The sequence below is a fragment of the Odocoileus virginianus genome, chromosome 2 (assembly GCF_023699985.2).
Source record: "Odocoileus virginianus isolate 20LAN1187 ecotype Illinois chromosome 2, Ovbor_1.2, whole genome shotgun sequence".
NCBI classification, from domain to species: Eukaryota; Metazoa; Chordata; class Mammalia; order Artiodactyla; family Cervidae; genus Odocoileus; species Odocoileus virginianus.
In genome coordinates this window covers 5,465,574-5,609,289 of record NC_069675.1, presented here as the reverse complement: position 1 = coordinate 5,609,289, position 143,716 = coordinate 5,465,574, and the positions used below count along the sequence as shown (strand labels likewise).

Sequence of the window (143,716 nt, the reverse complement as noted above, 5' to 3'; positions counted from 1 at the left end):
GCAGTAGAACTAACTCATTTCATCAATTCTAAGCGCGTTTCCCATTCGTTATTAACATTTTCAAGGTCAGGGTGCCTGCTGAAGTGACTGCTAGCCAGGAAGCTGCTGGGATCAAGTTGGTTTAGCTCGCCACCTACTGGTAGGATCAGAGAAGTGTCAGCATCAAGTTCAATAGCACAGCGCATTAGAGCTGGACTCGGAACAGAAGGACACTTCAGGATTATCTCAACTGATTTATTTCGCTTTCATTTTTACGTATGCACAAGAGTGATATGTGACAAAAATCTATGTCTGAATATGTCTAAGCAGGATCTTTAAATGTATAAAGTAGAACGAACTTCCGGGTAAGCTCAGACTGGCTGTGCACCACCAGCTTCCCACCTAAAAGGCACGGTCCCCGTGTCTGTCTGTTGAGGTCCTCCTCCCAGATAGATGCCTGCTTGGCCCTGGTGCAGGAGCAGCCCAGAAGGGCACAGGGTTTCACCCCCCTGGGAGCAGCCTTCAAGCAGTGGGGGCCAGGGATGGGGGATAAGTGGCGTAGCCCCCACCCTGTGGGTGGAAGACACTGTGGGTTTCTCAGAGGATCGTAAGGGAGTGACTTCCCACTGCCCACAGCACTGCCCACAGACTCTCACCCTCACGCTGGCCTCTCCCCCCGCCCCAGCCTCCCAGATCTCCCTCTCACTTGGCACCCAAGCCCTCAACTTGCTCTGCACTTGGGTAGATTTCAACTAAGACATCTGCCGTTTAATCCTGGCACTTTATTACACACAGATGACAATCAAGAGCTGAGCACCACCTTGCTTACACTAGTGACAATTTTCAGTTTGATGTGATTCATGAACCACCGGACTTTTCAAAAAATCAACTTTTATTTTCTTAACATGGTGTTTGATGTTCAGAAAAATCTACAAGATAGCAGAGTACACAATGCATGCTGTACCCAATTCCTCTCTTCTTACATCTTATATTAATACGGGACATTTGTTACAGTTAGTGAAGCAATACAATATTGATGCATGAAATCCACACTTTACTGAGAATTCTTTCATTTTGTTTTAGAATCCCATCAGGACACTGTCTTATATTATGTTGTCATATCCCCTTGGGGATCTCTTTGCAGGGCTGGGTCCGTTTCTCACATTTCCTTTGTTTTTGGTAAACTTTACAGTTTTGAAGATTTCTGTTCATCTGTTTTATAGAACATTCCTCAATTGGGATTTGTCAGATGTCTGTGTACAGGTCTGCATTTTGAGGAGGAAGATCAAAGAGTTTGCCTTGTATCATTTTCACCCCATCAATACCCAGGGGCCATACTATTATTAACAACATGCATCACAGCTACTGGTTCTGACCTTGGTCACCTGGGTGGCAGAGCTTGGCAGCTTTCTGTAAAGCTACTCCCCACCCTGATCCCTTTCCAAGCTGCTCACTTTGGAAGGAAGTCACTGTGTGCAGCCCACATTTGAAGAGTAGAACATCTTAAATGTGGATGGAGTATCTACATAAATTATTCCAAATTCTGCGCAGGAAATGGTCTCTTCAATCTGTGTGTCTGTTCCATCATTTATCTATACAGACTCATGAATATTTACTTTACACTTAGGTTGTAATCCAGTATTTATTTTGTTGCCCAAAGTGTCCAGTCATTAGGAGACTCCTGCATTCCTTCGACACACTGCTATCATTGTGATTTTTGCTTTTGTTTTGAGCACATCTTTCCTTTCTGGCACTACAAGATGATCCAGGTTGGTCTTGTGAATTTTCTACTCCTGTGATAGAATCAACCACTTCTCTAGAGTTTTGGTTTCTTCTTTATGAAATGGTATTAGAAACCAGTATCTGAATAGTAGGTGTGACCTTTGCAATGGGAGCGTCATTGCTTTTAAGCCCCTTCAACTGACAGATCAAGGAAATGTGTTTACTAACCTGTGTATGTGAAGGTGAAAGTCGCTCAGTCATGTCCGACCTTTGCGACCCCAAAGACTTTGTGGCCCCATAGACTATACAGTCTATGAAATTCCCCAGCCATAATACTGGAGTGGGTAGCCTTTCTCTTCTCCAGGGGATCTTTCCAACCCAGGAATCGAACAAAGGTCTACCACATTGCGGGCTGATTTTTTACCAGCTAAGCCACAAGGGAAGCCCAAGAGTACTGGAGTGAGTAGCCTATTCCTTCTCCAGCAGATCTTCCCGACCCAGGGATAGAACCGGGGTCTCCTGCACTGCAGGCAGATTACCAACTGAGCTATCAGGGAGCCCTGATACACCTGGTTATCAGTTCAGTGCAGTTCAGTTCAGTTGCTCAGTCGTGTCCAACTCTTTGCGACCCCATAATCGCAGCACACCAGGCCTCCCTGTCCATCACCAACTCCCAGAGTTTACTCAAACTCATGTCCATCGAGTCGGTGATGCCATCCAGCCATCTCATCCTCTGTCGTCCCCTTCTCCTCCTACCCCCAATCCCTCCCAGCATCAGGGTCTTTTCCAATGAGTCAACTCTTCGCATGAGGTGGCCAAAGTATTGGAGTTTCAACTTCAGCATCAGTCCTTCCAATAAACACCCAGGACTGATTTCCTTTAGGATGGACTGGTTGGATCTCCTTGCAGTCCACGGGACTCTCAAGAGTCTTCTCCAACACCACACTTCAAAAGCAACAATTTTTCGGTGCTCAGCTTTCTTCACAGTCCAACTCTCACATCCATACATGACCACTGGAAAAACCATAGCCTTGACCAGATGGAACTTTGTTGGCAAAGTAATGTCTCTGCTTTTTAATACACTATCTAGGTTGGTCATAACTTTCCTTCCAAGGAGTAAGGGTCTTTTAATTTCATGGTTGCAGTCACCATCTGCAGTGATTTTGGAGCCCCCCCTCCGAAAAAAAGTCTGATACTGTTTCCACTGTCTCCCCATCTAGTTCCCATGAGGTGGTAGGACCAAATGCCATGATCTTAGTTTTCTGAATGTTAAGCTTTAAGCCAACTTTTTCACTCTCCTCTTTCACTTTCATCAAGAGGCTTTTTAATTCCTCTTCACTCTCTGCCATAAGGATGGTGTCATCTGCACATCTGAGGTTATTGATATTTCTTCAGGCAATCTTGATTCCAGCTTGTGCTTCTTCCAGCCCAGCATTTCTCATGATGTACTCTGCATAGAAGTTAAATAAGCAGGGTGACAATATACAGCCTTGACGTACTCCTTTTCCTATTTGGAACCAGTCTGTTGTTCCATGTCCAGTTCTAACTGTTGCTTCCTGACCTGCATACAGGTTTCTCAAGAGGCAAGTCAGGTGATCTGGTATGCCCATCTCTTTCAGAATTTTCCACAGTTTATTGTGACCCACACAGTCAAAGGCTTTGGCATAGTCAATAAAGCAGAAGTAGTTGTTTTTCTGGAACTCTCTTGCTTTTGCGATGATCCAGTGGATATTGGCAATTTGATCTCTGGTTCCTCTGCCTTTTCTAAAACCAGCTTGACATCTGGAAGTTCACGGTTCACCTATTGCTGAAGCCTGGCTTGGAAAATTTTGAGCATTACTTTACTAGCGTGTGAGATGAGTGCAATTGTGTGGTAGTTTGAGCATTCTTTGGGATTGCCTTTCTTAGGGATTGGAATGAAAACGGACCTTTTCCTGTCCTGTGGCCACTGCTGAGTTTTCCAAATTTGCTGGCATATTGAGTGCAGCACTCTCACAGCATCATCTTTTAGGATTTGAAATAGCTCAACTGGAATTCCATCACATCCACTAGCTTTGTTCGTAGTGATGCTTTCCAAGGCCCACTTGACCTCACATTCCAGGATGTCTGGCTCTAGGTGAGTGATCACACCATTGTGATTATCTGGGTCATGAAGATCTTTTTTGTACAGTTCGTCTGTGTATTCTTGCCACCTCTTCTTAATATCTTCTGCTTCTGTTAGGTCCATATCATTTCTGTCTTTTATCAAACCCATCTTTGCATGAAATGTTCCCTTGATATCTCTAGTTTTCTTGAAGAGATCTCTAGTCTTTCCCATTCTGTTGTTTTCCTCTATTTCTTTGCATTGATCACTGAGGAAGGCTTTCTTATCTCTCCTTGCTATTCTTTGGAACTCTGCATTCAAATGGGAATATCTTTCCTTTTCCCCTTTGCTTTTTTTGCTTCTCTTCTTTTCACAGCTATTTGTAAGGCCTCCTCAGACAACCATTTTGCCTTTTTTGCATTTCTTTTCCATGGGCATGGTCTTGATCCCTGTCTCCTGTACAATGTCACGAACCTCCGTCCACGGTTCACCAGGCTCTCTGTCTATCAGATCTAATCCCTTAAATCTATTTCTCACTTCCACTGTATAGTTATAAAGGATTTGATTTAGGTCATACCTGAATGGTCTAGTGGTTTTCCCTACTTTCTTCAGTAAGTCTGAATTTGGCAATAAGGAGTTCATGATCTGAGCCACAGTCAGCTCCTGGTCTTGTTTTTGCTGACTGTATATAGCTTCTCCATCTTTGGCTGCAAAGAATATAATCAATCTGATTTTGGTGTTGACCATCTGGTGATGTCCATGTGTAGAGTTTTCTCTTGTGTTGTTGGAAGAGGGTGTTTGCTATGACCAGTGAGTCCTTGGCAAAACTCTATTAGCCTTTGCCCTGCTTCATTCCATGCTCCAAGGCCAAATTTCTCTGTTACTCCAGGTGTTTCTTGACTTCCTACTTTTGCATTCCAGTCCCCTATAATGAAAAGAACATCTTTTTTGGTGTTAGTTCTAAAAGGTCTTGTAGGTTTTCATAGAACCGTTCAACTTCAGCTTCGTCAGCGTTACTGGTTGGGGTATAGGCTTGGATTACCGTGCTATGGAATGGTTTGCCTTGGAAATGAACAGAGATCATTCTGTCGTTTTTGAGACTGCATCCAAGTACTGCATTTTGGACTTTTTTGTTGACCATGATGGCTACTCCATTTCTTCTAAGGGATTCCTGCCCACAGTATTAGATATAATGGTCAACTGAGTTAAATTCACCCATTCCAGTCCATTTTAGTTCACTGATTCCTAGAATGTCGACATTCACTCTTGCCATCTCCTGTTTGACCACTTCCAATTTGCCTTGATTCATGCACCTAACATTGCAGGTTCCTATGCAATATTGCTCTTTACAGCATCAGACCTTGCTTCTATCACCAGTCCCATCCACAACTAGGTATTGTTTTTGCTTTGGCTCAATCCCTTCATTCTTTCTGGAGTTATTTCTCCACTGATCTCCAGTAGCATATTTGGCACCTACTGACCTGGGGAGTTCCTCTTTCAGTATCCTATCATTTTGCCTTTACATACTGCTCATGGGGTTCTCAAGGCAAGAATACTGAAGTAGTTTGCCATTCCCTTCTCCAGTGGACCACATTCTGTCAGACATCTCCACCATGACCTGACCGTCTTGGCTGGCCCCACACGGCATGGCTTAGTTTCATTGAGTTAGACATGACTGTGGTCCTGTGATCAAGTTGCCTAGTTTTCTGAGATTGCAGTTTTAGTATGTCTGCCTTCTGATGCCCTCTCTCACAACACCTACCGTCTTACTTGGGTTTCCCTTACCTTGGACGTGGGGTATCTCTTCACGGCTGCTCCAGCAAAGCACAGCCTCTGCTCCTTACCTTGGACGAGGGGTATCTTCTTACGGCCGCCCTCCTGACCTTGAACGTGGAGTAGCTCCTCTCAGCCCTCCTGCGCCCCACAGCAGCCCTCCTAAACCTGCGTATACACACCATCTAAACCTGTAACTAGCTGTGCCTATTGAGTTCACAGGGAGGGTCCAACTCTAATCCATTACAGGTGGATCACTCTAGGCTATCTGTAACCCTCACACTCTAAATAACAAGAGAAGCCTGGCTCCCACCACCTGGTTCCATTTGATTAAATCTAGTGCATTAGAGCAGTATCATGACTGTTAACAGGCACCAACGTGAGAAATTTATCAGCTGCAGCCTAGTCCTCATGCAGTTTCTCTTGTGCTTCATCTTACAGACGCCACTCATTTCCAAGGTCATCTTCCCCTCAATTCCTTCCATGAGGTTGTTTCATACATTTATAATATGGTTGTTTCGTTGTTCTGTGTTCCATCCATGTATTCCAGCTCCTGATGTGATTTTTTTAAATGTGCATAAAGATTCACTCTTTGTGCTGTAATGTCCTGTGGATTTTGACAAATGAATATCATCATACCCCCACCCTCTGAACAGTTTCACTGTCCTAGAAATCCTGTGCTTTACCTATTCAACCACCATCACCTTGAGCCTCGGGAACCACTGATTTTTTTTTCTTTGACCTTTTTCTTTAATTTTATATTGGAGCATAATTGATTAACAATGCTGTGAGTTTCAGGTGTACGGCAAAACGATTCAGTTATACAGAAAAATGTATTATTCTTTTTCAAATTGTTTCCCTATTTAGGTTGTTTCATAACAATTGAGTAGGATTCCCTAGTCTATACAGTGGGTTTGTTGGTTATCCATTTTACTGACTGCTTTTGATGGGGACCATTTTTAAAATTCTTTATTGGATTCCTCACAATATTGCTTCTGTTTTATGTTTTGGTTTTTTGGTCATGGGGCATGTGGGATCTTGGCTGCCTGATCAGGGATCAAACCTGCACCGCCTGCTTTGGAAGGTAGCATCTTACCCACAGGACCACCAGGGAAGCCCCTGGTTATCCATTTTAAACACAGCAGGGTGAACATGTTAATCCCACACTCCCTAACTTTCCTTCCTCCTCCCCACGGATTTTCTTAGCATCTCCAGTTTTGCCGTCTCTAAAATGTCTTATAATTAGAATCATAAAATAGACAGTATTTTCAGACTGGCTTATTTCATCTAGCACCCGTGGTTTTTGTGGCTTGGTAGCTCATTTCTTTTTATCACTGAATTACATTCCATTATATCAAATTACAATTTGTTTACACATTTACTTACGGATAGACACTCTGGTTGTTTGAGTTTTGGCCATTATAAACATAGCTGCTATAAACATTTGTGTTTTTGTATGGACATAAGTTTTAGTAAGTAGGGTGAATACCTAAGAGCATGACTGCAGGGTCATATAGTGAAAAGCACTATTAGTATTAGCCATTTACATTTATTGTGCTCACTGTTTAGATTCTAGCACCTTACTTTGGACTTTCTATGGTTCTGCCTTTTCTTTTTATTCTTCAGTCTATTCTTTTACTGAATTAACTGAGCACCCTCAGACACACTACTTTAAAATTATATACTTTAAAAAATTTTACTCTTACTTGAAGGTTTTTAACCACATTTTTGCCAACCTCTTGAATACTTTTTAAGGATCTAAGAACATTTACACTCCAATGAAGTCCCCTTCAATTTCTGTGCTAATTTGCCCTATTTTTCAGTTCCATTTCATCTTAATGTCGTAAACAAGACATCATTTGTATTGTTTTATAAAGTTAATGCTCATTCAGATTTAACCATAAGTGTTTTTTTGGTCACTATGCTTTCCTGAATCTCAGAGCTTTCATCACTGTCCTTCTGCACAAAGTAAATCCTCTAAATTTCCTTTAGTGAAGTCTTTTGATGACATCTTCACTTCTAAAATAGTGCCTCATTAAATTATGTGGCAACCTGGCTGAAGGGGGATTTTAAGGGAGAATGGATACATGCATACATACGGCTGAGTCCCTTTTCTGTCCACACGAAACTATCATAACATTGTTAATTGGCTATACTCCAATATAAAAGTTTAAAAAATGGAGCCTCACCGGGTGTTAACAACTTAGTTGATAGTTTTTGTTGATGCATCTTTGTAGCCCACAGACACTATCACAGTCTTCTGGCTTTCGCTGATGCTGCTGAGAAGGCAGTGAGCCTTATTTTTGCTGTTTGTTACAGGTAATCTGACTTTTCCCACTGTGTTACAAATTTTTCTGATATTCTAGTTTCATTACATACATGAAGGTGTGGATTTACTTCATTTAACTCACTTGAAATTTGTATAGCTTTCTGCATCTGAGGGTTGATGTCTTTCATCAGTTCTGGAAATTCTACCTTCATCTTTCCAAATGTTACTTATTTCTAATGCTTTTTAAAATTCTAAGTGATGTGTTAGACATTCTCACCACTCCTCCACATCTCTTAATCTAACTTCTATTTCCACCTACTTGTCTCTGCGTGCTCCCTGTGGGGTAATTATTTGGCTTTGCTTTTCAGTTTATTAATTCTTTCTTCCATTAGTTATTTTTATAAGGGACTTACATAAGCAACCCTTCTTTATTCTTTTACTTACTTACAACTATTAAATGTGCTCACATTTTGGTCTTGAAAATTCTATTACTCTTAACTTCTTGCAGGATGATTGCACTCTCTTCTGCTGGGTTTCATCTGAGATGCCTTATTTGAGGCCTCCTGTGATTTATGACTCCCAGCTCATGTCCCTGTGGAGAGTATCTTGAGTACTAAATTAAAGCTGAGTTCTCATGTGCATATACAGTTGCTCTGACCTTGAACCCAGGGGCATTACAATGGGATCTGTTTAAGAATTTCACATGGGAAATGCTTAGATCACAGGTACCATGAGAACTCAAACCCATGGGAGGAAAGGTGTCTAAGTACTTCAGAGGGGGACTGTTTTCCTTTTCAACTAGTGCCAGTTCCCCCAACGCTGAAGCCCAGCTGTTTGCAAGGGGGCCTTCCCTGAAGGCTTATCTCCTGCTAACCCCCAAGCCCACCCTCAGAGGTGCTCGGTCACCAAGACTCGGCAGGAGCCCCGGGGGTACATGCACTGAGGGCTCGCTCGCCTCTCGCAGTTTTGTTAGAATGGGTTCCTTTCTTGACAGCTCAGCCACACATTTACCAACGTTACAGAAACAATTCTGAGTTATTGCCAGATGGGCGGTAGCTGTCCAGAGCATCTGGTCTTTTACAGGTGAAAGCGGAAGTCCTGGTCTGGTTCATGAAGCTCCTGAAGGGCGATGATGGCGATGACACAGAGGCCGGGAACAGATGCTGCTCTGCTTTGTTGAGCAGCCTGAAAGCGCGGAGCAGAGAGCTGGGACAGCTGTGGCTGTGACAGACAACGGGCAGGGGGCTTTAGCAGGACATGCATGAGAGGATGCTCTGCTTCTAAGAGAGGCCAAGGTGAAAGCGACTTCTTTCCCAGTAAGGAGTCCAGAGACAGCAGTTGGAGCCGGAATACACAGGCTCCACAACATCGTCAAAAATATCATGCATAATGCTCTGGCTCTGTACGCACGCCCTACAGCACAGGTCGGCTGCAGTCACATCTACAGCAGCTGCCCTTCCCAAGAAGTGTGCCCAGGACTCCCAGCCAACTTCTGCCCACCTCACTCTGGCAACCCGCAGCTCCAACGGAGGCTGGGAGCCTAATTCTTCAGCTGCTGGAGCGGAGTTGGAGAATCCTGGTCCTTGACAGGCAGGAAGCAGTCTCTGTTACCAAGCCCAACACTTATAGCCTGAGGCCCCACATCAAGGGAGAGACTGAGATAAGGCAATAATTTACTGGAACAAAGTCCTGAAAGAATGGGGGAGAAAATGGGGTCAAAAGTATAGAAGGACGGCTAGGCCCTGGAGGGCAGACCCATCTTCACTGGACACTGAATGCACAGAAGACAAGGCTGCTGCAGGGATGGGCAGTGAGAATGAGCCCAGGGAACTCCCAGCAGCTCGTGAGCGACAGGTCCCTTGTGCAGTCACCGAGCCGGGGCAGCGCGCAGAGGCAGAAAGCCAGAACCCCAGGCTAAAGTGAATATAAACATCAGGAACGTGACAGGCGAAACCCACCCGTGGAAAAGGTTGTGTTTGTTTATGAGTAACAAGTGGTTTCACAAGGAGGACAAAACCACTTTCACAGAGCATGTTTCTAAATTAGGCAACCCAGTCACAACACATTTGGCCCGACGTACTTGAAAACTGCATTGGCAAAACTGGGGCTGTTATGTAAGAAGAGTAAATTTAAAGCTGGAGGCAATAAATGGTGAAAACTGAGGCATTAGGGACAAAGGACCCCCTTCTAAGCCCTTTCTGCCTCTCACAAAGTGTCTGCTGCATCCAAGACGAGTTCCTTGAGACATTTCGGGAAGACGATGCCCCAGGAAGCCACCGTTTGGGCAATGTCAGGACAGGACATAAATTTAGGTTTGCAATGAGGTAGTTGTGTACATCCTAACTGTATCCTTTTTCTTCTCAACAAAATAAGGAAAACTAGGAAAAATCAACTGTATCTGATTACAGTCGGCTTCCCAGGTGGCTCAGCAGTAAAGAGCCCACCTGCCAATGCACGGCAGACATGGCACACAGGTTGGAAGGCTGCATCGGAAAGATCCCCTGGAGGAGGAAATGGCAACCCACTCCAGTATTCTTGCCTGGAGGATCCCATGGACAGAGAAGCCTGGTGGGCTACCATCCACGGGTCACAGAGTCGGACCCAACTCAGCAAAGCACAGCATAGCAGATGGGTTCCACATCTGCGGATCCAACAAACCATGGACTGATGATGTGGAGAGCCAGCTGAGAGGACCTGAGGATCTGCAGACACCCCATGGGGCCCTCGAACCAACTACCACGGATGCCAAGGGGTGAGTCTATAGTCTTACTATGTTATTTCTCCCAAACTACTTACCACCCCAACTTCCTGAAAACGTTTCTCACCAATATCACTATAGAGAGGGTTATCCAGCACCTGTTCAACACCCCTTACCCATAACTGTTCCCTCCCAACACCAGGAGACAGACTGCCGAGATCTTTCTTGCCGGTTTTCCCTGGTCATTGTATGTTTCTGCTGTGGAACGAGACAAACTCAATGCTTCAGAGCCAAGTACATCATCTACATCACATCACAAATGCTCCAAATGAAACAGGAGTTAATGGTAAAGAATACAGGGAAGTCTCCCAGAAGTAACCAACCTGTAGAAATTTGCAGCTTAGGTTCAAAATTACAATTCTAATATTAGGACAAAGAAGCTGTTCTTTCTCTGCATTTTTAAGTCAAGTTCAGTCAGCACGACTAAACAGCTCTCGGGGTCTGGGAGCTGTATGTCCAGACAGGGATCATGAACCAAGTCACCTGAGCCTTTGAGCACAAACTCAACACCTTAATCTGGCATGGAGGAAAGATGTCACGAGAACAACTATCAAAGTGGCACAGCATATGTTGAGGACGACACCCTGAACGGGCCCCTCAGGGGAACAAGGCCTGCCGCTGGTTCTGGTAGACGCAGCCTCACATGCTCACACACACCTCTCCCCCCTGGGGACGCATAAGCACCACAGCTCTTGACCAACATGGCACTCACACCTTCACCACTGCATTTCACTCTGCTGTCAGCCAACAACAGAAAATCTAAGCCATGCGACCAGCAGATGAGTGACAGGACTGACCAAGCTTATTTCTAGCCTGCAATTAAAGTCTCATGAGAAATCCTTCAAGGAAGACTGTGACACAGGGTATGTTTCCATCAGAAGTGCTGGCTCTCATGTGAACAGAAGAACAAAGTCACTAATGCAGACACTTCTGCCTTTTCTCTCTGAATGACAGCAAAAATAAACAACAACAATCTGAAGGAGCTCTGTGCCCTCTCTGATCACATTCTCTAAAGATTCAAACCAGGAGTTGTTACTATGTGTAGTGAGCACTACATTACTCAACACAGGTATAAGGGGATAACAGTCCCCCTGATTATTCTGTTAATGTCAATTTGACACGAAGTGGTAAATGCTAAGAGGATTCTGGTTCAGAAACTTTTTATGTTTTTTACTGACTGATTGAGATACACTTTGTCTACCTCTGTGTGTGCTTATACCTATTTATTTCCAAAAAAGAGTTTCAGGTGACACCTTTTTATGGTAATTGAGATTAGCTCACATCTCAACAGCCTGAAAACAAAAAATTATCTTAACTAGAAAAATTATTTGATCCCAAATGGCAGTAAATTGGAATCTTTTAGTTTGATAAGCCTAATCTTTTAGGCTTTGATAAGACAGTACTTCACAAAAATTATTGCCTATTTCTTCTAAACAGGATAAATACTAAGACTTCTTTCTATCAATCATCCCTTTGAGTTAATAATCCTGTTGCTAGCTCTACAAAAGAATAAAAACAAATAATATAAATGCAAAGCTTAGCTTGCCATTTTCCACTGTATAATTTATTCACATTGTTAAAAAAAAACAAAAAACCTCTGTATTTCTTTTTGAACAGTTTTATGTGAACGAATAGTCTTACAGCTGACCTAAAATATAAGCGAGGAAAACACAGACATCAGCCAAACTAATATCTGGCTTTTATTTTTTTCTTAAGGAAATACTATTAATTTAAAAAGAGAGTTCCCAGAAATTTAAAAGGATTCCCAGCAATGATTATTTCTTAGATCTATGAGATTCAGAACATAATATAAAAGACTAAAAAAACCACAGTATACGTTCCTACTTTTTCCTTTTTTAAAAAAAGTTCAGACGCTGTATCACATCGAGAAAGTTCAGCTGGTTGCCAGGGCCACGGCCTCAGTCATCCTCGGAATCGCTGTCCCTCCTGGCGGGGACGGAGCACCGCACCGCGGATAGCAGCACGTCTTCCACGGGCTTCCTGGGGTTCTCCTCCAGGCTCGTCTTGATGGCTCCAGACTCAGACAACTTCCACTCCAACTCTGCATGATAAAGAAAAAGCAAATTGCCTAAGACTCAGCCTGAGTGGGAAACCTCAAGCCACTGTGTTTTTCTAAGCAGAAACTATGACCATCCACACGTGATGACAATTTGAGGGTCATAATTATAAGGTACCTGGAAGAAAGGGAAAAAAAAAAATCAGACCCTTAAGAAAACAAAATACCTGCAAAAACTTCTCATAAAATGAGATGAAATGAAATATTACATACATTTGAACCTCCAGGATAACTAATCAAAAAACCAAGGACTAAACCTATCTCCTCACAGCTACCTTCTTGGCTTGCAGAATGTCCCAGGAAAGAAATCAGCATGAAATATACGAAGAAAATACTTTTCACAGTCTTGCTGGCAATGTAATTATTAAATCCAATTTTATTTAGCTAAAGGAAATTCTTAAACCTCATGTCCAATATCTCAACCTATTAAGAGTCAAAGGCTCAATGTATGATGACATGCTAGGATTGATACATTTGTTCCAAGTAGTAATAATTCTTAAAAGTGTCAGGAGAAAAAAAAGAATCAGTGATTAAAGGATTAGCTCCTATACTTTACCCTCTTATTATCAGTGAAAATCCATATTGGTGTGAGACACTGTGAAGCAAAATCAAGTGATATATTTTTCTTTTTTTTTTTTTTTTTTTTAAAAATCAAGTGATATATTTTTCTACCCAGGCAGGAGAGACTGTCAGAAAGATTCTACACCAAACAGTCTAGTTTAAACTGATGCTCTACTAATTAGGAAACTTCTATTCTAATCCGAAAACCAGGGACTTCCCTGGTGGTCTAGTGGTTAAGATAGCACACTCCCAATGCAAGGGGCCTGGGTACAATTCCCAGTCAGTGAACTAGACCTTGAATGCTACAACTAAGATCCAGTGCAACCCAATAAATTTTTTTAAAAATCTGAAAACCAATTTTACTGAAATTGCATTAATTCAAAGTGTTCCACGGAGATGAACAGCATCAGTATTTTCAGCTCTAGGTATCTTGGTTCAATGACCAAGAAAATTCAATAAATTTCTCAAAAAAAATTCTTAGGATTTCTGATTCTTAAGGATGTATTTAGACTCACATGTACATGCATATGCATAAGTTAATGTACTTAATAAAGAATGTACTTAGTAAAAAATCTGCCAGCAATGCAGGAGACCCAGGTTTGATCCCTGAGTTGGGAAGATCCCCTGGAGGAGGGAATGGCAACCCACTCCAGTATTCTTGCCTGGAGAATTCCATGGAGCCTGGCCTACAAATGAGACTTTTTCTAGAAACAAAGACTATAATTATTATTGTACACCTCTCTCCCCCCACTAATGGTATGTTCAAAGATCAAAATAAGAGGCAAAACACATAGTTTGAAATATCATATGTCTTTGAACACTGGAATAAAGCAAAACTGATATAATATATATATGCATCCATGTATCTGTTTACATGTTTCCCAGTTGAATATCTTATATAGTTATATAAAGTAGATATAACACATGTTTTTAAAGGCTACTAACTAAAGCATATCACTGCACTAAAGAAATAAAGAATCTGACCTAGTAGGAAGCTCGCAGGCCTCAGCTTCTCTCCCACATATTATCTGTGCATATGTACTTTAATACTTCCTATTTCACAAGTAGAAAAAAATAAAAGATATATCCTTTAGGAGTTAAGAGGCAGAATTAAATAAACTTTTCATTTAAAAGTTTCCTTTCAACTGAAAAAATATTTTTATAGAGATTTATATATGTATAAATTTACACGTATTTATGTATCTTACATATAAACATGTCACTAATATGTTCGGGTGAATTAAATAAGTGAATGATGTGATCTTGAGTTATAATTAAAGAACAAACATATTCAACTGTAGGGACAAATAAAACAGCACAGACAATATATTAAATATTCTAAAATCCATTTTGCCCTCTTTTAACTGAAAGTCCAGTTGTAACTGTTCCCAGTGACTCATCTAAGATGGCAGATTCAATGTTCTTCCCTTTCCACACTCACTCACAGGGGACAAAGGTGACTCTGTGACAAGTCATCTCACCTGTGTCTAGGAAACAAGCGCCCTTAACGACAGGCACACTCCCTCCCCACCCCTCACGTGCACCTCAGAGTCCTTACCGTCCAGTGTCAGGCTCATGCCACCAAACACCAGAGGGCCGATGAACTGGGCCTTGATGTCACCTTCGAGGTACACAAATATCGTGGGCAGATTCCTATCAGGGTAATTGGGGATGCAGGTGGTTGAAATGGCTTTGATAAACTTGACATCAGGAAATTTCCTGGCAAGTGCACTGAAGTGCTGATTTATCAGAGCACAGAGGGGAATCCTGTGAAATAAAGAGAAGCAACTGTGAGTTTGTGTCTGCATATAGTAAACCTCAACCGCCCTTGTGCCCCACAGAAAACCCCACGACAACTTCACAAGTGCTTCTGCTACTCCAGCCAAGATGAACAAAAGGTTTCTAAAAACTTTCTAATAGGTTTGGGCAAAGTGTTCAAAAGCCAAAGTCCAATTTAATCTGACCAAGTAAGTCAGAAAAGCAGCTCCATTGTAAAAGATAATTGTCTTGTTTTTCTAAAGGAGAGAACATCCAAGGCTTAGAATGTATGATTCAGAATGCGCCTACTGCTTGAAAGAAGCTCCACAAGCACTTGACTCCACATGGTGGGAGCAAAACTGAAGGTGAGGCGCTAGGGGCTCTCTGCATCACTCGCCATGGACAATGCTCACAAAGGTCACCAGCGCCGTCAAGGAGAGTGACTCACGACATGGAGTCGTGAAACGCTGGAGTTTTTTCAGAGGGACAAGTGACTGAGGAATTCATTTACAATTAAAAAAAAAAAAATCTGTTGTGCTACAATTTAATAAAGGCATTCGTATTAGCCACAAATATTAATCTGAAAGTCTTAAGACAAAAATTAGACAATAACATTTGGGCAAATCTGCAACAAAAACACATAAAGCATTAATTTAAAAAAAAAAAACCCTCTGGTGTAAAGTAAGCCTGAGATGTTCAAGACATAAATTCAAATGAATATTTAAAGACAGGCATCAGGGCTTCCCAGGTGGCTCAGAGGTAAAGAACACCCCTGACAAAGCAGGAGACACAGGACGTGCAGGTCTGGTCCCTGGGTCGGGAAGACCCCCTGGAGAAGGAAATGCCAGCCCACTGCAGTACTCTTGCAAGTACTTGGAAGTCCCACGGACAGAGGAGCCTGTAGGCTACACCCCACGGGGTCACAGTCAGACACGCCTGAGTGAGTGAGCACGCGCGTGCACATCAGACAGCTCACCCTTGCTTGTAAAGGTGCAGGATGACCCACAGGCCCTCACCAGCTTTCGTAACTTCCTGAACATAATCCTCTCCCGAGATTTCCAAAACCTCTCCAAATTTATTCTTCAGCTGGGTTGCTTTCCACTCGGCCAGTCTTTGCTGCCTGCACGACAGGAGGAGGAGAGACATCTTACACACATGCGTTCGCACACACCCCTTTCACACGGCAAACTCTGTAAAGGTCCAGGCTTACTTACTTATGTGCCAGGTTTATCTCAAAGGACATACATTATAGTGCCACATGAAAAACCAAGCAGCCCTCTGGGTGGCACTAACCTGTACATTTCAATTGCACGTTCGTCTTCCTCATTAAATTCGTCTTCGTTATCCTCCAGTTCTTCCAAAGTCATGTCTTCATATGTTTTCACTGAATGTCATTGAGTTGGTGAAAAACCAAAAATGTAAAAGATGAATGAAAATGCATTTTGGGTCTTTTCTCCTAAAGGAGTGCATGCAATACCAAAAGGCCCCTAGCCCATGAAAACCAAAATAAAAAGTAGTTAAGGTGTTACACTAGTGGTAAAGAACTTGTCTGCCAATGCAGGATGTTTAGAGATCCAAGTTCAATCCCTAGGTCGGGAAGACCCCCTGGAGAAGGGCATGGCAACCCACTCCAGTATTCTTGCCTGGAGAATCCCATGAACAGAGAAGCCTGGTGGGCTACACGTCCATAGGGTCACAAACAGTCAGACATGACTGAAGTGACTTAGCATGCATGCACACATCCAAAGTGTTACACAGTAATGAAGAAGGGGAGAGCATTTTTAAAAGATAGGACTGTGTTGATATCAGCCAGACTGGCTCTCTTATCTTCACACAACAATAAGGATACAAACAGGAAGTTTCCCAAGTTTATAAAAGGAAAGAGGTATATTAGCCTGAGCTCAAGTAGCCTGATCTGCAAGTACTGATGCTCGGAGACAGGTGATTAACAGTTCTCATGCCTCCACGAAGGTGGGAGGATACCCTCTGGAGTCCTCCCCAGCACACCTTTGCTAGAGGTCAAGGGATTATCACCTGTCTTCTCTTGTGACTGGTAGGCAGCTCTCTCTTCTATTTTTATCAATGGCTGTAAAAATCTGTATTTTGTTTATATTGCCATAAAGACTCTTGCTTCTTGACATCCAGTCAGGTTTTTGTTCCCTGACCCGACTCTGTCATGACCCAAACCTGCTCTTACCAAAGTCAGTAATGACGTCTTTTCTCAACTGATGAGCATATTTGGCCTAATCCATCACTACCTCCTCTCTCAAAGTCCATCTTCCTCTGGCCTCTTTTCCTCCTCCCTCCTGGGAGCCCCTCCCCTGGACCCTCTGTTGACTGGACTCCTTTCCTTCCTCACCTATCCCCGCTCCCTTGGTGACTGCATCTCACAGCTTTAAAACCCACCGACATGCTGACAACTCCCAAATGTAGGCCTCTAGCCCTTATTTCTGATTTAGAAAGCATTCCCAACTGCTCACCTACCATCTGTATTTGTCTAATAAGAAACCTCAAAGTGACTAGGTCCTAAATCGAGCTCCTGACCTTCACCTCCAAACCTGCTCCTGCCCAAGCCTTCCTCACCTCAGGCGGTGACTCCATCTCTCTGGCCACTCAAACCCAGAGCCTGGCAGTCATCTTTGCCTTACTTGCTCTTACACCCATCACAGGATCTATAAGCAGACCCTGCCGACCCTACCTTCAAAATACACCCAGATCTGGCCACTTCCACCCACCACTCTGGTCCAAGCCAATGGCATCACTTGCCAAGTCGTTTCAACTGGTCTCCCCACTTCCTGCCCTGCCCCCACAGTCCGTACCCAGTAAGACAACAACAGGAAGGTGCTGTCAACACAGAGGACACGTCCCTCCTCTGTTCAAACCTCCAATGAGGTCCACCTCATTAGACATCGAAGCCAAGGTCCACACTAGAAGCTACAAGGTCCTAAACGTCTGACCCCTGGTTGTCCCTCTGAACCTCCTGCGTCTGTCTCCCAGTCCCACTGGCCTCCTGGCAGATCCTCCAACGTGCTTCCCACTTGCTCATTCACCTCCCTCAGGTCTGCTCAAATGTCACTCCCAGTGAGGCCCTCTCTGACGCTCTAGAATTACACCCACCCCTCCTCTGACCTTATACACTTATATGGCTTAGATGGTAAAGAATCCACTTGCAATGAGGGAGACCTGGGTTCGATCACTGAGTTGCGAAGATCCTCTGGAGAAGGGAATGGCTATGCACTCCAGTATTTTGCCTGGAGAATTCCAAGGACAGAGGAGCCTGCCAGACCCCAGTCCATGGGGTCACAAAGAGTTAGACATGACTAAGTGACTTTCACTTTCTCCTGCAACCCCTTCCTGCCTTATTTTCCTATATTTCACTCAGGTATCATTTGCTGTCTGTCTCCTCCCTTAGAATGTAAGCTCAAGAGGACAGGGTGTTTTGGCTGGCCCATGCACAGCTAAAGCCCCAGTGCCTAGAAAACACACGGCACACAGCAGTCCTTCCGTAACTGGACAGAATTTATTACATTAGCTAGATAAACACTGTGTCATAAATCCTCCTCTAAATCAGCCCTAACATGTCAACACGGGACAGAAGTCCTAGCCCCTGTGATCCACGGTTCTCAAACTTTAGCGTGAATCAGAAACTCTCTGAGGCACTGGCTTAACGTGGACATTCCTGGGCCTTACCCCCAGAGATTCTGATTCAGGAGGGACTGTGTGTTGTTGTGTTTTGTTTGTTTGCTTGTTTTTTTGACAAGCACCATGAGGGATTCCAACTCAAGTGGTATACCTACATGTGAGAAAGACCTCAGACCGCATACACTACAAGCATCTTATGTTTCCCCAAATCAAGCTATTTTAATATTCTCAATCAAACCACAAAGATAAAGCATATGCTCAGGGGACTACAAACAGTAAAAACCTCTAGGCAGATTTCCATGACATTAACCAAAGTGAATCACTGACCAGAAAGTGGAGACTCAGAAATATTTTCTCCAGGGTTATCATGTGCTGATCCGACACAGACAAGAAAGTGTGGAAATAGAGGGAGCCTCTGAAGTGCCCCCAGTTCCATGGCCCAGGAAGATGAAGCCAGAGATACCCTGCTGGAGGGCCCAGAGGCAGTATCCAGCCCAGCACTTCAATCCCTGCTCCCAACTCTCGCTCAGAGGATCCTTCTACTGAAGCAGTTAGAGGCTTGCCAAGTGTTTCCTAAGCAGAGAGACACAGAATCACAAACACAGGTAAGCTCACCAATGGACTGCTGGAGGATCCGCTGCTCCTCTTCTTCTGCCTCCTTCTCCAGATCTTTCAAGTCTTCCTTTGAGGGCAAGATGCCTTTTTTGCGTAAGATATCATTCCACTCGGTGTCTGCATTGGGGTCCTAGAGCAGATGGACCAAGGGTACCGTGAGGGCCAAGTCCACTGTGGAGGGCGCCATGTTGGGCAAGGGTTCAAATGGGAAAGTGGTAAGAAGGGGAATTCACACGAAATTATTCTGAGGTCTATTTCTGGGAATCTGTCAAAAGACACACAACTCGTGTTCCAATCTTCCTGTCTTAGGGTAAAAATCAGGCTATGATGTCCAGACTAACATCCATGCTGACACCAAGGCTCTGACCTGGCTTCCGGTCAGTTTTCATTAATGACTCGGAGTGCTTTCTTCAACAGATATTTATTAAGTACCTACTATATGTAAATGATTGTACTAGATGGTAGGGAAGCATAATGAATGCCAAAGTCACCAGTTTTACAGGCAAGAGAAAGAAATAGGCAATGAATAATTAAATATACAAAGAGCTAGATTATATGTTATGGCAAATGTAATAACCAGGCTGCTGAGCTAGACTTCCAGGGGGCATGCAGTCCACAGGATGGGCAGCAAAGATATTCTCTTAGAAGAGCTGACATTTAAATGTAACTGGAGGGTGAGAAGGAACCAAACAGAGGAGTGAAAATTTAGGAAATTACTTTCCAGGCAGAAGGACCAGCTTGGGCAAAGGGCCCAAGTGCAAGATACCGAGTATTCCAAAGCCCTGAGTGGCTGCAAGACAATCAGAAGGGAGAGAGCCTGACTGATTCCCTAAAGGCCAAGGCTAAGAGCAAGAGCTGAGACGCCATGGAGAAGTTCACAATAGCTGATGCTTACTGAGTCCTACATGCTGGGGACACCACAAAGTTCTTCACCTGTACATACCTAGTTAATCCTCACAAACTTGGGAGAGCCATGGTGTTAAGGAAGACACTCCCAGGCTGCAACAAGTCAAACTTACCAGGATCAACTATCAGAAAAAGAAATGCCAAGGTGGGCTCCTAGCTTCAGAACACAGCTGCCCAAACCCTGGTTTGGCATGTCTTGGCAGGTCTGGAATGTGAAACCAGGAAGCTGTGGAAAGGGCACTGGGATAACCAGTCTCTACCCCCAGTTCCCTGGCCAGTCCTGCTGAAATATCTCAAACAGAAACAAACAGAACCCGTTCCACAGGGTGGTCAGGAAGGCCTCTTAAGACACATTTTCGAGCAGGGGCTTGAAGGACAGAGAACACAAAGGAGGCCAGGGCAGCCCTGAGTTTCCCCTTCATCAGATACATTGCATTTGGAGATGATCATCCTCTCCAGCCCTGAATATTCATTGGAAGGACTGATGCTGAAGCTTCAGTCCTTTGGCCACCTGATGTGAAGAGCCCACTCACTGAAAAAGACCCTGATGCTGGGAAAGACTGAAGGCAGGAGGAGAAGGGGGCAATAGAGGATGAGATAGCTGGATGGCATAGACTCAAAGGACATGAGTCTGAGCAACCTCCAGAAGATGGTGAAGGACTGGAGAGCCTAGCCTGCTGCAGTCCATGGGGTTGCAAAGAGTCTGAAACATCTGAGAGACTGAACAGCAACAAACCTCTCACCCCCAGTCAAACCCACACTAACTCCATTTCCCTTCTGCCACTGAGACAGAGATGAGTTCATCAGGATTCTGGACCACAGGGAGATCTAGGAGACAGCAGAGTAATCTCTGGAGGAGGGTCCTTTAACAGTGACAAAACTGAATCAGAGATTTTCTCACACAAGCATCCATGTCCTCGATGTCTTCTTTTCACTTTTCCATGGGTTTTTAGTCAAGTTCCATTAGTAAATTCCTGATACAATAAAAGAACAAAACCGAGGGCTTTGGTTTTATCCATTTTAAAAGGGAAAGTATTAATAACTGGGCAGCGGGACCCTCAGGCTGGACTCCAGACCGGGGGCGCATCTCCACCTGTACACCAACACTGGGAGGCAGAGAGGGAAGGATGCTGTAACCGCTCACTCAGCTCTAGGCAGGGTCAAGAACACGGGTTATGTTAAGCGACCCCCTCAGGGCAGGACCCTCCAATTGTCCGAGCCTCAGCTTCCGCATCCGTGAAGGGGGTTCATAACACACCTGTTTAGGTGTTCGCTAAGAGTTAACAAGGAGGAAGCAACTCTGTCAGGTAAGATCCGGAGAGGCCTTCACAGGTTCAGGGTAGCCGACCTCACGGAGAACTACAGTCAAAGCTGAGATTCGGGGCTGGGACACACGGAGGGGAGCGGGCACGCCCAGCCCTGGAGCCCGCGGAACCACGCCCGCCCGTCCGCACTGCGCTTGCGCCAGCCTCGACTCGCGTGGCCACCCCGAGCCTGAGGCGCCCGGCACTTCCCACGGGCCCGGCAGGGACAGGCAGCCGCCCGCATGGACCAAGCCGGGCAAAACGAGCGGTCGCAGCCTCTAGGCATCGAGCCCCCTGCCCCACCCCCGGCTTGCTCACCTGCATTTTCCTTCAAATTGCTGAGGCCCTGCCGGCCACAGCCAACCGGCCCCTGAGCTCGCTACCGCGCACGCGCGCAGGCGCCACTCGCCTCCTCTCCCAGCCTGCCCTTCGCCCAGCCCTCCGGGAGAGAATAGGGCGGGGCCGGGGAGGCGAGTTCTCCTCTGAGGCTGCGCCAGGCGAGCGGCAGGACACGCCCACTCGTGTGACTCCGGGTTAATCCCGGCCGCTACTGAGCTGAACCTTATTAGGGCACATCTTCGGCCTCCTAACGGTGGGACAGAATCGGGGAGGTTCCCGGCGGCTAGGTGTCATCTCCAGGCACGGATCCGATGGTGTCGGAGCTCTCGGCCCAAGAAGTCAGAGATAGAAACCCGTTTCACTGATTCGTTGTTACGATTCAAAAGGAGGCAGGATTACCTGGAATTCACTAAGTGTCGCATAATGCGATTTGCCTGCTACGTACCAAACACTGTTCTAGGCTCTGCGGACGCGTCGGGAATCGCAACAAACGAAACCAGAAACTTGAACATCTCTTCACCTGGTTGAGCCCCAGGCGAACATATTCGCAAAGTGCTTAGCACGGGAGGCACTGAGTAGAAATATGCAAGTCTAAATTGAAAAATATGCAAGCCTGAGCTCAGACTCAGGCTTTTGTGTATGCAGCACTCCGAATTTGAGTGACCCTCCCTGGACCCCTGAGCTAGGGTGGTGACGTAGCAGACACAGATAACGCAGACCAACAAACGTGTAGGGTAGGCGGCCTCCCAAGTTTGGCTACATTATAAACACCTCAGTGGTGTCCCGCTCTTTGCAACCCCATGGACTGCAGCAGGCCAGGCTTCCCTGTCCTTCACTATCTGTGAGCCTTCTAAAAATGCAGCTACCCTGGGGTCCCATCCCCAAATTAAATTTATAGCCATGGGACCTGGAACTAATATTTTCTTTTTTAAATTTTTTTTGGAGTATAGTTCATTTATAATGTTGTTTGCTTTTTGCTGTAAAGCAAAGTGAATCAGTTACGCGTATATTCACTGTTTATAGATTCTTTTCCCATGTAAGCCATTACGGAGTATTAGTAGAGGTCCCCGTGCTGTATGTTAGGTCCTTATTTGTTGTCTGTTTTATACATGACATGATATTTTAGTCACTAAGTTGTGTCTGACTCTTTTGCAACCCCATGGACTGGAGCCTGCCAGGATCCTCTGTCCATGGGATTTTTTAGGCAAGAATACTGGAGTAGGTTGCCATTTTCTTTTCCAGGGGATCTTCCTGACCCCTTGATAAATGATGAACAGACTTAATAAAACAGAGAGACCAATTCTAAAATTAAGCGTATCTTATGGATTTCCTAACAGTCAAGTACTAGAGAAGTCCCTTCCATCATGTAGACCAAGTGCCCATGGATAGGAATATACCAAGAATCTGCATTTTTAAAAAAATGTGACTCACACCTAAACTTACTTCACATAGGATTATCCTGTAACATGTGACCACAAAGGATATTACCATTCCTTGGTACAGGTATTTTCTGAGCAAAATGCCTAGTATGAATGACTCCTGCTCAAACTGCTGCAAAAGCTTCAATTGGCATCAAAACATGGTGACTGTGAGTTTTTGCCTTATAGGACCCTGGATATAGGAATGATGTCTTTAGTCAATTGTTCTTTCTCATCCTAGAAGAAGAAGATAAATAGATTCACATCATCAGATAATCTCAGAATTTCCTCTTTTCAAAGACAAAGGCCCGAATATGAAGATTCAGCTGAGTGGTTAAAAGAGCAATTTCAATGAGCTATCATTAAAATTGGGACTCCACAGCTACTGCCAAATAATCTGAAATTTCATCTTCCAAACTTTATTGTTATTTGATCTTCAGGTAGCCACCATCCCAAGACTGGCTTGTGTGTGATTTCTCAGTGAAAAACTGCACTCAATTCCCCTTCTTTTCCTTGCTTTTCATTTTCTGCTTGTGTGTGCTGTGTGCTTAGTCACTAAGGCATATCCAACTCTTGGTGACCCTCCCCACCTCCCCCGACTGTAACCCTCCAGGCTTCTCTGTCCATGGGATTCTCCAGGCAAGAATACTGAAGTGAGTTGCCATTCCCATCTCCAGCAGATCTTCCTGACCCAGGGATCAAACCCGCATCGCCAGCATCTCCTGCATTGACAGGCGGATTCTTTACCACTGAGCCACCTAGGAAGCCATCCTTTTTCTTAAAAAAGAAAGGAAAATGATCAGAGGAGATGATTGCATGGCTGCCAGCTTCTGTCAGTTGTGAGACTGGTCGGAAGGTCAGATGATTTAGAGATGGTACACACAGGAAAAACTAGGTGCTGAGATGATGTCTGCAGTGAAAACATTTAGAAGTTTTTGGAACCTTGAGGATTATTGACCCCAGGGAGGCATACGTTGTGAAAGAAACTTTTGGAGGAAATTCTGGTAACCATGACCATGATCAGGGGAAGAGCTGTCTTCCCGGAAAGCTATAGATATTCATTTTCAGGAGCAATTTTCCAGAGAAAGGCGCAAAATGCAGAGATAGAACGGCTTTTTAAAAAAGTCATTCATTATTAGAGAAATACAAATCAAAACTACAATGAGGTATCAGCTCATACGAGTCAGAATGGCCATCATCAAAAAAATCTACAAACAATAAATGGTGGAGAGGGTGTGGAGCAAAGGGAAGCCTCGTACATTGTTGGTAGGAATGTAAATTGGTAACACCCACTATGGAGAACTGTATGGAAGTTCCTTTGAAAACTAAAAACAGAGCTACCATATGATCCAGCAATCCCATTCCTGGGCATATATCCAGAGAAAATCATAATTTGGAAATATACATGAACTTCAGTGTTCATAGCAGCACTATTTACAATAGCCAGAACATAGAAGCAACCTAAATGTCCCAGAGGAATGGATAAAGAAGATGCCATACATATATACAGTAGAATATTACTCACCATAAAAAAGAATGAAATAATGACATTACAGCAACATGAATGGACCTCGAGATTATTACCCTGAGTGAAATAAGTCAGACAAACAAATATTATCTGATATTGCTTACATGTGAAATATAAAAAAGGGTACCAATGAACTTATCTATGAAACAGAATCAGAGTTACTTATGGTTACCAAGTAAAAAAGAAACTTATGGTTACCAAGGGGTAAGACGGGGAGGGATAAATTGGGAGATTGAAACTGACATAGAATAGTTTTTGGTAGAACTTAGTATTTCAGCTTCAGGTTTCATAAGGAGTATTCACCAATCTTGGTGTAAATAAAAATTCCATGCAGAGTGTTAAAAATGCAGATTCCAAGTTCCACGCTCAGAGATTCTGGTTCTGTGGGTGTGGGGTAGAGATCAACAATCTGCCTCTTGGATAACTCTTTCACACGATTGTCCTTAGATCACATTTTGTGACACCTGACTTCAGTGTTTCATTGGAGTTCCACATGGCCTTGAAGAATGACAGTCACGATGATGATCATAAGCACTCAATAATGTAAGGTAGAATTTAACTTGTATGCAGAATACATCATGCAAAATGCCAGGCTGGATGAAGCACAAGCTGGAATCAAGATTGCTGGGAGAAATATCAATAACCTCAGATACACAGATGACACCACCCTTATGGCAGAAATCGAAGACTGAAGAGCCTCTTGATGAAAGTGAAAGAGGAGAGTAAAAAAAGTTGGCTTAAAACTCAACTTCCAAAAAATTAAGATCAGGGCATCCCGTCCATCACTTCAGGGCAAATAGATAGGGAAACAATGGGAAGAGTGACAAACTTTATTTTGAGGGGCTCCAAAATCCCTGCAGGTGATGACTACAGCCATGAAATTAAAAAATGCTTGCTCCTGGGTAAAGTTATGACCAACCTCGATGGCGTATTAAAAAGCAGAGACAAAAAAAAAAAAAAAAGCAAAAAAATAAATAAATAAACAAAAAAATAACAAGCAGAGACATCACTTGCCAACAAAGGTCCATCTAGTCAAAGCTATGGTTTTTTCAGCAGTCATGTATGGATGTAAGAGTTGGACTATAAAGAAAGCTGAGCATGGAAGAATTGATGCTTTTGAACTGTGTTGTTGCAGAAGACTCTTGAGAGTCTCTTGGACTGCAATGTGATCCAACCAGTCAATCCTAGAGGAAATCAACCCTGAATATTTGTTGGAAAGACTGAAGGATGAAGGTGAAACTCCAGTACTTTGGCCACCTGATGCAAAGAACTGACACGTTTGAAAAGACCTTGATGCTGGGAAAGATTGAAGGCAGGAGGAGAAGGGGACGACAGAGGATGAGATGGTTGGATGGCATCACCGACTCAATGGACATGAGTTTGAGCAAGCCCTGGGAATTGGTGATGGACATGGAAGCCTGGCGTGCTGCAGTCCATGGGGTCTCAAAGAGTCTGACACAACTGAGTGACTGAACTGAATTGATGATAGACTGTGTGGATCATAATAAACTGTGGGGAAACTCTTAAAGAGATGTGAATACCAGACCATTACCTGTCTCCTGAGAAACCGGTATGTGGGTCAAGAAGCAACAGTTAGAATCCTATGGGACAACTGATCGGTTCAAGATTGAGAAAGGAGTACAACTGCGCTGTCTGCTGTCACCCTGTTTGTCTAATCCATATGCTGAGCACACCATGAGAAATGCCAGTCTGGATGAGTTATAAGCTGGAATCAAGATAGGTGGGAGAAACATCAACAATCTCAGATGTGCAAATCATACCACTCTAATGTCAGAAAGCAAAGAGGAACTAAAGAGCCTCTTGATGAGGGTGATGGGGGAGAGTGAAAGAGCTGGCTTAAAACTAATATCAAAAAGACTAAGATCATGGTATCTGCACACATTCAGTTCAGTTCAGTCACTCAGTCATGTCCAACTCTTTGCGACCCCATGAATCTCAGCACACCAGGCCTCCCTGTCCATCACCAACACCCAGAGTTTACTCAAACTCATGTCCATCGAGTCGGTGATGCCATCCAGCCATCTCATCCTCTGTCGTCCCCTTCTCCTCCTGCCCCCAACCCCTCCCAGCATCAGGGTCTTTTCCAATGAGTCAACTCTTTGCATGAGGTGGCCAAAGTATTGGAGTTTCAGCTTCAGCATCAGTCCTTCCAATGAACACCCAGGACTGATCTCCTTTAGGATGGACTCCTTGGATCACCTTGCAGTCCAAGGGACTCTCAAGAGTCTTCTCCAACACCACAGTTCAAAAGGATCAATTTTTCAGCCCTCAGCTTTCTTCACCACCCAACTCTCACATCCATACATGACCACTGGAAAAACCATAGCCTTGACCAGATGGACCTTTGTTGACACAGTAATGTCTCTGCTTTTTAATATGCTATCTAGGTTGGTCATAACTTTCCTTCCAAGGAGTAAGCGTCTTTTAATTTCATGGCCGCAATCACCATCTGCAGGGATTTGGAGCCCCCAAAAATAAAGTCTGATGCTGTTTCCACTGTCTCCCCATCTATTTCCCATGAAGCGATGGGACCAGATGCCATGATCTTACTTTTCTGAATGTTAAGCTTTAAGTCAACTTTTTCACTCTCCTCTTTCACTTTCATCAAGAGGCTTTTTAGTTCCTCTTCACTTTCTGCCATAAGGGTGGTGTCACCTGCATATCTGAGCCCATTGATATTTCTCCCGGCAATCTTGATTCCAACTTGTGCTTCTTCCAGCCCAGCATTTCTCATGATGTACTCTGCATATAAGGTAAATAAGCAGGGTGGCAATATACAGCCTTGACATACTCCTTTCCTATTTGGAACCAGTCTGTTTTTGCATGTCCAGTTCTAACTGTTGCTTCCTGACCTGCATATAGGTTTTTAAGAAGCATTACCTAATGGCAAATAGAGGGGGAAAAGGTGGAAGTAGTAACATATTTCCTCTTCTTGAACTCTAAAATCACTGGGATGGTGACTGCAGCCATGAAATCAGAAGACATTTGCTTCTTGGCAGGAAAGCTCTGACCAACCTAGACAGGATGTTGAAAGGAAAGTCATTACTCTGCCAACAAAGGTCAAGGTTATAGTCTTCCCAGTGGTCACATTCAGTTGTGAGAGCTGGACCATAAAGAAGGCAGAGATCCTAAGAAATGATGCCTTCAAGCTGTGGTGCTGGAGAAGACTCATGAAAGTCCTTTGGACAGCAAGGAGATCAAACCAGTCAATCTTAAGGGACATCAACCCTGAAGTTTTTAGTATATTTGTAATGTTGTGTAACTATCACCACCATCCAGTTCCAGAACATTTTTATCTCCCCAGAAAACGCCACACCTGTTAGCACTCATTCCCCACCCATCCTTTTTCTCAGACCCTAGAAAACATTAATCTACTTTCTGTCTTAGTGGATTTTCCTATTCTGGACGTTTTATGTAAATGGAATCATACATATGTAGCTTTTTATGTCTGGGCTCTTTCACTTAGCATGTAATGTTTCAAGGTTCATCTGTGTTGTAGCATGTATCACCACTTCATTCCTTTTCATGGCTGAATAAAATTCCATCATATAGATATATTACCTTTCGTTTACTGATTCACCAGTTGACATACATTCATGTCATTTATACACTTTGACTATTACCATAGCCACAGTTGTTCTCAACCATGCCAGGTCCCATATCCCTTCAGTTCAGTTCAGTTCAGTCGCTCAGTCGTGTCCGACTCTTTGCAACCCCATGAATCACAGCACACCAGGCCTCCCTGTCCATCACCAACTCCCAGAGTCTACTCAAACCCATGTCCATCGAGTCGGTGGCCATCCAACCATCTCATCCTCTGTCGTCCCCTTCTCCTCCTACCCCCAATCCCTCCCAGCATCAGGGTCTTTTCCAATGAGTCAGCTTTTCATGTGAGCTGGCCAAAATATTGGACTTTCAGCTTCAGCATCAGTCCTTCCAATGAACACCCAGGACTGATCTCCTTTAGGATGGACTCCTTGGATCGCCTTGCAGTCCAAGGGACTCTCAAGAGTCTCCTCCAACACCACAGTTCAAAAGCATCAATTTTTCAGCGCTCAGCTATCTTCACAGTCCAACTCTCACATCCATACATGACCACTGGTAAAACCATAACCTTGACCAGACAGATCTTTGTTGGCAAAGTAATGTCTCTGCTTTTTAATATGCTATCTAGGTTGGTCATAACTTTCCTTCCAAGGAGTAAGCATCTTTTAATTTCATGGCCGCAATCACCATCTGCAGGGATTTTGGAGCCCCAAAAATAAAGTCTGACACTGTTTCCACTTTTTACCCATCTATTTCCCATGAAGCGATGGGACCAGATGCCATGATCTTACTTTTCTGAATGTTAAGCTTTAAGCCAACTTTTTCACTCTCCTCTTTCACTTTCATCAAGAGGCTTTTTAGTTCCTCTTCACTTTCTGCCATAAGGGTGGTGTCACCTGCATATCTGAGGTTATTAATATTTCTCCCAGCAATCTTGATTCCAGCTTGTGCTTCTTCCAGCCCAGCGTTTCTCATGATGTTCTCTGCATATAAGTTAAATAAGCAGGGTGACAATATCCAGCCTTGACATACTCCTTTCCTATTTGGAACCAGTCTGTTGTTGCATGTCCAGTTCTAACTGTTGCTTCCTGACTTGCATACAGATTTCTCATCTCTTTCAGAATTTTCCACAGTTTATTGTGATCCACACAGTCAAAGGCTTTGGCATAGTCAGTAAAGCAGAAATAGATGCTTTTCTGGAACTCTCTTGCTTTTGCGATGATCCAGCAGATATTGGCAATTTGATCTCTGGTTCCTCTGCCTTTTCTAAAACCAGCTTGAACATCTGGAAGTTCATGATTCACGTATTGCTGAAGCCTGGCTTGGAGAATTTTGAGCATTACTTTACTAGCGTGTGACATAAGTGCAGTCGTGCCGTAATTTAAGCATTCTTCGGGATTGCCTTTCTTAGGGATTGGAATGAAAACTGACCTTTTCCTGTCCTGTGGCCACTGCTGAGTTTTCCAAATTTGCTGGCATATTGAGTGCAGCACTTTTACAGCATCATCTTTCAGGATTTGAAATAGCTCAACTGGAATTCCATCACATCCACTAACTTTGTTCGTAGTGATGCTTTCTAAGGCCCACTTGACTTCACATTCCAGGATGTCTGGCTCTAGGTGAGTGATCACACCATTGTGATTATCTGGGTCATGAAGTTCTTTTTTGTACAGTTCTTCTGTGTATTCTTGCCACCTCTTCTTAATGTCTTCTTCTTCTGTTAGGTCCCTACCATTTCTGTCCTTTATTGAGCCCATCGTTGCGTGAAATATTCCCTTGGTATCTCTAATTTTCTTGAAGAGATCTCTAGTCTTTCCCATTCTATTGCTCTCCTCTATTTCTTTGCACTGAGCACTGAGGAAGGCTTTCTTATCTCTGCTTGCTATTCTTTGGAACTCTGCATTCAAATGGGAATATCTTTCCTTTTCTCCTTTGCTTTTCACTTCTCTTCTTTTCACAGCTATTTGTAAGGCTTCCTCAGACAACCATTTTGCCTTTTTGCATTTCTTTTCCATGGGGATGGTCTTGATCCCTGTCTCCTGTACAATGTCATGAACCTCCGTCCATAGTTCATCAGACGCTCTGTCTATCAGATCTAGTCCCTTAAATCTATTTCTCACTTCCACTCTATAGTCATAAGGGATTTGATTTAGGTCATACCTGAATGGTCTAGTGGTTTTCCCTACTTTCTTCAGTTTAAGTCTGAATTTGGCAGTAAGGAGTTCATGATCTGAGCCACAGTCAGCTCCCCGTCTTGTTTTTGATGACTGGGAAAAGAACATAACTACAAACAATCATTTTAAAAGTCAACACAGTGCCTTAACTATAAAGTAGAATAATGCATTTTCGATATGTGAATCCTTCAGTTCAGCCACACTAGAATGTAAAATCAAGTAGTCAAATGATTTACCAATTGTAATAAAAAGCATTCCTTTTTCTTTATTTCTAACATTTAAAAATAAGAGCTAAATAAATATATTTGTCTATAGTCAAGTAGGATCACTCTGATTACCCAGCTACTAATGTCAGCTAATAGGTGTGTTGCCATGGTAACTGAGATATTATGGGCAGAGTGATGGTTTTCTAAAATGGTGAACAACTCGGTAAAATTCCAATAAAAACAAAATACAATCTTCCCTCTGTTTTAAAGAGAATTGATCTTCTAGAAAATTTGTTGTAGTCCTATATGGAGACTGTCATACAGACTGAAGAAAGTCAGAAAGAGAAAAACAAACACCATATATTAACACATATATGTGAAATCAAGAAAAATGGGACAGGTGAACTTAATTGCAAAGCAGAAACAGAGACACAGTAGAGAACAAACATGTGGACACCAAGGGAGAAAGAGAGAGTAGGAAGAGTTAGGAGATTGGGGTTGACATATAAATACTAGTACATATAAAATAGATAACCGCTGAGAACACTGGGCTTCCCCGGTGACTCAGAAGTAAAGAGTCTGCCTGCAATGCAAGAGACGCAAGAGCTGCAGGTTCGATCCCTGGGTGGGGACGATCCCCTGGAGGAGGAAATGGCAGCCCACTCCAGTATTCTTGCTGGGACAATCCCGTGAACAGAGGAGCCTGCTGGGCTACAGTCTGCAGGGTCACAGAGAGTTGGACATGACCGAGCATGCAGTGAGAACCTGCTCACGCACAGGGAGCTCTACTCTGTAATCTGTGGTGACCTCAATGGGAAGGAAACCCAAGGAAGAGGAGATACATGTGTACATGTGGGTGATTCACTTTGTTGTACGGCAGAAGCTAACACAACACTGTAAAGCAACTGTGCTCCAATAAAAGAAGAGAAAAATTACAGTAGTCCTAGAAAAATTCACTTCAAACTGTACAAAAATGTATGCTTTAATTTAAGCAGATTTTACATGGAAGTCCTAGATTCCTCAGCTCCACCCATGAGTGCCACCTAGGCTCCTCATCCCATCTAATCATCAAAGTGACAAAAACAATTCTGACTCATTTCTGAGATATTCCCTAGGAGCTGTCCCTGCCCTCCTTGGAAACTATTGCTTTGTTATTCTGATAAATTCAAAATCAATCATTAATCCTATGGTCAACAAAAAGAACATTTCTTAAAATGTATGACAATACAAAGAAAGATGTATTTTCTAAAACATAGCATCTTTATGTCCTTGGTATAATTTCCCCCCAAACAAATGGCCTCCCCCTTTCAGGAGCCTCTTTCTCCTCTCCATAGGGAAACAGCTTTGTGCTGTGTCAATGTTATCAAACTACTTCAAACAAACAATGATCCTGGCTTATGTATAAGAATTAACCCCCAGGAAAGGGCAGCTCATCTCTTTCACCAGTTTTTTCATCTGTAAAATGGGGACCATGACTCCTAAGGATTTTATAAAGAGTCCATGATTTAAAGCCTTATTTTTTCTTTTTTATTGTTGAGTAATATTCCATTGTATATGCATACCACACCTTCTCTATCCATTCCTCTGTTAATGGACACTAAGTTGCTTCCATGTCTTGGCTATTGTAAATAGTTCTGCAGTGAACACTGAGGGACATGTATCCTTTCAGATTATGGTTTTCTCCAGGGGTGGGATTGCTGGGTCATATGGTAGCTCTGTTTTTAGTTTTTTAAGAAATCTCCATATTGTTCTCCATAGCAGCTGTACCAATTTACATTCCCACCAACAGTGTAAAACAAAACATACAAATGAACTTATTTACAAAACAGAATAGAGTCATGGATACAGAAAACAAGTTTATGGTTACCAGGGGCTGAGGTGGGGGAGAGGAATAAATTGGGAGATTAAGATTGACATATACACACTATTGGGCTTAACAGATGGAGCTAATGGTAAAGAACCTGCCTGCCAATGCAGAAGACATGGAAGATGTGGGTTCCATCCTTGACTCAGGAAGATTCCTTGGAGGAGAGCATGGCAACCCACTCTGGAATTCTTGCCTGGAGAATCCCATGGGCAGAGGAGCCTGGTGGGCTACAGTCCTTGGGGTCGCAGGGTCGAACATGACTGAAGCAACTTAGCATGCAGACATGCATACACACTACTATATATAAAACATAACTAATGAGAACCTACTAACTAATAGGGACCTACTGTATAGCAGGGAGAACTCTACTCAATACTCGGTGATGGCCTATCAGAAAGAATCTTAAAAAAAAAAAAAAGAGTCCATGATTTAAGGCATGTAATCTCAGAACAGTGAAGCCAGCACGTGGTGAGGGTTCAGTGTGGACCATCTCTATGATGCCGTGTTGCAGGACTTATATTACCATAAAATAAGCAGAGTTCTTCTTAAACACGAAGTGCAACAACTCATAGAATGTTCTTGGCCTCCCCTTGTCTGACAGGCCTGAAGGGTCCGTCTAGAGTCACCTGCTCCAGATAAGATGCCCCCTCACCCACACCCCACCCCAAACTTAAGCAAGACCTAAGACGGCCCAAGAGCTCCTCTCCCTCAGCCCCACTCACATCTTCCCTCTAGTGTCTCCAGGCCAACCATTTCTGACCCATCAACCTGCCTCCTGTTTCTCGAGCTGCTCAGACTGGAAGGAGAAAGCGAATGGTTTCACGACCCTTCATTCTGATTCCTCTGGGCCCCCTGCTCTTCCATCAGACTTGCACTCTGCATTCCAGTACTAGTTACATCCCACCCCTTGTTCACACTGTTACCTGAGCAGGTAAACATGGCTGTAGAAACACACAACCAATTCGTGTCTTACTTTAAGCTGTATGGCAAAGTGAATTAGCTATACATATACATATAGCCCCTCATTTTTAGATTTCCTTCCCATTTAGGTCCCCACCGAGCACTGAACAGAGTTCCCTGTGCTATACACTTGGTCCTCATTACTTACCTAGTTTATACACAGTATCAATAGTGTCTATGTGTCAGTTCCAATCTCCCAATTCATCCCCGCTCCCGGTATCCATAAATTTGTTCTCTACATCTGTGTCTTTATTTCTGCTTTGCAATTAAGTTCACTTGTTCTATTAATCTCCAATAAAAAAAAAATTTTTTTTAAATATGACCACACATAACCAGCAGGCTCACAATACTAAATTTCCCTGCTGTTCACGCTTCCTCTATCCTAGAGAACATTTCCCACCTTCTCTCTTCTCAAAATCCCATTGCTTTCTCCCTCCCCGCACCCTGAGGAAATGATGTTGCATTTATTACATCAAGAAAAGCAACAAAAAGAGAATGTCCCAGGCTCCCACCACCAGCTCCACCTGTCCACATGCATGTGGACTCGTCTTTCTGCTTGAGATTGTCCTGTCCAAGCCCCTGAGAAAAGGAAACACCCTTCAATGCATGGAGTCCCTGCCGTCTTTTGTCCACAGTTGGACATTGTTCCAGCCATCGTTCTTGCTCCCACTGTAGACTTCTCCCTCCACAGTGGAGCATTCTCATCAACATGTGAGAGGCTGACATACTTCCAAAGCCAAAGACAAAGACCTTTCCCTGACCCCCTATTCCCCTCCGGCTACAGAAACCTTCTTCAGAGCCTCTTTCCAGCTCCTGGAGGGCTGTATTCATTGTCTCCACCTCCTCCCTCTCACTAGGTTCAACTCAATTCAGTCAGGCTTTTGTTCACTCCTTCAATAGGCTTTTGTTGAGGTCACCCTTGACCCCAGCTGGGAAATCTAACAGCTCTTTCTCTGTGTGCTTCCTCCTCTCTTCTCAATGGTTTGATGGGTTGCTTGTTCCCTGCTTCTGAAAACTCTTTCTTGGCTTGGCTCCCTGACCCCATGCTCTCCCTATGCTTCCCTACGCACTGGCTGTTTCCGTTCAGTCCTCTCACTGGATCCTTCTTCTCTTCCTAGATTCAAAGCTTTGGGTTTCATCAGGACTCGGTTCTCAGTCCTCTTCTCAACACTCTCTTGAGTGATCTCAGCAGAGGTCATGGTTATAAGACAAATGCTGTAAGTATGGTGAAGGTTTTGGAAACAAATGTCCCCCCTTTGACTCTTTCCTAAATCCATGGACCTGTGGTCTGGATTCTCAAATCTAACAACATAAACTAGCCCAGTACTCTGGCTACCCCAGCCCCAATCTTTCCCTCCAGGTGTTTTTGGTTTTTTGTTTGGCTGCATCAGGTCTTCTCTGTGGCATACAGGATCTTTAGTTGCAGCACGCGGGATCTAGTTCCCTGACCAGGGATTGAACCTGGTTCCCCTGCATTGGGAGCACAGGGTCTTAGCCACTGGACCACCAGGGAAGTCTCCCCCCACACATATACGCACACTCCGGTGTTCTTATCCAGGTATCACTGGGCCCTGCCCCATGCATCCACTTCCCTGATACCTGGCATGAAATCCAGTGTTACATTCTGTCATCCCCTCCCGCTCCCATCAAGCCACCTTCATGCTCTGCCAGATGCAGCAATGGCCTCATAGACCTCCTTACTCCACTTCCCACCATTGTCAGTTCTCCCCAGAGAATAAAAGCTACTGTCCAACAAGGATGTCAGATCACGTTATTTCTGTCAACCTTCCTATGGCTCCACGTCGTGATGGAGACTAGACTCCAGAGTCTCCATGCATTCAGGTCCCTCCCCGGCTTCCCAGTTGCTCTCCTCCTCCTCATGCTCCAGCCACACTGGCCTCCTGCTGCGCTGCCAGTGTGCCAAGCATGATCCTGCCTGGGTGTCTACATCTGCTGTTTCCTCGGCTTGGAACCCTGGCCCCAGATCTCCGTGGGGGTCACTTCTCATGTCCTTGGGTTCTCTACTCAGCTAGCTCCCTGGAGAAGCCTTCTTCATGGCTCCTTCGAAAGGAGCAGCCTCCCCACTCCATGTCACTCTGACCCCCTTTTACTTGCCTTCATAGAACTTACCGGTCACTGTGTTTTACTGTCCTGTCGCTAATGATGAGCTTGTTACTGAAGCTGTGTCGCTGCAGCCAAGAGCGGCACTTGGCACATCATGCTCTTGGAGGATGGGAATTTAAAGGGACAGCAGCTTTCAGGCTTGGTTGTAACATGGAAGACTTTGCCCCCTCTCCCATGCAGGTTGAAGGTACTGTGAAGAGACCCTTGGCTCAGCCTTCTCCAGACTCAGAAGAGTCTCTTCTCCCCATCTGAGCCTGGGGTCCTGCCTCGCCCTCTGGTAAACACCCAGGAGCCTCTCCTCTGCCTTCTAAGCAGATCAAAGTCTGAAAACCGCACAGCTGCATCTCCTGCTGGTTCTGAAACCCCCTTGAGAGAGGGGAGGTTCTCCTTCTCACCCCCCCTGATTTGGTGGCACAGGCTAGGTTTTTAGGGCCAATTCACCTAATTTGATTAGCTTTTCATCTAAGTCTAATTAAGTTGTATTTATGAATTCAGTAAAAATAAACAAACCCCACAAATAGCAATTCTTCTCCTCTTTCTCTTTTAGGTATTAACATGCATTTTTTATTTTTTTTAACTTTTACTTTGTGTTGGGGTATAGCTGATTAACAATGCTGTGATAGCTTCAGATGGACAGCAAAGGGACTCAGCCACACATTTATGTGTATCCACTCTCCCCCAAAGTCCTGTCCCACCCAGGCTGCCACGTGACATTGAGCAGAGTTCCCTGTGTTCTACAGTAGGCCCTTGTTGGTTATCCATTTTAAATACAGCAGTGTGGACATATCCATCCCAAACTCCCTAACTATCTCTTATCCCCATTCTTCCCCACCCCAGTAACCATAAATTCATTCTCTAAGTCTGTAAGTCTGTTTCTGTTTTGTTAAATAAGTCCATTTGTCTCATTTCTCTTTCTTTTCTTTTCTCTTTTAAATCAGTGTAAGAAATGACACCTATTTCAATTTTCCAGGTCAAATTTACTCTGACTTCTGGCTAGAGGGACTTCGACCTCTTTCCTGCACTTGCCCTCCTCAGGTTGGAGTAGAATCCTTGGAATTTTCCAAAAGTGCAGAGAGCAGCCGGGGTCCCCACCATGGGCCACGGTGGTGGTCATGGTCCTCACTGGTGACCTGGCCCTCCCTGTAGGACAGGAGCTGATGCCTGGCAGAGAGGTCCCCAAATAACCACAGACCAGGGGGACCTGAGGCCTCACAGCTACTTCCAACCCCACAGAGCTATTCTCTGGGGTCTCAGCAGGAAGCCCTCAGCCCTGCTGTTACAAAGGTATGCGTGGGGGGTCGGGCTGCTCACTGCTCCAAAGCCAATAAGCAGGCTGGGTTGGTGAAAAGGAAAGCTTGCTTTATTTCAGATGCTGGCAACTGACAGGAAGGTGGGGTGGGGGGGGCAGCGGGGCAGAGGGTGGTGGATATCTGTCCAAAGGCTGACTCCCCCCTTGACAAACAGGAAAGAAAGAAAGAAAATGAAGTCATTCAATCGTGTCCGACTCTTTGTGACCCTGTGGACTCTAGCCCACCAGGCTTGTCCGTCTATGGGATTCTCCAGGAAATTATACTGGAGTGGATTGCTATTTCCTTCTCCAGAGGATCTTCCTGACCCAGGGATCAAACCCAGGTCTCCCACATTGCAGGCAGACGCCTTACCCTCTGAGCCACCAGGGAAGCCCTTGACAAGCAGGGGCTGAGAACTTTTATAGACAGAGTTGGGTGGGGGAGTACATGCAGAAACAGTGCAGTCATCTCTAAGCGTCATCTTCACATTGGTCATCAGTGGTCCGAGTAGCATCATCTTGATTATTTTAGGTGCAGTTAATCTTTAGTTCCAGGGTCCATTTGCTCCCTTTTCTTTGTGGTCAATTCTCGGAACTGTGGCAGTTCAAGTCCTCGGTACAGTTAACTTCTCCACCTGGGGTTTTAGTATCTATAAGAGCTCACAGGCTGTGGCTCAGAATATTACCTACAGACCTTGAGAAAGAACTAAAGGTCCTTGACTGTGCTTAATGACTGTTATTATTGTTTAGTCTCCTTTGACTGTTTTCCTTTGTTTCAGCATTTCTCACTTCTCTGATTAAACTTATTCTTTGACTGAAGTTTTCCACAGGCAAAAGGCAGGCAGAGAACGTGGTGGGGGTGGGGGCAAGGACCAGGCGGTCCTGTTCCATCTCAGTGCTGCATCCGGACACAAGAGCAGTCTTTAGCACTCCTGGGTTTTAGGTTGTTTACATAGGCTACGGAGGCATTAGAGCCACCTCAGCCCAATGGCATCTTGCTTAAATATTGAACCATTAGGCCCTATTTGTTTATTTTTGCTTTTCATTACTCTAAGAGGTGAGTTCAAGAAATCTTGCTGTGATTTATGTCAAAGAATGTTCTTCCTATGTTTTCCTCTAAGAGTTTCATAGTGTGGTCCTTAATCTGTTTTGAGTTTATTTTCATGTATGGTGTTAGAGAGGGCTTTCCAGGTGGCTCAGTGGTAAAGAACCTGCCTGCCAACACAGCAGATGTGGGTTCAATTCCTGGGGTGGGAAGCTACCCTGGAGAAGGAAACGGCTACCCACCCCAGTATTTCTGCCTGGGAATTTCCATGGACAGAGGAGCCTAGAGATTTACAGTCCCTGGCGTTGCAAAGAGTTGGACATGACTGAGTGACTAAACAACAATGATGTTAGAGAGTGTTCTAAATTCATTCTTTTACATGTAGCTGTCCAAATCTGCTGTATAGCGTAGGGAGCTCAGCTCGGAGCTCTGCGGTGACCTAGAGGGGTAGGATGTGGAGGGTGGGAAGAAGGTCTAAGAGGGAGGGGATATATATATATATATATATATATATATATATATATATATATATCTCACTGATTCACTTTGTTGTACAACAGAAACTAACACAACATTGAAAAGTAACTCTACCCCAATTTTAAAACTATATCATCACAAATACACATGCGTGTATCCTAACACACCCACACACACTCCTTAAGGCTTTCTTCACATAACAACAACGTGGGTAACTGAGGTTCTCTTAGAAACCTAGGGATCCTCACCTATCCAGCATCCTTCCCTCCTTGATGCATACACAATTCTATCGCCTGTCTGGAACCAGAACACCTAGGGACATATTCCAGCTTGAATGCTCACTGCCAGAGTAAACCTGGGCAAGCTGCTTAGCTTCTCTGGTTCCTCATCTGCAAAATAGGTACAATAATAGTGGCTGCCTCATAAAGGCACTGTTGAGTATTGAGTGAATGCTTAGGACAGTCCTTGGTGCTTAATTCTGTAAGTATTAGTTGCTATCACTAATTGGATGGATTTTTACCTTTCATCATCCAAAGATAGATTTCGAAGATATGCTCAACATAATATGATGGAAAATAAGAAAATGAGAAATTGCAGACTAAGGGAACATGAGAGATAGGAATGTACAAAGCATCTGTGCCAAGGAAGACAGAGATCTCTGGTGGGTGAGCATAGGAACTGAGGAAGAGGCAGTTAACTAGTAAGGAGTGTTTAATGCATCCACTTATAATATAAGAATGCATTATATTCTTTGCAGCCAAAGATGGAGAAGCTCTATACAGTCAGCAAAAACAAGACCAGGAGCTGACTGTGGCTCATATCATGAATTCCTTATTGCCAAATTCAGATTTAAACTGAAGAAAGAAGGGAAAACCAATAGACCATTCAAGTATGACCTAAATCAAATCCCTTACAATTATACAGTGGAAGTGAGAAATAGATTTAAGGGATTAGATCTGATAGACAGAGTGCCTGGTGAACTACAGATGGAGGTTTGTGACATTGTATAGGAGGCAGGGGATCAAGAAAATCCCCAAGAAAAAGAAATGCAAAAAAGCAAAATGTCTGTCTGAGGAGGCTTTACATATAGTTGTGAAAAGAAGAAAAGCGAAAAGCAAAGGAGAAAAGGAAAGATATTCCCATTTGAATGCAGAGTTCCAAAGAATAGCAAGGAGAGATAAGAAAGCCTTCCTCAGTGCTCAGTGCAAAGAAATAGAGAAAAACAATAGAATGGGAAAGACTAGAGATCTCTTCAAGAAAATTAGAGATACCAACGGAACATTTCATGCAAAGATGGGCTCAATAAAGGACAGAAATTGTATGGACTTAACAGAAGCAGAAGATATTAAGAAGAGGTGGCAAGAATACACAGAAGAACTGTACAAAAAAGATCTTCATGACCCAGATAATCACAATGGTGTGATCACTCACCTAGAGCCAGACATCCTGGAATGTGAGGTCAAGCAGGCCTTGGAAAGCATCACTACGAACAAAGCTAGTGGAGGTGATGGAATTCCAGTTGAGCTATTTCAAATCCTAAAAGATGATGCTGTGAGAGTGCTGAACTCAATATGCCAGCAAATTTGGAAAACTCAGCAGTGGCCACAGGACAGGAAAAGGTCTGTTTTCATTCCAATCCCTAAGAAAGGCAATCCCAAAGAATGCTCAAACTACCGCACAATTGCACTCATCTCACACACTAGTAAAGTAATGCTCAAAATTCTCCAAGCCAGGCTTCAGCAATACGTGAACTGTGAACTTCCAGATGTTCAAGCTGGTTTTAGAAAAGGCAGAGGAACCAGAGATCAAATTGCCAATATCTGCTGGATCATCGCAAAAGTAAGAGAGTTCCAGAAAAGCATCTATTTCTGCTTTACTGACTATGCCAAAGCCTTTGACTATGTGGATCACAATAAACTGTGAAAAATTCTGAAAGAGATGGGCATACCAGACTACCTGACCTGCCTCTTGAGAAACCTGTATGCAGGTCAGGAAGCAACAGTTAGAATGGGACATGGAACAACAGACTGGTTCCAAATAGGAAAAGGAGTATGTCAAGGCTGTATATTGTCACCCTGCTTATTTAACTTATATGCAGAGTACATCATGAGAAAAGCTGGGCTGGAAGAAGCACAAGCTGGAATCAAGATTGCCAGGAGAAATATCAATAACCTCTGATATGCAGATGACACCACCCTTATGGCAGAAAGTGAAGAGGAACTAAAGAGCCTCTTGATGAAAGTGAAAGAGGAGAGTGAAAAAGTTGGCTTAAAGCTCAACATTCAGAAAACAAGATCATGGCATCTGGTCCCATCACTTCATGGGAAATAGATGGGGAAACTGGCAACAGTGGCTGACTTCATTTTTGGGGGCTCCAAAATCACTGCAGATGGTGACTGCAACCATGAAATTAAAAGATGCTTACTCCTTGGAAGAAAAGTTATGACCAACATAGACAGCATATTAAAAAACAAAGACATCACTTTGCCAACAAAGGTCCAGGTAGTGAAGGCTATGGTTTTTTCAGTAGTCATGTATGAATGTGAGAGTTGGACTATAAAGAAAGCTGAGCACCGAAGAATTGATGCTTTTGAAGTGTGGTGTTGGAGAAGACTCTTGAGAGTCCCTTGGACTGCAAGGAGATCCAACCAGTCCATCCTAAAGGAGATCAGTCCCGAGTGTTCACTGGAAGGACTGATGTTGAAGCTGAAACTCCAATACTTTGGCCACCTGATGGGAAGAGCTGACTCATTTGAAAAGACCCTGATGTTGGAAAAGATTGAAGGCAGGAGGAGAAGGGGACGACAGAGGATGAGATGGTTGGATGCCTTCACTGACTCAATGGAGAAGAGTTTGAGTAAACTCTGGGAGTTGGTGATGGACAGGGAGGCCTGGCATGCTGTGGCCCATGGGGTCGGAAGAGTTGGACACAGTTGAGTGACTGAACTGAACTGAGTGCATCCACTGTTCACGATAAACATGAAAGTAACCTAGCTGTTTCCCCTGTGTCAGTCATCTCAGATGAGGCTTTTAAATTTATGGAATTTCATAGTTCTTGCAGGCACTTTCAATAAACTGTGTTCCTTGTTTTGCTTTGCAATTTCATTTTACTGGGAAAATTACTTAAATGTCTCTGTTTGTCCTAGCACTTGTTCATATTCAATAAGGAAAAGTGTTCAGCTACCTTTGTGAAGGAAGAAAGTGAACTAATCACATCAACATTTGAAATTTTTCTCAATATTCTTAAAGCTAATTTCTATGCTTCTCAAAATAAAGTTAGTCTAGGAGATTAAGATAAAATTTGCTCATTTTCAAAACAAACATTTGTCACCTCTAACTTCTGTTTAAGAGAAGCTAGCTGTGCTAAGTGGCTCAGTCGTGTCTGACTCTTTGCAACCCCATGGACTGTAGCCTACCGCCACCCCCACCCCCCGCCCCAGGCTCCTCTGTCCATGGAATTCTCCAGGCAAGAATACTAGAATGGGTTGCCTTGCCCTCCTCCAGAAGATCTTCCCAACCCAGGGATCAAACCCAGGTCTCCCACATTGCAGGCGGATTCTTCACATCTAAGCCACAAGGGAAGCCCTAAGTGAAGTTAAGGGAGCCAGATTTGGAATTCTCCATGTCTCTATCCTGAACATTTGTGTCCAGCCACCAGGGGTCTGAGGCACGCAGAGCCTTGAGTCAAGTGTTGAAACTTGTTGCCTCTAGTCCACTCTGTGGTCCATGGTACACGGGGCAGAGGGGCCGTGGACAGCAGCAGAGCTCCATGGGATGGTGGAGTCTGAGCCAAGGTGTGCGGCATCAGTCAAAGGGTGTGTGAACTCGGGGGAGTTGATACCAAGGGAGGATCCAGTGATCTGAAGGAAGGAAGACTGTCCTTCCTGAGTCAATACGCCAATGAAAACAGCAGATTTTTCTGTGATGTCCCTGGACAATGACCTGGAAACACCCAAAGATATGGTACAAGTGTGGCTGAACAGAATAGACAGACATAACCAAACCCATAATGGGGTCATTTCCCCACAAATCTTTAGACCTTTTGTAGAAAACAAAATCTGGACATGTAGGGTAAAAGAAGAAGCATTGCATGCTGTCTTTCATCTTTGTATAACAAATCATCTAATCAATAGCTAATTGATTAGAACATTTCAATATTCATTTAGAAACATAATGAACATTTATTGAACTCAATATTTATCAAGTTTTTACCATGTTCTGTTTAGTGGAAGATGCTAAACGTCCAAAGACGAATAAAACAGAATGTCTACTTTTAAGGTGCTTGCTATTGAATAGGCAGTCAGGTAAATGAGTGAGTTTGATCAAGTGTTGTATATGTTATATGTTAGCACTTATAGGGTGGTAGCATAGTAATAGCACAGTAATAGTAATAGGCCGGTGATTCTTTTTTCCCCCAGGACAAGTCCAGGGAAACATGATTTCATGCTCAGCCTCAGAGAAGATTTTTCAGGGTCATGCTGAGATACCAGTTCTTTCCAGAAAAGATCAATTCTTTCCAGAGGCAATCTAGAAGGGCTGCGGGGCAGCCTGGCCCCAAGCACTTCCCTGTCCTTCCCTTTGAGATCTCTCTTTGTGGAGTGTTTGCCACAGGGACTTATATATCTTCCTGATAAATCCAGTGCAGCCCCCAAGCCCTGTGAGGAATATGGTTCAAATAGGCTTTCAAAGAGCAGTCCCCAACCAGCATCATCAGTGCCATCTGAGAACTTGTTTGAAATGCAAATTCCAAGCCCGCAGAGCGGTCTTAGAAACCAGTATTTTAACCAGCCCACCAGGGGATCCTGGACACGTCATATGCCCAGGGCCTCTGGGGCTTCTTAGGAGGCTCAGCGGTAAAGAATCTGCCTGCCAATGCTCAAGTTCGATCCCTAGGTTGGGAAGCTTCCCTGGGGTGGGAAATGGCAACTCATTACAGTATTCTTGTATTCTTGCCTGAAAAATTCCCTGGACTAAGGAACCTGGTAGGCTATAGTCCATGGGGATCTCAAAGAGTCCAACACAACTGAGTACACACACCCACATGCCCAGGGTCTCTACTTTCATTCCCTTCAAACTTATATTCAGGAATGATCTCGTGGACTTTCTTTAGACTGGAAACTGGTCCATCATCCCTTCCTCCAGGAGTAACTGCCTTTGATAACAATAGTTAATACTGATTGAATTTGATGTGCCATGGGTGTTTACTGTGTGTTAATTTCTTTAATCCTCACAATAGGCAAAGATGCTATCAGTGCATTCTACAGATGAGAAAACTGAGGCACAGAGATATTCAATCACTTGCTAAAGGTATCATAGCTAGTAAGTAGCCTAGCTGGGATTTACCAGTCTGGCTCCACAGCGCATATACTTAACCTCCACCCTGCTTGTATACATGCTAAGTCACTTCAGTCGTGTCTGACTTTTTGTGACCTGATGGACTATAGCCTACCAGGCTCCTCTGTCCATGGAATTCTCCAGGCAAGAAGACTGGAGTGGATTGTCATGCCCTCCTCCAGGGGATCTTTCTGACCCAAGGATTGAACCTGCATCTCCTGCAACTCTTGCATTGCAGATGGAATCTTTACCACTGAACCACCGGGGAAGCCCTTACCTCCACCCTACTTTGCTTCTTTTTCTTTTTTCTTCTAATTTATAGGATTAAATTAGCCATTCTCCATGACACATACAGATACTTGACATAATAAAATTGATGTCATTGTACTTTCAAAATTATCGACTATTTTGACTTTGTGCTTTATAACCTGTCAGTTGAAGGGTACTGAACACAGTTTTGATGTCTGAGAAAATTTCAGAGACACGGGTTTAAATATAGCTCGGATTTGAAGGGAGAACAATGACAGAAATCACTGGAATGGATTTCTTTTCTTTCTAATGTACCAAATAATGCATTTTACCAACTAATCACGTAATAGCAACCATGTGAAATAGTAGATATTTTCCTTTTATTGGGTTACTGCTCAATGTCTCACAGTTGAAGACAGAAGAGGGGGGGTTGGGAGGAATACATCCAGGTCTGCTGAAACCAAGTCCAGGGTTATTCTTAGCAGTGGTTCTGTCACTGAAATTCTCCAAGAAATCTGTTATTGGCTCACATTTATATAAGAAAAGAGGCAAGTCTTGTCTGGGTTTTTTGGGTCGGGAGAGAATCTAGAATCCATTTTGTAATAATGAACACAGGCTCCTTTGTCATGTCAAGTGCTTTTTGAAGCCTTACAAGTGCATTCAAGTCCATTATTGAGCCCTGAGAAATGAGTGACTTAAAATATCAAGATGAGTCATGGTAGGATGGAGGAAAAGAAGGTAGAGATTCAGAAATCATTATTGTAAGTCAGTCTCAAAATATGGTTCAGATTTTCCCATATTTAACTCCTCCCCAGCACTAATCCCTTATTAACTGACCCCTCTGGACTCCCAAGGCTTCCCTGGTGACTCAGCTATAAATAATCCACCTGCCAATTCAGGAGACACAGTGTCGATCCCTGGTCCAGGAAGATCTCCTGCAGAAGGAAATGGCAACCCACTGCAGTATTCTTGCCTGGGAAATCCCGCAGAAAGAGGAGCGTGGCAGGCTACAGTCCATGGGGTCACAAAGAGTTGGATGCAACCAAGCAGCTGACACTTTCACTTTCACCTTCTGGACTCCCAAGGACTCACAGTCCTTGGGGATCAACAAGCAGTGCTAGGTCCTGGCTGCTCCCTGGGCAGTGGTCATGCTGGTGACAGGGGGTAGTCCTATTTCTACCTGTCTAGGGATTGGTGCTTCAAGCCCAGAGAAGGCCAGAAGGAAGTAAGATCCTCTTGTTCTAAAGAGCTGATCAGCTGGGCTCAGGCCCCTCTCTTGGACTTTCTAAGATGTAGGTTACCTGTCTGGGCTTCACAGGTGGCGCAGTGGTGAAGAATCTGCCTGCCAATGCAGGAGATGCAAGAGATACCAGTTCTATCCCAGGCTCGGGAAGATCCCTGGGAGGAGGGCATGGCAACCTGGTATTCTTACCTGAGAAATCCCATGGGCAGAGGAGCCTGGCAGGCTACAGTCTGTGGGGTCGCAAAAGAGCGGGACACGTCTGAGCACACACACACAAATGTATTTGCATTTTATTAACTAGTTAGCTATCTGCTGATGACAAGAAGTTTGCCCCCATGCCACCCTGAGTAGGGAATTGGAACAGCCTGCCCTGCCATCATTTGGTTGCCAAGGAAACACGTTTTCCAGAAGTCTAGAAATAGCCAAGTGCGGACCCTCGTTCCTGATGCTCTCAGAGATGGCTAGTGTCCGGTGAGGGGTCTCTGGCACTTGAGAGGCACTGAGGCTTCTGCCAAGGTGAAGAGATTGGCTCCCAGGGCACTGGGCAGGAACACTGCTCACCACAGACCTCTGAGGAGCTCCCTGGGGGACCCCTTCCTGAAGAGACCAAGACCAGGCCACTGTGACAAGAAAAGCAGCAGAGACACCAACTGCTGGTCATTCGGCAAAAAACGGTTTCCCTTCTGTCCTCCGCGGCCATTGCCAAAGCCAGCCCAGAAGGGGTGAGGTACTGCTAGGGAGGAAGGGTAGTAGCCTAGCAGTGGGCTCCCTTCCTCGCTTCCCAGCGTGTCTCCTCACTCCCGCGCTGGGTGCAGGAAGGGACTGTGGGCTGCACTGCATCCCCTGCCATATCCATATGTTGAAGTCGTAATCCCCAGCACCTCAGAACGTGACAGCGTCTGAGGATGGAACTAAGAGGTAATCGTATACGTGTGCGTGTGTGCTCAGCTGTGTCCAACTCTTTGTGACCCCGTGGACGGTAGTCCGCCAGGCTTTTCTGTCCATGGGATTGTCCAGGCAAGAATACTGGAGTGTGTTGCCATTTCCTCCTCCAGGGGATCTTCCTGACTCAGGGATCAAACCCATGTCTCCTGGTTTGTTTATCATTGGCATGTAGATTCTTTATCATTGTGCTATCTGGAAAGCCCAATCCTACATGACAAACATCCTTATAAGAATACGGTGTTTGCTGTTATATTTTAAATGGATAACCAGCAACATGAAAGTGAAGTTGCTCAGTCGTGTCCGACTCTTTGCAACCCTGTGGACTGTAGCCTACCAGCCTCCTCTATCCATGGGATTTTCCAAGCAAGAATACTAGAGTGGGTTGCCATTTCCTTCTCCGAGGGATCTTCCTGACCCATGGATTGAAACCGGGTCTCCCGCATTTTAGGCGGACGTTTTACCGCCTGAGCCACCAGGGAAAACCAACAAGGACATACAGCACATGGAACTTTTTGCTCAGTGTTATGTGGCAGCCTGGATGGAGAGGACTTTGGAGGAGAATTGATACATGTATGTGGATGGATGAGTCCCTTTACTGTCCACCTAAAGCCATCACACATTATTAATCAGCTATGAAAAAGAAAAAGGTGAAAATGTTAATCCCTCAGTTCACTTCAGTTTAGTTCAGTAGATCAGTTCTGTCCGACTCTTTGTGACCCCATGAATTGCAGCACGCCAGGCCTCCCTGTCCATCACCAACTCCTGGAGTTTACTCAAACCCATGTCCATCCAACTATCTCATCCTCTGTAGGTGATGCCATCCAACCATCTCATCCTTTGTCGGTGATGCCATTCAACCATCTCATTCTCTGTCGTCCCCTTCTCCTCCTGTCCCCAATCCTTCCCAGCATCAGGGTCTTTTCCAACAAGTCAACTCTTTGCATGAGGTGGCCAAAGTATTGGAGTTTCAGCTTCAGCATCAGTCCTTCCAATGAACACCCAGGACTGATCTCCTTTAGGATGGACAGGTTGGATCTCCTTGCAGTCCAAGGGACTCTCAAGAGTCTTCTCCAACACCACACTTCAAAAGCATCAATTCTTCAGCACTCCACTTTCTTCACAGTCCAACTCTCACATCCATACATGACCACTGGAAAACCATAGCCTTGACCAGACGGACCTTTGTTGGCAAAGTAATGTCTCTGCTTTTTAATATGCTATCTAGGTTGGTCATAACTTTCCTTCCAAAGAGTAATTTAATTTCATGGCTGCAGTCACCATCTGCAGTGATTTTGGAGCCCCCCAAAATAAAGTCTGATACTGTTTCCACTGTTTCCCCATCTATTTCCCATGAAGTGATGGAACCAGATGCCATGATCTTAGTTTTCTGAATGTTGAGCTTTAAGCCAACTTTTTCACTCTCCTCTTTCACTTTCATCAAGAGGCTTTTTAGTTCCTCTTCACTTTCTGCCGTAAGGGTGGTGTCATCTGCATATCTGAGGTTATTGATATTTCTCTCAGCAATCTTGATTCCAGCTTGTGCTTCCTCCAGCCCAGTGTTTCTCATGATGTACTCTGCATATAAGTTAAATAAGCAGGGTGACAATATGCAGCCTTGACATACTCCTTTTCCGATTTGGAACCAGTCTTTTGTTCCATGTCCAGTTCTAACTGTGGCTTCCTGACCTGCATACAGGTTTCTCAAGAGGCAGGTCAGGTAGTCTGGTATGCCCATCTCTTTCAGAATTTTCCACAGTTTATTGTGATCCACACAGTCAAAGCTTTGGCATAGTCAGTAAAGCAGATGTTTTCTGGAACTCTCTTGGTTTTTCGATGATCCAGCAGATGTTGGCAATTTGATCTCTGGTTCCTCTGCCTTTTTTAAAACCAGCTTGAACATCTGGAAGTTCACAGTTCATGTATTGCTGAAGCCTGGCTTGGAGAAGTTTGAGCATTACTTTACTAGCGTGTGACATGAGTGCAATTGTGCGGTAGTTTGAGCATTCTTTGGGATTGGAATGAAAACGGACCTTTTCCTGTCCTGTGGCCACTGCTGAGTTTTCCAAATTTGCTGGCATATTGAGTGCAACACTTTCACAGCATCATCTTTCAGGATTTGAAATAGCTCAACTGGAATTCCATCACCTCCACTAGCTTTGTTCGTAGTGATGCTTTCCAAGGCCCACTTGACCTCACATTCCAGGATGTCTGGCTCTAGGTGAGTGATCACCCCATCGTAATTATCTGGGCCATGAAGATCTTTTTTGTACAGTTCTTCTGTGTTTTCTTGCCACCTCTTCTTAATATCTTCTGCTTCTGTTAGGTCCATACCATTCCTGTCCTTTATCAAACCCATCTCTGTATGAAATGTTCCCTGGTATCTCTAATTTTCTTGAAGAGATCTCTAGTCTTTCCCATTCTATTGCTCTCCTCTATTTCTTTGCACTGATCACTGAGGAAGGCTTTCTTATCTCTCCTTGCTATTCTTTGGAACTCTGCATTCAAATGGGAATGTCTTTCCTTTTCTCCTTTGCTTTTCACTTCTCTTCTTTTCACAGCTATTTGTATGGCCTCCTCAGACAATCATTTTGCCTTTTTGCATTTCTTTTCTGTGGGGATGGTCTTGATCCCTGTCTCCTGTACAATGTCACGAACCTCCGTCCATAGTTCATCAGGCGCTCTGTCTATCAGATCTAGTCCCTTTAATCTATTTCTCACTTCCACTCTATAGTCATAAGGGATTTGATTTAGGCCATACCTGAATGGTCTAGTGGTTTTCCCTACTTTCTTCAGTTTAAGTCTGAATTTGGCAATAAGGAGTTCATGATCTGAACCACAGTCAGCTCACTGTCTTGATTTTGCTGACTGTATAGAGCTTCTCCATCTTTGGCTGCAAATAATATAATCAATCTGATTTCAGTGTTGACCATCTGGTGATGTCCATGTTTAGAGTCTTCTTGTGTTGTTGGAGTGTCCAGCCACAGGCCGGCCTCAGTGACTGGGGGCAGCGGGCCCAGGGCAGCTGAACCGTGGGGCTCAGGGCACGGGGCCAGCCGCAGGTGGCGGGCTGCCTTCATCGTGCCCGGAGCTCGCCTGGAGTCAACAGCTGCCCGTGGAACATCCTCGCCCGCTCCCGCCGGCAAGCAAGATGATAAGCGAGGTGATACCAACCATCAGTGAAGCAGAAGGCCCCCAGGGAGAAAGTGGGAGCCAAGGGTCCAGCTCCCCTTCGCAGCCAGATGCAGATTCACATTTTGAACAGTTGATGATCTCCATCCTGGAAGAGAGGGACCGTCTTCTCGACATGCTGAGAGAGACCCAAGAAATGCTGGCATTAACCCAGGGGGAACTGCACAAGTTTGGTCTGGAAGAGATTCCATGCAGAGGCAGCTCAGTACCACGCTTCCACAGGGCTGGATGACTTTCCCCTGCAGGTTTTCGTCTAGAGGCCTTTTGGGGGGGGGGGGTGCTGCTCTTTTGGATGTGTATTTTGCCATCATTACTCGGCAATGGTGGTTCTGTTATTTGTAAGTCACGTACAGATAAAGTTCTTGAGGGATTAAACTTCTTAGCTAGAGCAAACTGTGGTGTGCTGTCAAGTCCTGGGAAGACACCTTATCGGTCCTGTTCATCTCTTTGAGGGGGCAGCAGAAGGAGCCGCCTAGATTTGGAGGAGCGCTGCAGAGTTTTGGAAAAAAGGGCCACCAAGTAACCAATCTCTGTGGTGCCTTCCATTTTGTTGCTGTAAGCCTTTCCCCTCCTAATTGTGTGACTCCATGGGTTGTATCAAGTATTTCCAGTTTCCTAATGCAGTGTCCTGGGCAAATGGAATAGATCTCCCAGGAAGAATATATTTACAGTCTGCCTTTCTCAGCAGCCAGGTGCTTTGTAAGTCAAGTTTGTTTCAGGGGATAGAAGACTGATGATGGGTTCCTTCGGCACTTTCTCTTTAGCAGCTGAAAATTATAAAGCTCACAGTCACAGCAAGGTTTTTCATCTAAGGGTATTGGCGTTTGGAGCCATGTCTCCAGGCCTTTTCTTCTGGCGCTGAGTGAGGATCTAATGATAGGTGCAGGGAGGGGTCAGCTGAAGACTGTGAGGTGGGTGGCGCAGAGTATAGCATGAGACGCGAAGGTTCCTTGGGTGTTTATGGCTGTGGAGGTGCCGTTTGACTTACTCATAACAGGTGCCTTTATGGGGTTGTCAGGTAGACCTGAATAAGCATGCATGCATTCTCTCATGATGGGTCTGCAGTGGTAAATTAGTAAATGAATAATTACCAGCCTTAATGCATTTCTTGGCTTTCATCAAGTCTCCTGAAAGATTGATAAACCAAACACTTGGATTTCCTCTTTAGCAACAAGAATTTGATGTCAGTGCTATAATGTTCTGTTAATCCCTCAGTCGTGTCCAACTCTTTGTGATCCCGTGGGCTATAGCCCACCAGGCTCCTCTGTCCATGAGACTTCCCAGGCAAAACTACTGGAGTGGGTTGCCATTTATTCTCCTAAGGGGATCTTCCTGAACCAGGGATTGAACCCATGTCTCCTGTATTGCAGGCGGATTCTTTACCATCTGACCCACCAAGGAAGCCCTGTTATGTTTCTTTCCAACCCAGGGATTGAACCTGGGTCTCCCGTGCTGCAGGCAGACACTTTACCATCTGAGCCACCAGGGATTTTGTTACATTTCTGCTGCTGCTGCTGCTGCTGCTAAGTCTCTTTAGTCGTGTCTGACTCTGTGCGACCCCATAGACGGCAGCCCACCAGGCTCCCCCGTCCCTGGGATTCTCCAGGCAAGAACACTGGAGTGGGTTGCCATTTCCTTCTCCAATGCATGAAAGTGAAAAGTGGAAGTGAAGTCGCTCAGTCGTGTCTGACTCTCAGCGACCCCATGAACTGCAGCCTACCAGGCTCCTCCGTCCATGGGATTTTCCAGGCAAGAGTACTGGAGTGGGGTGCCATTGCCTTCTCCGTTTCTAAACCTACTTAATTAAGCCCAAGTTGTGTTCATTCTTTTCCGATGCTTGAGCATAAAGTAACCAGGGACTCCCTTCCAAGGGATATTTAGCTTTTCTCTTCCCCATTCCTAGCTCTCTCCACTTTCACCTTGATACACTGAAACTCTAACTTTACCACAAAAATTTAAGTGGTGGAGTTTTTATTTACACTAATTGGTATTACTTAAGATTTTTTTAATTAGAAAATGTAGAGTTTGATAAAGTAATAGTTATCTAGTTTTTAACTCACCCACTTCTCTTTAATGAGTCCAGGTGAATGTCTCCTGCTTCAGGTACTTGAAGAGTCTCTATAGCTGGAGGAGTTGTGTTTTTCTTCCTTTTTCTTTGTAAAAGAAAAAGTGAGCTTGATAAAATTCTTATTCTGGCACTAAATGTATCTCCTTGAATCATCTTTATGTGTCTCCTTACCAGAGGTGGCACTTCCCACTTTCTGAAATTCCATCTGAGAATATTTTTTTCTTCTCTTTTAGTGAGTGGGTGTATGTGTGTGTATACTAAAAAGTAACTTTTTAAATTCAGAACAGTTGTAGATGAATAGTGCAGTTGTGGAGATAGTACAGAGAATAAATATAGCGATGTAAATTGTTGAAGCCACTATGGAAAATAGTATGGCAGTTCCTTAAAAAATTAAAAAATAGAGTTGACATATGATCCTGCAATCCCATTCCTGTACATATATCCTAAAAAGATGAAAACACTAATTTGAAAAGATATATACACCCCAGTGTTCATAGCAGAACTGTTTATGATAGCCAGAACACAGAAGCAACCTAAACCTCCATTGACAAAGATATGGATAAAGAAGACATGGTACATACACACAATGGACTATTAGTTGTAAAGAGAATGAAATAATGCCTGATGTGGACATGGAACTTATCTTTTACATAATCACTTATCCATTCATTTGCACAAACATTTTTGGAGAGTCTACTTTAAGCTAAGGGGTGTGTTAGGCCTCAGAACTTAAAAATGAATGAGGGATGGCTCCTGCCTTCAGGAAGCTTATGCTGACCTGGAGAGGGACCCAGAGGGCAGCTAAGGAGAAGAGAGGAAAAGCTCTGTGGATGCGGAGGTCAAGAACTCTAGGCCCAGCGCGTCAGACAGATATTCACAGGGGCTTTGAGGCAGGAGGACAGGAGACAGGTGGAGAGAAGGACACTGAACGAATTGCCACATTCCTTAAGAGAAGAGGGGTGTAGCATAGATGTGGCTAACAGGACGGAGAAGGGATAAGATGTCTTAGCCAGAAGAAATGAGCCGCCAAGAAGTGTGGCATCTCTGGGGAGGACGGAGGACGATTGACCTGGAATATCAAGGCTGTGAAGACAACCCCTTATCCAAGGTGTTCCAGAATCTCTGGTCTTCTGGACACTAAGAAGCTTCTCAGCCGCCTCTTCCACCACTTCCCAGGTCCTCAAGGAAGAGAAAGGAAGAGAGGTTCAGCATCCAGGGAAGAGACGGTGGATAAAGAGGGGTTTTAGCGCGATTCAGAAAGTCCAGAGAGTCGTCCGTTAGAGGAGAGGGAGGCAGTGGAAGGCAGCTAGACAGGGAGGATTCAGGTTGGTAAGCACTCATTGCTTCATCAATGGATGCCAAGGCAGCTGGCACTTCGTGTTTTCCTCCCCACAGACACCCCTCACTCTTCGCCTATTTCAGGTCAAGGTGAGTTTTCCCCAGGAGAAGACAAACAATAGCTCTTCCCTGGACCATGCCTCCTCCAAGTGTGTGGACATATGGTCTACCAGCTGACTGTCCTGCACCCTAGCATCTCCGCAGCTGCTGTGAAGGGAAGCCTCTTCCCCTGGGTTCTGCTTTATCACAGTCACCCTCCAAGTTCTGTTTCACTGACGTCTGGAAGACAAAGACTAAGGGTATAAATAAAATAACACTTACCACCCCTCCTTCATGGTTTCTATTGATCCTGGCTTAAACTCTTGAGGCAAATTGATGGTTTTAATATTAAACTGAAATACCAAGAGTCAGCAAAGAGATTAGAGAATTGAGCAAAAAAAATAACCCTTTCCCAAAGTGGAATTTTTCCAGTGTCTTTGGATGTGGTTTATTTGGGCCAGGAAAATGTTCCTTTCAGGTCAGGTATTGAGACACACAAGATGAATAACTTTATAAAAATTAAGAAAGCCAGAGAGTCTAAACACGTTGAATTGGAAAAGCACCTGAATCTCCTATCTCCTGGGAAAGGTTGGGGAGGGTCCCTGTTTAGACTCCCCTGATTGATACAGATCCCTTTTTGGTCTCAAATCCGGTATAGCCCTGGCCATGGTGAACTCTTCTTCTTCTTCTTCTTTTTTTTTTAATTGATTTATTTGGCTGCACCAGGTCTTAGTTGCTGCATGTGGGTTCTAGTTCCCTGACCAGGGATCAAACCCAGGCCCCTGCATTGGAAATGGGGAGTCTTAGCCACTGGACCACCAGGGAAGTCCCAACCATGGCGGACTCTCGATTCACCTTGTTCTCGCACCAGGAACACCATCCCCACCTGAGTCAAGGGCTAAGGTGGCAGGGTTTGTAGGTTTGTAACTTCATGTGCAACTCAACCTTGTACCCGCATTTCATCTCACTCCTATTTTTTCATTTCAGTCTAACTTTAATAAAGATGTATCAGTCTTTTAACAAACATTCACAAACATTGACTGTCCCAGCACTAAAGGAAAACATAATGATGACAAGATATTCTAGATGGAGGGACTCTGGGTAGAAAACGTGATCTGATCATAAATGGAGCCATCAGTGTCTGGAAGGCAGGAATAAGGTCTAGTGGGAAATGTCTTATTAACTAAATCATGTCTTGATATTGCATTCTGATCTGATGATTTTAATCCCTTCAAATATATATCAAAGCATGTGTTCTTTAGCCATGTCCAACTCTTTGCGACTTTATGAACTGTAGCCCACCAGGCTCCTTTGTCCATGAGGTTTTCCCAGCAAGAATACTGGAGTGGGTTGCCATGCCCTCTCCCAGGGGATTGTCCTGATCCAGGGATCAAACCTGCATTGCTTATGACTCTTACATTGGCAGGCAGGTTCTTTACCACTAGCGCTGCCTGGGAAGCCCTTAACATGTGGTTTTTACATTTCAAAAATAAATCCTCCTCAGGATGGCTGTGCTGGGTCTTCGTTGCTTTGTGTGGGCTTTCTCTGGTTGCAGAGAGGGGAGGCTACTCTTCCTTGTGGTTCAGGGACTTCTCACTGTGGTGGCTTCTCTTGTGGAGCACAGGCTCTAGAGTGTGCTGGCTTCAGTAGTTGTGGGCACAGGCTTAGCTGCCCCACAGCATGTGGAACCTTCTCGGACCAGGGATCAAACCCACGTCCTCCAAATTCGCATGCAGATCCTTATCCGTTGTGTCACTGGGGAAGTCCTACTCAGGACATTTTTAAGGCAGTTTGGACACTCTTTTTATTTCATCTGAAAATTACATAGTTATCCGGTTTATTTAGTTCATTTACTATTGGTCTTTCATCTTTCATCACTGAGTTGAAAGTTGTTTTCTTTCTTTTTACTTTAACCATATTCTCTTAAAGGTCCAAAATTTCCAACAAAGGGCTGATGTAAACAATATCATGTGTGGTTGTGTAACTCTTACTGTGAAGACACAATGCCTTTAAAATATCAAGTGAGGAAAATCACCTCAGTCTTGACCCTGGCCAACGGCTAATACCAAGTCTCTGGGAAGTGGCCTGTGATGGTAAAGAGCTATAGGTATTGGAGTCGTTTCAACCTGGGTTTGAATTCTGACTCTACCATTTAGTGACACAGCCCAACATCTCGTGGAAGTAGACTTGCTCAACTCATCCTGCATGGCAGGGTCTACAGATAGGTTATAAAATATTCTTTTGGAGAAAATAGGATTTAGACTTATTGCAAAAGCTTATGAAAGTGAAAATAACCTTTATTATAAAATAAAAAACTAAAAACTGAATCCTAGAAGTGTGATGGCTAAATGACAGTTTAAAATGAGGACTCTTAAATATGATGAGAAGCTTGAGAGACTTCAAAGACAGAAGGTTGAGTGCAGTTTATGTTCCTGACATGTATCATTCAGTTTAGTTCAGTTCAGTCGCTCAGTCATGTCCGACTCTTTGCAACCCCATGAATCGCAGCACACCAGGCCTCCCTGTCCATCACCAACTCCCAGAGTTTACTCAAACTCATGTCCATTGAGTCGGTGATGCCATCCAGCCATCTCATCCTCTGTCGTCCCCTTCTCCTCCTGCCCCCAATCCCTCCCAGCATCAGGATCTTTTCCAATGAGTCAACTCTTCGCATGAGGTGGCCAGAGTATTGGAGTTTGAGCTTTAGCATCAGTCCTTCTAATGAACACCCAGGACTGATCTCCTTTAGGAACTGGACATGGAACAACAGACTGGTTCCAAATAGGAAAAGGAGTATGTCAAGGCTGTATATTGTCACCCTGCTTATTTAACTTATATGCAGAGTATATCATGAAAAACACTGGGCTGGATGAAACACAAGCTGGAATCAAGATTGCCAGGAGAAATATCAATAACCTCAGATATGCAGATGACACCACCCTTATGGCAGAAAGTGAAGAGGAACTAAAAAGCCTCTTGATAGAAGTGAAAGAGGAGAGTGAAAAAGTTGGCTTAAAGCTTAACGTTCAGAAAACTAAGATCATGGCATCTAGTCCCATCACCTCATGGGAAATAGATGGGGAGACAGTGGAAACAGTGTCAGACTTTATTTTTGGGGGCTCCAAAATCACTGCAGATGGTGATTGCAGCCATGAAATTAAAAGATGCTTACTCCTTGGAAGGAAAGTTATGACCAACCTAGATAGCATATTAAAAAGCAGAGACATTACTTTGCCAACAAAGGTCCGTCTAGTCAAGGCTATGGTTTTTCCAGTGGTTATGTATCATTGGGAACCCTCAATGTCATTTATAGAGGAGGCACCCGAGAAGGTAAAGGCCAGATACTCACTGCTTCTTGAAGAGTCTAGAGTTGGTATGTGGGATTTTACAGGTTTTGTTTGTCTGTTTGTTTTTAAATTTTATTAATGGGTAATGTGGTATTAATGTCTGCTTACAGCAGAGTAATTCAGTTATACACATATACGCTCTGTTTCATAGTCTTTTCCATCATGGTTTATTACAGGACATTGAATATGATTCACTGTGCTGTACAGTAGGTCCTCATTGTTTATCCATTCTATGCAGAATACCTTGCACTTGCTAATCCCAAACTCCCAGTCTATTCCTCTCCCGCCCCTTGGCAGCCACAAGTCCATTCTCTATGTCTATGAGTCTGTTTCTGTTTCATAGATAAGTTCATTTGTGTCATATTCTAGATTTCACACATAAGTGATAGCATATGGTACTTATCTTTCTCTTTCTGACTTATTTCGCTTAGTATAATAATTTTAATTTCTAGGTCTATCTGTGTTGCTGCAAATGACATCATTTCATTCTTTTTATGGCTGAGTAATATTCCTTTGTGTTTGTACACAACATCTTCTTTATCCATTCATCTATCAGTGGATATTCAGATTGTCTCCATGTCTTGGCTATTGTAAATAGGGCTGCCATGAACACACAGGTGCACCTATCTTTTTGGATTATAGTTTTGTCTGGATATATGCCATAGGATCACAAAAAGTTGGTCACGACTGAGCAACTGAAGAAGAACAAGTGCCCAGGAGTGGGATTACTGGATCATATTGGAGTTGGTATGTGTTAACTTGATGCTGTAACTTTGAGCCCCTGGTCAGCAATATAGGAGCAGCTCTCATTAGGGCAAGTCCCTTTGGCACCATTTGTATTAAAAAACCCATCTCCAAAGTGTAGTTAGAGCCAGCACGCCCTGAGTGCTCACTGGGTACCACCACTCTAAGCCCTTTTGTGGACTATCTACTCAGTCATCACGAAAATGATGTGAAGATGCTGTTATTACCAGCCCCGTTTTATCATCAAAGTGACCAACCCACAGTCCTCTAGCTAAAAGGTGGAATCAGGATCTGAAGCCAGCCAGACGCTCCCAAGCCTGTGCTCTCAACTCTCAATAATAACAAGGTCGTCAAGATATGCTAAAACAATACCAAACCCAGCACATTTTAAACATATGTATCTTAAAGCTTACCCGGTGGCTCAGACAGTAAAGAATCTGCCTGCAATGCAGGAGACATAGGTTCGATCCCTGGGTCAGGAAGAATTCCCCTGGAGAAGGTAATGGCAACCCCTTCCAGCATTCTTGCCTGGAAAATCCCATGGACAGAGGAGCCTGGTTGGTTACAGTTCATAGGGTAGCAAAGAGTTGGACACAACTGAGCAACTAACACACGTACACTTTAAAAATATACCCAATCCCTCCCTCAACACTTTCCAAAAAGAAATAAATATGGTCATGTCAATGCTACTTTATTTTTTACACAGTTGAATATTCTAGTGAATACGGAGACCAAGAGAATTCTTTTTAAACAGTGCTCACAGAAAGAAATTTGACGTTGTTCAAAGCAATTGCTCAGTTGCCTGATCCAGACCCCCTTTGCCATTGAATTCTGAAAAGAAAAAGGAAAAATGTACAGGTCAGATGGAATCATTATCAGAATGGAGACAAAGCAGAGGGACATTTTATTACATAACATTTAAAAACGCCTCATCTTGTCATGGCGTAAATGCCCACAATCAGGACTCATGAGATGTGATATTGCTGTAACTGACCAGGCCATTAGGTCAGTGTGAGGGGGATGGCCTCAGGGACCAGCTTCCCCTGTGTGGCCAGGGTAGCATGCGCCCCAGCATTTGCATGGAGCTCTCAGACACTTTGGCCTGCCAGGGCCTCGGTCACTGCTGGCCGGTCCAGGTTGTGCTCCAGGAGGGAGGCTGGGGCACCTCTGAAGGACAGCAGTCTCGTGTTCCTGGAACCACATCATTACAAGAGACAGAGAAGGTCCGGAGCTGCCCACATGCAGACTCCCCCAACACCATCACAGGCCAGAAGCTGAGAACTCTCCCAAGATTTCACCTCGGGGTCTCTGAGCATAATTGAATGGAGGGAATACTCTGGCCGGGCTGTAGTCGGACATGCTCCCACTATAGAAAACTCCTCCCCACCAAGCATGCGAGATACGTGGATTTGCCTCGTCACAAGGGCCCAGTGAGAAGTCACGAAAGCTTCTGTCTCCTCACAGCTGCTGCTGGAGACAGCGCACCTGCAAAGACTGCCTTATTTAGGACAATGCCAGGCTGCAGTGGGGTCTCTGTGATGCTGAGAGCATAAAAGGGAGGGAGCAGAGGTCCTTAGGGGTTCCATGTGGTCCCCACTTTTTGGATCACCTCTCCAGCTGCCTCTCACTCCCCCGTGTCTGACATAAAACATTTATTTGGAGAAGAGCTGCAGAGAGGCTGACCTTGGACAATCCTACGAGGTGTCAAAGTCAAGGTTTCTTCCATTCCTTGGCTGAAACAAAACAAGACAAAAAAAAAAATGGAGTTGCTTATAGTGCTGAGAGCAAACTGCCTGGAATCTGATTCTTGGTTCCAGATTCTTTCTCTACTACCCTAAGTTTCTGTTCTCCTAACTGGGATGTTAGCAGCTTCCTTGTGGGCTCAGCTTGGGAGTGGGTCTGTGGGTCCTCTGGAGAGTGCCCCAGGACCCCTGCTGCTCCTTCAGCCCTGACACTGTCCCCCAGCCCACCACTCCATCCCTTAGCCTCTGTTTATACGGCAGGACCATCCCCAAACCATTCATCACAAGATTTCTCATCCTAAAGACATCATGGAGACCCAGACCAACTGTTTCTGCAAGTACTTTCCAGAGAACAACCACCAATAGGGCATGCAGGTTTAAACGGTATAACTGGGGTGTTGTGGAGGTGGGAAGAATTTCTGTGGTTAAGTAAGTTTGGAAATGTGTGACTGAGCCACATTAAAGAGCTTGTTTCCTGAAGACATGGAAGTGTGCTCTGTAAACATTGGAGTGTCAGGTGCAGTGTTTTTGACCGTATTTGATCTTTGCAGAGCATCTCTTAGCATCAGTGACCACAGAATGAAGATGGAGGGGCATACGCTTAGTCTGACTCACACGTTTTTCTGATGCAAACACTGAAGATCTAAGGGGTGAAACAGCTAGTGAGTGGTAGATCAAGAACTAAAAGACCATATGCGACTTTTGCAAGAGGCTTCAAGTCCCATCGGGAGAAGGACCAGTAGACTCCTATTCCCAGGAGAGGGCCAAGTTTTCTGGACCTTCATGCTAGGGAAAATGGACTCCAACTGTGGTTGGTCCCCACATCTGTCCATCAACATAGCTCCTGCCTCCCAGCCCTGAGCTCCTCCCAGAGCCCTGGTGTCCTCAGCCTGTGTCCTGCTGGACCTTTGCCTTTCCAAGTGATGACTCACACCCTAAGGGTGAGAAAGTTCCCTCAGTGATTCACCAGTTCCCCATGGGGCCCTGGCCAGGCTCATTCAGTAATAACTTCATAATTGGGGAGGTAGAATGGAATCAGGGTGAAAAAAAGAAAAGAGGAAACATGCTTTACCCTGAAAAGGAAAAATGGTCTTCCCAAGGTGGCAGTGTAATCCTGCAAGATAAAAACACAAACCGTTACCCAATCAGGCTGTGCCAAAGGTCTTTCAAAGATGTCTATGGAAGTAGTTTTCAAAGTGTGGTCCCCAGACACAAAATACCAATGACACCTGGGAACTTGTTAGAAATGCAAAACCTCAGGTGCCCACTGATTCTCTGGGGTTGGGGCCCAGCCATTTGAATTTTAACAAGGTCCCAGTTTCTTATGGTTCATGGTCAACTTGAAGAAGCACAGGTATTGACACATGGGGTTCATACCACCTACAGCATCCCTCCCCAGATTTGCACAATGGCCTGTGGGCCCCTGAGCCAGAACACAAATCTCCAGGAGTAGGTGGCCCCACGCGACTCATCTGTAAGAACTGACATGAAATAGTCCTCCCTGGGGCGTAGTTCCTTGGTTCCTTTCTGCTCCAGGACAAGCCCAGGGAAACCCCAAATTAGATGCTCAGCCTCAGAGAATTCCAGAGCATAGTGTGAGGCCAGTTCTTTGCAGAAGTGGTTCAAAGAGCCTGCAAACATTTCCCCATCTCTAGGAGATGCAGATCTTTCTTTTTGGGGGTGGCGTTCGCCATAAGGTTTACCTACCTTTTTGGTAAAATCCGCTGCAGTGGCCCTGGAATCCTGCAAAGGAATGAGGATCAGGTTCATTTAATAGGAAACTCACCCCCTGTTCCCTGACTTGCAGTGGTGCTGTGACCTGGCCCCTCCCTGGTTCCATTCAAAGATAACCAGAAGTCAGATGCAAAAAAGTCATTCAAGGAGACAGCTAACCTTGGAGACAATTACAGTTTCTTATTCTGGAAGGTGAGGATGTTTTCTTGATGGTGTTGCCTTAAGGTCTGCTGCTGCTGCTGCTGCTAAGTCACTTCAGTCGTATCTGACTCTGTGCGACCCCATAGACGGCAGCCCACCAGGCTCCGCTGTCCCTGGGATTCTCCAGGCAAGAACACTGGAGTGGGCTGCCATTTCCTTTTCCAATGCATGAAAGTGTAAAGTGAAAGTGAAGTTGCTCAGTCGTGTCCGACTCTTCGCAACCCCATGGACTGCAGCCCACCAGGCTCCTCTGCCCATGGGATTTTCCAGGCAAAAGTACTGGAGTGGGTGCCTTAAGGTCTAGGACAATGTTAAACTTGCCTGTTAAAACAGCCTCCACTTGATATTGACTCCTGGCATAGGCATATTTTCCAAGGATAAACCATTTCAGTTTCTTCAGCTCATCTTTGCCAGTAAATCTGGCCCATTAGTGGAGGCTGACTCAAGCTGGAAGCCTGCTGTCAGCATCTGAGCAGATAGATTGTGATGGCCTCAGGGTGACCAATTGGCTTCTCAGGAAGTGAGCAATTTTCTGGGGTCTTGGCATTTTCAGAGCGAAACCTAAGAATGTCCTGGGCCAATTGCAAAGATTTGGTCATCTTACTTGGATTCACACTGTCCAAAAATTGTGTTTCTTTGTTTTGCTCCCATGCAACAAAACTTTGATGGACCTTTTCAACAGGTTCAGCTATTACTGAAACTGCAATGCAATGCTAAGTTGCTTCAGTCATGTCTGACTCTTTGAGGCCTATGGACTATAGCCCACCAGGTTCCTCTGCCCGTGGGATTCTCCAGGGAAAAATACTGGAGTGGGTTGCCATTTCCTTCTTCAGGGATCTTCCCAACATAGGGATCAAACCCATGTCTCTTGCGTCTTCTGCACTGGCAGGTGGGTTCTTTACCACTAGTGCCACCTGGGAAGCCCATTATTGGAACCAGTCATAGCTAAACTTAAAAAAATTTAATCAAAATGATTCATTTTTAAAATTTAATTTTTGTTTCATATTAGTACATAGTTGATTTACAACATTGTGTTAGTATCAGATTTTTTTAAGAAACAAAACTCTGATGTTGCAGCCAAGACCCAGAGCAGCCAAATATAAATAAAAATATTTTAAAAAACAAAAGAAACAAAGAGATAAGAATAAAGGAGCAGGTGGGACAATGGGAAGCAGTGTATATGACCAGGGCAGGTGTCCATGTCATGAGAAGGAATAAGAAGGGGCAGGGAAAGTGAAAGAAAAAGGCACAAAAACTAAAATGGAAAAGGATGAAGAGCACGGATGAGGAGAGGATGATCATGAAGCTGGACCACAGCCCCTCCCCCACCCCAGCCCTGCAGCCACCGTGTGAAGCTTGTACAAGGAGAAAATGCTAGTGAGCACCACCCAAGGCAACAAAAGGCATTTACCACGGTGAAGTGGACTTTTAGCGGCATTAACAGTGTGGTGGAAGGAAAAAGTACATACGCGCCGCCAAAATGTCTTCATCCTTGGATCAGCAAGCTTGGCTGCCAGACGCATTAGAGGGTGCACGGGGGGAAACTGGCAAAGAAGCAGTGAGGGTCAGATAGTGCCAGGACGGAGCCCAGGGCTATGCGCAATCCTGTCTGCTCACCCTCTTACAAATGGGTTTAATTTTCAGAGTAAAATCCATTTCCAAACCTAAGCCTGAAGTTTTATGATATCAATAAAGAATCACTTGCCTGGCTCACACATTTCATTCCAACACAGCACTTAAAAATTTTCCCTTAGGGGAAATCAGACTTGTATCTGCATTAACCCCAAGCATTTGTCCCATTGTGGAGTACTTCATCTCACAGAAGCATCTCTGTGAAGATCCTCTCTGGCACTCCAGGTGTGATCTCCTCCTCTAAGGGACAAGCTAAAAGGTGCCATTCATCACCACCACCCAACTATTTTATTTCCCTGAATGCCTCATCTGTGACTGCCCAGCACACACTCATACACACCCTACCTTATCTAGTCCTGTGAATTCTCCCCAGTTATTTTGGCTCAGAGTAAAACTTAATTTTTGTTTCCCTGGTGGTGCAGTGGTAAATAATCCACCTGCCAATGCAGGAGACATGGGTTTGACCCCTGGGTTGGGAAGATCCCCTGAAGAAGGAAATGGCAACCCATTCCAGTGTTCTTGCTTGGGAAGTCCCATGGACAGAGGAGCCTGGTGAACCACAGTCCATGGGGTCACAAAAGAGAAGAGTCAGACACGACTTAGTGCCTGAACAACAACAACAAAAGCTAACTTGCATCATAGGCATGGGATTTATCTATTCCCTCCCATTTTTATTGTTTTAAAGATTTTTTGATGTGAACCACTTTTAAAGTCCTTATTGAATTTGTTACAATATTGCTCCTGTTTTATGTTTTGGTTTTTTGGCTGTGAGGCATGCGGGATCTTAGCTCCTCAACCAGGGATTGAACTTGCACCCCCTGCATTGGAATGCAAAGTGTTAACCACTGGACTGCCAGGGAAGCCCCCTTCTATTACTGACATCGCTCCACTTGCAGTGCCCATGGCCTGACTTGACCATATCCCCTCCTTACCTGATCCCCATGACCAAACCTATACTATTCTTGAGTCTTTGCCTCTAAGGAAAAAAGAACATTTTGCTTGATATTTCTATGTTTGTTTGTGTGCTTGTTTTTAAGGATCTTCCTGAAGACTTGGAAAGTCTTGATTAAATAAATAAGCAACTTTCTAATAGTATAATTTCAATCACTGTGACTGGATTGAAATTCTAGTAAAAATTCTATTCTGTGATCTTCCCAATATTCTCCAAATCATACCCTGTAGAAATTCAACAATCTCTCCCTGAGGATAACTCAATTTCTAATAAGAAAATTAGAGATGATGTTTTTAATTCCCACAGCACATATTACACTGTGACAGTGACAAAATACACTCATGGATCACTGTTGGGAATACGGCACTTTACATTTAATGAAATAGTTTTCCAAAATTTAAAAACAAAAGGTAATAATGAGCAATGTAAATAGAGTTCAGTCTTTACCAGGCTGCTCTTCTCGTCCCTCTTTTTAAGTGCATAATAAAAAGTGATTTCTCACTAATTTTTCCTTTTCTGTAATGTGTTCTCTAGCTTTTCAGATCTCTCAACCTCCCTGGCCCCTTCCCCAAAAAGAGAGAGAGATGATCCTTGTAGTCCTCATAAAAAAACACCAAGAGTGTTTGTAAGTCCCCTGTTTTTCTATTTATCTGCATATTTTAAAGATTTTTTTGATGTGAACCATTTTTTAAAGTCTTTATTGAATTTGTTACAATATTGCTTCTCTTTTGTGTTTTGGGTTTTTTGGCCCCAAGGCATGTGGGATCATAGTTCCCTGACCAGGGATCGAACCTGCACCCCCTACATTGATAGGTGAAGTCTTAACCACAAGACCACCAGGGAAGTCCCTATCTGCCTATATTAAATGAGAAGGGACAAAGGCAGGCAGAGGAAAGTGACTTCTACAAAAAGATGATTATGATAAAATACCGACCCCTGTTTTAACCGGATGCGTTGGCTCCTGAGTTCTGGAGTAGTGAAATAAAAACTAAATAAGAGGGAAAGAAAGATTGATTTTAATTCTAAGTGTCACTTGCTGAAAGTGTAGTAATTGCATACTTTGTTACTGGGCTGGTAGTACTCACCCTTTTGTATATGTCTTGATTATCCTGAAAAGAGAATAGTGAGGATGTCACATAGAATTTTACTAGGGTAGGTTTCCAGTAGACATTACAGCAGGTACCTTCTTGACTTACCTGAATATTATGAAATAAATTGGCAATCTAAAAGGAACTGATTTTACCACCTCAATACAGCTGTAGTTGATGTGGAATCTTGCAAAAAGGAAATTTGCCAGCAATAACATTACTTTAAAACTTAATCTTATTTTACCCTCTCGATCTTCAGGGGAAAACATACTCTATAATGCATTGAAGCAATACCCTAATCAGTTCCCAGATAACCATCTGACTAAGAGGAGGGATAAAATCATGGTTGCAACTTTTAATTTACTCCTGGGCATATGCTAGAATTCAGTTTTTTAAGGGTTGTTTCATATAGCCCAATTTCTCCCCCTAAAATCTCTCTGCATGAATCTTCACTGTTTTTTCAGAAAACCCAGCTTTTAATTTCTAAATCCCTGTTAGAGCATCACTTTGTTCTGTTCTGTCTGCATGAATGACAGCCCAGGAAAAGCTGTACTGGCAGCAAATCCTACTCAAAGATGTACTGTGAATGATCTTGCAAATATCTGGTTACTATTGGTCTCATCTCATTTATAATACTGACTGATCTCATCTTATTTATAAACATTGTTGAATCAGCTCAAACTTCAATCAAGACAGAAATGAAAGTCATTAGGAACACTTCGATTTTGTTGCTGTGAGTAGATCTTCCTACAAACTGTAGAGAGTTTCTTCAGTAACCGATACTTACATAATTCTCTCTTTCTCTCTGTGCTATGCATGTACACGTACACACATGCCTATGGACACACACACAAAAACGAACCTGAACTATGAACAGCAGAGGCTCAGTGGACATTAACTCTCTACTTCCTTACCATCACCATTTCTAAATCAGCCGAAAGTATTACTACTTTTACAACTCCTGGTCTCTTGTGAGCTTCTGTTCATAGAAGTGTGTGTATGTTGTGTATGTGTGGTGTATGTGTGTGTATGTGTGGTGTATCTGTGTGTATGTGTGTGTGTGTGTGTGCATGTTCTGGACACATATCAAGTAAACAATATTTTTGTTACCATCTTTATCAACTTTATACCATTACTTTCCAAGTTTAAAAAAATGTGAAGATGATTTTCTAGGTGATGAACGCCAACCCTCTAGCTCATATGCACTTTCCTGCTTTATTCTTTTGTTTTTAGAGGAAAAAAAAGTTTTTTAAAATTTTAGTTATCTATCTTGTAGACTAATTCCCCAATTAGAATATAAGTTCCATGAAAGCAAGTAATTCTGTCCATTTGGAACAGTACTATATCCCCACATAGTATGCAATTATATGTATATATGTGATTATGTGGGCTTCCCAGGTAGCTCAGCTGGTGAAGAATCCACCTGCAATGCAGGAGACTCTGGTTCAATTCCTGGGTCAAGAAGATCCCCAGTAGAAGGGATAGGCTACCCATTCCAGTATTCTTGGGCTTCCCTGGCGGCTCAGATGGTAAAGGATCTGCCTGCAATGTGGAAGACCAGGGTTTGATCCCTGGGTTGGGATGATCCCCTGGAGGAGGGCATGGCAACCCACTCCAGTATTCTTGCCTGGAGAATCCCATGAACAGAGGAGCCTGGTGGGCTAGAGTCCATGGGGTCTCAAAGTTGGACACAACTGAGCACAGCCCAGCATGTGATTATGTATATGATATGTACATGTGACTATGATAATTGTAAGAATGCTGATGAACTACCAATATTTTATGGTCATTTCTATTTAGGAGATTCACTTGTTATTTCCCAAAACCATACTTTTATACACACAATGCATACACACAGAATTCTGTAGGTTGCAAAAGAGTGCTTATTTACAGATATTGATTACAGCATAAACAGGTGCACTGTTATAAATACAAGAATTATCTTACATACATCAAATTTTTTTTTACCTTAGGTTGTCTAGAAAGACTTGCCCAATATGCCATCCGCTAAAAAAATGAGGAAAATGATTCAAAGATAAGTACAAATTCCTTAATCAATAGAATCAAAATTAAATTCTAAAATTGTTTCCTTTATGAACGTTGCATTATCTTCTCACACAGTGGCCATGAATTTCAACACAACCCCCAAGTTAACTTAGACGTGGCCATGAAAATGACAACAGAGAGTTTCTGCTGCAGCCAAGAATCTGATCTGAAGACAGTTTTCAGTGAACATTGTTCACATGATATTTTCAAGATTAAGACTAAATAAAAATCTCACATTACTGAACAATGGTGTACCTCAAACTTCACAATATCCAGGCCATCTGAAGCATCAGCTAAAGGTCGAGAAAATCCTATTGTGAGAAATCATAAAAACCTCCATTAGGAAAAAAGAGGTAGTAGCACCAACTTTTCAATCTTTACCATGAAAAACATACAGTGATTCTATTAATATGATGTTGTTAAAAGGACTGACAAAGAAACACACTTCTACCTACCACTAGCAAATCTCAGGCTTGTGCCAAAATTAACTTAAAATTGCACAGTTTTTCATATTTACCAAGAGTTAGCAAGTCAGGAAAGAAGAGAAAAAAACACCTACGTAATAGCTCAATTTGTATTTAGATGGAATGTGTAAGGACAGGATATCAAGAAATGGTGTCAATAAGAGGAGATATACATACAGCCGATTCACTTTTCTATACAGCAGAAACTAACACAACAATGTAAATCAGCTATACTACAATAAAAATTAATTTAAAAAGCAACCTCCTCAAAACCTTGTATCTACTTCTACAAAACACTTCTACTTCATATTTTATTTTTCTCCTAGTTATATTAATAAAATGTAGTCATTATTTTAAAAAAATAAGTGTGTGCAACAGAGTTAGTCTTGGAACTTTAAATAAATATGGCCATTTGTCTCTCTGCCTCATCAGACACTTCAGGGGTAGGATTATGGGGAAAGTTGCTACCGGCATGTACCCGAACCTTCTGCCTGTCAATTTTTATCTGACCTAAATGAACTCTTCATCTCATTTGCATACAACACAACACTTGAAAAAATAGTTAATACTGCAACTGAAAGAATCAGCTGAAGGATAGATCAAAACCAACAAGATGAAATTAAATGGGATAAATATGAGATGCTCAATTCAGATTTTTAAAATCTGAGGCAGGGAATATCTGGTTCAAGAGTAGTATTTTTTTTTAATATTAAGTGATATTTTGCTCTCTGCAGTCTTGCTGTAAGCTAAGGAAATAATACTGTATGCAAATAATACTGTCCCAACCTTGAAAGGTTATAGTCCTACCTGAAATGATAGAATATGTGGTGAGCTGATGGAACTGAGCATAGGTTTCTTTCACCAAGAGAAAAATTATGAAGTGTGTGTTAACTGCCTTCAACTATTTTGAGAACTGTCATAAGAAATATTAGTCTTATTCTGTTTATCCCCAAAGGGCAGAACCAAGACTAATGGTTAGAAATTACATGTGATCATATTGCAGCTTGATGTAAAAAAGTTTTTGATGACTGGAGGTATTAAAAAATGCAAAGTAATTCAAAACAATCCTCTAAGGATTTATTAAGAGTTTCTGTGTTAACATTACAATGATAAAGATCATAAGGACCCCATACTCAGGGAACAGAAAATTAAATTATAAAAAGAGGGAGGTGGATATAAATATGTAAGCAGATAAATAAAAGGTAATAAGACATTGTAATATTAATAAGATGCTTTTGAAAACCAGGGGAGACAGATACTGGCTGACTTTGTCTGGTAGTGAGCTGAGTGTCACTGAAAGTAATCAAATAGGGAAACATAGAAGTGATCCCTGCTCTTCTGAGAGGCTAAACTAGATAAATTCCATGGTTCCTTGCAACGCCCAGCCTTTGTGATTACACCGCAGAACACAGAATAACAAATATGCTATTTGAAATGTATTTTCTGGTCGAATATATTTTCAAAGATATTCTGCTCCTTAAACCAAAATTCTAATGGGAAAACCTAAAATTTTGAAATAACTGTGTTTCCAACATGAGCTTCCACCTCCTCCTTCCACTTCCTGTATCATATAGCGAGTTAAGAGGAGATGGGTAAGAAATTTTGACTACGAACCCCATGCCTAACCCTCGTTCCCTACAAAAGCTCTGATTCCCAGTTGCTGACGTGACCACCCTAGTCCCGTCAGCACCTCGGACAGCGCCCAAGACTTGGCAGACGGGAGCTTCTTGGACGCTGCCCCCACCCCACTTCCCCACCACCACCCCTCCCAACAACCCCGTCCAATCCAGAGGAAAGACTATGAAAAGATTCCTTTTTCCTGCGTTCACTTCTACACTGCTCCTCTCCAACTGGCCCTCAATCTTCAGTCTTTGGGACTGTAAGTTCAGTATTACCATCTCTGCTCTCATGTCTTCAGAATTCTAAGACCACATATGACTAACACGTTGGAGTTGCCCCCTGACTCATATTCCTCACAGTTTCAGTGGCACATCCTGGGGCCAGCCCCAGGGCAGCAGCTGTTTAAAGGCAGTTCCACATGGGAAAGTAACCTCCTCAGGTAAAAGGCTGTGGCATCCAGCTTTGTCCCTCCTCTCTGATGGAAGCCATTTCTAGAGGGTGGGTGAGGAGATCAAGCTAGACTCCTTCCAGAAGTGCCTTGAAGGATCAAGGTCTGTCCCAGTCTTCCTCAGAGCTCAGACCAGCTGGGGTCTCCTGGAAGGGGTCCCCTTACCTGAGGAAGGAATTTGTAGCAGGCAGAAGAAATAGATGGCCAAGATGGATGGGAACTGGGCAAGACATTTCATCTTCAAAGTCCAGATTCTCTTTGCTGGCCACAGATGTGTTCTGCCAGGACAGGAGCTGAGCATTTCCTGAAATTCCACCGGCACAGACAACCCTTCACCATGCGTCTGAACAGCTGGGTGGAGAAGGTAACTTTATTTGCAATGCCCTGGAGCACATGGGCTGAGCACCAATCAGCTTTACGCAGGAGGACTGGCTTTCTTGTAAATGTCATGCTGGGCCCTTATTTGTAGAATAATATCTTCCTGGTGTATGTAGGCATTGTAGAGTCATCTTTTCAAACCAGCAATAAAAATAAAAAGTGGAGAGTCATAATTGCTATCCTATAGTGGTTTGAGAAACATTTCTGACTCAAAAAAAAGGCTTTTTCTCTCTTTTTAAAATCAAAGCACTGGGCATAGATCTATAAACTCTTGAATGATGAAGTCTTATTTTGTAAGAAGCTGTTTATTTTCCACCATTAACAAAGGATGCTTTATAGTCTTTGCTGTATCTGAGAACAAAATTTGGAGTCCTGGATATAACTTTACAACTAACTCAGAAGTTCAATTAGGGTTTTTCAAAAATTAAGTATGGTTGGAAATTAGACTTCTTAAGGTTTCTCCAGATTCATTTCTATGAACAAGTAAAGTATTTCAAATTAAATCAGTATTAAAGAAATTATGACAGTGTTTAATAATAATAATAGCAAAATTACTTCATCTACTAAGCTTTCATTTAGGATACCATATAGGTTATTTTATGCAATCTTGCAGGAAACCCATAAGGAATGTGTTTCTTTCCTAATTTTATGAATGGAGAAATTGAGGCTGGGAAAGATTAAGGAACTTGCCAAGATCACCAAGCCATCAAGGATGCAAACCAGGGATTTGGACTCAAGGGTGGGATTTTAGTTGATGTGTTATTTTTTTCTAAAAAGAGCCTCCTTGAGATTGGATATGAGATAGAAGAAAAATGAAGTCAGCAAGCTTGTGAAAGTGTAACATACATGGCAGATATAAAACAGCTTTAGGATTTTTTTCACCATGCTTGTCTTTAATTTTTGCTTTTAAGGATTAAGAGAGTAAGTTTTGGTGGAAGCTGCTCAGCATGAACTATTTATTTATGACTTAAAATGTGATATTTTGTCAAAAAATTTCTAATTCATAACAAAGTGGAATTATATATAGCCATAATATTTTGCCTACTTTTTTGATCCAATGAGAAATACAGATTTCTATTTATTACGGTATCTGACACTTTGGTTCAAAGAGAACAACCAAAGTCTTTAAACATCACAGAGAGATGTCTTTTGTATTAAAATACAGTTGAACAGCAAGTCTACGGAGTGAAAGAAAAAAATGAGTGATTGCTTTTTGAACATAAACCTCTTATCTGTATCATATTGAATACAACTGCTTATGGACATTATAGACACAAAATGCACAAATAATAGCAAAGATTTGTGTTCTATAAATTCTATAAAAGCAAAGTTCTATAAAGCATCAAGTCAGCAATTACTTTTCAAACATCGGGCCTGTGTCTACCAGTCAACTGGGTACTCTATGTACAAACATACATTTTAAAAATAAACCTGTAGGATAACTGACTTGTATCAGATTTATTTTGTTTCCTTTGCATATTTTGAATTCATTGCTTCTCATATTCAGGATAAAAAATTATTTTTAATAATAATTCAGAAATGGAAAAGGAAAAACCGAGAAAAAAATCTGCATTGATATTATTCAGCAACATTGGTGTAGACTGAATTGTGTTCAAGCCTTGACCCCTCAAGGTGACTTTATTTAGAAACAGCTTTTAAGGAGCTAACTAAGGTTAAATGAGGTATAAGGATGGAGCCCTAAGCCAATAGGATCAGTGTCCTTTATAAGAAGGAAGAACACTAGCATGCTATCCCTACCCCTGCTATGTGCTCACAGAAAAAGGCTGGAAAAGGATACAGGAAGAAGGCCCTGTCTGCAAGCAGAGGAGAAAGGTCTTGTCAAAAACCACCTTACTGGAACCTTGATCTCAGACTTCCAGTCTCCAAACTGGAAGAAAATTAATTTCTGCTGTTTAAGCCACCCAGTCTGTGATCTTCTGTTATGACAGCCCAAACCAACTGACACAAAGACAGATTTTTAGCCAATTCAGTACAAACAGAAAATAATAATAGATGCATGTGTGCATTTATTGTGTCCAACTGTTTGTGACCCCACAGATTATAGCCCACGAAGCTCTTCTGTCCATGGGATTTCCTAGGCAAGATATTGGAGTGGATTGCCATTTCCTCTTCCAGGGGATCTTCCCGACCCAGGGATCGAACCTGTGTCTCCTGTGTCTCTTGCATTGCAGCTGGATTCTATACTGCTGAGCCATCATGGAAACCCAATAATAAAATAATGAAATTGAAGCAAAAGATGAAACCTCTCATTGTTTAAAACTATGTGATTATCTACCCCCCCAAATCCAAAAGAATCAATTGGCAAATTATCAGAATGAATAAGAGTTTACTGAAATAGCCAGAGTTAAAGAAAACTATTTTCAGGAATAATTTTCTTTCCTTTGAAAGAAAATGTGTTTGTTTCTTAGACTTAAGTGAAAACAAATTCAAAAATGTTTATTAGAAAATGTAACTAGCTTAAAAATCTATAAAATACTGAGAACTATATGAAAAAATAAATATGGAATATATGAGAAAATAAATGTACAGAACTTTACTGAAGGACATAAAAGAATACGTAAATAAATAAAAAGGTACATCACGATCCTTGACAACATTCAATGTTGTTAAAGGTTCAACTGCTTGCAAATTACTCTATAAAGTCAGCACAATTCTTATTAAATTCCAAAATGACTTTTCGTAGAATCTTAATACTGATTCTTGAAATTAATTTGGGAAAGAAAATATTCAAGAATATGCAAGAAATTTCTTTTAAAAAGAACCATACTTTGTTAATGTGAAAACATACTATAAAGCAATAGTAATTATGTTGTAGTAGTCATTTTGTTAATGATCCATGAACAGGCAAACAGATCAATGGAGAGTATTGAAGCAGATCAGCTTTTCAAAAAATGTTTATTATATATGTTACAAATATTTCTTCACAATTTGTGGGATCTTAGTTCCCTGACCAGGGAACTGCCAGGGAAGTCCCAGACCAGTTTAACACAGAGTCAAGGTGGTATTTCAAGTCAGTGTAAAAATAATGAACTACTCAATAAACGGTGGTTAGGGCAACTGGCTATCCATCTGGAAAAAATTCCCTCTTTCAGACTATAATTTAAAATAAAATTCAGAGGATTAATTAATTAAACCTAACATACACATGTAAGGTGCACACACACATACAAAATGCTATATTAGAAACAAACAGACTAAATGATTGATTGGAAATCGCTCTTGGACAAAACCCCAAATAGGGAAGGCTATACAGAGGAGCTGGCTTTGACAGGGGTTTGAAAAACAGGTGGAGTTCGTGGAGCAGAGCCGGCAGGTAAGGGCAGGGTAGAAGGTGTGGAGGCGAGAAGGCATCAGGGAAGAGTGGAGTTTGGGGACAGAAGCGAGGCTGAGAGCCAGAGAGGGCGGAGGGAGAGCCGTGGCATCTTTGGAGAGGTCGTCGGGACCGGAGATGATGGGGAGGGACTTCCCTGGAGGTACAGTGGATAAGAACTCGTCTGCCACTGCGGGGGACACGGGTTTGATCCCTGGCTCAGGAAGATCCAACGTGCCTTGCAGCAACTAAGCCCCTGCGCCACAACTACTGAGCCTGCAGTCTAGAGCCCGGGGCCGTAACTACCGAGCCCGCGGTTGCGAGTCCCGACGCCCACACGCCCAGAGCCCGTGCTCCCAACCGGAGAAGCCACCGCAGTGAAAAGCCCAGGCGTCACACAGAGAGGAGACCCACCCACTGCAACCAGAGAAAGCCTGTTTCCAGCAACAAAGGCCCAGCACAGCCAAAAACAATAAATAAATAAATATTAAATAAAATGGAAAATAAAATCTTTAATATAAAAGATGATGGGGAAGCAGAATGAAGGGTTCCATGGAAACAGGCTATCAGTCTGAAGACTTGTAGAGAGAGTGGTCAACTAGTAATGTCATTTTTATCTGCTTACTCTTTCCATTTGCAAATGTAGCTGCCCACCACTAGCTGGGCATCTTTGGATGGTAGAACCTGGCCTCCTCCTGAAGGAAGGGAAGTGAGAAGGGAGAGGAGTACAATGGTTAGCGACCAGGTCGGCATGGAAGGCTGCCGCTGCACTTGAAGAGCCTGCCATGCCAATCAGGAGTGGGGTGTATTAGGTAAGAATCAGGGGATTCTCACAGTTGGAAGGCAGGATCTTGGGATCTGAAGGTGGAGTCATCTTCAGGTGAAGAACAGTGAGGACCATGCCCATGGAGTGTTACCAGGAATGGAGAGGAGGTGGTGCATTCAGATATTTGAACTGGAGAACGGACAGGAGTTAGGCATGTTTGGAGGCTGAAGGGAAGGAAGGAGCTGAGAGGCCTCCAGGGAGTGAGGTCTCCAATGGAGAGCAGGGTGGCAGCCCTGACTGAGACTGGGATGCAGGCTTGGCGGGAGGGCGCTGGGTTGATGTGTTGGCTACAGGCCTGCAGGGGATGCAAATGGAGGGGCCCAGGATGTAGCTGGAAATGACTGTCTTGTGCTTCATCGGGTCAGCCAAAAACTTCATTTGGGTTCACCATAAGATGTTACAATCATTAGTTTCATGGGGACCGTGTGCTATCAGGGATTGTAACTCCTAAGAGGACACAGATGTCTCTTGGTATGTGAGGGATGCTGTGCACTCTCATCTCTGAAACATGCACAGACACATGTGGATGCCCAGTTTTCATAGCATTTCAGAGATTCAGGCACATGGTATTTTCCACCCTTTATCTTTATCAAGTTAAAATTTACATATAATAAAACGCACCCATATTAAATGTATCCTTCCAGGAATTTTGAGCAACAAAACCTACCCTAAACAGCCAGCATTAAAATAAAAATCTGAAACATTTTCATCACCCGCCAAATTTTCCTCATTTTGGAGTTGGTCCCCACACCAAGTCCAAGCCCTAGGAAACCACTGATCTGTCAGTCACTGTAGATTAGTTCTGTCTAAGGCAGAGGGACCAGAGATCAAATTGCCAATATCCACTGGATCATCGGAAAACCAAGAGAGTTCCAGAAAAACATCTATTTTTGCTTTACTGTCTATGCCAAAGCCTTCAACTGTGTGGATCACAATAAACTGGAAAATTCTGAAAGAGATGGGAATACCAGACCACCTGACCTGCCTCTTGAGAAACCTGTATGCAGGTCAGGAAGCAACAGTTAGAACTGGACATGGACCAACAGACTGGTTCCAAATAGGAAAAGGAGTACGTCAAGGCTGTATATTGTCATCCTGCTTATTTAAATTATGCAGAGTATATCATGAGAAATTCTGGGCTGGAGGAAGCACAAGCTGGAATCAAGATTGCCAGGAGAAATATAAATAACCTCAGATATGCAGATGATACCACCCTTATGGCAGAAAGTGAAGGTGAACTAAAAAGCCTCTTGATGAAAGTGAAAGAGGAGAGTGAAAAAAGTTGACTTAAAGCTCAACATTCAGAAAACTAAGAACATGACATCTGGTCCCATCACTTCATGGGAAATAGATGGGGAAACAGTGGAAACAGTGTCAGACTTTATTTTGGGGGGCTCCAAAATCACTACAGATGGTGATTGCAGCCATGAAATTAAAAGACACTTACTCCTTGGAAGGAAAGTTATGACCAACCTAGATAGCATATTTAAAAGCAGAGACATTAGTTTGCCAACAAAGGTCCATCTGGTCAAGGCTATGGTTTTTCCAGTAGTCATGTATGGATGTGAGAGTTGGACTATAAAGAAAGCTGAGCACCAAAAAATTGATGCTTTTGAAGTGTGGTGTTGGAGAAGACTCTTGACAGTCCCTTGGACTGCAAGGAGATCCAACCAGTTCATCCTAAAGGAGATCAGTCCTGGGTGTTCATTGGAAGGACTGATGCTGAAGCTGAAACTCCAGTACTTTGGCATCTCATGAGAAAAGTTGACTCACTGGAAAAAGCCCTGATGCTCAGAGGGATTGGGGGTAGGAATAGGGGATGACAGAGGATGAGATGGTTGGATAGCATCACCAACTCGATGGACATGGGTTTGAGTAAACTCTGGGAGTTGGTGATGGACAGGGAGGCCTGGCGTGCTGCGATTCATGGGGTCACAAAGAGTCGGACACAACTGAGCAACTGAACTGAATCTAGAATTTCACATAAATGAAATCATACTTTACATACTATTTGGATCTGACTTCTGTTTAGCATTATCCTTGTTGCGTCTATCAGGGGTTCATTCCTTTTTACTGCTGAACAGTATCCCTTTGTGTTGGGGAAGGAAATGGCAACCCACTGCAGTATTCTTGCCTGGAAATCTCATGGCAGAGGAGTCTGGCAGCCCACAGTCCATGGGGATGCAAAGAGTCGGACACAACTTAGTGACTAATAAACCACCACCATTCCTTTACGTGGATCTAGCACAATTTGTTATCCATTTACCCTGTGTGTGTGTGTCTATTTTATTTTTTTTAATTGAAGTATAGTTGATTTACAGCGCTTCTGGTATGTAACAAAGTGATTCAGTTATATATATATATATATATATGTTCTTTTTCATTTTCTTTTCCATTGTGATTTATCACTGGATATTGAATATAGTTCCCTGTGCTATACAGTAGGACCTTGTTTACCTTTTTTCTATACAGTACTTTGTATCTGTTAATTTCAAATTCCCAGTTTATCCCCACCCTTTCCACTTCGGTAGCCACAATTTGTTTTTTTTTCTATGTGTTCTACAGTTCTTTTTCACGAACCCTCACCACGACCACCCACCCACCCTCAGGAGAGGATTCCTCTGAATGCAGCCCCCAGACCACATGCTTCAGAAACACCCAGGGTGTGCATGAGAAATGCAGGTTCACGGGCCCCGTTCTGGACCCTGAGAATCCGGATCGCCAGGTGTGGCACACGGAACTCGACACTGAAAACCCGCTTCTCAGAGGCTTCTGCTGCCCTCTGGGTTTGAGATGGGTTCAGGGGCCACAGGTTAAGAACCTCAGTTCAAACAAAAGTAGATAATTTCTGAGACTTCCTTGGTGGTCTAGTGGTTAAGAATCTGCCTTGCAATATAGGGCACACAGATTTGATCCATGGCCCAGGAAAATTTCACATGCCAAGCAGTAACTAAGCCCCCATGGCCTACAGCCTGCGCTCTGCAACAAGAAAACCCTCCACAATGAAAACCCCACACGGCAACTAGAGAACAGCCCTTGCTCACCAAAGCGAGAGAAAGCCTGCAAGCGCAACCAAAAATACAAGTGCGTGCTAAGTCGTTTCAGTCAGGTCTAACTCTTTGCAACCCCATGGACTGCAGCCCACCATGTTCCTCCATCCATGGGATTCTCCAGGCAAGAATACTGAAGTGGGAAGCTATTCCCTCCTCCAGTGGATCTTCCTGACCCAGGGATTGAATCTGGGTCTCCCACATTGCAGGGAGATTCTTTACCATCTGAGCCATCAAGGAAACCCCTATCCCTCCAAAAAACTAACACATAAATTAAATTTTAAAAAAGTTTAAGTAGATGATTTCCTTTGTTTATTCAGTAGCTCATTCTCAGACCATTTTGGATTCAGGACACACAAAGATATTTTTATATTTTTTCTGTAAAAGTACAGACAAAGACAAATCTTGTACCCAAAATAAACAGATTAATACAGGACTCCCTGGAAACCACATGGAATGTCTGGAGCGATCTGTGCCCCAGCCTGGCTCCATCACAGCTGCTAGCATCCGCGTGATCTGTGCCCAGCCACCCTCATGTGTAAAAACATCATGCATGCACTAACCTAAGAAGCCCTGGTGGACGGGAAGTTTCAGGAAGGCTCAGATGACTAGAATTTGTCATTTGGAGAAGCAGAAAGCAAATAGCCCCTAAGCACTGCTGGCTGCCCTGCTCTGCGGGCATCCTAGCCTTTCCATTTTATGACCCACTATGAATAATTCTCACAGCCCTTCATCTCCCTATTAGTCAGATGTCACAAGCTCGTTTCTTTTCATCCCAAGGCCATATTTTAATATCGTGGAGCAGCGCTCCTCCGCAGGAGTCTGTGTTTTTATTACCCATCATGATACCACGGGAGCACGGAGGCATAGGGACACTGCAGAGAAAGCAATTGGTTCACTGGAAGTAAAACCGGGCTGGAACGACACATTCATTCCTTCTCTTCTCATCTGAGTAATTTTCTTTTTGGAAAGTCCGCTGACCAGTTCATGGAGTGACTCAGTTTTCTACTGTGAGACAGCCACAGAATTATTGCAGTTATAGCTACCCAGCCGTGATATCTGACACCACTATACCGATCAGAAAGTATACACCTAGGTCCTGAGTCCATGTCAAGCCCGTTTAGGCATCCTTTTAAAAAGGCTCTGGGTGGTGTTCATGGTACGTGTCCAGCCATTCAGTTGTGTCTAAGTCTTTGTGACCCTGTGAACTGTAGCCCTGTGGACTGTAGCTCCTCTGTCCATGGGATTGCACAGGTAAGAACACTGGTGTGGGTTGCCATTTCCATCCTCCAGGGGATCTTCCCCACCCAGGGATTGAATACACATCTCCTGCATCGGCAGGCGGATTCTTTACCACTGAGCCACCAGGGAAGCCCCAAACCCACTTTATTTTGAAGAAACTCTAAGGAAGCCCGCGAGGGGTTCTTAGGGGCTGGTGTCCACTGTATATACTGAGATGTGAGGTCAGAAAGGGGAGGGCAGTAGCGTGAGAACTGTCTCCTGCCCTGGCCAACACGGGGAATGCAGGGGCCTCTCTGTGGCACAGTTAGGAGTGGGAAAGAGGCAAGAAAGAAAACAATGTCGATTTCTGGCACCCAGCACTGAAGAACTCCAAGTCCATACATGTCTACCAAAAATGAAGAACTGGAGAGAAATTTATGAAATCCCAATACCACAGAATGCTTAGAGGAACTGGCAAATTCCTACTCTTACAGAATGATGGCTTTCCATATAACCCACACCCCCTGTAAGAGGCATCTGCTACTGCTACTGCCAAGTCACTTCAGTTGTGTCTGACTCTGTGCGACCCCATCCCTGAGATTCTCCAGGCAAGAACACTGGAGTGGGTTGCCATTTCCTTCTCCAATGCATAAAAGTGAAAAGTGAAAGTGAAGTCGCTTAGCCATGTCCGACTCTTTGAGGCCCCATGGACTGCAGCCTACCAGGCTCCTCCATCCGTGGGATTTTCCAGGCAAGAGTACCAGAGTGGGGTGCCATTGTCTTCTCCAGTAAGAGGCATCTAGTTTTCTCTAAATGTATCTATTTCATTATTCCACTAGTTTGATTCAAACAGATAGAAATAGGTTTTGGTTAATGGTTAAATTCTGTAATTCCTCCAGCCTTCACTTTAAAGATGCACATTTGGCGACTGTGGAGGGTAAGAGGATCTGGTATACTTTTCTTTCAAGAATGAGGGTCTCTTTTAGAACAGCAATTCTCAAACATTTTGGTCCGAGGATCCATTTGTACTCTTAAAATGATCAAGAAACACAAATAGCTTTTGTCAACCTGAACTGTAAAGGAAATGGCAACCCACTCCAGCATTCTTGCCTAGAGAATCCCAAGGACAGAGGAGCCTGGCAGGCTCCATAGGGTCACACAGAGTTGGACATGACTGAAGCAACTTCCCACACACGCATACACACAGACAATATTAGTAATTGAAACTGACAGATTTTTTAAAATTTCTTATTAATTGATTTGAAAATAATGATATTAGCATTGTATATTACCATAATAACATATTTTTAAGGAAAAATGACTGCATTTTCCAAAAGAAAACTTTAGCATTGTTTACCTTTTTGGAAATCTCTTTAACATAGTGCTTAATAGAAGACAATCGGATTCATACACTTCTGCAGTCAACCTGTTGCAGTGTTATTTTGGCCAAAGAATATGAAGAAAATCCTTCCTCATGCAGATAAGTAGAAAAGGAGGAAGTAGTTCAATCATCTTTTCAGATATTTTTTGGCGTTTTTCTTTAATACTACACCCCAGTTCAGCAAGTGGTGGTTTCTTAAAGTTTGGTACAACATAGAACTCAAGTTCCTATCAATAACTTTTTGTATTCTTACATTAAAATTCATCAGCCTTGGTGTGTTTTCCAACCACCAATTCTTAGATTCTCCAGACACCAATTGAATGCCCTACAATTCTATTCTGACGCCACCCAGAGTTACCATCAGACTCCATAGGCTTAACAAAGCTGCCTCCACTGCAGTCAATCCTAAAGGAAATCAACCCTGAATATTCACTGTATGCACTGATGCTCAAGCTGAAACTCCAAAACTTTGGCCACTTGATCTGAAGAGCCAAATCACTGGAAAAGACCCTGATGCTGGAAAAGACTGAAGGCAAAAGGGGAAGAGGGCATCAGAGGATGAGATGGTTAAATAATATCACCAACTCAATGGACATGAATCTGAGCAAACTTCGGGAGATAATGAAGGACAGGGTAGCCTGGCATACTGTAGTGCATGGGGTGGCAAAGAGTTGGACATGACTTAGCGACTGAACAACAACAACCAACCAGGAAATTTCAAAGGATTTAAGCTGTTTGTGTCAAGAACCAAGAACAAAGGCCAAGTATTAGAAAAAAAGATGCTTTATCACCCCTATTATTTGAGAAATTTCAAAGGTCTTAGAATCTCTGTCAAGAACCAGGGAAAAGGCCAAATATACATTTCTTACTGTGCCACAATCAGTCTATCAGTCTACAGTACAAAAATAATAATAATGACCATCAATATCACCACTGATTTAATCAGAAAAATCTTCAAGTATTGGGAGGCTGTCAAACTCATAGTGGCAGATACAGGTTTTCCCAAAGTTTGAATTTTCACTTGAAAGCCTGAATTTTGTCATTGGCAACCAAAACTATTAGTTATTTTCCTTGAAGTGACAGGCTTATTTCATTCATTTCAGAGAAAATGCCTGCCAAATCCTCAAGCCTGTGAAATGACAGTTTGTCTGTCAGTTCTTCCTTCAAGTGAAAAATGGTGTTCAATGAAAAAAGGCAGCTCAGTGTTCTGAATTGCAAATCATGGCCCCAGAGCTTTGGTTCCAGACAATCACCATACCCAGGAGTGCTCCTGTGCACTTCGCATCGAATCCCAAAAAGGAGAGCAGCTTCAATCTTCAGTGGCACTTCTTGTTTGTATGTTTGTTTTTGCTGCGTGTGCATGATGGTGATGAACACAACGACTAACAACTCAGCTTTATGCCACTGGCCGGATGCATGCTATGTGTCATCATTTTAGCCATCATTCCTTTTGTGCCATCAGAGCAAATGTCTAAGCAGTGAAGACAGCTAGGCATAGAAGCAACATAAATGTCTATCAATAGATGAATGGATAAAGATGATGTGATACACACACACACACACACACACACACACACACACATGTATATACAGTGGAATATTACTCAGTCATAAAAAAGAATAAAATAAGGCCATTTCCAGTGACATGGATAGACCTAGAGATTATCATATTAAGTGAGGTAAGTCAGAAAAAGACAAATATATATCACTTAGATGTGGAGTCTTAAAAAATGATATAAATGAACTTATTTACAAAGCAGAAGTAAACTCACAGGCTTAGAGAAGGAACTTATGGTAGGAGGAAAGGTGGGGGCAAGAGACAGTTAGGGAGTTTGAAATTGACATGTATACACTGCTATATTTAAAATGGATAGCCAGCAAGGACCTGCTGTATAGCATAGGGAACTCTGCTATTAATTCTGCTAACAATATTATGTAGCAATCTAAATGGGAAAATAATTTGAACAAGAATAGATACATATATATGTATAAATGAATCACTTTGCCATACACCTGAACTAACACAATATTGTTAATCAATTATACTCTGATGTAAAATTTAAAAAAAAAAACAGAAAGAGACTCAAAGACCTAGAAAACAAACTTCTGGTTATCAAAGGGGATAGCAGTGGAGGCATAAATTAGGAAATTGGAATGAACACACTACATAAAATGGAGGAGGAAATGGTATCCCATTCCAGTATTCTTGCCTGGAAAATCCAATGGACAGAGAAGCCTGGCCAGCTACAGTCCATGTGATAGCAAAAGAGTTGGACATGACTGAGCAACTGAGCACATACAAAAAACAGATAAATAACAAGGATCTACAGCATAGCACAGAGAACTACATTCAATGTCTTATAATAACCTATAATGGAAAAGAGTCTGAAGAAGAACATATATATATATATCAGGTATACATATATAACAGAACCACTTGACTGCACATCTGAAACTAACACAACCTTATAAATTAACTATACTTCAATTTTGAAAATGTTAAAAAAAATAGTGAAGACATATAGTGTTCTCATATTATTTTGAAAGTAGTTTTGATATTGCAGATCCCCTAAAAGAATCTTGGAGACTTTCAGGGGTCCACGGATCACATTCTGAGAATTGCAATTTTAGGAACTACCCTGCTGTTATAAAGACTGAATACTAATAACAAAAAGAAGAACTAGAATAATTTGGAAAGCCCCCCCCAAAAATATTCAGCTACCTTAGTCACTAATGCATAAGCCTCTTGAAAGAACTGTATCTTTTACTATTTAAACAGCATCTTAGGTATGCAATAAAAAGTAAACAATAATAATGAAAGTTTATGTCTACTGTAGTGTTTATTACTGGGGAGAAACATGCTATGTCCTTTAAATGAATTATTTCTATTATTCTTTAGTATCAAACTCCAGGGTAAATACTAGATAATATTCCCATTTTGTAGATGAGGAATCCAGGAGCACAGAGAGACAGATGAACTTGACAGGGTCACGAGCTTCCTGTGGTGAAATAAAGACTTGAACCCACAAGCTCTAACTCCCAGAGCTTGGATCCTTAACCCTGCATATTATTCAATGTCACATCTAGGCTCCAAATTCATTTATTGTGCTTCTGTTATGTATGTGCTTCCATTCAAATCCTCAAGGAGAAAGCAAATGTCACTTGTCAACATACTGCCCCAAGAAAGGGCTTAATAAATATCTGAACAAGTGGTCAAAAAGCCTAGCAAATCGCCCTTAAACCGCCTTGCCATCTTTAAGTCATGGGTGGTTAGTAATCACGTTAAAAGTGAAATTCTATAATACTGGACCCCATCAATATTGTATTTAAGTCATTAAGGAAGAAATCAACAGGGTAAATAAAAAACTAACAACAACAAAAAAACCTGGTTCCTGAAAAGCCTGACAAAATTTTATGTGTCCACGTGCATGCATATGTGTACACACATATCTATATTACCCTGTTTGCTAAATATATATATATATATTTAGGTAGTTAACAAACATGTAGGTTTAGCATAACAAAACTGGTTTATGTTTTCTAGTGCAATAAAACTCTCATCACCTTTGGGGCTTACGTCATCAAAAATCTTAAAAAGGATTTCCCTAAAACTCCAAGCCTTACCACACTGCTCAGGTTAAGAAGTTACAGCTCTACTGGACTGCAATCTGACCTGGTCTTTATGTCTCGTTTATGAACCCCTATACTGGTTCGGGAAGATCCCCTGGAGGAGGGTGTGGCTACCCACTCCAGTATTCTTGCCTGGAGAACCCCATGGACAGAGGAGCCTGGTGCGTTACAGTCCACCGGGCTGCAAACAGCGGGACACGACTGAGCGACTAACACTTGCACTTTTTTTTTCATACCTTGACAAGGAGGTTACATCCTCCAGACTGTTAGTCAAGGGGGGGGGGGGGGGGGCGGGCGCTGTTGAAAAGGCCCTGTTGATCGCTCTGTTTTTTCTCTCTCTCTTTTTTTTAACCAGGTAGGCTGATTAGGAATGCTGGGAGGCACCCCAAACTCAAGCACTTTTGCTTTTTCCACTTTGGGATTTTTTTCTTTTTCATTTTTCCAAGTTTGGGGTTTTTTTTTTTTTTCGTTCTCAAACACCCAGCCTGTTTTATGGATGGTAACCTGGTGGGATAAGGTTTGGCCACACGTCTCTCTGTCATTTCCTGGGATACACTCTCGTGGAGTTTTGGGGAGTGGGTTGGTGTGGGTTGGTGTGGGTTGGTGTGGGACCGCAAAGGCCAGGCGTGGAGCCGGGTCCTGGGGTCTCTGGTCCCGCCTCCCTGCGCCTCCCCTTGGTCGACGCGGCGCCGCGCGCACGGCGGGAGCGCGCACGGCGGGGCGGGGGGCGCGCAGAGCCGGGCAGGAGCGCGCACGGCGCTGACCGGCGCGGGGGCGGCGGCGGCCTCGCCCCCAGAGAGAGCTTTGCGAGTAAGCCTTCCTCTTTCCGGCGCCGCCGGCGCCGCCGCCGCCACATTCCCGGCCGGGAGGGCCGGCGGCGGCGCCCTGGCCTCCGGGCGGCTTCCCGCGCTCCCGGGACGCCTGGGCCCCTGGCGTCTCGCCCCCAGGCCCGCGAGGCCCAAGCCGAACTAAGCCCCCGAGACCGCGGAAGGGCCCGAGGACCCCGACAGCTCCGGCTCCGCTGAGGGTGAGCTCGGGGACGCGCGAGAGCCGGGGGTGGGTGTCACATTGCTCTACCCCTGCCCCACCCCGGGTGGACGGGAAAACGGAGAGAACCGGCTTCTCCTTGCCAGCGACATCCCAGTGTGTTTCGGCGACTTGAGGCCTCCCTCGTTCGTGGAATGAAAGGGGAGAGCCTTCATCACGTTAATTATGCAGTAAGGCAGCGTCTTTGCTGGGGATGCTGTAGTCGCAGCATCACCGGTACTCGGTGATCCATAGTTTACTTCTTTCATCCTTGCCAGAGGATTTGCATTTGTCATTGGGAGCGGAAAGAGGAAGAAAATGTTCCGCTTGGGCACAGGGGGCATGCAGAGATGAGAGGAGAGGCCAGGAAAGAAGGAGCATGTGCAATTTTCTAAGTGCACAGTTAAGCACGTCTCCGGTGGGTGGACGGGAGGAGGGAATTCTTGCTTGGAGAATCCCGTGGCCCGAGGCGCCTGGCAGGCTTCAATCCTGGGGGTCGCGAAGAGTCGGATGCGACTGAGCACGCTCGCACTGGTGGGGAGGAGGGAAAAGGATGGTTGGAAATACGTGTGTCCTGTCAGCTAGGCTCCAGGGTGCCCTCAGCTCAAATTTGGGCATAAGAGGGGCCTGTCAGAAGTTGGAGGTGGAGGCATAGATTTCTGCACGTCTGGCCCGGAAGATGAACTAGATCTTCCAAAAGCTGCCTTGTTATTTTCCAAGTCTGCGAAAGGCAGGAGAAAGGGCCAGCCACTGAGTGGAAAATGGTACAGCCAGGTTCTGGTTAGCTGAGCCCGAGCATCGTCACAAAGGGGTTTTTTGTCTGAAAAACCCAAAGTCATAGATTTTGGGCCCTGAAGAGTTGGTCATTGGTCAGTTTTCACGGTCAGAGTGAATAATGTCTCAGATATTCTAAAAACCAGGCAGCTCTGCTCCAGGCTTATTCACTCTTTTCATTGGCTGGGTTAAGAAGAGACATGAAGACTGAAATGGTCTTCTCTCTTTTTTCCCCCCATTATAATTAGGGCATATTTCATGTTGGTTGAAATAGGAATTTCAGCATGGAAAAAAAAAAATCTTTCCATCTTTGCTTTTGACCCTCAAGAATAAAAATCTCCAAGAAATACCTGAGAGAGAAATTCTCTTCTTCCCTGGAATGGAAACTGGACTTCTTGCAGAACTGAACAAAGAAAGGGAGAAATTAGTTACTATCCTGGACAATTCTCAGTTATATTTAGATCATTTTTCAAATGTTTGAGGTTATATGATAGAATAGAAACAAGGGAGAAAGGTGGATGAGAGAAAAGGGCCTAAAGGATTACAGAAGCCAAGAGAGCAGTTTGTCTTGATACAGGTCGAGAAGAATCTGCATGTGAGTACATAAAGCTTAATCTTTCCATCTTTGTAACATGAAATTGCTTTTCATTTTAATATTGAGTTCATAAGTATAAAAGAAAGCATAGCTAGACTTCTCTGAGCATCCCAGACTGCTTGGGCTGCATTGTGTTTTCCATGAGTTGGATGTTTATTTTGCCAGCTCTATTAAATCTGTAATCTCTCTAACTCCATGAGTTTGGCTTGTTCCCAGTTATTCATTCATGATATGACATTTGCCTAGCATTTGCCAGGTCGTTAAAGCTTGAAGAAATACAAAACCCAGTGAAAATCTTGCATTGAAAGATTTGATCATTTTATATAGAAATCCTTTACCCAATATCAAACATAAAAGTAGCATAATAGGATTTTATTATTTTTGCTCCAAAAATGGTTTCATTTTCATACTAAATTACAGGGAAGAATCTTTTAAACAGCTAGCTCTTTTGGTACATTTAGAATAATTTATTCATTTACCAAGCCATCCCCAAAGATAACCCCTCTCTGTAAGAGACCTGGTATGCGAAATATACTCAAATAATCTAAGTGGTTAGGTGTTAATACTGGTTAACTGTTTCCCAAGTATAAAGCAAGTTGTGTTCAGTAAGTTGATCTTGTAACTTTTAATGGTGCTTGTTTTTTTTTTTGTTTTTTTTTTTTAATTGTCTCATACAGTTACAGGAGGAGCTGAGAACCTCAGGCAAAGCAGATACTGCAAGGAAATGTGGATCAAGCTCAGAAGGTATGGACACCTCACCAGTTATCTGAAATCCATGTCATGTCATAGCATTTTCCATTCTTGCTTATATGGAGATTTTCAGAAGCTTAAACTCATAAACGGGAGTTTGTGCATGTATTCTTAGAAATGTATTCTTAGCCATAATGATAATAGGAGTGCCCTCTTAGGCAGGGGCTTCCCAGGTTGTGTGGTAGTGAGTAACCTGCCTGCCAATGCGAGACACGCTGGTTCAATCCCTGTATTGGGAAGATCCTCTGGAGGAGGAAATGGCAACCCACTCCAGTATTTTTGCCTGGAAAATTCCAAGGACAGAGGAGGTTGGTGGGCTACAGTCCATGGGTTTGCAAAGAGTTGGACACAGCTTAGCAACTGAGCATGCACGCATGCACATACACAACTTAGGCAGGGCATTAGATGAGTTTAGTATCTGTAGAAAACAGTGCATGGCCTGCAGCGCCCTCTGCAGACGTGTTTGCTGTTCGTCATCATCATTAATGAGACTCTTGTCTTCACCTCTTGTTGGTTCTCCATCTGCCAGAGAGAAGAGTGTGTTTCCCTCCGGGTCACTAAGGATGAGCAATCATTCTGAGACAGGAAATTGTGCATGGCCAAATTCTTTTTGTGACGTTTCCTTTAGTGTGTGGATAGGTTTTGAATTAGTGTTCTACAAACTGAGCCCCAGACAGGGAATCCTTTCCTCAGGGTACATGTGTGATGGGAATGGGGGTCCGGGAGTCAGTTTCCATCTCAGTAAAGAGCCTTGGACAGGACTCTTCATCTGGGCTACTCCCCTGCCCTCTTGCTCACTCCTTGCTGCTTTGGTGATTCTGGACCCAGACTGAGCTTCCCAAGTGCTCTGTGATGGGTCCCCTCCCTTTGTTGAGCATCTTCTTAACATCATCTCCTCCCAGGTCCCCCTTCATTCCTCACCCTTATGTGTTATTAACCATGTCACTTAGCGCCTGTGTGATCGTGGATGTTAATGGCTCTGTTTGTTTATGTCCCGTCTGCCTCTCTTAGAACAAAGCACCAGGAGAGCAGGGTAGGTTGGTTGCTGGATTCCCAGAGCCTGGAATGGCTCCTGGCTCAGAGAAAGCCCTTGGTAAATGTAACTGAATGAATGACATTTGGGGAAAAGCTGTATTGTGGTCTCTTTAAACCTCATCTCCTTCCTCTGTCTAGTTGTCCATCCCTCTGTCTCCTTCCCATTCAAGGAGTTGAATGGGTGCTAACTCCTGGGTTACTGTCTCTGATGTCCCCAGGGCCCCTCTTTCATTTTGCTTACTTGGAGATTCCTTTCTAATTCCCTTTCCTCAAGCTCATTTACCCTCCCCCACCCACATAAGAAATCACTGGAAAGGTCATCCTTTTCTTTCTTTCTCTGTGTTTTCGTAGAACATGTATTTTTGCTTTTAGCGCCTGTGTCTTTAATTTACATAAATGGCACTGTGTCATATAGCTCATTCTATTCTTGCTGTATTCCCTTTGCACTGCGATTTTGAGGTTTATCTGTTACTGTGTGCACACTCGGCCCTGTCTAGAACAATAGCTTTTGAAAAATTTTTAACTGTTTTAGAAAGTTAAATGGGCTTATTTACCACAGGATGAGTGATTGTGTGTAGCAAAAGTAGAACTAGGAAAAAAACAGGTAGAATTAGATGGTAGGGGGAAGGGGGACTCAGACTCTTTAGCACAAATTCAAAAAGACTGCTTTTGGATGTCAGCTCAGACAGGGTGTGGGGGGAGCCACTGGCAGCTGAAAAAATGGCTGCTTTTAGACAGCATCTTTGTGAAAGTGCAGGGGAGGGAGAATTTGCACCAGAGTTGGTAATAGCACCAGAGGCATTGTTAGTTACTACAGATGTGTCATATGTGTGCTGTCTTCCTCTTCACTGAAAGAGAGAGAAACAGGTTAGTATTTCTTGCATGTTTAGTGATCTTCCTGCATCCTTGGTCCTGCTTTCCCCATCTATCCATCATTCTTTTTTTTTTTTTATCTCCCCCCCCCCCCAATTATTTTTATTAGTTGGAGGCTAATTACTTTACAATATTGTAGTGGTTTTTGCCATACATTGACATGAATCAGCCATGGATTTACATGTGTTCCCCATCTTGAACCTCCCTCCCACCTCCCTCCCCATCCCATCCCTCTGGGTCATCCCAGTTCACCAGCCCTGAGCACTTGTCTCATGCATCCAACCTGGACTGGTGATCTGTTTCACACTTGATAATATACATGTTTCGATGCTGTTCTCTCAGATCATCCCACCCTCACCTTCTCCCATAGAGTCCAAAAGTCTGTTCTATACATCTGTGTCTCTTTTTCTGTCTTGCATATAGGGTTATTGTTACCATCTTTCTAAATTCCATATATATATGCGTTAGTATACTGTATTGGTGTTTTTCTTTCTGGCTTACTTCACTCTGTATAATGGGCTCCAGTTTTATCCACCTCATTAGAACTGATTCAAATGAATTCTTTTTAATGGCTAAGTAATATTCCATTGTGTATATGTACCACAGCTTTCTTATCCATTCATCTGCTGCTGGGCATCTAGGTTGCTTCCATGTCCTGGCTATTATAAACAGTGCTGCGATGAACATTGGGGTGCACGTGTCTCTTTCAGATCTGGTTTCCTCGGTGTGTATGCCCAGAAGTGGGATTGCTGGGTCATATGGCAATTCTATTTCCAGTTTTTTAAGGAGTCTCCACAGTGTTCTCCATAGTGGCTGTACTAGTTTGCATTCCCACCAACAGTGTAAGAGGGTTCCCTTTTCTCCACACCCTCTCCAGCATTTATTGCTTGTAGACTTTTGGATAGCAGCCATCCTGACTGGCGTGTAATGGTACCTCATTGACGTTTTGATTTGCATTTCTCTGATAATGAGTGATGTTGAGCATCTTTTCATGTGTTTGTTAACCATCTGTATGTCTTCTTTGGAGAAATGTCTGTTTAGTTCTTTGGCCCATTTTTTGATTGGGTCATTTATTTTTCTGGAATTGAGCTTCAGGAGTTGCTTATATAGTTTGGAGATTAAGCCTTTGTCTGTTTCTTCATTTGCTATTATTTTCTCCCATTCTGAAGGCTGTCTTTTCACCTTGCTTATAGTTTCCTTTGTTGTGCAAAAGCTTTTACACCTTATCTTCGACAAAGGAGGCAAGAATATACAATGGAAAAAAGACAACCTCTTTAACAAGTGGTGCTGGGAAAACTGGTCAACCACTTGGAAAAGAATGAAACTAGAACACTTTCTAACACCATACACAAAAATAAACTCAAAATGGATTAAAGATCTAAATGTAAGACCAGAAACTATAAAACTCCTAGAGGAGAACATAGGCAAAACATTCTCTGACATAAATCACAGCAAGATCCTCTATGACCCACCTCCCAGAATAATGAAAATAAAAGCAAAAATAAACAATTGGGACCTAATGAAACTTAAAAGCTTTTGCACAACAAAGGAAACTATAAGCAAGGTGTCCATCATTCTTTATCCTCCACTTCTGCTCTATGGGTTTTCAAAGAGCTGGCCTCCTGGCCTGACACCTTGATGCTTGCAAATCCCGCATAATGGTCTGAAGTAGGGAGGTTCTACAGACAGCCGGGCTGCCCCTTCCTGCACTGGGGTGCACACTCAAACTCACCTCTGTTATCTGCAAGAGGTACCTTGGGAGCTCTCTTGGCTTCTTGAACAAAGGAGAGTTAAATACAGAACGTGTCTGGCTTTTGAAAGGCCATTTGTCCCCTGACTTCAGGGGCGAGGAGAGGACTGTCTGTGGGGTCAGGCCCCAGCCTCTCCACAGACAGAAATGGTGAGGCTTGAGCCCATTGCCCTCGGACAGGAAGCAGACCCGTGGGGAGTTTGTGCGTTCATGGAAACACTGCAGGTGGTGGACATGCTGAGAGGAGCTGGGACTATGGGAATTTGGAATGACTTTCTTTTTGTTTAAAAAAATGGGGCAAATTATGCTGATTTTTCCAAGGTCAGCCCAATTACAGGGGCTAGTTACCTGTAACTGGGAAGGCTAAAACAGGAGTAAATGGGAAGAGTGATGGAGGTCTTTTTTTTGTATTTATCACTTTTATTTATTTTTAATTGGAGGATAATTGTGTTGCAATGTTGTGTTGGTTTCTGCTGCAGAACAACATGAACTAGCCGTACGTGTATGTATATCCCCTCCTCCTCAGACCTCCCTCCCTCCTAGATCGCCTCAGAGCACTGAGCTGAGCCCCCTGTGATCTACAGCTGCTATCTGGTTTATGCATGGTAGTGTATGTATGTCAGGGAGGTCTTTGTTTTCACTAAACCGGTCAATCCTAAGGGAATTCAACCCTGGAATATTCATTAGAAGGACTAATACTGATTGGGCACCTGATGTCAAGAGCCGACTCATTGGAAAAGACCGTGATGCTGGGAAAGATGGAGGGAAAGAGGAGAAGGGGGTGACAGAGGGTGAGATGGTTGGATGGCATCACTGACTCAGTGGACATGAGTTTGAGCAAACTCGGGGAGACAGTGAAGGTCAAGGAAGCCCGGAGTGCTGCAGTCCATGTGGTCACAGAGAGTTGGACACTACTTACCGACTGAACAACAACAAACCTCTTTAATCCTTCGTCGAGCTTTATCAGATGCTTGCAAATCCCACATAATGGTTCGCCCAGGTTCATCCTCGCCGGTTTGCTTGCATCGTTTGCCACAGGTCTGCACTGTCTTGGCTCAGGTGTTCTTGGGACCCAGGACGTTGCTGTAGCTTTTTTTTAAATTTTTAATTGAAGGATAACTGGTTTACAATAATCTGTTAGTTTCTGCCATACATTAACGTGAATTAGCCATAGGTATACATGTGTCCCCTCCCATCTCCCACCGCTGCCCACCCCTCTAGGCTGTGATGGAGCCCCAGTTTGAGCTCCCTGAGTCACACGGCAGATTCCCACTGGCTGTTTATTTTACATATGGGAGCGTATATGTTTCCATGCTGCTCCATCCGTTCACCCCACCCTCTCCTTCCCCTGCTCCTGTCCAGTCGTCTGTTCTCCAAGTCTGCATCTCCTTTTGTCATTCAGTCCCTCATCGTGTCCGACCCTCTGTGACCCCATGGACTGCAACCCACCCGGCTCCTGCCCCTGGGATTCTCCAGGCAAGAATACTGGTGTGGGTTGCCATTTCCTCCTCCAGGCATCTTCCCGACCCAGGGATTGAACCCGAGTCTCCTGCATTGGCAGGCAGTTCTCTCCCACTGAGCCACCTTTCTGGATATGTGGAGATTAAATAGGAAGGTCACAAAGGATGCCGAGGGACTGGCCAGTTTCTGTTCTTAGAGGGTCTGCTCCTGGGCAGCTGGTCCTTTTGGTGCAGTTTCTTATCTAATCCTTGTGACCATCCTGGAAGGAGGAGGGCCTTGTCTCAGAGACGGGAAGCCGCAGCTTGGGGAGGGTGAGTGACCTTGCGAGTCCCAGAGCTGGCAAGTGGTGGGACCTTGCAGGGCTCTGTGCTGTGAGGAGGAGTGGCAGGAGGGGACAGGAAGACCCTGTGGAGACAGACCAGCTGCTTGAGGAGGTCAGAGAGGGGGCGCATTCCTCTTGTTGGGTGGTACCAGAGAAAGCGCAGGACACCCGGGTAAACTGGAAATTCAGAGAAACAGCAAGTGACTTTTTAAAGTATTAAGTGTGTCCCAAGCAATATCAGGGGCATATTTATACTAAAGTACTGAAAAATTGGGGCGTCCTGGTGGCTCAGACAGTAAAGAATCTGCCTGCAATGCAGGAGACCTGGGTTCAGTTCTTGGGTTGGGAATATCCCCTGGAGAAGGGAAGAGCTAACCACTCCAGTATTCTTGCCTGGAGAATCTCATGGACAGAGGGTTTAATTTAACTGAAAAATCAGTGTTTAATCTGAAATTGAAACTTCATGGAGCATCCTGTGTGTTCATCTTTTTAATCTGGCAGCTCTGCTAGGTTGTTGTTCAGTCGTTTCGTTGTGTCTGACTCTTTGTGACCCCGTGGACTGCAGCAGCCAGGCTTTCCTGTCCTTCACTATCTCTGGGAATTTGCTCAAACTCATGTCCATTGATTTGATGATACCTTCCAACCATCTCATTCTCTTTTGCCCCCTTATCCTCCTGCCCTCAATCTTTCCTAGCATCAGGATCTTTCCTAATGAGTCAGCTCTTCACATCAGCTTTGGAGCCAAAGTTTTGGAGCTTTAGCCTTAGCATCAGCCCTTCCAATGAATATTCAAGGTCGATTTCCTTTAGGATTGACTGGTTTGATCTAGTTTGATTTCCTTGGTGTCCAAGGGACTCTCAAGAGTCTTCTCCAGCACCACAGTTTGAAAGCATCAATTCTTCGGCACTCAGCCTTCTTTATGGTCCAACTGTCACATCCATACATGACTACTGGAAAAAACATACCTTTGACTATTCGGCCCTCTGTAGGCAAAGTGCCATTTCTGCTTTTTATATGCTGTCTAGGTTTGTCATAAGTTTTTTTCCCAAGGAGCAAGTGTTTTTTAATTTCATGGCTGCAGTCACCATCCGCTGTGGTTTTGGAGCCTAAGAAAATTAAGTCTGTCACTGTTTCCATTTTTTCCCCATCTGTTTCTACCAGGGGACTCCAGGAAAATAATGCACCTGCTTTGTGGGAACTTGAGGGTGAAGGTACGGATGCAGGCCGGGTGGCAGGGGGATCCCCCCTCATAAGCTGGAGAGCCCCTTGGGGGTGGGAATTCAGAGTCGCAGTGAGGTCTAGGAGGCGGGGATCTGTCGTGGAGACAGGTGGAAAGCTGACACCCGGGCCATGGTGAGCTCGGTCCACCCGTGCACACAGGCTGTCCGAAGTCGTCTGCCATCAGCAGATGGTCTGTGTGGAATAGACCATCTCCCTGCTGCCTGGGAGTGATGAATGGGCCTGTCAGCTGATGGAAACTAACCCAGCCTAGTGTGGTCTTTCTATGTGGCTGGGTCTGGCTTCAAGAAGTCCTGTGTTAAAGGTGACATGTGAATAAAGAGACTTTTTTGTCTCTCTTGCCAAGAATTGAGTGCAACTTCCAGTTCTGTGTCCCCTGCAGCAGCATGTGGCTCATGTGACCCACTGAGGACCCAAGTGTCCCACATCGCTCCCAGGTGGTGATAACATGAGAATTGCCCACCCCCAAGGCTCCTCCCAGGCCTTGGAAGGCAAGTGCACGGAGCTGGACGCTCCAGAGTTCATTTCTAGGGTTCCAGAGGTTCTCCATATCTCTATAGGTCTCCTCAGGTGGCACTAGTGATAAAGACTCCACCTGCCAATGCAGGAGGTGCAAGTTTAACCCTGGGTGGAGAAGATCCCCTGGAGAAGGGATTGGCAACCCCCTCCAGTTTTCTTGCCTGGGAAATCCCATGGACAGAGGAGCCCGGCGGTCTATAGTGCATGGGGTCACAGAGAGTCGCACGTGACCGAGCATGCATGCACCACACTTCATTTCCGTAGGTGTGGCTGAAGCTTGTCAACAGGGGATTGTAAACAGAGCCTGCTGGAATTTCCTCAGGATGGTGTCTGCCCTCTGAGAATTAGCCACAGCAAAAGTCCAGGCCAAAGTGAGCCCCCTCATGCCCTGGCTTCCAGGCATTGGCAGGTACCTGGGCCAGAAAGAGTCAGCAGGCTCAACTGCAGCAGTGAAGTCTTTATTGTGAACTTTATATTGCACGCATGCACAATCATATCTGACTCTACAACGCCGTGGACTCTAGCCCGCCAGGCTCCTCTGTTCATGAGATTTCCCAGGCAGGAATACTGGAGTGGGTTGCCATGTCCTTCTCCAGGGATCAAACCTGCATCTCTTGCGTCTCCTGCATTGGCAGGCGGATCTTTTACTGCTAGCACCACCTGGGAAGCCCATCAACTTTATAAATTGTTATTAATTAAAAATATAATGTCACCAAGTTCAAATACCCATGGTGTCAATAGAAAAAAAATTTTAAACATTTGTATTGAGGCTATTAACTGAAATTGCCTGTTCTTTTTATTATCTTTGGCATAACTGATTTGTGTATGAGCAGCAGGGTCATACTTGTGACACTTGGCTTGTGTTTTCCAGGAAGAATCGCTGAATGGCTGACGTTTGACAACATGCACCACCAGTGGCTTCTGTTGGCCGCGTGCTTTTGGGTGCTTTTCATGTTCATGGTGGCCAGCAAGTTCATCACACTGACCTTCAAAGACCCGGACGGTAGGTATGCCGCCTCGTGGAATGGATTTGGCGAATTCAGACCTTGCAGTGATACTGCTTCTGGGTACCTGCCCGGATGAGTAGTGACACAGAATCAAAGGACTCTCACGCCAGAAGGATGTTGTTGTGTCCAAGTGATGTGCCGAGGCTCAAGAGGGGAGGTGGACAGGGATGAAGGGGTCCTCGCCTATGCCTCCCCTAGGGGTGGGGGAACACACTTTCCTTAGGGGCTTCTTCCGTGTCCTGCTCTCAGGCTCCGGGTTTGGGGGCCAGCCCTGCTCAGTGTCTTGGTCAGATGCTGCCTGCTGGGGGCAGCGTGTTTGAAGGTCACCTTCAGGGCTCCAGAAGGAAGTTGGTGTAAATAGATGTGTGCTGGCATTTTTAACTCCTGTTGACTCGATGTCAGACGAGGACACGTTAAGAGCACCCAACCCAGTCTTTGAAGATCTGTGTCTGGTTCACGTCCTTGCCCATTGCTTGGGCCTTAAACTGTTTTTTTCCTGCTCTGATAGCTCCAAGCCTGACCCCAGCACAGTGAGGCCTTGAGAGTGACCTGTGAGGAGGTGCTGGGCATGACTGAGGAGCTGTGGGGTCGGTCATTTGAACCCCAAGGCAACGATTTCCTGCACGATGGTGGGGGGCCAGGTGCCTGGGAAGGGCTCCTGAGCAGCCATGGACCGGCCTGGGGACAGCAGCCTGGCAGGGAGGAATTGCAGGCTGTGTTCATTCCACGCAGGTTCTGACGTGGCCACCTGCAGGTGTGGCCCTTAGGGAAGGGGAGTAGAAAAGGATCCCAGGGGTGGTTTTCCTGATTCCCACCAGTGGGCTCTGGGCCCTGCTCGCCCTAGAGAGCCCCCCCGGGCTGCCCCTGACTGTGCAGAGGCTGCCATCGCCCCACTCTGCCTCCATCCTCCCTGCAGAGGCGCAAGGTGGGAAGGCCGGCAAGAGAAGGAGGCGCTGAAGTTAGCCCCAGTGTGGTTCTCAGCCTGGCAGTTTCTGTCCTGGGTTGGCGTTTATTTCACCCGAGTTCAGTGTTTTTGCTGTTGACCCAGGAGCGCACTGTGAGCTGGCATCAGGGCGTCACCGAGGTGCAGGGGTGTCCCGATCCCTGGCCCTGGTGTTCAGGGAGCTGGGGTGCTCTGTGTCCACGGGCGGCTCCTTCCAGCTCTGTCCCCGGGGAGGTGAGCTTTGTCCCAGCTTCCCCGTCAGTGGGTGAGGGGGCTTGCTTCTGGCTTCCCTGTTGTTTTTAATTGTGTGTTTTGTCTGGGTCGTCCTTGCATTGCAGGTTTCTCTCTCGTTGCCAGCAGGGGCTGCTGTTCACTGGGGTGGTTTTCCTTGTCGCTCTGGGGCACGCGGGCTTCACACGTTGTCACACCAGGACTTCGTTGCTCCATGGCACGTGGGGTCTTCCTGAACGGGGGTCAAACCCGTGTCTCTACACTGGCAGGCAGATTTTTATCCACTGCGCCCCCAGGGAAGTCCTGTACCTTCCTATTCTTAATGATTTCCCAGCCACGCAGTGGATAGGGAGAGCACGTTTGTCTTCAGTTGTGGTTTAAAGCCGGGGGAGGGGGGGGTGGGGGGGGCGGGGGGTGGTGCGCGCGCGCTTGTCTCTCTTTGGCTCAGCAGTGAAGCCACAGTGATGTTTGTGGCAATGACTCAGTGTGGTTAACAGATTTCAGTGCTGTTTTAAACTAGCCTTTGTCCTAGGGAAATAAATCCCATTCAGTGGTGGAAAATTGACAGCATGGTATATGGACACTTGAACTCAGAAGCGACATCCTTGTGAATCTGGTGGGTAGGTGTAGATGCTGATTTTCTTGCTTCTATTTGACCGCTTCTTCCAATCTTCTGCCTCAGCTCAGCTGCCAGCCACTTAAGAGCAGAACCCATGATGTGACACCTGCATGCCCTCTATCTGGCGTGTGATGCAGTGGGTACCCTGGGCAGCTGGACACACACAGAGGTCGGGATGAGGGGATGTGGTCACATCTAGAAAAACAAGGCAGTACTGTACCTGGCAAACGTCGGGACATTTTGTAAAGCAAATATGATGATGCCTCTAAGGAAAGTGAGCTCATATGTTCTGATGCCTGGTCATACCTGTTGATCACCCTTGGGCCTGGCACTGGTGCCTGGCCCCTGAGGGTTGGGCAGGGGTGTGATCTTTGGCCACAGTGGTGACAGCGGGCATCCAGTGAAAATAAACAGTTGTGGGCAGAGCAACTGAAAAGCAAAACCAGACATTAAGTTGTGCTGTCGGTTTTATTAGAATCTAGTTGAATTGGGCTTGAGGAAAGTTGGGGAGCAAATACCAAGAGCTCACAGTAAAAGAAGTTGTTAAGAATTGGTGGATGGCTGGCCGGTGTGTGTGGCTGGCATGTGAGCTGTCCCGTAGCTACCAGGGTCATTCTCGATGCTCTTGAGTGTGTGAAATAGACACTTTTCAGAAATTCACTAGTGAGTCAGTTGTTTAGAATTCAGACTACATCTTACATCTAGAATGTCACTGAGGAAGGTTAGGTTTCTAGGAACCCACGTGGCCCGTGGCAGAGCTCAGCATTGCTGTGCAGCTCACAGACATGGGCACGTGAGGTGACCGGACCTGAGTGGGAGGGGGCGTTCCCCTGAGCACGTGGGTGCTTGGAGACGAGGCTGGGGAGGACGGGGAGGGCAGGCGCTGGCCTCCTGGCCCTCACGGTGCGTTTCAGAGCCTGGTGGCCCAGGGCACTGCCTCTGTCTTCATACTGTCCCTGGCCTCAGAGCAGGTGTAAAGTGGCTTCTGTGCACAGCTCTGGTTAGGGCTGCATTTCAGCTTAAACGCAGGAGAAAGGAAGAAACAATTTCCTCGGGATACACAGAGGTGTGTGGCCAAGATTTCTGCTGGAGATTTCTACTGGAGCTGGAGAGCTCAGAGATGTGAGGGTTGGGAGATGGATTATTATCACTGGTGGGGTTCCAGGAGGATGGGTTTCTCCCTCCTGGGCAGGGAGGATGTCAGGCTAGTGCCTGTTCTCAGTGGTGCTGGCTGGGGAGTGGGAGGTGGGGAGTTGGGGGTGAAGTGGAGAGTTGGGGGTGCAGTTTAACAGCCAGACTGAAGTAGGGGCTGCAGTGAAGCCTGCAGAGTGTTGGTGGTAATGACCCAAGAGGAGTAGGTTTTGATGTTTATAACAAAAGTGAAATGTGCCTTTGCTTATGCTTTATTAGGCTTATTTCTATGCCTTTATTTGATAACTACTTTTTTCATTCTAATTCTGTATTCAGGCTTTGCAAAATTTTGAAAGCAAATGTTTCTTAGATTGTAGAGATTTGAAAATTTTCTTCAAATTCTACCCACAGATTTCCCCCAAATCAGTTTGTTGCAAATGATTACTGTGCTCTAGCATTTTGTAAGATTTCCTTTAGTTGAATATCAATTCCCATGTTGTGTAGTTGATCAGTCGTGTCCGACTCTTTGCAACCTGTGGACTGTAGCCCACCAGGCTTCTCTGTCGGATTTTCCAGGCAAGAATACTGGAGTGGGTTGCCATTTCCTTCCCCAGGGGATCTTGCCTATTCAGGGATTGGACCCATGTCTCCTGCATTGGCAGGCAGGTTTTTTACCACTGCGCCACCAGGGAAATCATCAGTTCCCATAAGTTTCAGAAATAATGTGTAAGCACTAACCTGACTGCTGACTTGGCTTTTGTCTAATTAAACCTTTAATTTTGAGATCACTGTAGTGTCACTCGCAGTTGTAAGTACATAAGACAGAGGGTCCTTTGTACCCGTTTTTCTTTTGCCTGGGGGTGACGCATTGCAAAACCATAGTGCAGAGTCACAGGTGGGGTACTGACAAGGATGCAGAGCATCTTCATCACCAGGGATTCTTTGAGTTGTCCTTTTATAGCCGCTCCCCTCTCCCCAACTCCCAGCCCCCCTTGGCAACCACTAATCTGTTCTCTCCATAATTTTGTCCTCTCAAGAATGTTGTATATGCGACCTTTTGCGATTATTTCACCATGGTTACCTGGAAATTCATCTAGCTTATTGTGTGTATCAATAGTTCATTCCTTTTTAGTGCTAAGCAGTATTCCATGGTTTGGATGTACCAGTCTCTGATTAACCACTCACGTGTTAAAGGAGAACTGGGTTATTTCGGTTTGGGACTGTTACAAATAAAACTGCTGTGAAAATGTTCATGTAAGTGTTTTGCTTTGGTTGTGCTTGATTTTGGTTGCTGCAGGTAGGTTTTCTCTGGCTGCTGCGATCAGGGGCTACCCTGTCACAGTGAGTGGGCTTCTCATTGCGGTGGCTTCTCTTGTTGCTGAGCGTGGGCTGTGGGCACCCAGGCTTCAGTAGTTACAGCTCAGATTCCAGAGCACGGGGCTCACTCGTCATGGTGCACGGGCTTCTGTGCTCCGTCTCCTGTGGGATCTCCCTGACCAGGGATGTAACCTGTGTCCCCTGCATTGGCAGGCAATTCTTATCCACTGCATCACCAAGGGAAGTCCCATGTATAGTTTTTTTGTGACATAAATTTTTATTTCTCTGGAATAAATGCCTAGGAGTGGGTCATACAGTAGTTGAAGACTTAGTTTTTAAGAGTTGCTGCACCTTTTTGCATTTTTCTGCATCCTCACCAGCATTTGGGGTTTTCACTTTCTTGTTTTAGGCATTTTGGTAGGTGTCACGGTATCTCACTGTGGTTTGCTTTTGCATTTGCCTGATGGCTGTCCTCTCCTGTGGAACATCCTCTCCTGTGTTCATCTACCATTGCAGAGCCCCTTTCTTGAAATGTCTGTTCCTGTTTTGCCCATTTTCTAATTGGATGGTTTGCATTTTTTGCTGTTGAGATTTGAGAGTTCTTTCTGTATTCTAGATCCCAGTCCTCGGTCGGATGTGTGGTTTGCAGATACTTCTCTCCGTCTGTAGCTTGTCTTTCCATCCTCTTCACAGGGTGTTTTGCAGAGCAAAAGTTTTAAGTTTTGATGAGAGACAGTTTATCAATTTTTCTGAAGATTTACATTTATGTTTTCTACAGAACTTTTCTAGTTTTATGTTTCACATTTTAATGCTGATCCATTGAGTTTGTTCTTGGATAAGACTGAGGTTTAGGGAAGTGCTCCTTTTGTGCTCGGGGCATCCAGGCCCTTGGGTCCACTTGCTAAGAAGGTGCTCCTTGGGCACCTTGTCAGCTCCCACTGGGATGCCTTTGTTGGGTCTCTCTCTGGGGTCTCTGGGCTGACTGCTCCGTGTGTCTGCCCCCTCGCGGGAAGACGTTTGAACCTCTCTGTCTCCTAGCCTACAGCGCCAAGCAGGACTTTCTGTTCCTGACTGCCGTGCCCGACGTGGGGAGGTCGCCAGGAGAGACACACTTCCCTGAGGAGCTGAAGGTGAGCATGGCCAGGCCCTGGCTCTGACTCCCCCCGCCCCCCCGCCACGGTCCGTTCTTCCCAGAGCGTCCCCGTCTCACCTGCCCTCCCCCTGCAGCCCCAAGTGGGTCTCCCATCATCGGACTCAGAACAGAACCAGGGCCGATGAGCTCCATTACCTGCTCACAGCGGCTAAATTTCTGGTACCCTGATGTGACTGCCAGGCACTGCCTTCCACGTGTCTCAGTCTGCATATCAAAGAAGCAAAATTGTGTGCTCAGCACTGAGGAAGTGGAATGATGGCTCCTATCTTTGAAAAACCCATACTGCGTGGCCTAAGGTATTTTCTTAAATTAATAAACCAGATACACCAGGGTACTGGATCATCTTAAACAGCCATGATCTGTGCAGACACACCAGGGTACCGGATTACCTTAGACAGCCACCATCTATGTAGACGGCGGGTCCTTAGTGCGGCTCACAGGCTTACACTCCGGTTATGTGGAGGTGGGGAGCGCGGGGGCAGAGCGGGCCTCCCTAAAATTCCTGAGTGACGAGGCCCCTGCCTTTGCCAGGGTATCAAGGGCCCGCGTGCGGTGGGTCAGCACAGTGCCAGGCAGACAGACAGCCCACCTGGCCCCTCGGGCTGTCCAGGCTGAGGTTGAGGAGAGATGGTCAGTGGCCGCTGGCTGCTCGGCCATCCACAGCCTGAACCCCGGGCCCCTGAAACTCGCACCTGCTGTCCAGCTGTTTCTGCTGGGCGGCCTCGGCCTCCGCAAGTTAATGCCCAGCATGGGGTCAGGGCAGGGCTCCTCCCGCAGGCACTCATGACGCCCCAGTGCCCGTTCCACTTCTGTTCCCTGCAGCCAACGGGGAAGATGCTGGTTGAGCCCCTGGTCTACACGCAGCGCCTGGAGCTCATGAGGAACGTGTGCAGAGAGGATGCTCTGAGGAACCTGTCCCACACCGCCATCTCCAAGTTTGTCCTCGACCGGATTTTCGTCTGTGACAAGCACAAGATTCTCTTCTGCCAGACCCCCAAAGTGGGCAACACCCAGTGGAAGAAAGTGCTCATTGTGCTGAACGGTGTGTGCCCGTCCCGCCCGGACCTCAGGGTCTGCGGGGAGGGGGTCGGAGGGGCCAGGGAGACCTGGGAGGGCTGGCAACTCACAGACAGCTCGCTGGTGCTTTTCCTTTTTTTGGCCATGCTGTGCGGCACGTGGGATCTTAATTCTCTAACCAGGCCTCGAACCCATGCCCCCTGCAGTGGAAGTGAGGAGTCTTAACCACCGGACCACCCGGGAATTCCCTGGTGTTTTTCCTGTTCCTGTCTCCCTTTAGGCATTGGCAGGGTTCACCCAGGCAGTCCGCACCCAGCACCAGGGCCTTCCCGCTCCCTCCATTTCTGCCACCCCTGCCTCCCAGGTTGATTCCTTTTCTCCCTCGAGGTCACTGCATTGATTCTTACGAGTCTCTTGCTCTGTCTTAGGAGCTCAGGGCTCTGCACTCACTGAGTCACCTGGCGGCTGCCCTCGCAGCTGCTCTCCCGTGCGGAGAAGGACCCACGGCCAGGGCCCCGGGGGGTGGGGGTGACCCCTGCCGGTGGGTCTGAAGTCTCCCCACCCACAGTCAACCCCCTCTTGTAACGAGCAGCCATGTTCAGAGGGTTTAATTGACTAGCTTCAGGAAACGTAGAGTTTACTCGGGAGCAGATTAGATCTCTGCAAAGTCCCCTCATGCTCAGCTTGTTTTGATTCCTCACCACTGTTTTCAGATGCTGTGTTTGTTTAAACTCTAGTTACTCTGAACTGACCCAAGATAATTATGGGCTCTATTAAATTCAGCTCCAAAATAAAAATAATCATAATGGACAGCAGTGTGACTCCTGAATCAAGAATCAGACCTCGGAAGCCTCATGGGATATGGGCCTGGGGTCTGCGTCCCCCTGCCCCCTGGGCCTACTGCTGCTGTCAGAGGTAGTGGTCGGAGCTGGTGTCATTTGACCTTTTCACTGGCTGATTGGGGAAGGAAAGGAGACACTTGCTTTATCTTCTGGTGGTCATCAATGTGCTTCTGGAATAATCTGACAGTATGTTGGCTTTTAACATTGGAGAATGAGGTTACAGATCAAATTTAAAATGACAGATGTGCGAAAGTCTTACACATTTGCTGCCACAGTGTGAAGCATTTGTCTTTGAAGGAGAAGAATCCGTTGATGAGAGCAGGACTCAAACGGGAGCAGTTTGCCAGTGCGTATGTGGGCTCCCCAGGTGGCACCAGTGGTAAAGAACCCGCCTGCCAGTGCAGGAGCATGAGAGATGGATTCCATCCCTGGGTCTGGAAGATCCCCTGGAGGAGGGCATGGCAACCCACTGCAGTATTCTGGCCTGGAGAATCCCAGGGACAGAGGAGCCTGGTGGGCTGCAGTCTGTGGGGTCACACAGAGTCAGACAGGACTGAAGCGACTTGGCACAGTAGGAGGACGACAGTTCTGAGACTGCCTTCTGTTGTCCCTGGATGCGCCTGCAAGGCGACAAGTACCAGAGCAGCTCCAGGTGCAGATCCACAGAACCGGCCCTTAAGTCAGCCCCTTGGGAGTAGATGGGACATCTTGCTCGTTTACAACCGTCCATTCTCAGTGCTTAGCACAGGGTGCTGGATCAGGGCTTAAATATTCTGCAGAGACTGCAGCCCCTGGCTTTGAAGGCCCAGCAGAGACCCTTCCCTGCCAGACCCTGAGTCTAACAGGGAAGGATTAACACACAGGCGGATGTGAAGGGTGGCGAGTCCTTGACTAGCACCCCAGCACACTGACACTTTATTTCCATTTGCCTGAGTTGAGAAATGAGTGAACACCCACCCAACCCCCAGCCCTAGGAGGAGCCCCCAGTGGCACAGGGGCTGCCTGTCCCATCCGGCGGCCTGGACCCAGCGCTGTGGCTCTTGGTCCTGCCCCGCCTCCTCCGATGCTCCTTGTCCTCCGAGCCCTGCTTCCTCTGTATCACTTCCCCCAGCGTGTCAGCCTGACTGATCCGTCGCCAAGCGTGGCGGGCACTTGCCAGCCTGGGATGCTGTGAGGTTACCTAGAAGCCTCTGAGGCCCTGGTGCTCTGGTGCTGGGAGTGATGGAGTGGATCAGCTGGGTGCTCCATGGTCCTGCTTCTCTGATGTTTGCCCCCAGTTTCAGAGGAGAGGAAGTGTTTCAGGTTTCAGGCGTCCTGCTTGCGGGCAGTGATCTTTCTTACGTGGCAGATTGAGCCTCATTCAGGTGCTCGTATCTGTAGGCCTAACTCCCTCTTCCTGACTCCTCCGTTTCCTCCCATTGGCTCCTGGGTCACCGAAAGCTTCTCTTCAGTCTCACGCTGCCACAGAAGCAGTTGAAATTCGGGAGTTGAGACCTAAACGTGGATACTGGGGGATGGTTTGTGGGGAGTGTGGACCTGCATTCTGAGATGGGCATCTCTCTTTAAGGGCAGCAGTGGCCAACTTAAGAGGCGACCAGACCAACACACCTTCTCCCCCTACCCCACCCCCCATTTGCTTCCCAGGAGCCTTCCCTTCCATCGAGGAGATCCCTGAAAACGTGGTGCACGACCATGAGAAGAACGGCCTCCCACGCCTCTCCTCCTTCAGTGACGCCGAAATCCAGAGGCGGTAGGAGTGGGGCAGGGAGGAGGAGGAGGAGGGTGGGAAAGGAGGATGGGGGGTGGGGGAGAGGCGTGGGGAGGAGGATGGGGAGGGGTGGGGAAAGGGGAACGCTGATAAAACCCCAGGTTCCGCTCCTCTACTCGTTGTTGTTACCCAAATAGCTCCAAGAGCTGCTCATTTGTGTTGATGAGAGGCACCCAGGCACACAACCCAGTGTTTGGTGCATTTAAATTCACATCTTTCATGAGAATTTCCGAATTTCTCCACCTTAACCTTCACACAGGTCATCAAAATGAAAGTTACATGGCAGTCTTAGTAAAAATGACTGGTCGTTTTTGTTCTGCTTTACTTTGGTTTATGTTTTATGGGTTTTTTTCTGAGCATGACCTTTGTTTCATAAGAAAGGGATTTGGCTTGCAGGTAGACCCCACTTCGTTTCCCATTTTTTCCCAAGGTGCTTCGTGGCCTCCGGGGCAGCAGTTCCCTGATGAGTGGCCGGGTGGGCTAGACCCAGCAGAGGGAGAGGGAGATCGGCCTCGCTGACCACAGTCAGGATGGAGACTGGCATGGGGAAGATTCCTTAGCTGACTGGACAGTTCTTTTGAGAGCTGTGAAATGGCCCCGTAAGACGAGGTTTAAAAGGAACAAGTGCATAGTATGCCGGCCATTGTCAGGGCACCGAATGGTCTTTGAGCTCCTTGCTTCTCAGCTACTTCACTTCCACTGCTTCTGGCTCCGGCTATTCACCATTTCCAGCTTGTATGGCTTCAAATGCCAAAGCAGAGACTGTCCTGGGGGCAGGTGGTCCTGTCACCCCCCTCAACAGTGACCTTGTGGGGCTTTTGTGAGAGCAGCTGAACTGAGGCCTGTAGCACTGAGGGTCCCTGGCCTGGGGGAGTGCATGGGATCACAGCAGTGTCATTGTCATCACAGGCTCTTCACACAGGCACCCCGGGCCACCACCGCTCCCTCTGGCAGCTCCCCCAGACCCTCTTACTGCCAGCTGGAGCCTGGTGACCTCCCATTTTCTCTTCTCTCCCCTCACCCCCCATTTTTCCTTCCCCTGGCAATTTTGAATTGAGTTTTTAAAGGTGAACCTTTAGAGTCACTCACTTCCCCTGGCTTCAACTGTTCTTCACTTGATTAAGCAGGTTTCTACTCTTTTGGTTTTCTGCCCCAAAACAAAACTTTTAAAAACATTCCTGAAGTTAATATGGGGTAATGGGTTAACAAGAGGCTCTGCCTCCAAGGGTGGCTGCATGAATTAAGAACTGTGTGCAGTGCCCTTGGCACAAGGCCCAGCCTGGTGGCTGCTGTTGCTCCAGCCATCACGCTTCACTCTTCCCTGCCTCACAACCCGCAGCCAGCACCACCAGTAGCATTGGGTTAACCTCTTCTTTATCTTCCATCTTCTTCCTTAGCTTGAAAACATACTTCAAGTTTTTTATCGTAAGAGATCCTTTCGAGAGACTGATCTCTGCGTTTAAGGATAAGTTTGTCCACAACCCCCGCTTTGAGCCTTGGTACAAGCATGAGATCGCCCCTGGCATCATCAGAAAGTACAGGAGGAACCGGACGGAGACCCGGGGCATCCAGTTTGAGGATTTCGTGCGCTACCTGGGTGACCCCAACCACAGGTGGCTGGATCTGCAGTTTGGGGACCACATCATCCACTGGGTGACGTACGTGGAGCTGTGCGCACCGTGTGAGATCACGTACAGCGTTGTCGGGCACCACGAGACCCTGGAGGACGACGCCCCGTACATCCTCAGAGAGGCCGGCATCGACCACCTGGTGTCCTACCCCACCATCCCCCTCGGCATCACTGCGTACAACAGAACCAAGGTCGAGCGCTACTTCCTGGGCATCAGCAAACGAGACATCCGGCGCCTGTATGCGCGGTTTGAGGGGGACTTTAAGCTCTTTGGGTACCAGAAACCAGAGTTTTTGCTAAACTAACGTGTAGGACCATGAGTTCAGATATCTTTGTTAGACCAGAGGCTAACCAGATGGAGCTCAGGCACAGAAATGACACTTCTTCCATCTCACTCCTCTTGAAGACTGCCACTCCCTGAGGACCGGGGTGCACCTTGCCCGGTGAAGCTGGACCCTGACTGTTACGACATAGTCTGCACATAAGGTGCGTGGAGGGTCCTGGCCCCCACCCTCCAGTGCCATGAGCCTCTGTTCTCCCCGGGGTGGTGGGGATAGCATTAAACATTTGCAGTCAGACAGAGCCAGAGGGAAAATCAGACAGCCTTGATCGTCTCCCTCAGTTATCAGACACCTGCAGGGCAGGGCAGTCCTGTCTGTCGCCAGGGGACAGCAGGCATGGCACCCAGCACTTTGAAGAGAGGCAGACAATGGTACCCTGCAGACATCCCGGGGGCCGAGACGGGATCAGATCTGAGTAATAAAGGCACTCTTCTGGCTCTCATCTTGGCCGCCGCTGTCATCGCAGAGGCAAACCCTTCTCTCCATGGCTGTCTAGTTCCCAAGAAGTTCAGGAATGACCCGAGGGCACTCCTCCCCATTCACCTTTTCAGAATACATGCTGTGTACTGCTCGGCCGGATTTCCACACCTTTACCTGCCAAGTGATTATCTCATTCAGTCCACGAGACCCAGTGTTGGGAAGTGAGGGGAGTGTCCATTCTTCCCACCTGAGGAAGGGAGCATCTTTGGGGGCCTTAACAGTAGCGTGGCCTGGGAAGGGGCAGGGCTGGCTGGGTGCCGGAATCCAGGCTGCTCTGGACCTGGGCACGTCCTTCCCAGTGACTTTCTGCTTGTTGTCTCCGATGGACTCACATGGGTGGGCACAGAGGTCTTCACCCGTCTCCTCCAGGACCAGTCCCTCCTGGGGGCTGAAGGCAGGCACAGGCAGCATACCAGCATCACCAGATCAGTGCAGTGTACACATTTTAGTCTCCTTTCATCTCAGCAAGACGTGTCCCGCTGGGCCCATTTCTGATGATGCCATCATCCTGACCCAAGTTGGATAATCAGGTTCACCAGCAATAAAACCTTGGGCCGAGGCAGCCCACGTAACACATCTTCCAGGCACTGAGGAGCAGCGGGCCACACTCACCACTTCATGTGCCGGCCGACAGTGAGGCCCCTCGAGGCCTGGGACAGTCTCCCTGCAGAAAGTCCCCAGTGTCCAACCAGGCCGCACAGGGCTCGGGAGCCCAGCTCCTCCTCCAGGCAGTCCCCGCCGTCCCTTCCTCAGTGTGACTTCCTGAGTTTGTAAATGTGAAAGTAACACGAAATAAAAAACACGTGCCAACCTGACGTGGGCTGTGGTTCCCAGGGAGGTGCCGCGTGGACTGCGTTCCGAGCGCTGGCGACAGTGCGGGGCATGTGCCTGCCCACAGCGCTGACAAAGGGGCAGCCCCAAGATGGCCTGTCACCTGCAGCACCATTTTTCTGTCAGGTTTTAGCAAAGTCTTGTTCCAGTCATCTCACTCCTGATGCACAGAATGATTGTTTAGTTGCTAAGGCATGTCTGACTCTTTTGCAACCCCATGTACCAGCCTGCCAGATTCCTCTGTCCATGGGATTTCTCAGGCAAGAATACAGGAGTGGGTTGCCATTTCCTTCTCCAAGGGATCTTCCCAATCCAGGGCAGATTCTTTACTACTGAACCACCAGGGAATCAGACATAACCTGGGAACAACCTCTCAAAAAACTCACAGAACTGTTCCCATGTTAGAAGTCAAAGCACAGTTATGTAAGTTTTTGAGACAGTGGGCTGCACATTAAATGATGTACTGTTGACAGTTTACACAATCCAGATCTTCAGGTACAAATTGTTGGATCATCGTGACCCCTGGCAAGATGAAGAAGGAATGTTATCTTTTTAAGGATAACATTCTTGATGAAGCTGGGAGAAAGTTGCTCCTCATGGCTGAGCAGGTATTTTTGCAAATGGGGAGGTGTGGTCAATACCCAGTGCAGATACACAGTGCACAGTGGAGGGGAGAGATGATGGCAGAGAAGATATTTTATGTTTAAGATTTTCTTGTCCTGCCATAAAATACATATTTCACAGGACATTTTCCAAGCCCCTTGGACATGCCAAGCCCTGCCCCAGGGTTTTGGGATCCCAGAGCTAAGCAGTACCCTCAGTTCACAGGGGAGGAGAGGCTGGGAAGGGGTGGCTGGTACACAGGAGGAATAACATGTTTGTTTCCTTGCCTTTAAGCCAGTCTTCCTGTCTGGTTAATAGCAGTTATCTTGAAACTGTCTAAACCAAGACTTGGACAGCAACATCATACTCATAATCTGTGCTATCCTCAAGGCCGAGTCGGTTTACCTGGTAAGTCACAATGGGCATTTGCACAGAGCTGCCTTCAGTCTTATACCCTATCACGGAATCTATAAACTCTCAATTTTTATGATACAGCAAGAAAATTCTGGACTTCGCATTTGTGCTTGCCACTGTCAACTAGCCAGTCCTCCCTCTCCACCTCTCTCTACTTGGGAAATATAGAGAGGAATAGTGAGTACACATTTCCATTTAGCCCCTTTCCCTCCACTTTCCCCAACAGTTTCTCTCTTTGTGTCACTCATGTTATCACAGGTGACTTCACAGAATACTGCACTGCAGCATTGCATGAGTCTCAATCTTTCCAGCCTACCATACCTATATTTTTAGCCACCCAGCTCCTAAACACTGAATATGAAATATGAAAACCACATAGTTTAGGTTTCTGTAACTGCAGCCCCATATTAGTTCAACCTAAAAGTGAAAGGGTTTCCAAGGTAACTCGGTGGTAAAGAATCCACTTGCCAATGTAGGAGACTCAGGAGACATGGGTTCGATCCTTGGGTCCAGAAGATACCCAGGTCGAGAAGATCCCCTGGAGGAGGGCATGGCAACCCACTCCAGTATTCTAGCCTGGAGAGTCCCATGGACAGAGGAGCCTGGTGGGTTACAGTCTATAGGGTTGCAAAGAGTCGGACAGAACTGAAGCGACTTAGCACAAAACAACTGCAGCCCCGATAGCAGGATACTGTTTCTTTATTAACTAGGGTAACATCAGCTGTCCTAACAAACAAAAACCAAAGTTCAGCATCTAATGACAATAAAGTGATTATTTCTTGCACACACAATAACCCAATGGTCTGTTCCTCGTGAGCAGGGAGTTTTCTTTCTTGTGATTCCATTATGCCCAAAGGTCACATGGTCCTTGGCTTCCAGGAGAAGAGTTGGAGGAAGGAGGACCACTGGGGGCATCATCATGAACCAGTCATGGAACGGGGACATGTGTCTTTCACAGCATCCGAGCAATTTTACTGGAACTGGGAAATGCAATTCCTAGTTTGATAGACATATCCTGGTGATAACTCCACAAATTTGCAGTGAATGTTGATAAATTGATAATAATCCTTATGGAAGTATAGTGCTTTACTACCTAATTTAAATAATGACATGAAATATGCCTAAGGGGCTTATAATACACCATATCATAAAGGGAGAAATGATTTCACAGGGATTAACTTGCCCTAGGTTATACAGCTAGACTTCTGGTTTCAGGTCCAATGTGTGAAAAGCCTGGAAGTTGTCATTCCTATTGTTAACAAAAACGCTGAAAAAACTGAAAACCGACACCTTACACTCACCAGAGAATTGAGGAATGGGTGGACACAGAATCTCAGCAGGGTCAGCTTGCCTGTAGCAGAGCCGGCAGAGCCATGAGCCAGTGACAGTGAAGTCGCTCAGTGTGTCTGACTCTGCGACCCTGTGGACTAGCCCGCCAGGCTCCTCTGTCCATGGGGTTTCCAGGCAGGGATACTGGAGTGGGTTGCCATTTTCTTCAGGGGATCTTCCCGATCCAAGGATTGAACTCGGGTCTCCCGCATTGTGGGCAGACTCTACCTTCTGAGACACAAGGGAATCCTTTAAGTTCTAGAGGGTGTTCTGGGCATATTTCAAAAATGCCCTACATGAACCAGTAGGATCACTTATACAGTAATTTTGACAAATTGCTGGACGTTGACTGTGAGCTACCAGACATTGTTACCATGAAGAGTCAAGAAAAATCTCCTGGCTCTCCAGGTAGATGCAAAAGCTAACCATTTTGAAATATGCCCAGAATATCCTCCATAACATGGGCTACTCTCTACAGAGAAAGATTTTACCAGAGCCATGGGAGACAGGCATTTACCCCCTCAAGCCTTTCTGTCTCACCTCAAGGGTGAAAAAACAAGTCACAGCCCAGAGACACAGGCCCACTGAGAAACAGATTTAATCACATGATTATGGAATGCTGCACCCCCCCCCCCACACATACTTATGGCTGATTCACATTGCTGTTTGGCAGAAACCAACACAGTGTTGTAAAGCAATTATCCTGCAATTAAAAATAAAATTTTTAAAAAGGAAAAAAATGTGAATGGTCAAAATACACTTATTAAAAGACAGAGTGGATTAAAAAAAACAGAGGCCCAGGTACATGCTGTGTGCAGTAAACCCACTCTAAGAACAAAGATCATACAACTAGTGAGGATCTAGTGACCCCTCATTCTTCACCTTCAGTCCGCATGTCCTCTTCCCACAGCACATGCTGTTGGTGAATTACTTACAGAGTCAAATTCAGTTGCTAGGAAAAACAGAGCCTCCACACACCGCCAACATTTATGTCAAAGGGGATAAATGAGGCCCGCTTCTCCTGCGGGTCCTTGAGGGCTTGCTGTGACATTCAACAGAATATTGGACTAAATAAAACTAACTCCTCCCCATGCAAGGAAGCCTCAGGTCAGTGATCTGTTACAGGAAAGAATGTTTTAAATGGATCTGTATCCTAATATGTCCTACTCTCTTTCACCTCCTACTATGTACGCCCCTCATCCCCCAACCCCCCCCCCCCCCCCACTCCCAACCCCAAGATCGTGTGACCCTCATGAGCAGGAAGTGTTTGCATGTATCCACAGATCCTGAGCCTGAACAGATAGTGAATGTTGCCCGACCTGGCCGGGTCACTCTGAGCGTGGCGTTTTTCTGCAGGGATGCTCGCTGACCCCAGTGGCTGCCCATCTGCTGTACACCCCGCACCACTGCAGCAGCAGGGAACCTCTTCCCCAGCTCCCAGCATTCGGTGGGCCGCCAGTCATGAACTGAGCTGCTTTTCTCCTTGTCACCTTTTCTCCTTGCCGCCCTCCACATCCCATGGTGAGGACGGTGAGAATATCCAGTTTACATTAGGACATCAAAGGGGCACAGGTTAAGGGGGCCCTTGGGTCATCCTAAGCCTTCTGGTCATGTTTCTCTGCCAGCTTTGTTCCCCATCTCCCTCCGGGGGGCGCTGTCTCTTCTAGCACCCGCTAAAGCCAGGTTCCCTTTGTGTACACAGGAAAGCTCATTGAGGTAGGCTTAGAAGCTACAGTAAGGATGGTTACAAAACACCACTCCTCTGAAGTTAGGTCCAGGATGTATGTGGTCAGATTTTTCTCTGCAGAAGAGCAGGTAAAAGATAGGAAGTCAAACGAAGTCTACAGAGAGATTGCCAAAAGTCTCTGAGCCGTGGAAATGGAAATTTTGTCTATTTTATTAAGTTGTAAGCTCTAAAATAGAAAGCTTCCGTTCCAGAAGATAATTCTTAGTAAAAGACTGGGACCTCTTGCTTTGGTCTTAGTTTGAGTGTGTGTATGTGTTCAGTCCCTCAGTCGTGTCTGATTCTTTGTGACCCTTAGGACATTAACCCGCCAGGCTCCTCTGTCCATGGGATTTCCCGGGCAAGAATACTGGAGTGGGTTTCCATTTCCTTCTCCAGGGGTTCTTCCTGACCCAGGGATCGAACCCGCATCTCCTGCATTGCAGGCAGATTCTTTACCCCATGAGCCATCGGGGAAGCTCCTTTGTATGATGTCACCCAACTTTACTTTTCTTGAAACTTGCCTCAAGTGATAGTGGCAGCAACTCCAGCTAACTCTCTAGTTCTGAAGGGAATGGGGACCTGCTGTGAGCCCAAGGCAGCTGTTCTCTTTGCAAGGGGCTGTCCTTACCAGCCACCATGTACCACAGAGGACTCAGCCCACCTGGACCTTAAATACTCCTCGGGGCTTTGGTGGGAGTTGCAGAAAAAGAAATCTTCCCTATTCCCTTCCTGCATCAAAAAAACCCAAGAGTATAAAGTTTTCATGATCAAATTTTCTATTCCACAACTGCTTGAACTTGCAGGTCAATTAATTATTCTACAGAAAGTTCTTCCTGCTTAATACTCAGCAAACAGTAAAATCAAGATATGCAGGAAAAGCTTTGGGTGCGACAGAAGTGTGTGTGTGCATGTATGTCTGTCTGTACACACCTATTGTTAACAATTTAACAGTAAAATTTAAAGGTCTAATTGGTTTTTATTAAATGATTCATGAACAGCATTCCTTCTAGCAAGCAAAGAGGAGCTTTGAGAAGCTGTATAAAATGGAAGGCTGTTATAAGCAGACGAAGAGAAAGAGTGGATTGTTTCGGGCTTAGGTAAGCTGCCTATGGGAGACAGAAGCTACCTCACTGGGACTGACCAGAAATTTCCATTGTTGTTGCTAAATTGTGTCCGACTCTCTGCAACCCCATGGCCTGTAGCATGCCAGGCTCCTATGTCCTCTTCTATTTCCTGGAGTTTGCTCAAATTCACGTCCATTGAGGCAGTGATGCCATCTAACTATCTTGGCCTCTGTTGTCCCCTTCTCCTCCTGCCTTCAATCTTTCCCAGCATCAAGGTCTTTTCCAATGAGTCTACTCTTTGCATCAGGTGGCCAAGAGCTTCAGCTTCAGTATTAGTCATTCCAATGAATATTCAGGGTTGATTTTCCTTAGGATTGACTGGTTGGATCTCCATACAGTCCAAGGGACTCTCAGGAGTCTTTTCCAGCACCACAATCAATGAAAGCATGAATTCTTTGGCACTCAGCCTTCTTTATGGTCCGACTCTCACATACGTATATGACTACTGGAAAAACTCTGTTATGTACATACTTCGGTGACAAGCTTCAACCCATATCACCTGAGATAATTGTCCTGTGCAGGGAAGCCAAAGCATCTTGTTTCTGCCTTACCTGTATAGATGGAAAACGTCATTAAAAATATAGGTGGGAACCCACAAGTGAACATAGTCACTGGGGAGACCTTGGTGGGTACAATCTTTTACAGCCAAGAGTGAAGAGCAGGAAGGTATATGAGGGAACCTAAGAAATGAGCTGTGAATACAGATAATGCAGAATGGGTAGGATGGTTTTATGTCTTGAGTTTCTTTTTAGCCTACTTGCTTGTCTTTTCACCAGATGTTTCTGGACAGTGAAAACCATAGTTAGATGACATATGAAACTAAATTGTGTATTTGAGGACAACTTTGTGAAGATTTATTGGGTCTTAGTGGAAAGGACTTGTTGAGAGAAATTTCCATTGTAATACTGCACACGCTCAGGATCAGGGAGTTCCAAGGGGGAAAAAGGCCACAGAGCTTTTATCTGATCAATAGCCTCATTACCTGTCAGCCAGTAACTCCATTAGCGCTAATGATGGCTTGTTTCCGCTTTCACCAACAAGTTTCAGCAAGAAGTTTCAAGTTTTAAGAAATGACTGATGGGCTGCAGAAAGGCACACCATCGCCTGTTCACTGTGCATCTGTGTCACAGATGGCTGGAAAGTTTCCAATAGTTTATTTTTATCTTCATGAATCCTGTAGTGTCTGTGCCTGATTTTTAAAAATTGTCTGCCCATGGCCGGTATATAGGGTCAGGGAACATTGATGTCTCCTACAGTTTCACTTCACCATCCTAAAGGAATTCCACACCCATCATTTAGCTCCAGTGCTTAGTCATACTCATTTGAGCTGGAATCAAGATTGCAGGTAGAAATACCAATAACCTCAGATATGTAGATGACACCACCCTTATGACAGAAAGCGAAGAGGAACTAAAGAGCCTCTTGATGAAAGTGAAAGAGGAGAGTGAAAAAGCTGGCTTAAATCTCAACATTGAAAAAACTAAGATCATGGCATCCGGTCCTGTCACTTCATGGAAAATAGATGGGGAAACAGTGACAGCCTTTATTTTCTTGGGCACCAAAATCACTGCAGATGGTGACTGCAGTCATGAAATTAAAAGATGCTTGCTCCTTAGAAGAAAAGCTATGACAAACCTAGACAGCATATTAAAAAGCAGAGGCATTACTTTGCCAACAAAGGTCCAGTATAGTCAAAGCTATGGCGTTTCTAGTAGTCATGTATGCATGTGAGAGTTGGACCATAAAGAAGGCTGAGCACCAAAGAATTGATGCTTTTGAACTGTGGTGTTGGAGAAGACGCTTGAGAGTCCCTTGGACAGCAAGGAGATCCAATCAGTCAATCCTAAAGGAAATCAACCCTGAATATTCATTGGAAGGACTGATGCTGAAGCTGAAACTCCAATACTTTAGCCACTTGACGTGAAGAGCCAACTCATTGAAAAAGACCCTGATGGTGGGAAAGACTGAAGGCAGGAGAAGGGGATGACAGAGGATGTGATGTTTGGATGGCATCACAGACTCAATGGACATGAGTTTGAGCAAGCTCCTGGAGTTGGTGAAGGACAGGGAATCCTGGCATGATGCAGTCCACGGGGTCGCAAAGTGTCAGACACGACTGAGCGACTGAACAACAACTCATTTGAATAGCACCATGTGTTCTCAATATAATAGTAGTGTGAATATTAACTGTGAAAATAAGGAACAAGCATCCTCAGTGCCCAGGCTTCCCAGGTGGCTCAGTGGTAAAAAATCTGCCTGCCAGTGCAGGAGCTGTAGGTTCGATCCCTGGGTCAGGAATATCCCCTGGAGAAGAAAATGGCAATCCACTCCAGTATTCTTGCCTGGGAAATCCCATGGACAGAGCAGCATTGCAGGTTGCAGTCCATGGCCTTGCAAAGAGTCGGATATGACTGAGCAACTAAACAACAACAATATACTCAGTGTCCATCAAGGGCTGGGATCAGTTTATTAGGCAGTATCAGGTACCTATATTCTCCTTCACTCCTCCAATTTGGTTGCTGCTCATTTGGTCTCCTTTTCACTCCAGAGGAGGTAAATGCCCGAAGGTGGCTCCCCCTCCCCTGCCTTCTGAGGGGGTACAGCTGGGTCTTGAGCAGTGCATGTCCTATCACTTGCAGCTCTTATTAAAGTGCCTCTTCTGAGTGGGGCCCCAGATCTTTCCTTCCTAATCAACTCCAGGTGATGTCAGTGCCACTGGCTGGCAGAGCATCTTTGAGTAGCAACATCTGGGAGCTGTGCCCCCCGCCCCACAGCACAGCCTACTCCTGATTATCCAGGTGACTGAGTGGAGGCCAACTTAGATAACCAAACATCATGGTGAAAACCAGACCCGAGTCAGCCCTTGATCATCCAGGGACAAAAGAACTGTGACCAGTGCAATGGGAACCTGGATCAGAGGGGCAGATTTCCCCAGCAGGTGACCTTGATTAGGTTGACAGTTAGGCAGCAGTTCATTAGAATGGGGGTGGGGGTAAGACCTAAAGCCCAGCCAGCCCAGGCTGTTGTGGGAGGAGCTGGGACTGGCCCTGAGCACTCACCAGCAGAGATCCTTTGGAGCCTCAATTATGTATTGATCATTATCAATAGATAATCCACATGTGGTCCCCAAACAGTGCAGAGGTGATGGAACTCAATAGAATGGTCTTGAAGGTGGGCTTCTGAGGAACCCATCATGACCCATCTGGCCCTAGGGTGCTCAACCAGTGCTCTGCCCAGACTGTGTGGAGGGGTCAAGCCCACTGACCCCGGCTATGTTCATGCCATGTAACCTGACTGACCTCTCCTAATTGGGAACATCCACTGTGATGCCTTAAGTTCCTCTCAAACACAATGTGATCTTGTGTGCCGGCTAAGTCGCCTCAGTCGTGTCCGACTCTTTGTGACCCCATGGACTGCAGCCCTCTAGGCTACCGCTGTCTTTGGATTTCCTGGGCAAGAATACTGGAGTGGGTAACCATTCCCTTCTCCATCTTTTCCTATAGATGCAATAGAAAGAAAGGAAAGGAAAGAAGGGAAAAACAAAATTTCTCCTTGTGCCGAGAACTCTTGGATTTGCTCTATTAACTTTCCCGTGCATGGTACGCCACGTTAGCCATAGTCACCATGTTGCACCTTACACCCTTGGTACTTATCTGTTCTCTTTTTAACCACAGTCGCAGGTGGTGGTCTTGGCCAGGCGTTGGAGCCAGGCTGGCACTCAGCGCGCGGAGCTGAGCGCCGGGCGGGCTGAGGGCACCTGTTACAAGAGCGGAGGGGGCTGCGGGCCCTAGAAGTCGCGGAAGGCGTGCAGAGAACGCGCGGACGAGGGGCGCGTGGAGACGAGCGCGCACGTAGACGCGCGCGGAGTCGCCAGGGGCGAGGACAGGAGGGTTTGTGGGAGCCTCCGGCCGCGGAGGTGTCGCCGCGGTCCTGCACCCGGAGGGGCTGTCTCAGCTGCCAGAAGCCCGCCGTGCCGGTTCCGCCCTGCGCCCGCCGCGGGCGGTGGAACGCCGCCCCCAGACTCGCTTGGCCTTCGGCGAAAGAAGCGGTCGCGCTCCCGCCGGCGGGACCCGGGCAGTGAGCCTCCTCTAGGCCTCGCCGTCGCCGCAGCCCCGCGGTCATGATCGCCACCCTGTCGCGGCGGCGACTGCGGGGAGCCGCCGGCACAGCGCGTGGACGAGGGCGACGAGGTCTTCCGCGCGGGCGAGTACGACACGGCGGCCGAGCTCTTCCGCTCGAAGCTGGCCGGCCTGGCGCAGCCCTACCGCTACCTGTACCTGCGGCTGGGGGGAGCGCTGGCCGCCTCCCCGAGTGCCTGGGGGCGCTTAGGCCGGACGAGCTGGGGGAACCGACGGCCAGCCAGGCGCGCGCCCTGGGCCCGCGCGAACTGCGGGAAAGCCCGGGCCGCGCCCCCGGGGAGGTGCCCCGGGACCTGCTGGGCTGCCCGCGCTGCCGGCGGCTGCTGCACAAGCCAGTGACGCTGCCGTGCGGGCTCACCGTGTGCCGGCGCCGAGCCGGGCCCTGAGCGGCCGCCCGCGCGCCGGGTCAACGTGGTGCTGAGCGGCCTGCTGGAGAAGTGCTTGCCGGGCACGCAGGCTGGCGGGCCAGGCGCGGAACCTGCAGCGCCAGCGGCAGCCCGAGGCCGCGCTGGCCGGGTGTCACCAAGCCCTGGACTTGGCTAAGTGGGCGCGGGCGCAGGGCCGCCTGCCCGCGCAGCTGTTGAGCCGCAGGCCCGGGCCGGGAGAACTTGCTTTCTGCAGGTGGTGAGGCGAAGAGCAGAGGCCAGATGCACCCGCGGGCGGTCTTTTCCAGGACCTCCGCGGCATTGCTGAACCGTCTTGTAAGGCCAAGACTGCTTTTTCAGCCTATCTTAGGAGTGAAGGGGTGGAGGTGTAGTGAAGGGTTTTCGGTGGTCGTGCAGGGAAATGCAGATGGCTCACGCTCTGGGGCAGGGCGCAGAAGAGAACCTTATGGTGGGGCCGGGTCTGCTTTGGGGATTCAGCTAGTGAATCCAGGAAGGATTCTCTTACACTGCAGTCAGGCTCTGACCTCCCTCCTCTCTCAAAGGCCGTTAGGTGTTCTTACGGTGTAATTAGCTTTTCAGATGGTTATATACCCCCTGGAGGAGGAAATGGCAGCCCACTCCGGTATTTTTGCCTGGAAAACCCCATGGAAGGAGGAGTGTGGCGGGCTACAGTCCCTGAGGTCGCAGAGTTAGACAGGACTTAGCGACTAAACCATCGCCATCACATTACATAGGTACATAGATGCCCAAACTTTAATTAAACTTCTTAGTATTTTGAATCCAGCTATGAAGTAAGAGTTAAGGTCAAGAGGAAAGGCTTATCCCTGAAATGTAAGGGTAATTCAACGTTAGATAAACCATTCAGTGTGATGCACTGTAATAACAGGGGAGAGACATACTACATGTAACATACCCTCATGTTATAATGCCCTTATAAGAAACTAGGGATAAGAGGCAGCTTAACCTAATTTGATAAATATTCTCTCTCAGAAGATTTTAGCAAACATACTTCATGTTAAAACATCAGACACTTTTTTTTAAAAATTCAAGAATAAGAGAAAAATGTTCACTATCACCACTGTTGCTGGGTCAAAGGAAACAGTACAAATACTAGAATGCAAGAGTCCCCTATTTTTTAAATCAGGTGTGATTATTTAGAGCATTCCAGAGAATCAACTTGTAACAAAGTGGGAACAAGATGGAAATGTCCATTTTCATGGAGATTTTCAGTAGGTATATTTCCCAAGCTCAGAATATATTTCCAGCAGCATTTTCTTTCTCTCTGCCTCTCTCTCTCTTTTTTTTTTTTTTTTTTTGTTTTTTTTTTTATATTTCCAAAAATCTCTAAAGATTTCTGTGTTTCAAAATGCATTTAACTGTGCCCTTGAGGCACTTTAACCTGGTATTGGATTGGAAAGGATTAATCTGCAATTATGTTCAGTATAGATTGACTACAGAGGCTAATATCATGAGATGAATATAATAGAATTCTATGAACACCTTCCAGGCAGTGAAATACTCAACTAAAAATTACATGTGTGGGACTTCCCTGGTAGTCCAATGGTTAAGACTCTACATTTCCAATTCAGGGGCTTTGGGTTCAATACCTGGTGGGGGAACTACCCACGTAGTTTTTTGGTGGCCAAAAAACAACATATAAAATAGAAGCAGTATTGTAACAAATTCAATGAAGGCTTTAAAGATGGTCCATGTCAAAAAAAAATTTTTAAGTAAAATCACATTTGTGGACTGACATCAGTATTGCATAGTACCTGTGAGCATTTTCAAAGATGAATATGTAAAATTTCACTATAGATCAGGTGGTGAACATTTTCAGTTGATTTTTATGACAGGGGACACTAACTCTGAACCTGAATTGAGAAAATTTTACCTTCTGGAAGAGAACTGCATTTTTCTAATTGTGTACGTGTGTGCTCAAGTCATGTCTGACTCTTTGTGACCCCGTGGACCTATATTACAAAAATATTTTGAATTTTGTTATCAAATAAGTTATAAAAATTTGTTTTCTCCCTTGTTATATAAATACCTGCATTTCCTCGAGTTGACCTCTTGTCCTCCAAAGCCTAAAGTATTTAATACCTGGACTTTTACAGAAAAAAAAAAAGTTGCTGATCTCTATTGTAGCTAGTCAATGTCTTTTTTAAAAATTCAGCTTTTTCTTGTTTGGCTTTCCATTCCTGCTGTCCCTTTCCCCTTGCCCCCTTTTGCCCCTGTCATACCCTTCTCTATATTGTACACTTGTAGCAATAACACATTTATGAGCAATGCCTGCTCACCATGTCTTGATACAGTTATCTTTTTGCATGAGTTCTTTTATGCGTGTTTTCCCAGTTAACTGTGTAAACTAAGAAGATATAGAGTAGGGTTTGGAAAGCACCAAGTACTTACTTTGAGGAAAAAGTCAAGCTCAAGGATTTTGAGCAAGCTGAAAACATGTGTGAAGTAGAGAGATGCGAACACATCTTAGGTGCCCCGAATATTTATCGATCAACTAAAAGGCACACTTCAACCCTGTTTCAGAGATCCTACCATGAGTATGGGTGGAGTGAATTATGTCCAGCAGCATAAGATATAGCTGTAATGGTTCTGCTTTCGTGAGCTCTGGCTTTGTCGTGTTTCCATGGTACCCTGCCTTCTCAACAATTCCATACACTGCCATTAGTTCTCCTGGCTTCTGTGTAGCTGGACTTAGCTCCTTAGTAGCATATGAGTAATTCTCAAGATTTCTTCTGTTTGAAGAATCTAGGGAAAAGATTTTTTTTCCTTCTTTTCCCACTTAAGAGAACATATTATGAGAACAATTATGGTCATGAATCTGCACCCACTCAGTTGTATAGAAAAACAAATTATGTTTTACTATTCTGTTTTTAAGCACAAATTTCCTTATGCACTTTCAAGAAAATTACTCTGAATCTTTTATTTTTATATGCCTAGTTATAACATTAAGATGGCTCAGCATTTACTCAGTGGAAATTATGTTGTAGCTAGTGTGTATGTAGCAGTCTGTTTTCTTGATGCATTTTGAGATATCACTCATTCTCTTTTCTGATTGCCTGAGAGAAACTGTGTAAAATATACTTACCAAACTATGAAACTCTACATATGATTTGAGAGGAAGTTATTTATTTTACCTTTTTTTAAATTGGAGGACAGTTGCTTTACAACGTTGTGATGGCTTCTGCAATACATCGGTGCAAACCAGTCATAATTATAAAAATGTTCCCTCTGTCTTGAGCCTCCTGCCTCCATCCCACCCCTCTAGGTCATCACGGAATGCCAGGCTGGGCTCCTGTGTTACACAGCAGTTTCCTGCTAGTTATTTGTTTTTCATATGATATTGTATATATGTCAATGCTTTTTTCTCAATTTCTCCTGCCCCTCTTTTCCCTACTGTGTCCACAAGTCCATTCTCTACATCTATATCTCCATTTCTTCTCTGTAAATAGGTTCATCAGTACTATTTTTCTAGATTCCATATATATGCATTAATATATTTGTTTTTCTCTTTCTGACTTTCTTTACTCTGTATAACAGGCTCTAGGTTTATCCACCTCACTACAACTGAGTCAAATTCATTCCTTTTTATGGCTGAGTAATATTTCATTGTATATATGTGCCACAACTTCTTTATCCATTCATCTGTCAGTGAACATCTAGATTACTTCCACGTCCTGGCGATTGTGAATAGTGCTACAGAGAACATTGGGATACATATTTTTTTTAAAAAATTTATTTGTGCTGGGTCTTAGTTGTAGCATGTGCGATCTTCAATCTTCCTTGCAGCATGTGGGATCTTTTTTTTTTTTTTTTTTTTAAGTTGTGGCATGTGATCTGGTTCCCAGGCCAGGGATGGAACCTGGGCCCCCTGCATTGGGAGCTTGGAGTCTCAGCCCCTGGACCACCAGGGTTCTACACATGTCTTTATGAACTGTAGTTTCCTAGTTGTCTGTGATAGCTCAGTTGGTAAAGAATCCGCCTGCAACGCAGGAGACCTTGGTTTGAGCCCTGGGTTGGGAAGATTAGCTGGAGATGGGAAAGGCTACCCACTCCAGGATTCTGACCTGGAGAATTCCATGGACTATACAGTTCATGGGGTCGCTAAGAGTCGGACACGACTGAGCAACTTTCACACAATCATATAAACATTCATATAAGTACTCACACAAAAGGAAGTCTTGAAAGTGACAAAAAAACAATCACAAGGAGTCACACAGAGTTGGACACGACTGAGTGACTTCCACTTTCACTTTCATGGTAGTTTTCTTCCTGGTTTGTTAAGGAATCTCCATACCATTCTCCACAGTGGCTGTTTACATTCCCACCAACAAAGTAGGGTTACCTTTATGTTTGTTTTCTGATTTAATATTTTTAATCACTTAAAGATAATTTTTTAAAATGCAGTCATATTTGTTTATTTCCATCCCTAATGTCTTTCAGCTCCTGGTGATAATTCATTATTGCTGCTGCAAGCAGAATTATATTTATCCATGAACTGTGAGCAGGCTCTGCAGGATGCTGGTGAAGTTTGTCAGAATGAACCTCTCTTGCCTAAGGTATTTGTATGGGTCAGCTTTGGAGATAATAAATGTAAATTTATGGAATGTTCTTAATAAATTATTAAATAAGACTATTGTGATCAGGCAGCTATAGACAGTGTACATTTCTCTCAGTTTATAGGTAGTCTAAATGTCACAATCCACTTCATAATAATCCAGCACAGTTGAAAGACCAAGTTTCCAACTGGATCTAGATAAGAAACACTAATTTAGATTACTCTTAGTAGATGATTAACTGAATAATATGCCTTATGCACTGAACAAACATGTAAACAAAATAATAGAACTGTATAAATTTGTGAGTTAAAAGAAGTGTTTAAGATGACAGTTTAAATAGGAAGATCATGTAATAATCATGACCAGCAGTAGAGCCCTAATATACATGATGAATATAGGCAATGTTAGTAAAAGGGTGCACTTTGTATGTATTCTGGAATAATTTTAATCTCTGTGTCTTAGCTGGAAAGTTCCAATGTCTCTTTCTCTGTGATACAAATTAAGGTAGGTTGACCTAACAATGATAGCTTAAATTGTCCTTGAGAAGATTTGTAAGCCAAAGAATAAAAGGTGTAGCTTTTTTCATGAATCTTTGAATTTTAAACCCCTTAAGAGATTTTAAAGTTTTAAAGAACTTGTGATGAGATAAACACCTATAGCATTCTCTATTTAATAATTAAGATATTTTACCTCCTGCTGTATTACTTTCTAATTACATTTGTTTTAGAAACACTGAAGAAACATTAACCCAGGTTAATAGACAATATGTAGCCTGTTCTCCCTTTTTCCTTTATCTATCTATCCTTTATCTATCCATTCAGTCATCCATCCATCCATCCATCCATCCATCCATCCATCCATCCAGTCTTCCATCCATTTAGTCATTCATCCATCCATCCATCCAGTCTTCCATCTATTTAGTCATTCATCCATCCAGTCATGCAATCATTAATCCATCCAGTCATCCATTCATCCAATGGTCCATCTATCCAGTCATCCACCCAGTCATCCATCTATCCATCCATTCATCTGGTCATTCGTCCATCCATCCATCCATCTGTCCATCCGTCCATCGAGTCAGACATTCATCCATCCATCCATCTATCTAGTCATCCATCCATCCATCCTTCTGTCCACTCATCCACCCAGCCATTCATGTACCCAGTCATCCATCTGCCCAGTTATCCATCCATCCAGTCATCCATCCACCCATCTATATTGTCATCCACCAAGTCATCCATCCATCCATCTATCCAGTCATCCAGTCATCCATCCACCCATCTATCCAGTATCCATCCATCCACCCAGTCATCCATCCATCCAGTCATCCTAGAATCTAACTGACTCAGTATCAGAGGAAACCTGCTAAAAGCAGTTCATCTTTCTTAAATATGAGCGAAGAACTGAGGACCAACAAGAAAAAAACTCAACAGCACAAGAAGAGAAAGATTAAATGATGGAAACAACTGACTCCAGTGGAAATATAACACGTGAACTAGTCAAACAAACAAACCACAATATATAGTGATTTGAGAAAATATTGCATCCATAAAGCAAAAACAAAATGCTGTTGGGAAATACTGATCCATGTTGTGTTCTGTTCATTTCTGTTGTGGTACTTTGTATGTTAACACTTTGTTATAGTTACTCCTATCGTGTTTGTCTGCTCCCACAAGACCATATGCACCTTGAAGATAGGAACATGGTAGTGACCTCTGATTACTGAGTGAGTTAAAGGGCCAGACATCCCATTCTCTCTTAGCCAGTCCCTTGCACCTGCTTTGGGATCAGACTCCACGTGCGGACTCTGGTGTTCTGATTGTGGATCAAACTTGTGGGACATTCAGGTTTGCCCGCTGTATAACGTGGTCGATCTGAAGCCATCCTCCGTGGGCTTGTGTTTATTTTATTTGATATGAAAATAAAACAGTTCCAGTGATTTTTTTCAGGGCTGTTTGTACGCAAGTGTATCATTACACTGTTTTTTTCAGATGTTTGTCTTTGGATGCATCCAGGGGCATCCAAAAGCCCAGGCTCTCTCTGGCCTGGGAAGAAGTAAGGAGACGTTGAAGGAGTTTCTCTATTGCCTTGCTCTAAATCCTGAATGTAACTCAGTGAAGAAAGAAGCCCAGAAGGTGTGATTCCCCTTCAAAGACTCGCTTCTTTGAGTCTTACCTTCTGCCTTTGTGTTCATGCTGAGTAGCTCCTTTGTGTAAAATAAGTGAGAAATGTAGCTCTGAATATTCATGACAGTGTGATTTAAAATGCACAGTGATAATGATGAGTTCACGCATTTGATAACCTTCATCCATGAATAATGCAGCACCTCTCACGAGTCAGGGCACATATATCTCACCTCTGCTGAACGAATGACAGATATCAGTGAGACAAGGTTAATGTGTGACGCTGGGGATGCAAGGTGATTTATCCTAGGGTTTGTAATTCAAATGTTATAGTTTGTGCAGGAGCCACATAAAAGACATTGTGATATATGCAAAATATATCAATTCATCTTGAAATTTTCAGCAAAGCTTCACCAACAAGATGCAGAAATACCTGCTCTTTTATGCAGATCTTTAGCTTAATCTTATCAGAGGTCATCAAGTCACTTGGTGTAAGGACCTACCCTGTTAAGAAAGCTTATATGGTAGTTACACAGCCTTAGCATTTCCAGTGACCATGAGTTCTTATTTTTACATTTCCTCTGGATCGTTTAGGTGTGTTATGTATTTTTCAAAAGTGTTTAAAAAAATGCTTTTTTCCTCTTGGCAATTTTGTAGGTACTGTGTGAGGTGTTTTGCCCAGCTTCAGAAAATGTGCCTCAGAATTTAACATCTTCCACCCAAACATACTGTTGAACACGAGATTAAAGGCTCACTGTCAGAGCATGTGAATAGCCAGGGTCCTGTGGAGGACGGTGGCAGTGCAGGAAGGCCTAAGGTGGGAAGTGCACATATTTGTCAATATTATCTCTCTCTCTTTTTTCTTTTTCTTTTTTAAATTCAGCTGCATAAGATCTCAGTTGCAGCATGCAGGATCTCTTGTTGCAGCACACGGACTCTCCAGCTGTGGCTCTTGGGCTTTGCTGCTCCAGGGAATGTGGGATCTTAGTGCCCTGACCAGATGTGGAATCACGTCACCCGCATCGAGAGGTGGCTTCTTTTAACCACTGAACCACCAGGGGAGTTGCTGTCGAAATTATCTCAATTAAGCTTAATGTAGTTTTGAACATTTACAAGTTATTCAGATGTTGATGTTCTGTTAGCTAGTACTTCTCAAGACCAGTTCTGGCTTCTCTTGAGAGTTAAAACTTTCAAAGGATGTCGGTGGAAGTACTGAAAAGCACTGAAGATTGATGGGGCTTCCCTAGTAGTCCAGTGGCTAAGACTCTGTGCCTGCAATGCAGGGAGCCTGTGTTTGATCCCTGGTCAGGGAACTAGGTCCCACATGCTGCAACTAAAGATTCCACATGCAACTAAGACTGGTGCAGCCAAGTAAATAAATAAAATATTAAAAAAAATTTGCTGAAGATTGAAAGAAACTTCTAAAACATTCCAAAACACCCCAAACCTCAGGAGACTTGAAATTATTTTGTCTTAGAGAAAAGAAAGCACAGGAATAATTTAAATATATGAATACTGGTGTTCAGTTGCTCTCTCAGTAAGAAATTATCCTTATATTTTACCATGGAAACTGTACAGTTCATCTCAACAGTTAATAGATGAAACCCATTATGAAGGAAGAGTGTAAGCCTTCTTTTTTTCCAAAGATTCCCAAGAAAGGCTATTGCCTGAACTTTTTTTCTTATGCTAATATTCAGGATTCTTTTTTCCTACTTTATCAGACTCCATCTGAGAAACCTGATGTGTTTAGAAATAGCAGTTCCTCAGTGTAAGTTCCTCCCATTTCATACTGGGCTTACACTGTGAAGAGGATCAGGAGGTGTTAGACAACATCCTTCCAACAGAGCCCAGCACTAGTTTAAAGAGACAGTTTCCAAATGACTCAGGATGCACATGATGTGAATGCCACTGGGAAATTTTCCAAGAAAGGTTAGTAGGCTGTTTGTCATGGAGTATGTGACTGTAGAGTGACAGACTGATGGCTGATGCTTAATATACTTAAACAAATTTTTATACAGGCAGTTTAAGATGAATAATGAAATGAATATATATCACCTTTCAGACGATAGGCCAGTTTCAGTGGTTACTTCTATAAAGACTTCATAGCCAAAAGACACAGAGAAATTTAGGTATAACTTTTAACTTTTATTCATGCTTTATAGATAACTGATGGCTATATACATTCAGGCTTCAGTACATGTGAATTCAACCAACCACGGATCAAAAATATTTGGGAAAAAAATTTCAGAAAGTGCCAAAAAGTAAAACTTGCTTTTACCCTGTGTAGCAACTATTTACATAACATTTACATATATTGCTATGAGTATTATTAGTAATCTGGAGATGATTTAAGGTATAGGCACGCCTCATTTATTGTACTTTGCAGATGATGATGATGATGATTTTTTTAACAGATTGACGGTTTGTGGCAAACCTGTGTTGTCAGGAAATGGTTATCCCATTTAGCAATAAATTATTTTTAATTAGGGCTTCCCTGGTGGCTCAGCAGGAGACCAAGCTTCGATCCCTGGATTTAGAAGATCTCCTGGAGAAGGGAATGGTTACCCACTCCAGTATTCTTGCCTGGAGAATCTCATGGACAGAGGAGCCTGTCAGGCTATAGTCCATGGGGTCACAAAGAGCCAGACACGGCTGAGCGACTATTTTTAATTAACATATGTGCATTGTTTTTTTTTTTTAAGCATAATGCTGCTGCACACTTAGTGGACCACAGTATAGCGTAAACCTAAGGTTTTTTTTTAACTTTATTTATTTTTGTCTGTGCTGGGTCCTTGTTGCTGCCCGAGGGCTCCCTCTAGTTGTGGAGAGTGAGGGCTTCTCTAGTCGCAATGCTCAGACTGCTCACTGTGGTGGCTCCTCTTGTGGCAGAGCACGGGCTCTAGGTGCTCCGGCTTCAGTAGTCGTGGCTCCGGGCTCCGTTGTCGCGGCTCCGGGCTCAGTAGTCGTCCTGGTGCACAGGCTTGGTTTTTCCTTGGCATGTGGGATCTTCCCAGGTCAGTGATCGAACTCATGCCTCCTGCATTGACAGGCAGATTCTTTAACCCTGAGCCGCCAAGGAAGCCCAAAGATAAGTTTTATCTGCACTGAGAAACCAAAAACGATTTGTATGATTCAGTTTATTGCAGTGTTCACTTTATCGCGGTGGACTGGAACTGACCCCGAGATACCTCTAGGCTGTGCCTGTGTGTGCGAGGGTGTGCTTAGGTTATACGCAAACACTGCACCGTTTTCTGTAAGGGACACCATCCAGCATCAGGGATCTTGGCGTCCCTGGGAGTCCTGGAACTGTCAAGGACATTTAAAACTCATTTAAATGTGTCCTACAGGACTTCCCTGGTGGTCCAGTGGCTAAGACCCTGCACTCCCAGCGCAGGGGCCAGGGTTTGATCCCTGGTCAGGGAACTAGATCCTGTATGCCACAGCTAAAAGTTCCCACATGCCACAGCAAAGATCAAAGATTCTGTGCGCCCCCCTCCACAAGCAGCCAAATAATAAATATTTTTAAAAATAAATAAATAAAGGTGTCCCTGCGCGCGTGCTCAGTCACTTCATTCATGTCCAACTCTTTGTGACCCGGTGGACTGTAGCCCCCCAGGCTCCTCTGTCCATGGAATTCTCCAGGCAAGAATACTATAGTGGGTGGCTCTTCCCTTCTCTAGGGGATCTTCTTGACCCAAGGATTGAACCTGAATCTCCCACATTGTGGGCATATTCTTTACCGTCTGAGCCACCAGAGGTGCCTGTAACACACTTTAGCCAGAGGAAATACACTTTACCACTTCTGAGTGCCGAAGAATTGATGCTTTTGAACTGTGGTGTTGGAGAAGACTCTTGAGAGTCCCTTGGACTGCAAGGAGATCCAAACAGTCCATCCTAAAGGAAATCAGTCCTGGGTGTTCATTGGAAGGACTGATGTTGAAGCTGAAACTCCAATACTTTTTCCACCTGATGCGAAGAGCTGACTCATTTGAAAAGACCCTGGTACTAGGAAAGATTGAGGGCAGGAGGAGAAGGGGACGACAGAGGATGAGATGGTTGGATGGCATCACCGATTTGATGCACATGGGTTTGGGTGAACTCTGGGAGTTGGTGATGGACAGGGAAGTCTGGCGTGCTGCAGTTCATGGAGTCGCAAAGAGTCGGACACGACTGAGTGACTGAACTGAACTTACCCAGATGTGCAAGTGTTAATTATGGCATTTAAATTTTTTCAGAGGCAGACTCCTTACCCCAAAGAAATGTGAACTCTAACACAGGAGAAAGTGAAGAGCTCCCATAGAGGTGGCTGACTTTGAGTGTGCCCTTTGCATGAGGTGTGGTGACATAGCATCTACACTACTGTGAAAAATCCAGCCTTTCTGAATTTTGTGTCCTAAACCTAATGGGCTTTAAAAAAAATTATTTGTTTTAATTGGAGGATAATTACAACATTGTGATGGTTTTTGCCATACATCTGTATGAGTTGGCTGTAAGTACACCTGCGTCCCCTCCATCCTGAAACCCCCTCCCGACCCCCTCCCACCTCATTCCTCCAGGTTGTCACAGAGCACCGGCTTTGCGTGCCCTGCTTCATGCATCAAACTTCCACTGGTCGTCTGTTTTACATCGATCATGTATATGTTTCAATGCTGTTCTCTCAAATCATCCCACCCTTTCCTTCTCCCACTGAGTCCAAAAGTCTGCTCTTTACCTCTGTGTCTCCTATTGTCAGAGAAATTACATACACCTCAATAACAATTGCTTTATTTTCTAAAAATCTGATAAGGAAGATAAATATGGAAAATGGGTATAAACAGATTCTTTGAAAGTCTACTGTGGATGTGTCTTGCTGAAAACCCAGATGTTTCTGCAGGTTGCTCTTTGAACCTGTGACTATGCCCTGTGGACACACGTTTTTGCCTAAAGTGCCAGGAGCACTGCCTGGACCACGCCCTGCATTGTCCCGTGTGCAAAGAAAAACTTTCAGAAGTAGGTATTTCTCTGGAAAAGACTTATCCGCGCATTGTAGGAAGGGGGAGGCCCCCTACAGGGCCCCAAGAGCGGGCTCTTATCTAACACTCAGAAAAGAATTGTCTGAGGAGACACGTGCTGACAAAGCAAGAGATTTTATTGGGAAAGGGCACCCGGGTGGAGAGCAGGAGGGTCAGGGGACCCAGGAGAACCACTCTGCCTCGTGGCGGCTCCCAGTCTTGAGGTTTTTTTTTTTTTTTTTCCATTTATTTTTATTAGTTGGAGGCTAATTACTTTACAGCATTGCAGTGGTTTTTGTCATACATTGAATTAGCCATGGATTTACATGTATTCCCCATCCTGGTCCCCCCTCCCACCTCCCTCTCCACCCCATCCCTCTGGGTCCTCCCAGTGCACCAGGCCTGAGCACTTGTCTCATGCATCCAACCTGGGCTGGTGATCTGTTTCACCCTAGATATACATGTTTCGATGCTGTTCTCTTGAAACATCCCACCCCCAGGTTCTCCCATAGAGTCCACAAGTCTGTTCTATACATCTGAGTCTCTTTTTCTTTTTTTGCATATAGGGTTATCGTTACCATCTTTCTAAATTCCATATATATGTGTTAGTATACTGTAATGGTCTTTATCTTTCTGGCTTACTTCGCTCTGTATAATGGGCTCCAGATTCACCCATCTCATTAGAACTGATTCAAATGAATTCTTTTTAACGGCTGAGTAATATTCCATGGTGTATATGTACCACAGCTTCCTCATCCATTCATCTGCTGATGGGCATCTAGGTTGCTTCCATGTCCTGGCAATTATAAACAGTGCTGCGATAAACATTGGGGTGCACGTGTCTCTTTCAGATCTGGTTTCCTTGGTGTATATGCCTAGAAGTGGTATTGCTGGGTCATATGGCAGTTCTATTTCCAGTTTTTTAAGAAATCTCCACACTGTTTTCCATAGCGGCTGTACTAGTTTGCATTCCCACCAACAGTGTAAGAGGGTTCCCTTTTCTCCACACCCTCTCCAGCATTTATTGCTTGTAGACTTTTGGATAGCAGCCATCCTGACTGGCGTGTAATGGTACCTCATTGTGGTTTTGATTTGCATTTCTCTGATAATGAGTGATGTTGAGCATCTTTTCATGTGTTTTTTAGCCATCCGTATGTCTTCCTTGGAGAAATGTCTGTTTAGTTCTTTGGCCCATTTTTTGATTGGGTCATTTATTTTTCTGGAGTTGAGCTGGAGGAGTTGCTTGTATATTTTTGAAATTAATCCTTTGTCTGTTGCTTCATTTGCTATTATTTTCTCCCAATCTGAGGGCTGTCTTTTCACCTTGCTTATAGTTTCCTTTGTTGTGCAAAAGCTTTTAAGTTTCATTAGGTCCCATTTGTTTATTTTTGCTTTTGTTTCTAAAATTCTGGGATGTGGGTCATAGAGGATCCTGCTGTGATTTATGTCAGAGAGTGTTTTGCCTATGTTCTCCTCTAGGAGTTTTATAGTTTCTGGTCTTACATTTAGATCTTTAATCCATTTTGAGTTTATTTTTGTGTATGGTGTTAGAAAGTGTTCTAGTTTCATTCTTTTACAGGTGGTTGACCAGTTTTCCCAGCACCACTTGTTAAAGAGGTTGTCTTTTTTCCATTGTATATCCTTGCCTCCTTTGTCGAAGATGAGGTGACCATAGGTTCGTGGATTTATCTCTGGGCTTTCTATTATGTTCCATTGATCTATACTTCTATCTTTGTGCCAGTACCATACTGTCTTGATGACTGTGGCTTTGTAGTAGAGTCTGAAGTCAGGCAGATTGATTCCTCCAGTTCCATTCTTCTTTCTCAAGGTTACTTTGGCTATTCGAGGTTTCTTGTATTTCCATACAAATTGTGAGATTATTTGTTCTAGTTCTGTGAAAAATACCATTGGTAGCTTGATAGGGATTGCATTGAATCTATAGATTGCTTTGGGTAGTATAGCCATTTTGACAATATTGATTCTTCCAATCCATGAACACGGTATATTTCTCCATCTGTTTGTGTCCTCTTTGATTTCTTTCATCAGTGTTTTATAGTTTTCTATGTATAGGTCTTTTGTTTCTTTAGGTAGATATACTCCTAAGTATTTTATTCTTTTTGTTGCAATGGTGAATGGTATCGTTTCCTTAATTTCTCTTTCTGTTTTCTCATTGTTAGTGTATAGGAATGCAAGAGATTTCTGTGTGTTAATTTTATATCCTGCAACTTTACTGTATTCATTGATTAGCTCTAGTAATTTTCTGGTAGAGTCTTTAGGGTTTTCTATGTAGAGGATCATGTCATCTGCAAACAGAGAGAGTTTCACTTCTTCTTTTCCTATCTGGATTCCTTTTACTTCTTTTTCTGCCCTGATTGCTGTGGCCAACACTTCCAAAACTATGTTGAATAGTAGTGGTGAGAGTGGGCACCCTTGTCTTGTTCCTGATTTCAGGGGAAATGCTTTCAATTTTTCACCATTGAGGGTGATGCTTGCTATGGGTTTGTCATATATAGCTTTTATTATGTTGAGGTATGTTCCTTCTATTCCTGCTTTCTGGAGAGTTTTAATCATAAATGGATGTTGAATTTTGTCAAAGGCTTTTTCTGCATCTATTGAGATAATCATATGGTTTTTATCTTTCAATTTGTTAATGTGGTGCATTACATTGATTGATTTGCGGATATTAAAGAATCCTTGCATTCCTGGGATAAAGCCCACTTGGTCATGGTGTATGATTTTTTTAATATGTTGTTGGATTCTGTTTGCTAGAATTTTGTTAAGGATTTTTGCGTCTGTGTTCATCAGTGATATTGGCCTGTAGTTCTCTTTTTTTGTGGCATCTTTGTCTGGTTTTGGAATTAGGGTGATGGTGGCCTCATAGAATGAGTTTGGAAGTTTACCTTCTTCTGCAATTTTCTGGAAGAGTTTGAGTAAGATAGGTGTTAGCTCTTCCCTAAATTTTTGGTAGAATTCAGCTGTGAAGCCATCTGGTCCTGGGCTTTTGTTTGCTGGAAGATTTCTGATTACAGTTTCGATTTCCTTGCTTGTGATGGGTTTGTTAAGATCTTCTATTTCTTCCTGGTTCAGTTTTGGAAAGTTATACTTCTCTAAGAACTTGTCCATTTCTTCCAAGTTGTCCATTTTATTGGCATAGAGCTGCTGGTAGTAGTCTCTTATGATCCTTTGTATTTCAGTGTTGTCTGTTGTGATCTCTCCATTTTCGTTTCTAATTTTGTTAATTTGGTTCTTCTCCCTTTGTTTCTTAATGAGTCTTGCTAATGGTTTGTCAATTTTGTTTATTTTTTCAAAAAACCAGCTTTTAGCTTTGTTGATTTTTGCTATGGTCTCCTTAGTTTCTTTTGCATTTATTTCTGCCCTAACCAGTCTTGAGTTTTATGGTGATGGGATTGGTTTCCGGGTGGTCTTTGGCCAATCATTCTAATTCAGAGTCTTTCCTAGTGGCACATGCATCACTCAGCCAAGATGGATGCTGGCAAGAGGGATTCTGGGAAGTGGACGGACGCGCGGTGTCTCCTCTTGACCTTTCTCAACTCTTCCAGTTGGTGGTGGCTTATTAGCTCTGTATTCCTCATCAGGATCTCCTGTCATAAAACAACTTACGTAAATGGTTACTATGGTGCCTGGCCAGGGTGGGCGGTTTCAATCAGTGTGCTTCCCCTAACACTGGCACTTTTAAAATTTGGCCTCCACCTCCTTTCCCTTCACATGCAGCTTTTAATTCCTTGGTGCCTTAGCTCCCATTCTCAGTCCTGACAAAGTCAGCTCTTTTTGCTTTTGTATGTGTCTGTATAAGTAGAGAGCAAAGCTAGAGTCAACCCACAAAGTAGGGAAGATTAAATTTCAGTTGAAATTCATAATCTTAAATCTGAGACTTGAAATACCATTAGTCATTTTTGCTGTTTTTCTCCTGTAACTTCAGCTTTTCACCCTCCAAGGCGATTGTTTGATATTTCTCCTGTCTTCCACCACCTGCTACTCACTCTGTCTCCCCTCCCTGACCTGATTCTCCATGGAGAGTACAGACAAACGCCAGCAAGACGTTAACTGCCTCTTCCTCCAGGCAAACCCTGTCTGCCGAGCTGCTCTCCTGGGGGAGGGGCAGCCCGCCCCTCCCTCACAGGGCTGACCTTCCATCTCTCTCGCCTCAGTTCCTTTGTCTTCTGAGACCCCAGCTCCCTACAAAAGAGAGCCCTTTTTCCTTAAGCATTGATTGCCATAGGGCCTTCCTTTGGTGGTGCAATGGTTAAGACTTAACCTTCCCCTCCAGAGTGTGTGGGCTCCATCCCCGGTTAGGGAGCTAAGATCTGACATGCCTTGCAGACAAAAAAACAAACGCAGAAACAATATTTTTACAAATTCAATAAAGACTTTAAAAATGGTTCACGTCAAAAAAAAATAATAATAAAGAAAAATCTTAAAAAGAAAAAAAAAGAATTAAATACCAGGCAGTATTATTTAACTTTGTTTTGTTACGGTTGTTGGCAAGCAGAAATTTTAATACAACTGCTCTGGTCGAAGAATTAACATTTCGGTATTTCTCAGATGAGCTGTCTGACAGAGAATCTACGATGAAGAAATGACAGAGCTGTCACAGTAAGCCCTTATGCTCTAGGTACTCCGTGCTGCATGGAGGTTAAAGAAGAAAATCCTGGCTAACCTCACAGCCCTATCTCAGTTTTTTACCCCCTCTTTGGCAGAGAAATTGGCCTCAAAAAAGAAAAAAATTAATTGCAAAGAGTTTATGGAATTTAATTGAAGAAGATTGTAAGAAATATTCCAAAAGTGTATTTTGACAAAATCATATAGTTGCTTTTATATATATATATAGTTGCTTTTTATGTCTAAATAAGCAATACTGAATTTTTCAGAACTGAAAAGGCACAGTTCATTAAAAACAGAAGGTGTTTGAAAACGGGCTTTTTCCCCCTCAAAATAGGTTTGACAGTTGTTTTTTTCCTTTTAAAGTGATTAAAGTTTTGTGTTGTAGTGATCTGTAAGTGTTGAGATCTTATCATTCTTCTAGTCTTTTTTATTTATTAGTAGATTCATCAGTTTTACGTCTGTCAGTTTTGCTTTCATCAGAATTTTTTCTTATTTTTCCTGTGATGTAACTGACGTTTAACATTATACTAGTTTTAGGTGTACAAGAGAGTGAGTTGATATTTGTGTATATGGTGAAATGATCACCATAGTAAATCTAAGTTAACAGCTGTCTCCAAAGTTACAATATTTTTATTGTGATAAGAGCTTTTTAAGGTTTATTCTCTTAGCAACTTTTAAATATGCAGTACAGTAGTATTAACTATGGTCACCATGCTGTGCATTGCATCTCCAGCACTTGTTTATTTTATAACTGGAACTTTGTGCTTTTTGACCCCCTTCACGGATTTCACACACAGATACACACACAGACAGACACATACATAAACAGATATACACAGACACACACACCCACTACTGGTAACCCTGCCTGTCCTCTATATCTATGAACTTGGTTTTGTTTGTTTTTAGATGCCATACATAAATGAGATCATATAGTTTCTGTCTTTCTCTGTCTGACTTACGTCACTTAGCACTGCGCCCTCAAGGTCATGAGAATGTGTTCATAGTGATCTTAAGCATGTTCTCTCATCAGATTAAATAAGAGGGCTTGCTGAGAACTTTCTCATGCTGTGACTGTTGACTTTCTTCTCCCACCGAAGGCCTAGGCAAGCCTGAGGGTTTTGTCATTAAGGGAACCACGGTTGTCATGCCCTTCCGTGTCTGACAGCTCCCACATCTAGTTAACATTCCTCTTACCCCGCAGTCTGACCAGAGATGTGCCCATCTTTGCATGCACCATGGCCTTCCCCACTGTGCCCTGCCTGCTCCACGTCTTTGAGCCCCACTATCGGCTTATGATATGAAGATATTTGGAAACGGGCACCAAATGTTTTGGCATGTGTCTATCTGCTGAGCACGCAGGGTAATGATCAGTATTCAAAGAAAAGGTTCTGGGGACTTCCCAGTGGTTAAGACTCCATGCTTCCAATGCAGGGGATACGGGTTTGATTCCTGGTTGGGGAAATAGGATCTCACATGCTGTGTGGCGAGGCTTCCCTGGTGGTTCAAATTGTAAATAATCTGCCTGCAATGTGGAGATCTGGTTTTGATCCCTGGGATGGCAAGATTCCCCTTGAGAAGGGAACAGCTGCTCACCCAGTGTTCTCGCCTGGAAAATCCCATGGACAGAGGAGCCTGGCGGTCCAATCCATGGGGTCACAAAGAGTTGGACAGGACTGAGTGACTAACACTATGTAATTGTGAACATGCTGGGTGGTACAGCCAAAAGATTAAAAAGAGGAGGGACTTATAATTAAATGCATCATTTTCATTTTTCTTGGAGAACAACTTAAGATGATGTTGGTAATCTCTAGTGGCTCCTATTACACAATGAAGTATAAGCCTGGGGTCATCTGTGTTGTGACTCCACCTTTCATTCTAGTCTCGTCTCCCATGCCTTCGCCTTGAACATCACACCTGCTGATTCTCGGCTGTCTCTCCCACCTGTCCCACCAGGATCTCGGAGTACGGCTGCATACTGGAGGTCAAGGATGTCAGGACATTCCCCGACGGCAGCTCTGTTGTTGACGCCTTGGGGATCAGCCGCTTCCGGGTGGGTTTTGAGCCACCGTCACAAAGACGGCTACAACACAGCGGACATTGAATACTTGGAAGATGAAAGGGTGAGTAGTCACCTGCAGTGCCAGCTCCGTCTCCTCTCCAGCCGCTCTTTCTGCTCACCTGTGGGCACCCGGCCTCACGAGCCAGAGGGCAGAATGCAGGTGAATGGCAAGGTCTGGGGCACAGGGAGCTGGTTTGAAGATGATGACTGAGTGTGGTGGCTCTCGGGTTCCTCTTCTGTTTTTGTTGTTGTTTAGTCACTAAGTTGTGTCTGACTCTTTGCAACCCCATGGACTGCAGCACACCAGTCTTCCCTGTCCCTCACCATCTCCTGGAAGTTGTCCAAGTTTTTGTCCATTGAGTCAGTGATGCCATCCAACCATCTCATCCTCTGTCGTCCCCTTCTCCTCCTGCCTTCAATCTTTCCCAGCATCAGGGTCTTTTTCAATGAGTTGGCTCTTCATATCAGGTGCCAAAGTATTGGAACTTAAGCTTTAGCATGAGTTCTTCCAAACAGTATTCAGGGTTGATTTCCTTTAGGATTGACTGGTTTGATCTTGCTGTCCAGGGGACTCTTCTCCAACTCCACAGTTTGAAAGCACCAATTCCTTGGTGTTCAACCTTCTTTATGGTCCAACTCTCACATCTGTACATGACTACTGGAAAAACCATAGCTTTGACTATACAGATCTTTGTTGGCAAAATGATATCTTTGCTTTTTAATCAAATTAAGAATGGTTGTATGTTATAATATAGTTCCAGAGTCTACCCCAGTTTCATAAATGCTGTAGTCTTGCAGTCAGGAAGGACCTTAGTGGTTTATTCCCATTTTACAGATGAGGAAGTTCTACCCAAAGGCAACTGAGCAACCAGCTAGCATTCCCACATGAGAGGCAGGGAGGAAGCCAGCACAAACCCGGGCCCATGGCCCCTGCCTGGACCTGTTTCTGCTCAGTGTTCCTACGTAGGATGGAGCCTTGCTGGGCAGTGAGAGGGGCCCAGGCAGCAGGGTGTGTCCTCTGAAGCCGTAGGATCTCCCCTGGCATCAGGCTTAGGCCGTGAGTGCACTGTTGCTGTAGCATATCTCTTGAAATATAGTTTGGGGGCATGGAATACAGATTTTAAACTGCTGTAACTCTGACTTGAACTCCCCTGGTGGCTCAGTGGTAAAGAATCTGCCTACCAGTGCAGAAGACAAGGGTTCCATTCCTGGATTGGAAAGATCGCCTGGAGAAGGAAATGGCAACCCACTCCAGTATTCTTGCTTGGAAAATCCCATAGACAGAGGAGCCTGGTGGGCTATAATCTGTGGGTCACAAAGAGTCAGACACGGCTAAGCAACTAAACAACAACTCTTTGACTTGGTAATTCTGCTTCTGGGAATCTATCCTGAGGCAATGATTGTCCCTTTTCATGCACATATGAAAAAAACCAGTTTGCATAATTACTTAATATTATTTGTGTTATCTTATTAATAAAATACACCTTATGTGAATGGTTGAATAAATTGTGGTATATTTCAGATGTAGGATTGCATGTAGCCATTAAAAATGATTCCTAATAACATCAGATACATCTTTATATTGAGATATTAGGAGAAACATCTGGGTGTTGCTGATGGACATGGGGTAGATTGAGCCCCACTGTGTAAGAGTGCAGGATTCTGCATGGAGCTTGTGTACCCATGTGTGTGCGCTCAGTCCTGTCCCATCTCTGCACCCCATGGACTGTAGCCCGCCAGGCCCGTCTGTCCATGGGATTTCCCAGGCAAGAACACTGGAGTGGGTTGCCATTTCCTTCTCTAGGGGATCTTGCCGACCCAGGAATGGAACCCACATCTCCTACGTTGGCAGGCAGATTCTTCACCAACAGCGCCACCTGTCCGTTTATGAAAGGCTAATGAATTACTGAAGTGATGAATACGGGGAATGTGCTCAGCAGACGTGGCCTTGGTCACTGTGTGATGGACATGTAATTGTGCTAATGAATCGCTGAAAAGGCTATCTCTCTTCCTTGATGAGGTGGAAGGCCCAGGGTACGAGGAGCTCGGCATGCTGCCCGACCCAGTGTTTCAGCAGCCTGTGTCCTGGCTCGCCTCACTGCAGGATCCCGTGAAAGAGCAGACTTTAAGCCACTTTGGGTTAATGCCAGACAGAGAACCTGAGCCTCAGGTCTGTCGTGCGGCGTTCTCTCACGGTGCTGATGTCTCCTGCCATCGTGTGCTGAGACGTCACAGCACAGCGGAGTGTGGCAGTCCTGCCCTGCCGCCTGCTCCATCACGTCCGTGATGGAGCACGTTTGTGAGCCGTTTGTGAACCATGTCACGTATCAACAGCCCAGAGAAGCACCTGGTAGAGTAGCATGTGCCTTGTGGAGCAAAAATGATCAATGCTACGTGAAGGTAATTTGCTTTCTGTCAGAAATCAGTTTACTCTGGTTGGCTGTCCTCTCTTGTACTTCTCTCACCAACATCAGCAGGTTTGGTAACTACCCTCCATCAGCAGGACAGACTCCATCTTTTGTACCTAATCCTGCCTTACCCCTAATGAACGGGTGTTGAATAAATGAGAAAATTCTCTGTCATTAATTTAGAAGCTTTCCTAGTCCTCTGTCCCATCTTCACAGGCTTTCTCTCTGCTCCCAGGCATGCTTCAGTGATGCTGGCTTTTTTTTTTTCTTATTTATTTATTTTTATTGAAGTATAGTTGATTCACAGTGTTGTTAATTTCTGTTACACAGCAAAGTGATTTAGCTATACCTATGTATACATTCTTTTATTAGTGTTCTTTTCCGTTATGGTTTATCATAGGATTTTGTTTTTATTGGAGTATAGTTGCTTTATAATGTTATGCTAGTTTCTGTTGTACAACAAAGTGAGTTGGCCACTTGTATACATACATCTCCTTCCTCTCCCCCGGCATCCCACCCCTCTAGGTCATTGCAGATCATCTAGCTGAGTGCCTGTGTTATATCACATTCCCACTAGCTACCTATTTTTACACATAGTAGTGGGTATATTTCAATGCTACTGTCTCAGTTTGTCCCTCCCTCTCCTTCCCGCTCTGTGTCCACAATTCTGTTCTCTACGTCTGCTCCTCTATCCCTGCCCTGCAAATAGGTCCATCAGTACCATCTTTCTAGGTTCCATGTACATGTGTTAATATACGGTATTTGTTTTTCTCTTTCTGACTGACTTCACTCTGTATGATAGACTCTAGGTTCAGCCACATCACTCCAAATGACCCAGTTTTGTACCTCTTATGGATGATTAATATTCCGTTGTGTTTCAGTGATGAACAGTCTTCAGGTCTGTGAAGCATTGCTAAGTGCAAATAGCTCGTCTCCCCTACATTTGAATGACAGAGCCAGGAGGGGATGGTGCGAGCTTGTGACTGAGAGCCTGTAGCTCCCCCGGCTGCGCCCACTTACCTGTCCTGGAGACAGGGAAGGGGACAGGGCCAGGTCTCAGCAGGCTTAGGGTCAGATGAAGTGTCTTTGGTATTGCTTCCATCAATTTTCCTTTCTTTTCGTGTCTCTTGGTGGCTTGTATCTTTTACTGTCATGTGAATTCTGTCCTTTCCAAACCCAGGAAAATGCTTTCGGTCAAAAATCACTCTCAGGCATTCCTCACCCTCTGCTCTATTATAATCTCTGCGCCTTCTCTATTTTGTAGCTCAGATTCAGAAAGCAAGGTGGTTAGGCTAGCTTGATGACAGTATGAATTATCCTTTTTTTCTAGGTGTTTTTGCTTATTAACCCAAATTTTTCTCTAATTGTAACACTCTGCATGATTGTTCTGGCTTAAAAACAACAGAAATTTATTATTGTACAGTTTGGGGTTAGAAATCGCTCACAGGTCTCTCCAGGCTGTGATCAAAGTGATGGCAAGACTTGATTCTTTGCTGGAGGCTTTGAAAGGGAGTCGGTTTCCTCCCCTTCTCTGGGCTTGACAGGTTACAGTTCCTTGGCTCTGGCCCCTTCCTTCCTCCAGGCCAGCAGTGTTGACCTCTGACCCTTCTTCCATAATTCACACCCCCCTCTGACCACAGCCCAGAGAAGCTCTCTGCTAGAAGGACTTTGTGATGAGGTTGAACCCGCCAGGAACAATTCAGCATCATCTCTGCACCTCTCCAGGTCCCTGACTCACTCATATCTGCAGGGTCCCTGCTGCCGTGTAAGCTGCCTAGTCACGGGCTTCGGGAACCAAAAGGTGAACACCTTTGGGAGACTGCCTGTCTTCCCACTGTGGAGGATTTTAGGTCCTATGTGGGAGGTATTTTGATGCTGAAAGTGAAAGTGTTAGTCACTCAGTTGTGTCCAACTCCTCGCATCCCCATGGACTGTAGCCCGCCAGGCTCCTCTGTCCATGAGATTCTCTAGGCAAGAATACTGAAGTGGGTAACCATTCACTTCTCCAGGGGAATCATCCCTACGCAGGGATCGAACCTGGGTCTCTTCCATTGCAGGCGGATTCTTCACCGTCTGAGTGACCAGGGAGGCCCCTTTATGCTGAGGCTTTCCCACTAAGCCTGCTGCTCAGTTTCTCCCCACTCTGTAAAGTGAGGAGGGAAGAGAGTATGGTGTTTTGTCCAACAACTGTGCCGTCTTCCCTTGGAGGGGAGATGGGTGCCTTCTGCACGGTGACCTGGGCTGCCCACTTTTACCTTGGTGTCATTCTTCATCTCTTACCCTGAGCTAAGGTGAGCCCAGAGCCACCCTCCCCGGTTTCCAGTTTGGATTCTGCTTGCTTCTGGAGTGGGGATGGAGGAGAAGCAGAGAGACCTGGGTATATTGGTTTCAGTTCCAGGAATATTGAAAACAACTCTGTAGTTACCTTTTGCTCAGAGCTCAATCCAGAAGTGCCTGTTTGGCTATGAAATAAAGGCTATCAGGTGGCATAATAATTCATATATATATTTAATAGTAACTCATTAAATGGGCTTCCCTGGTGGCTCAGTTGGTAAAAGAATATGCCCACAATACAGGAGACCTGGGTTTGATCCCTGGGTCAGGAAGATCCCCTGAGAAGGAAATGGCTAACCATTGCAGTATTCTTATCTGGAAAAGTCCATGAACAGAGGAGTCTGGTGGGCTACAGTCCATGAGGTCACAAGAGTCAGACACGACTTAGCAACTAAACCATGATACCACACACACATATATATATATATATATATTAACAGTAACTCATATGTATATATATATATAGCTATTTCATATATATGTATATTTGTCTCATTGACTTTATTGTAAGATTTATAACAGTCAAATTTGTACCTACACTGTTTCTTTATAAACATTTTGCTTTGTAGAGCATGTTTAAAAAACTAACAGAACATTGGAAAGTAGAGATAAAAATTATGATTGCTTCTTCTAATGGGCCATAGACTTTGAACTAGAGCTTTATTATTATTAATTTGGCTGTGCTTGGTCTCATTAGTTGTGGCATGTGGGATCCAGTTCCCTGACCAGGGATTGAACCCAGGTTGCCTGTACTGGGAGCATGGAGTCTTAGTCACTGAACCACCAGGAGAATCGTGAACTAGAGCTTTAAGAGAATAAGAACAACTAATTCATGAAACGTTTTCCTGTGGAAGATGCATCTCTTGGCAGGTTCTTCCTTTTGTGAATTTCCCCCATTTAAGTGTGTAACATACAAGTAAGCTTCGTCAGGGCTTCTCTGGTAGCTCTGCGGTAGAGACTCTGCCTGCCAGTGCCGGAGACACGGGTTCGATCCCCGATCCAGTAAGACCCCACATGCCACAGAGCAGCTAAGCCTGTGCGCCCCAACTATTGAGCCTGTGCTGTAAAGCCTGGAAACTGCGACTGCTGAAGCCTGTGCACCCTAGAGCCCATGCTCCACAAGAGAAGCCGCAGCAATGGGAAGCCTGTGCACTGCAACCAGAGAGTAGCCCCCAGTCTGTGCAACTGGAAGAAAGCCCACACACCAGCAAGACCCAGCCCCGCCAAAAATAAATAAATAAATGATAAAAAGCTTTTTAAAAAGTAAGCTTTGTGCTTTAGGGCTGCATGAATGGTGCGGTAGACCTCAGAGAGAAGGCAGCATTTAATTCTTGCTCGTGTTGATGGGACAGGAGACCACATTGAGAATAGGCTTCTACTTGAGGTGCTAATTTTGTCTTCCTTTCTTTTGCAGAGTAACCCTAGTGGTCCCGCGTGGTCCTGGTGGATGCTGGTGGTGGTGCCGTTGGAGCAGAAGGCTCAACTGGCCATACTGGGCATGATCTCGCTGAAGGAGCGCCTGCTTGCCATTAGGCGAATATTAGTCATCATCATGCATGAGATGAATAGCTGGCAAGAGCTTGTTAATAGCAGGGAGAGAAACAGTTGATTTCTGTCAAGGTTTCTGGAAGGATTTGAGTTTTTATGAGGTAGCCAGGCATGGACAAGTTAACATCATCCATCATGCTTTGTAAGATGCTTGTAGATAGGATTCCAGAATGGAACACTTGGCAGATGTTGTCTCCTACTCAGAAGTTAAGTCTGTGCTAGGTGGAATCTGACTCCGTACAAGGTGAGCCTGAAATATGAATGGATCCCATGGTTGGAAACCAACCTAAAAAAATCTCTCTGGAACAGATGTCCCAGTGCTCAGTACACTAAAGATGATTGACAAGTGGTTTAGGTTTTGCCAGAAAGAAGATTGCCTTCCCAGTGAAGTGTCTTGCTCCTCCAGACGGGAACAGCTCGCTTGGGTGGGTGGATAGGAAGAAGGACACTGCCCTGTTATCTGGAAGCATATTTCTCAGAGTCCGGGCTAGCTGGAAACATGCTTATTAGGCTTTGTCTGTCACTGTGAAATGGAGGAGTCAAACCGTTGTTCAGTGTGGGGGGTTAAGTTAGTCTTATCCAAGAAGAGCATAGAAGCAAACAGAGCCGTATTTTTGTGTCCTGCAGTAGTTCAAATGTGGCAAATTGCATATTTTAAATAAATGAATATCAAAATATAAGAAGGTGTACCATCGATGTAGAAAGCCTGAAAACAGTGTAGTTGATTTGAGGATATGTATTTGTGCGTGTGCACACCCACACAATACAGGATGAATAAAGGGAGCTGAAACTCTACCCATATTGGAATGTTAAGAATACAACCAAAATAGTGCAGAGAACCCCTTGGAAACACAATGTCTTATTAATTCAGTGGGTGTGAAGCATTTAGAAAATGTCTTGTTTCTACTCAGATCGGCATTAGATGTTAGACCCGTCAGTAAATTTGAGCTCACTGTCCATTCACTGATAGACATTAAAAAGCTGCTATGAATTCAGTATCTATTTATCCCAGGAAAGCATACCAGGACAATATACAAAGAGAGGGAGGTGGGTATGGGATGTAAATATTTAGCAAGTTTTTTTTCCAAACCCAGCCTAAAAATTCTTTTTTTTTTTTAAGTTTTACTATGATCAGACTAGTTAAATACAGTGTATAACTTCCAACCCCCTAGTGCATATTGATGATAGTTGTAATAACCATTTGAACCTGATGTGCTGACTCATTCTCAGTGGCCTGAAAGCTGGTATGTTTAGGTGGCTTCTTGGTCTGTGAGGTGGATGTTTTTAATGAAGAGATGATGAAAACCAGACTAGAGAGTTAATCACAGCTTTGAGTTTTGCTTTATTATTCATTCAAGGTATGTGATGTTTGAGTTTTAAAAAAAGTAGTTAATGATGACCAATGGTGGTGGGTTCATCAATCCATCAAGCATTTTTATTAGAAAAACTTCATAGTCATATTTGTTTTTAGTTGTAGGAGGTTTCAGTGGCTGAAACTCAGTTTCATTATGAAGTGAGCAAATACTAATCTTAACTTAATCACAAAGAGAAAATTTGAAGGTATTTTCCCGTCACTGTTTCCAGTGCCTCACATACTGTGTATCTCAAATCTCATCTTAAACATGGTTTAAAGGCAATTTGGCCAAGTGATTTCTAAAATATGTTCCTAATTCATGCATTGACAACGTGTGTGCTCAATCTCTCAGTCATGTCTGACTCTTTGCAATGCCATGGACTGTATGTAGCCCGCCAGGCTCCTCTGTCCATGGAAGTTTCTAGGCAAGAATACTGCAGTGCGTTGCCATTTCCTCCTCCAGGGAATCTTGCTGACCCAGGCATCTCTTGCATTGGCAGGTGAATTCTTTACAACTAGCACCACCTAGGAAGCCCCTGCATTGACAGTAGACGTCACCATTTGTAGACATTATAGCCTAAGCTGATCACTTAAAAGAAAGCAAAACTGTGGTATACCAGAAACTTCTGTTAGAAGTGGTTCTTGATCGTCATGGGTGTACCTTGACTGTGGTCTTTCTCTTCTGGAAAATCTTTTCTACCTTAAAGCCATATCATTGCTGTTCCACAGTGTGATCCTGCTTTCTCCAGGAGATGCCCTAAAGTTAAGTTTCCATGCTTAGAGTGTAAGAGTTTCCTCCTAACAGTTGGATGCTGTTGCTCTCTCAACCTCACTCTTGAAATGTCATAACTTGCGCAGTTCTTTAACCAGAATCATAGTTACCTCTTCCTGATTCTGTCTGCCCCTTTCTGAGACATATTGTCGTTCTGAGTGTTCTCATATAAAAGCCTGGTCAGCATTGATGGTGCAGACTAGAGCAGCAGAAATTTTTTCCTTTATTTTTAACTTTGAACTTTCTGTTTTGTATTGGGGTGTAGCAGATTAACAATGTTGTGATAGTTTCAGGTGAAAATTGAAGGGACTCAGCCATGCATATACATGTATCCATTCTCCCCCAAGCCCCACTCCCATTCAGGCTGGTGCATAACATTGAGCAGAATTCCCTGTACTATACAATAGGTCTTTGTTGGTCATCCATTTTAAATATAGCAGTGTGTACATGTCCATCCCTAACTCCCTAACTATCCATTCCCCTGGCAAACATAAGTCCATTTTCTAAGTCAAAAGTTGTTTTGTTTTTGTTTTTGTTTTTTGACACCAAAGGGAATGGACTGTAATCACTTCATGCTCTGTCTAGCCTTACACCTCCACATGATTCAAAACAGAAGGAGGTGGGTGCTTCCTGAGCACTTGGATTACATTATTTATCATGAAGCCGAACAAAAGCAACAATATCCCAAGTCGTATTAGGAAGAAAGCTTCCTTTTACAAACTTCAAGAAATCCCAACTCTGGTTTGCTACAAGTCTAGTTAAAACAGAGCAGTCCGTACTCCTCCCTGTTCCTGCCTTCCTCTTTTTTACTGCAATAGAGATGTCATGTCTAACGATATCTCAGAAAATAATGTAATCCCTTGTTCAAAGTC

At 44.6% G+C, this 143,716-nt stretch overlaps 4 protein-coding genes across 6 annotated transcripts; 2 read left to right on the top strand and 2 right to left on the bottom strand.

The window, feature by feature from the left end:
- Positions 1-12,186: 12,186 nt before the first annotated feature.
- Positions 12,187-21,887, bottom strand: PDCL3 (phosducin like 3). 2 transcript variants are annotated; one of them, XM_070474984.1, is made up of 7 exons: positions 21,766-21,887; positions 21,045-21,117; positions 19,238-19,367; positions 16,274-16,364; positions 15,957-16,100; positions 14,781-14,989; positions 12,187-12,646 (listed from the first exon to the last, which is right to left on the bottom strand). In XM_070474984.1, the coding sequence occupies exons 2-7, from the start codon at positions 21,054-21,056 to the stop codon at positions 12,504-12,506; spliced, it is 729 nt and encodes a 242-aa protein (XP_070331085.1). In that variant the 5' UTR covers positions 21,057-21,117; positions 21,766-21,887; the 3' UTR covers positions 12,187-12,503. The 2 variants fall into 2 exon arrangements, with proteins under 2 accessions (XP_070331085.1, XP_070331089.1); XM_070474988.1 differs by lacking the exon at positions 21,045-21,117 and having other exon boundaries at positions 21,766-21,884.
- A 36,137-nt stretch (positions 21,888-58,024) lies between these two features.
- Positions 58,025-69,179, bottom strand: NMS (neuromedin S). Its single transcript, XM_070456938.1, has 10 exons — positions 69,029-69,179; positions 66,587-66,642; positions 66,254-66,292; positions 64,283-64,306; positions 64,132-64,185; positions 62,083-62,157; positions 60,386-60,421; positions 59,751-59,792; positions 58,635-58,669; positions 58,025-58,127 (listed from the first exon to the last, which is right to left on the bottom strand). The coding sequence occupies exons 1-10, from the start codon at positions 69,162-69,164 to the stop codon at positions 58,025-58,027; spliced, it is 600 nt and encodes a 199-aa protein (XP_070313039.1). The 5' UTR covers positions 69,165-69,179.
- Positions 69,180-83,505: 14,326 nt separating this feature from the next.
- Positions 83,506-106,318, top strand: CHST10 (carbohydrate sulfotransferase 10). 2 transcript variants are annotated; one of them, XM_070474980.1, is made up of 7 exons: positions 83,506-83,707; positions 85,753-85,819; positions 93,896-94,027; positions 99,311-99,402; positions 100,248-100,467; positions 102,929-103,034; positions 104,450-106,318. In XM_070474980.1, the coding sequence occupies exons 3-7, from the start codon at positions 93,928-93,930 to the stop codon at positions 104,985-104,987; spliced, it is 1,056 nt and encodes a 351-aa protein (XP_070331081.1). In that variant the 5' UTR covers positions 83,506-83,707; positions 85,753-85,819; positions 93,896-93,927; the 3' UTR covers positions 104,988-106,318. The 2 variants fall into 2 exon arrangements, with proteins under 2 accessions (XP_070331081.1, XP_070331080.1); XM_070474979.1 differs by having other exon boundaries at positions 102,857-103,034.
- A 9,345-nt stretch (positions 106,319-115,663) lies between these two features.
- LONRF2 (LON peptidase N-terminal domain and ring finger 2) lies at positions 115,664-141,401 on the top strand (the record flags this gene model as incomplete). Its single annotated transcript, XM_070456936.1, is given in 22 exon segments — positions 115,664-115,817; positions 115,820-116,039; positions 116,041-116,109; positions 116,111-116,206; positions 120,512-120,629; positions 122,621-122,764; positions 123,410-123,490; positions 123,492-123,569; positions 124,474-124,527; positions 124,530-124,633; positions 124,635-124,681; positions 126,994-127,044; positions 127,047-127,086; positions 127,626-127,665; positions 127,667-127,740; positions 132,239-132,318; positions 132,321-132,357; positions 133,571-133,729; positions 134,323-134,422; positions 134,424-134,489; positions 136,449-136,598; positions 140,585-141,401. Coding segments are annotated over 22 exon segments (2,157 nt in total), but the record flags the coding sequence as incomplete, so codon positions are not given.
- Between the last annotated feature and the right edge of the window lie 2,315 nt (positions 141,402-143,716).

Bases quoted from the DNA above. Each gene is read 5' to 3' on its own strand.
- NMS (XM_070456938.1), bottom strand. From the start codon at position 69,164: ATGCTCAGCTCCTGTCCTGGCAGAACACATCTGTGGCCAGCAAAGAGA. The intron at 66,293-66,586 runs GTACACCATTGT...TCATTTTTTTAG, and splicing joins TGGATATTGTGAAGTTTGAG to CGGATGGCATATTGGGCAAG. The intron at 58,128-58,634 runs GTAGGATTGTCC...ATGTGGTTCCAG, and splicing joins AACCTTGACTTTGACACCTC to GAACACGAGACTGCTGTCCT.
- CHST10 (XM_070474979.1), top strand. From the start codon at position 93,928: ATGCACCACCAGTGGCTTCTGTTGGCCGCGTGCTTTTGGGTGCTTTTC. The intron at 94,028-99,310 runs GTAGGTATGCCG...TCTGTCTCCTAG, and splicing joins GACCTTCAAAGACCCGGACG to CCTACAGCGCCAAGCAGGAC. The intron at 103,035-104,449 runs GTAGGAGTGGGG...CTTCTTCCTTAG, and splicing joins GACGCCGAAATCCAGAGGCG to CTTGAAAACATACTTCAAGT.
- PDCL3 (XM_070474984.1), bottom strand. The intron at 16,365-19,237 runs GTGAGCTTACCT...AATGACATTCAG, and splicing joins GATCCTCCAGCAGTCCATTG to TGAAAACATATGAAGACATG. The intron at 12,647-14,780 runs GTAAGGACTCTG...TTTATCATGCAG, and splicing joins CATGAGCCTGACACTGGACG to AGTTGGAGTGGAAGTTGTCT.